The sequence below is a fragment of the Culex quinquefasciatus genome, chromosome 2 (assembly GCF_015732765.1).
Source record: "Culex quinquefasciatus strain JHB chromosome 2, VPISU_Cqui_1.0_pri_paternal, whole genome shotgun sequence".
Classification (NCBI taxonomy): domain Eukaryota; kingdom Metazoa; phylum Arthropoda; class Insecta; order Diptera; family Culicidae; genus Culex; species Culex quinquefasciatus.
Window position 1 is genome coordinate 224,265,689 of NC_051862.1, and position 124,502 is coordinate 224,390,190.

Consider the following 124,502-nt stretch of genomic DNA (forward strand, 5'->3'; position numbering starts at 1 on the left):
CCCCAAGGCCTGCATAATTAAATATTTCGGATTCTATAATAATACAAATGTTTGTTTCTTCTTTTTTTGAAATAGTAAATTATTTACAAATATCACTTTTCATTACAACTACTATAAAACTGACGTTCTTAGTTTCAATTGTTGATAAATGTCCTTTTTTGCTCTCTACCCTTCTTCGCAGTGTTCTTAAAGTATGGAAACCACCCACTGGATAACGGGTAATCGAGACCAAGGTTTATAACCCAATGGCAGATACTCATCAGGTCGTCATCCAAACCGAACAGAGAAATTGGACGTTCACAATAGGATCCGGAAAAATAAATCGATAAATTCCATAATAACGATTATGGATACGGACAGAAGTTGGCCGATTTCGTTTCATTTTAATGATTTATTTGTCTTTTAGATCGATCCAACAATGCCGTTCTCTTTTCAAGACACAAGGTCCAACTTGACTTCATCATAGTTAAACAATATATCAGCAGATTTTAAGCATATTTTTATTCATTTTGTTTAGGTCAAATAAAGAATGTTATCAACGAAAAACAATATTTTTTAGGAAAGAAAAGAAATCACTTCATTTTTTTATTGTGGAAATTTTGTCATACATTTTTAAAATAGTCAACAATTGATTCAAATTTAGTTGTAAACACGACGCAGCAACGTAAAGTACGAATACGAGGCATTGATCAACTTTTGAAACATTTCCAAGGTCATCGGATAAACATTGCCAACTTTTATCTGTAAAATTGATAAACAAAAGTCAAAGAAATCATTAAATTAGTTTAACTTACCACCAAAGGTCTTTGAGCACGAGCAATCATCAAAATCATCAACTTTTTGACTGGTGTAGAAAATTTCAACCAGTTGCCGTTGTAGTACAGTGAGTCAGCGATTTTAAGACTCTAATTTCAAAGGAGAAATATTAGCTTAGGTAAAATAAACAGGTGGCAATACTAACCTGCTCGAGCACCTCATTTGAGTGCCAGTACAGGGCGTACATCTGGGACAGAATCATAAAGATGTACGATCCGATCATCACCATCTGGGCCAGTTGATTGCTCTAGAAGGGGTAAAGGTGTAAATTATTGGCCAATCAACTTTGTAGGTACTTACGGTGCTAAGTAGAAACAGCAAGGCGCATAGCATCATCCCAAACGATAGCAACTCCAGCAGAAAGATGAAGGTCACAAGTTCGTTGAGGTCACGGATGTATCTGGAACGGGGCCTACTGTGATTGTGCTCTGCCCAAACTTAACGCATGGCTTACTTGATGATTTCCTTGTGATACTGCAGACACTCTTTCACCTTGGCAAGCAGCGTTTTGGGCTCGGAACTAAACTGGTGAAGCCGCTCGAGGGACTCCTTAAGGGCGGCAATCCGGACCAGTCCAAACAGCGTGCAGGTGCAGTAAAAACTGGTAAACGGAATGTACATGCAGCACGCCGGAAACGTGAGGTACACTTGCAGAAAAAACACAATTTCGTACGTGGGCGAGCTTTGCATGTTGACCCCGGGGACGTACACTCCGTACGGGAGACCACTGTCCGGTGAAAAAAGCGGATACGTCACGAAGCACGCACTGATGAACGCTCCCAGCCAGAGGTTCGATTTGGACAGAATCCGGGCTCGACGGGTCAGCTGCTCCAGCAACAGACGAATGTCGTTTCGTTTTTCCAACTTTGCATACTCGGCGGCGATTCCCTCGAAGAATTGTTCAAACTTACTCCGATTCGTCAACAAAAACGTGGTTCTCAACACAAGGTTGAAGTACAGCACGGTGAAATATCCGTCGATGATGATTTTGTTCATGGTGCCACCGGAAAGGATTATGTGAAACAGGTTCATAAACTGGAACACGTTCAGCACGGTCACCGGAATGCAGCCGAGGAGGTAACTGAGCCACTTCCGCTCCCGGAGGTAGGCCCAGAACAGCCACACCCGGACGTTTACGCCGATTATGGGGCAGTCTTCGATCTGCATTGTGAGTTCGGATTGTTCTCTTGAACTGAGCAGGCCATGGGTTTTAAAGCCACCGAAACTTGAGCCGAAGCAGGCTGGGCATTATAATCAGGGTAATTGATTGGGAGGCAACCTGTAATTTTCCAGGCTACTATTTTTTTTTTTTTTTTTTAATTAAATATGTCTTTATTGAACTTTCTTATAATAATTACATTTCATTTACATTCTAAGTGGTATGGCTAAATGCTCTTCATCTTTATTGTATTTTTCGTTTTATTATTAACTGTTCACATTCATTTATTTGCTTCAAATTGTTTTACATTTTTGCATTAAATCGAATACATTTGGGTAAAAAAGAAAAAAAAAATCACTTTAACAACTAATCCTAACTTAAAACTAAAAAATGTAAATTCATTGAAATATTCAAAATCATTAGAACGAGTAAACTACGAACTGTATTTTAAGATAAATCCTCCAAGCGTTCTTACTTGTTCCGCACGAGTTTTGCAACCACGCAGTGTTGTTGTCATCTCGATGAAAATGTTCAGAAGTTCTTGTGGTGAAAACAGGTCACTACTGCCTTCATCCGTTGATGCTGGTTGGTTTTCCTCGGTTGCTGACTGAAACCAGGAGGTGTTGTATTCTCTGCAACTCTTTGCCGCTGATTCAACGGCAATGGCTGCAGATTTGGAACCACTCGAACAGATCCCGCTCCAGGTGACGCCAAAGCAGGAAAATCCACGTCCGTGAAAGTTGGTGGTGTTTTGCGACGATTTGGTTGGTGCCTCGTCGTTGCTTGCTGCCGAATTTTTACAAACTCAGCTCGTTTTGGGCAGCTTCGATTCTTGGTAGAATGGTCGCCGCCGCAATTGAAGCATTTCGCTTCGATGTTCTCGTTGATTTTTTCGCAAGCTTGAGTTTTGTGCTCACCTCCGCAGGTTGCACAACGACTCTTGATGAAACAGTTCCTTCCACCATGTCCAAACTGCAAACAGTTCGAACACTGTGTCACGTCACGGTGCATTGGACGATAACGTTCCCAAGTCACGATGATGTTGAAAATTGCCCGAACTGCTTTCAGCTCAGATGGCGATGTCGATCCTTTCTCGAGATGAACCAGGTACAGTTGATCACGATACTTGATGTCCTTGTTGTGTCTCGTCATCTTGAAGACTTCGATCACGTTCAACTTAAGAGTTTTGAGCTCTTCTTTCAGCACACTCACATCCATGTCGTACAGACCACGGAGGACCTGTTTCATGGGGCGTTTACCTGGATCGTCATGGCTGTAGTATTCAATCTTTGTGTTGTTCAGGAAATCCCGAACGTAGTTGTAATCCTTTCTGGTAGGTAGCAGAATTTTGAGTCCATCAGCACACAAGCGAATGGAAGCTCGTAAAGCACCAGATTTGATAAATCCGGTCAGCCACTTTCGCACCGAATCCGATGACGATGTTTTCACAAAAATGGGTGGCAACTTTTCCCGTCGTTCAAATTCTTCCTTCTCGCTCACGTCCACAGGAAGGGTAGCGAACTGGTTTCCAGACGAATTTTGAGCGTCCTTGCTCAAACTGCCTGGCTTTGCAGGTAGCGCTTCGGCATTCTTCAAATCTGCCGATCCTGCTGGTGAGGACCGCCTCTTTTTCTTGCCGTGAGGCATTTTTGCACTTTTTAAGCACTTTTTTGGTTTGTGAGGGACGCACGTCTGACTCGCTTCTCTGCTGATCGCAGACTACCTCCAGGCTACTGTGATGATGGTATGCGGGGCGGTTTAGAAGCAGCTGTGCTTAATCTCAGACAATTTCGAAGTAATTTTTAACAAACTTGTAACTCGTTTAGTATGATTTCAATCAGCATAAATAAAAAAATAACTTTGCTCCGTTATTTCTGAAAATTCCGAGCAACATTTTATATTGGTTCTTTTATTTATTTTTTTGTTGTTTTGCTAGGGCTGGGAGAACGAAATTCAATTTGGATAGGGTAAAGCCCAGAAAAAATATAGCCCACTGGGTGAACCGAACAAATATTGAATCAGTCGGCCAGTTATTCCACCGTTCGTCATCAAAACATGGAAATTTCTGCTCCCTCTGAATGGAAATGTAGCTTGGGGGGGTTATATTTTTGTTATGCATGCTTGATAAAGCAAATGTTTAGAGTTTCAAAACATCGGAGTCATCGATGATTTTGGAGAACGTTGCGATAAAACGCACACACACATACACCCCCAAAACAAAAGGCCAACTATCAACGAGTTGGTAGTTGTTTTTGTGACCACAAAACATGTCATAAATGTTGGATCGTCCACAACCTTCCTCCTGGTTCCTGCTCTTTCCCATATTTCAATCCGCCACATGTCGCAACTCAAAAGTTGAGCAGCAGCAAACAAAAGAACGGCTTTCAAAAGGACGAAAAAGGACGGCTTTAAATGTTGACGTGGGAGGCAACAGAGCAGTAGGCTGGGTGGCGAGTGGCACCCACTGATAGCGGTGGTGAATTATTGACTAGGCAAAGTTGGGTTTTTGGTTGCCAGGTTAAAACTTTTAAACATCTAACCGAGTGCCGAAATAAAAGAATTTTGCAATCGCAAACGTTCATTTTGTTTAATTGATATTTAAGGTAAGTTGAGTAAAATCTGCCGAAATCTGGGAAAGAGCTTGGTAAATCTTTATCCTGTCGGCGTCTAATTTTCCCGGGTAACGGAAAACATATTTTCAAAATCCTGTGGATCCGAGGATATTTTTGAAATTGTCACAAAAACCATTAAAAAAATAGATTTCTAATCTTGACATCATAGAATTAGTTGATTTCCAATAAATGCTTATTTTAGACTAAAACCAGAACATAGACAGCAGTTGTTGGAGAGCTTAAATGCATTTATAATTGGGAATTGGTATACATGCACTTTGTTGTGCTTTGGATTTTAAATCAACTACAATTATTTGTCAAATAAATTAAAAATACAATAGACGTAAAATCTTTGAAAATGCTACAAAAACCAACAAAAAAGAAAAGAGATGGAAACAAAGCTTCATTAGTTTTAAAAAATCTTGGGATTGACAAACAAATATCGCTATACAAAAAATTAGGCTTCTGATGCCATTAAAATGTTGAAGCTTATCGAAAAAAAATGGTTTCTCCCCCGGATTTCTTGACATAAACTTTGAAGAATATTTGGAAGGGCCTAAGTATTGAATTACAGACTCGATTATCCGAAGGCCTCAGTAAAATTTCACTTCGGATAATTGAATCACGATTTTTTTTTTGTTGTCTTGTTTTTGATTGTTAAGCTTGAATATGACCCCAAACATGCTCTAAAGTGATTTGGAGTTTTTAAAGCAAGGATGGCGGCCAAAATGGCGGGGTTGAAATACTGAAAAAATGTATTTGGTATGCGTAAAGGCAATCAACAACTCAAATTTTACTTAAATGGGGTCACAGAACTCTAATTTAATGTTTAAAATCAGAAAATACAAAAATACGAAAAAAAAGTTTTTTTTCTCATGATTCGATTTACCGAAATCCCATACAAAACTTCGGATAATCGAGTTTGGACTTTATTCCACTATTTGAAAATGGTTCAAACCAAATCTGTCTAGACCAAAATATGTATTTTTTTCAATTTTGGGAAGCACGGAACAAATTTTAAAAAATCCCGAGATTCGGGAATTTCTCGGTTCTGGAAAATCCCAGGAATTTTTCAGTCTATCCTGGTTAAAACATGTCAATCCTGGTTAAAACTTGAACCTAAAAAAACTAAAGTTTTTTTTTGTGATTTCCAAAAAACCGTTGTTTTGTTCGTATTGTTTTATGTTGGAAAAAAAACAATATTTTATTTCATTATTATTATTTATAAGGTCGTTGCAAATATTTTTCAATGTCTTTTTTGGGAGATTGAAAAATTTCGCCAATGCTTCGATATTTTTAAAACTAATAATTGCAAAACAACTGAGCAGATAAAAAATGCATTTAAAAAACTTTTTTCATTCAAATGTTAATACCATGGCTTATAATTTCATTAATTTAATGTCATTAATTTTTTTTTGCCCCCTGCCTGACCAAAGTCAAGGGGCCAAAACTCAAAAAAAAATTGCATTGACTTAAAGTGAATGGAAAATTATTTTTAATCTTCTTCCACAAGCTTAAACTTTTTATAGCAGCAAAAAAGTCACTTGCAGTAAAAACTACTTCAAGCTGTTGCAAATCAAAAGCAAACTAAATAGCATTGGACAAAGTCTCACCAAATGGTCACTTCAATTTCCCTCAATTGAGATGCTCAAACAGTTGTGTCACTTTGCTTTTACTAGAACTACAAAAAAAAGAACAATGCGATTTCCGCTGGTGGTGCTTCCCACAGATTTCCCAGCAAGAAACAGAGAGAAATTGACTGATTTTAACTTTGTCAAGGAATCACGTGAACTCTTCCATTAGGAACAAACAACTTGTTTCGCACAGTTCATGATTTTTTTTTTTTTCATTTCTAACAAAAACTTGGATCACAGTTGGCTTTGGAGTGGTAGGGATAGTTCAGTGAGTAGGAACAAATTCAATTTAGAAAGTTGGATTTCCAGTGGAAAATAAAATAATGAGAGGGGGAGTACTTTCACCGGAATGTGACTTTTTGTCAATGGAATCAAAGGAAATTTTGTGAAACTTTTATTATTTAATTATTGCAAGAATTCCATCTAAGAAGCTTCAATATCTCTACTGGTAAGTTGACAGCGCATGACATTCTATGATCGTTTGCAAATCATGTATTTTAATATGATTTTGATAATTTGAAAATTAGTTTTTCAAGTGAAATTTTCACTTTTCATTTCACATAAACGCGTCTCAGCAGCGTAAAATACGAGTAGGACGCATTAAGCAGCGAAGTGAACACTTCCAAAGTCATCGGATAAATGTTCCCAACGGTGACCTAAAAAAAAGGAAAATTAAAGAAAAGGAAATCTGTTTACACGGTTCAGCGATTCTTTTTTTTTCGTTTCGCAAACCTCCAGCGGACGTTGGGCTCGCAGGATAATCAGCAGCACCATTTTCTTGAGCGCCGGTTTCATCTCCAGCCAGGGGGCCGCACCGTACGCCACTTTGGCGATGGCCATGCTCTGCTCGCGCAGTTCGTTGCCGTGCCAGTAGAACGCGTAAATCTGCGAGATAATCATGAAAATGTACGCCGCCACAATCACGAACTGGGCCTGGTGTTCAATCTAGCGTTAAGAAGGGAATCGAAAATGTTTTAATTTGGAAAAAGAATGATGTTTGTTCGTTTTGTTACAATGTTCAGCAAAAACAGCAACGCACAAAGCATCATTCCGAAGGACAGAAATTCCACCAAACAGATGTAGGTCACCAGCGAGTTCAAATCGTGTACGTAGTCAATAACCCTCTGATGATCTTTAATTATTTCAATCAACTTGGAAGGTTTGAGTCCTTCAATACGCAGTTTTCTCAACTGATGTTGAATATTTTTGACTTGAACTAGCCCAAAGAGTGTACACGAAGCGAAGAAACTTGTAAACGGGATGTACATGCAACATCCGGGAAAGGTCAGAATGACTTGCAGAAAGAACAGGATCTCGTACTGAGGCGTCCCAAATAGGTTCACTCCGGGAATATACATTCCGTAAGGCAGTTCACGACCACCAGCGAATAAAGGATAAACAACGAAACACGTGCTAATGATGGCTCCTAATCCCAGATTTGCGATTGAAAGCATCCTTGCTCGCTTAGTATACCGTTGAAGTAGGCTTTTTATCTCGTGATCCTCAATTTGCTGAAGATCCTTGTAAATCCTCGCGATGTCCATCAGAAACTTTTCGTACTTGTCATGATTCACCACCAAAATCGAGCATCGAAGCTGAAAACACCAAATCAATCAAGTAATCCTTGACCCCAATTCAAAAATATCTCACCACAGCGTTAAAGTACAGCACGGCAAAGTAGGCGTTGATGATAACTTCCTCGATATTTCCCCACGCTCGGTACAGATCGGCAAACATGAGCAGCGTCATCGCGCCTACTGGGATGATGCTGATGTAGCGCATCGCGTCATGTTTGACCAGAAATGACCAAAAGTGCCACACGCGCACGTTAACCGAAATGATCGGACAGTTGAGCAGTTGCTGCTCTAGCGCGGTTTGAGGCATCTTGCTTCGAGTCTTGCGAGGGACTGAATTGAGTTATTACGGGAGTGTTGAAGGATTTCGTGGGGTGACATGCGTTTTGAATTCGTCACCTACTTGGAAAGGCGAAAATTATAGGTTGGAAGTTGTTATTATCATGAATAATGCATAGATCGTTGTATTGTAAATTGAGTGTCCAATGATATGGTTTGAAAGACTCTTTCATCGTTGTCTGGCTTAAAATTGGCTTTGAACTTGTAAGAAAACAATTTGATCAGACTAACAGTTGAGTAATTTTAATGATTACAAGAATTTTGAACATAATACCTTTTAAAATCCACCTTTTTCCATCGAGCAAAAAATTTAAACTGTTCTACAAAGAATCATAAACTTTAAGTTTCTCCTTTTCCGTAATAATTGTCAGAAATTTAATACCCCTTTGTGAGCTCCAACGACTTGGTCAGTTGTCAGTTTTTCGAAGCATTGTGCTGTTCTTGACAGACACCGCCTGCTATGATGTTTGTGCAATGCAGCTGAAAACGTGCAATCAAAGACTACGTTTGTGCCAAAATGTCTCATGTCCGGTTGGGCGAGTAGCAGCAGCAGTTGGGTCCGGTTTGCCGAAATGTCCTTTGTTCTCAATTATAAACGCGTCTCAGCAGGGTAAAGTACGAGTAGGACGCATTCAGCAGCGATTGGAACATCTCCAAAGTCATCGCGTAGACGTTGCCTACTGTGATCTGGAAATTAATGGATGGGTGGGTTTGTTAAGGTTTTATAAGCATTTTTTGGCAGTGCTGCCAACTTGCCTCCAGGGGCTGCTGGGCGCGAGCAATGACCAGCAGCAGCTTCTTTTGCATGGAATCGTCCAGTTCGACCCAGGGGGCATCGTACGCGGCTTCCGCGATCCCAATGCTTTCCTCGCGCAGCTCGTTGGCGTGCCAGTAAAATGTAAAAATCTGCGAAATTATCATAAATATGTACGCCACAACGATGATGATTTGCGCGGGGTTTTCGATCTGTAATTTGCATTGCATTATGAGTTTGACCATTATTTCGAACTCCTCCTTTCACCCTCACAATGTTCAGCAGGAAGAGAAGCGCGCACAGCATCAGTCCAAAGGACATAAACTCAATCAGACAGATGTAGGTCACCAGCGAGTCCACGTCGGAAACGTAGCGTATGATTCTCTTGTGGTCTTCGATGCATTTTTCCAATTTGGATTCGACCAGTGCCCGGTTTTCCTTAACGACTTCATCCTTGAAAGTTCGCAGTTGGCGTTGCAAAGTTCGAATTTGCACCAGCCTGAACAAAGAAGTCGTGGCGAAAAAGCTGGTGAAAGGGATGTACATACAGCAGCCGGGAAAAGTGAGCACCGCTTGGCCGATGAAGAAAATCTGGTACAGGGGCGTCTTGAAGTTGTTTACCCCGGGGATGAACATTCCGTACGGGAGGCTACGTGTGCCGGTGAACAGCGGGTAGACCACGTAACAGGTGCTGATGACTGCCCCGAGGACCAGGTTGGCCTTGGAGAGCAGTCGGGCACGTTTGGTGAATTTTCTCACCAACTTCTGCACCACGTGGTCGTCAATCATCTGTGAAAGTAGTTTGTAGTCTATGACAATTTCAAAAAATTAAACTTACAGCAATTTCCGAGTAAACATCGGCGATGCGTTGCAAGAAATCCTCGTAAGCCTGGCGATTGCACAGTATGAAAATTGTTCGGAGCTGAAACCAACCAAAATTTTAAATTCATCCAAGTAGCCTCCTCCTCAACACCAACCACCGCGTTGAAGAAAATCATCGCAAAGTAGGCGTTGATGATGACCTCGTCGATGTTGCCCCAGGCCCGGTACAAATCCGCAAACATAAACACATTCATCACGCCTACTGGGATGATGCTGACGTAACGCATCGCGTCGTGCTTAAGGACAAACGACCAAAAGTGCCACACGCGCACGTTCGCGGAAATTATCGGACAGTCCAAAATGGGTGCCGCGGCCATCCCGGAGGGTTGTTTGCTCACAAACTGTTGATTTTCTTCCGAGGAGGATCCACCATTAGCAGCGGTGAATAATGGAGCGTGGCTGGGTGGATCCGTTTTGGGTGTGAATTAGTTATAAAAAATGCCAACAGCGCGATGACACCTTTGTGAAATTAAAGTCAACAATTATGGGTGACATTGTTGCAACATTTATGTGCAAAACGATTGCATAACGTATGAAATTTAAAAATATCTTAAAATTTCTGAAGAAACTTAAACATAAAGCATTTATAATCTGGGTTTTGTATGTCTTTCGTGAAAAAAATTCAAACAGCGAAATTACGCAAAATTCAGAGCTTCCAAAACCCACCCAATTTCAGCAGAGCAGTCCAAACATAAAATTTAATTAAAACATACTCCACGATTAGAATAAACACGATTCGCAAGGATGAAATTGTGCGCACCTGCTGTTTGGCAATTTAATTACACTTCATTGCATTGCTGCTTCAATATGCATTGGAAAATTGCTCGTGTGGTTGGTTAGAGGAAATACGCCGCACCTGTTTCGAGAAAACTGTGCAGTTTGACCTATGTGTTCGTGGATGAACAACGGGGATAAATTTTTGATCCTGTGTGAAGAATTCATTTAATTTAAAGATTAAAGGATCTCGTAATTGTTTTCTCATTCATTCTCAAGAAAAATGTTAAATCAATCTTTTCAATAACTATAAAAAAATGAAATTAAGAAAGGGTTGGCTTATGACTTTTTTTAATTTTAGATTTGTTCCATATTTGTTACCCAAAGGAGTTGAATTATGGGTTATCGAATTGAATAAATTCTTATTTCTATTTTAAATTGTTTACGGCGAACAAAAAAAAGTATGGACAAAAAACCAATTACAACCAAAAATGTTTATTTTGGTGGAGACGAACGGTAGCTGAAAGACTCAAATACAATGCATCCAAGCAGCCTACTGCAACTGACGCGCACAAGCTTGCGCATGAACTGTTTGCGGCATAAATTTCAACATTTCATCACTTCCGTTGCATGATATGTGAGCTCAATTTCCTAGGAACAACATCCGAGCCTCACGTTTTCACCACAAAACGGAGGGTAAATTTTGGGTCAGCAAACATCAGCAACGCCGCGCTGCCTTTGATGGCGGAACTGTTCCTTGCTCAATTCACAGGATACTAGATCAAAATTTTATGCAAAGCAATGGGACGTGTGCGGTGAAGCCCTGTTGTAAGTTGAACGTCAACTCTCATTCAGTGCAAATTACAGAATGAGCATGATCTCATTCACTAAACATTGTATGTTTTTGAAAAGATTTTGATGAAATCATTTATATAAAGTTTAACTATTTTTGCAAGATTTTAGTATCTAGTAATTTTTTTAACCATCTTATTTTTTTATACAGCCAATGTAACCATCCAACTATCATCAGTCAAATGGCTCATTTTCCAAATAAATTTCTCAGGGTGAGGTGAAGTGTCGATGGCCGAGGGTGAAAACGGGATAAAACTTTTCCGGAATATCTGATCTGATCCGAAAGTTTTCCCTTGAACTGAGATGTTTTGTGCTGTTGGATTCTGACAAAAACAAGAAGCAACTTTTATTCATTTTCCGGATGAAAAGACTCATTCGAGGAATGTTCCTCTTTTGAAAGTTGGCGTTGCAATAGTTGCAAATTCTTCATTGTTAGTTCGAGTTCAATTAATTCAATGATATTTTTTTCAAATATAAATTATCTCAAAGCAGTAGCAAGCTAAAATATTAAAAAATAAATCAAAAAAACAAGATTATAATTTTAAAAAATGTAAACTTGACACTTCTGAAACTGATCTAATCAGATTCTGTTCAAAATGGTAAATCCAACTCCAAGATTCGTGAGCTCCAAGTTTCACTGATGTCAGATAAATCAGAGTACGCTCTGTTTGTAGCAAATTGTTGCACGAATTTGAACTCGATTCGATTCGGAATCCAACACTGCTTGCAGCAACTAATACAACAACATATAGAGCTGAATTTAGGTTTGAACCAACCGGATGTGCTTTGCCTTGCTTTGACCTGAAAAGTGTGTACCAGCATTCATTTGGGACTCATAAATAACAAATCTCACCCACGAGGTCGGCTGGCAATCGGTTTGGAATAATTAAAATTTAGTTTATGATATTTATAATTTGCATACTTTGGAATATGCAAATTCGAGCTTTTACATTGGAAGAGAGGTGTTGTGAATTCTGGTTTAAATTTTTTTGGAAAGTAGATAAACCTCCCCTTAACAATTTGTATGCATTGATTTATCCTAGAAACAAATTTAAACAATTTTGGTTGGTTAACTTTAAATATATTTGTATCAAAAGCTTTCTCACAGAGAGAATGCAAAAGTCAAGTCGATTGCCATTCTGCAGCATAAACGTAGCCACACTTACCACTTAAAACGTATGTTCAGATTCTGAGCAAAATCCCATGCATGAAGCTCAACCCGTTCATCAGAGATGATTATCGTAGACCAATGGCACTAGAAAATCAGTAAAACGTACCTCTTGTACCGATTTACGACTTAATCAAGTTGGCGTTGCTTCCTCTAGACAACAAGTGGAAAGAGGGTTTTCATGGCTTGGGTTGTGGGTTGTGAATATTCCAGAGAATTGCTTATTCAATTAATCACGTATGGATTGTCATGGTATGTTTGAGCTAGAATAAACCTGAGATATTAAACTAAAATTTTATGATGTATCGTATTACGGACTTAAATTTGATGACGAAAATCATGTTAGAACAGACTAAATTTTCCCCACTCTTGTTAGCTGTCATCATCGTTGTTTTCCTGCAAACCACTCTAAACATTGCTCGTTCACCACCATCAGTGAATTTCACACACGTTATGCTCATGTTGGCATCGATGATGTTGTTGTTTTAGCAAAACAAAAAATATTATAACCCTCCGAACGTTTGATATTCGGATCCACCACCAACAAAGGATGGTCCAATAGGTCGGAAATTTCCCAATTTATCACTGGCCAGCAGGCCATGACATTCCAAACTCTAAATTATTTGACGCCAATGCCTACTGTGGGTGATTCGCTTCATAGGTCCTGGCCTACTGCTGATATTCGTCCGCGGGTTCAAACTAAGGTAAACTTGCCCCAACGTCGATAATGGCAAATTATGAGTTTGAATGAGGGAACGGTGTCAGCAGAGGCCGATGGGAAGATGTTGGGATGTCAATGATACTCAGAAACCATTTCAATTATTGAAATAAGGATTTCTAAAGTCGATAAATCTTGAATATTCCTATTATTGCAGACTAGACTGTCAACCTTAACCTACTTCTGAAATGTAAAGCAAACATGGCCTACTACAATCAGTCTCATGAAGTGCACTGTTTACAGCAGCTTTCCCGAAGGACATGTGATGCTGCATCAACCTCCCTTTTCAGGTTGATGATAAGTGATTTTTTTTATTTTTGATAAGTGGGTTACTGAAACTTAAGCATAGAAAATGATTTTTTTCAAGCTTTTTTCTCACAGCGACTGAAAATCGTTTTGTGAGTTGGGAAATTCCGCGTTCACTCTCGCTCTCGGCAAACAAAGTTGGACAGTTATTACTCGACGTTGATTTACTGCTGCAATGTGAACTCGTGTTTTTGTTGTCCAGAGAGTGAGCTTTAAAATCAAGTCACGTTCCGGACTTTCAAGTGAAGCCTTGGCAGTTGGGACATTTATTGCGTTCATTCTCATTTTCCAAACTCCATTTTTTTCCATTTTTTCAATTGGGCAGTTTTTTTTGGTGACAACCAATTTTGGTTGATTTTTTGTGGAAAATTTATACACAATTTATATTTTTAATCAAAGGTAACATGATAAATTTCGATGTGCTTTCGATGATGAAAAACATATCTACTAGGGTGGGTACGTTTTTCAAAAAGTTCTCGGATCAAGTTTTAGTATGGTTCCCCTTGTAGGGCATGCCCATAGGGACTTTCATGCCAAATATCAGCTCATTTGGTTGTAAACTGGCTGCGCGCATCAGGGTTAAAGTTTACATGGGAATTACTATGGGAAATTGGAACTTTTGTTCAAACGCTCCTACAGGTCTGGGAAAATCGCGCGCCAACTTCTGGTATGGTCAGGCTTATGGGAATGGTCTGGAGAACACTTTTCCCGAAGAGATATGGATTCGTTGTCCCTAGACCTGGCGCATCGGCAAACAATCCGATGTCTCCGGAATCAACGGTTTTCCCTCAAAAAGCATAAAATTTTCCTTAGCATGCTATGAAAGCTTGATGCACATCGCGACGCCATACGTCAGGCAGCTACCACGTGGGTGAGAAACGGCTGGAATATTCAATAGCAAACCTTCTTTTAACTAGAAAATGATCATTTCGAGCGATCCTGATATTATTTAGTCGAATTCAGAATCTTTGCATAGCAAATTTGTATTTTTTGCAAATATTTCAACCACGTGGTAGCTGCCTGATGTATGGCGTCGCGGTGTTCATCAAGCTTTCATAGCATGCTAAGGAAAATTTGATGCTTTTTGAGGAAAAACCGTTGATTCCGGAGACATCGGATTGTTTGCCGATGCGCCAGGTCTAGGGACAACGAATCCATATGCTCTCTTCGGGAAAAGTGTTCTCCAGACCATTCCCCATAAGCCTGACCATACCAGAAGTTGGCGCGCGATTTTCCCAGACCTGTAGGAGCGTTTGAACAAAAAGTTCCAATTTCCCATAGTAATTCCCATGTAAACTTTAACCCTGATGCGCGCAGCCAGTTTACAACCAAATGAGCTGATATTTGGCATGAAAGTCCCTATGGGCATGCCCTACAAGGGGAATCATACTAAAACTTGATCCGAGAACTTTTTGAAAAACGTACCCACCCTAATATCTACAGTTTTTTTAATTGGTCCTATAAACATATAAAAGACAATAGTTTATAGGACCCTTTAAAAAAAACTCTAGAGTATTCAAATTAAATCACAATTTTGAACAACCATACGTCTCCACCCCATGCCATTTGAATGCATTTCAGCCAGCCAACTTGCGTCCAAGCTTGCACACAACTTTTGTAACATTTCAGGCTGGAAATATTTCACAGCAGTCGTCGTTCAAGCCTACGTCGAGTACCATGCGTCTCCATAAAATAGGGTCGTTTTGATTATTATGTACAACGGTAAAAACACGCTTGAAAATCATAATATGATATTATTTGATCACTATTTCCTATTTTAACGCAAAAACACATCAGGACAACATTTTACCGTGGTTCAACTATGACCACCTTGCAACGAACTTTCAAGACTTACTTAGTAAGGTACTTTCTGTCAAGAAGGCCGAAAAGTGAATTTGCTCAAGTCTTTCTAGTCAAAGAGCTCTTTTTCGACATCAATGTTAAGCATAATTTGTCGCTCAAGTTAGCATCAGGGTAGCATCAAAGAAAAGGGAGCGATGTGATGTACCTGTAAGTTTCTCAATTTTCTACTGATTAAACAAGCAGTTTTTTCGCAAAAATTACACTTTATTTGTACCATTTGTACAGGAAAAAAAAACGTTCAGGAGACATTTCAAATTGGATGCCAAATTTCCATATTTTCTACAAAGAAAATTTGCATTGATTTTGATTGGGGGCTGTGATGTAACGGTACTGTTTGATTATTTTATTCAGTATATTTTCATTAAAAATGCTACCTTTACTTTAATGGGTTGTATTTGTTTGTTTATTTTACACAAAAAAATAGCTCAACTAAAAATTAGAAAAGGTACACATGTTTTGAACGTAATTTATTTATTTGTTCTTCATTTAAGTAATCCATATTTTATAGCACACGTGACGCGAGTGATTATTGCAGCACCTGAACTTAACAAAAACAAAACAAAAAGGTGAAAATAAAGTTTGGCACAATGGAAATCTGGGACTGATAAAAAGTTCAACTTTTTCAATTGGCACACGCGTTCCTCCACCGGTTGAGTATTTTTGTTGGGTGGATGTTCTAACATCTATCGGGAAATCTTAAACACGGTGAGACAGATATTTCTAACCCCTTAAACCTACGTGAAATTGCATTTATGCTTTACAGCAGTGTGTGGCTCTCTCTCTTTATCACTTGCTTAGTGGTGACGAATGACAAAACTTGTACACTTTTCTTTGTTTTATTACATGTATTTTTGAATAGATTTTTGCTAGGGTGTGGAACGGAACCGATTTGCCTTGTCTAAAGAGCTTTGAGATATTTATTTTTGCTTTTGCTGGTGGTGAAAATGGTTAAACTTAGTTAGACGACACTGTAGAATTTTGCTGGTTGAACTGTTGTTTTGTTGCTGGAATGTCTAAGACAAATCGATTCGTTTCTGCTCAGACGCTTAAGTAACTATTTACAGTGGGTGCTTAGAACGAATCTGTACAAGATGATTGTTTTTAAAGTTACACCAAATCACAACTATTCTCTTATGGCTTAAGTGGGAGGGGGGCTTTCTTAAGTACTAGCATTATTTATGGTATCATCTATGATGACGTCGTTTTTCTTACAAATTTAAAATAAAAAGGGAAGTTAAAAAAAAAAACAAACAATGTGGCGCTAAAACATCTTTTTCTTACAAATATGGCACATTAAAATTGTGTGTACTTTTTATCAATAATAATAAATAGTAATATGGTTGGGGACGGGGATGGGAACAAAACATTTTAATAAATAGTGCTAATTAACATTTGCTGTTTCCGTTTAGACAACCGAGGATGAATTCAAGGTTGCCCAAACGAACACAGCAACAGAGAGCAAAACAATTTTCTAACCAGACACACACGTACCGCCTACTCTTCCGCCACGCGTGCCTCCAGAAAGCTAAAGATCTCCTTGTACTCGCGCACGCGGGCAATCATCAACGGGGTCAGCTTCTTGTTGTTGACCGGATTGGTCTTGGCGCCGTACTTTTCCACCAGCAGCTTCACGATGTTGATGTGGTTGTGCTGGGTGGCGACGTACAGCAGCGAGTTGCCGTACGCGTCCTGCTCGTTCGGGTTGAACCGGTAGTGCTGGAGCAGGTAGTCGAGGATTTCCTCCGAGTTTTCCTGGACCAGGTAGAGCAGCACCGGGGGTTCGCTGTTCCGGAGCCGTTCCACGCTGGCCCCGTTGTTGAGCAACATTTTCACTATATCTAGGTTATTGCACACGACCGACTTGATGAGAGCCGTCTCGCCGTGGTAGTTCAGCTCGTCTACCGAGCACTTGCTGTCCAGCAGGAGCTGCACGAACCGGATGTTACCAAGCGTAACGGATAGATGCAGTGGGGTCGTTCCGGAGCGGTTCTTTGCGTTAACATCGGCGCCACAGCGGATCAACTCGCGGGCAATGTCGAGTTCGTTTCGTTCGACGCAGAGATGAAGCGCCGTCTGGCAGAACTCGTCCTTGTAGTTGACGTGACGTGCCCCGGCAGCCGCCAAAATCCGGACAATCTCCCGACAGCGCGAGTAGACCGCGTTGATGAAGCACAGCGGGGCCGAGTTGGGGTCGACTTCACTGCGTCGGAGTAGATACTTTAGCATCGGGATGTTTCGGTTCAAGATGGCCATGTTCAGCGGTTGAAAGTCCGAACTCAAGGGCAGGCTGATCTTGGCATCGTGCTTGAACAGCAACTTCATCAGCTTGAAGCTGTTCGTGTACATGGCAAAGGCCAACGCGTTCAGTCCGTACTCTCCGCAGGTGTCCGTGCAGACTCCGTGCTTCAGCAGCATCTTTGCGATCGTGAGGAAGCCCTCCTTACAGGCAATGTTCAGCGGGGTGTTCTTCACCAGATTCGTGTTGTTGACCAGCTTGCGAACGCCCGGAAGCGTCAGCAGGTACCGCAAGATCTGACTTCGATTGTAACACGCTGCCGCGTGGATCACATTGTTACAGTTGGAATAGATTCGGGTTGGGTCGACCTTCTGGTCTTCTATCAGGTACCGCACCACGTCCAGATTGTCAAACTCGATCGCTTTGTGAAGCAGGCACAGTTCGCTGGAGAACGCCGTCAACTCGGTGCTCGAGTCAATCGCTAAGCTTGCAATCTCCTCCGAGTTCTGATACTGGATCATCCAAAATACTGGCAACTTTTCGTCCTCACTCATCACGTTGATGTCGGCTTCAGCTTTGACGAGCACCCTCGCGATATCTACCAAGTTCAGTCTGCAGGCCAGGTTCAACGCCGAGTACTTCAAGCTACTTACAGCGTTGAGATCAACTCCCTTAATCTGACACAATGCACTGACGGCTTGCAGATTTCCAGAATTGACCACCTTGTGTAGAATTGTCAGTCCACTGGAATCGCAGCGATTGAAGTCGAACCCGTTCAGCCTCTCGATGACCGTCGTAACAAAACCATGATTCTCCGAGTTGACAAACAGGTGCAGATCGTCCCACGCGTTGTATCGCTTTAGATTCTCTAGAAACACGTCCACGTCCCCGAGAAACGTACACAAGTACAGCACCAACATCTTGCGATCCTCCGAACTCAGCTTGCAGTACTGCCCCACCAAAAAGTGCGACTTGACCGTCCTCCTCAGCAAGTACTCCAGCAGTCGCTTCCTCTCCTCACCGACCTCGTCGTAATCCCTGTTCAGCATCGCAATCATGTCGCGAAACCTCCCCGCAATGGCACAATCGATCAAACTGTAATGGCACAGCTCCTTCAGCACCAGCGGCCCGAACCGCTTCCCGCGCAGATCCGACCCGTTGCCGACGTTCTCCCGCAGCAGCCCCAAATCTCCCTTCCGCACGGACTCGTACAGAATCTCCTGCATCTCGAACCACTTCCAGCGCTCCTTAAACCGATCCTCGAAGCAGATCGTCTCCAGTGGTGCGTCCTGCACGTGAACTCCACCCCCTCCGTACAGCTTAAATCCAGCGTTTGAAAACACCAGCGCGTTCAGAAATACCGTGGCGTTCGAGTTAAACACCAACAGATCCAACACCAGCGAGTCCTCCGTCAGATAACCCCTAAGATTCCGTCCACTCAGCACCGGAGCACACCCCCGCAGTGCACCAAAGTTATTCCCAATGCCATTCACCGACACCAGAATCTCCAGCAGTTCCAGCAGACCAAATTCCAGCGCGATCTGTACAAACGCCGGCAACTCGCCCAGCGATTCCATCAGCCCGTCGACACTAGAGCACTCGAACTTTTCCAGAATCCCAATCACATCGTTCACCTTCGCGTCGAACAGCTCCTGCAGCAGTTCCTCGTCCCGTTCCCGGTAGTTTGCCAGCACCTTTGGATCCACCGGAATGCCCCGCTGCCGGAAGAACTCCTGCATAACCTTGTAGCGATTCTGCAGCAGGAAGATGTTCTCGTAGTACGTTCGCCGTAGCTTCTCGTGCAGCTGGCCAAAGTCCTCTTCGCCCAGTTGCAGGTCCATCTCTTTGAGGATCTTGCGCGTAAAGTGGTGATACTTGCCGGCTTCCGACAGTCGACTCCGACAGCGTACCGGGTTGATGCCGAACAGCCGGTCCGGATCCATCAGCTCCTGGAGCTGCTCGAGGTGCTTTACCACCATCAGGGTTTCGTCGCTCTCGCCGATGCTGCTGTACGGCCGGAGGAGTTCCTTGAGGGCTAGGGTGGAGTCCGAGATGGAGATTGACTTGGAAATGTCGTACTTTTGGTAACTCTGGTGGAGGTACGAGTGCAGCAGCTTGCGGATGCTGGTGAAGCAGGGATTGGAGCGGAGAGCGCGGTACACGATGGAGAAGTTGCTGAGCGTGACTCGGATTCTCGTTTGGTGGTACTGCATGTGGTAGAAGCGGAAGTGGATGTTTTTCTCGATGAAGGAAAGCAGCTTGAGCTCGTTGGACATGCCGGAGTACATCTTCTTCAGCTCGTGGATGATCCCGGCCGTTTCGTCTTCGTTGTAGAACACGTGCTCGAACTTGATGTGGCTGAGCGTGTGCAAGTTGTGATCGCCGATGTACTTGGCGTAGGACTTGATTTGGGACAGGTTGCGCAACCGGTAGGCCGTTCCGAGGAACGTTTTGTAAGCCTCGATCAGCTGGATGTTGATGACGTACAGGAAGAACCGGTACACCGAGCGGAGACTGTCCTGCATCAGCTTGTACTGAGCCATGTCGAGGGATTTGCTGATGAAATATTTCGCGAGGGAGTATTTTTGGGAGAAAAAGTCACGAACGTCTTTGTTCTTGTGGGTGGATTCAACGGACGAGAGTACGTGGTCGAGCACGTTTTCCAGCATTCGGACGAAAGCTTTCGGTTGCTGTTCGCTTGCTTTGATTGATTCGCCGATAAGGTGAAGAACTCGCTTGATTGACAGCACGCACAGCGTTTCATTGGCGAGGTCGTCCATATCGATGACGATCGCATTCTCGACGTAGTAGGCGATCTTTTTAACGGTGTACATTTGCTTGATCGCGTCGAAGCTCTTCCGTATCCGGCCGAAGATGGCGCGATTTCGCCGGCCTACTGTGCTGCCAAGAGACTGAAATTCGCGCGAGTTCATCTCCCGCTCCAAGAGTTTGGTTTTATTTTTACTTAGCTCTTCGGTGGTGCGCGATCGGATTTTGGCGAGCTCGTGCCGTCCCGAAACAAACTGCACCTGTCGCTTCGGGAGGCGGAGCTTCGGATGTTGCCGGTGCCAAAGAGCCGCGATTGTCCATCGTTCGCTACTCTTTAGACATTGCACAAATTCGTCCAGCGTGACAACGCCCTCTTGGAATTCTTTGCGTCGAATTTCCACCTGCAACGCCTCATGATCCGCCGCGGTCAGTTGCGTCTCGTCCAGCGTCGCAATCCACCGTAGTTTTCCGTTGAAGCGCTTTCTCCGTGCAACATATCGCAAAAGACGCTCCTCGCGGATGCACCCGATGAGATCGACAAACAGCTGCAGCGTCCATTGAAAGTGTCGCCTTCCATCATCGTCTTTGCCGTGCGTTGCCACTCGCAACTCCTCGCTCACCGCCCCCAAATATGACATAATCATATTTTTATTAATAACCAACTTGTAAATCTCAAAGCCGACGTGCTTCTCCAAGATCGCCAGAAACACTCCGATCAAGTAAGTTATCTCGGCGAGTGGGATGTGATCGTACAGCTTTCGTTCCCTTCTTCGCTCAATGTCCTCCAAGAAGTAGCAACACTCGCAAATCATTCTCAGCCTCAGTACGAACCGATCATCCAGATCGTTCAAATCGTCCTCGTCGTAGTTCTCCTTCAAATATTTGGTATAGCTCACGATCAACGCCACTCTTCGTTCAGCCTCTTGATCACCACCAGCGCCAGCACTGTCCACAGTTTTCCTCTTTGCTCCGTAACGGTAGCTGTACTCCACCAGCTGATACTCCAGAAACACCTTCATCTGCTCGCCGAACCCGACTCCCTTCACCCTCAACTCATCCACGACCCTACCGATCAGTTTCATCTTGGTGTGAATGTCGAACGCCCTCTTCTCCAAGTAGATCTTCAACAGCTCCACGCATCCTCTCCTCACGAGTCGATACACCGCTCGATCGTCCGGAACGCCTTCAAACTCCTTCCGGACCATAAATTCCGCCACGCTGCGTGATCCCGCTTCCAGCGCCAACTCGGACGCCGTCAGCCCATCCCGGTTCTTCAGATCGCAATCCGCTCCAGCACCGATCAGCAGCTCGATCAGCTTGGTCTTGTTGCGCTTGGAACCGACGGCCACGTGCAGCGCACTGTTGGCACCCTTCTCGTCCTGGTAATCGATGTCGATCCGGGCCAGCGCCGACCGCACCGCCTCGTAGTGACCATTCTGAACCGCCTTTAAAAAGTCCATCCTTTAGGCTTTTAGTCCATCACGTGTGATCTAAAACAAAGGAAACTAGTTAGATTTTATTGAAACGAGCAAACTCTGCGTCTCCACATTCAGTGCGTCCAGCCCAAAAATAACCCGTCATTTATCTTCCCCACCCTAATCCCATCGCAAAAAAGGGACCGTCGTTGTACCAGCTAAGCCACTTAGCTCCATTCATAAGTCACCGGTGCTCGCGCAAAACATGAGCATTTCATTCAACAGTACGCTTCACCCCGCGCCTTCATCAGTCTAAAATTAACGCATAAATATCTCAGCGCACACACATTTTGCGCGAAATTGCACCAAAATAAGCATTAAAAATATTTCGTAACATTACGACGACGACGACGACGACGCACATCGCAGTGTAGTCAACGACTTTTCATTCTGCCTTTCTCGCGGCAGCGGCGTGTCGTTGCACCTGTGTACGCATCATAGCAACCCGCGATTTTCCTCCCACCCCTCCCTCTCACCTTCAACCGAGATAACTGTACCGGTTGTAAGGGACGGGTTGGAAATTGCATCTTTGCCTTGCAGCGCAGCAGGCCGTCGCACTCGTCGATGAATGAAAACTGAATGAACCGCGCTCGCTCTTCTCTCGGTTTGAGCGCGCTCTCTCTCTCTCTCAGTTTATGCTGCTCTGGCTTTGGAAGGATGTTTTTTTTTCTTTTGGGTTTTTCATAAAGTGTGCGGGGATCCACCAAATAACCGTTTTTTTTTTATGCTGGTCGAGCATTGGCATTCGCCGCAAGATCTGATTCGCAAGGCTGTCTCGCACGAGGTTGGCGCGATTTTGTTGGGAATGGTCAGTATTTGTGCGGGGTATGCTGCGATGGGCGGAAAGAAGTTGGATAGAAGCATCTCAAAATGGTTGAACGAATTTTTGATGGTGCAAGTCATCCATTTTTCCAAAACAACAAAAAACATTATTATTAAATTGCATTTCATCTATAACACGGCTCAACAATTTAAAAAAATCAAGTGGAAATTTTACAGGACACGTTCATGCTCAGAATATCTCAAAAGTGGTTCAACGAATTCATAGTGATGCGAAAGAGTCTCTGAGCCACGTCTTTAGAACCACTTTGAATTATGATCTATAATCGAAATATTGGTAAAATGGTATTTTTACGAAGGTCAACTCCAAGATCTGTGTCCCAAAACAATTTTGTTTCAGAATATAAAAAAAAATATATATTTTTAAAATTTCTCTGCTAATTTTAACCACTTATAATTGAAAATTTGTAATCTGAAGATTTACAATAATAGGTTTATTAAAAATTAATTATTTACCGAAAAGAACAGTAAAGCAGGAAACTAAATTAAAATTTGTTCAACTGATTTAACCATGCAAAAAATTTGATAAGATTGACCATGAGAAATATGATTGGGCCCTTGTTTTTACATTTCATTACCTGAATTTTCTTCAACATCATTAACAACATTCTTAAGATTCTTAACATAGTATTTGTCCCCAAATCTCATTAACATCTTTAAATTATCATGGACAAAACTTAAAACAAACGTGTGTTAACTTATTAAAGTAAGTATATTGCTAAATTAATTTTTCCATTTTCAGTCAAAATTTAACAGTTTTTGACATATTGAAAACATGAAAATATATAGCACAGGTCTGAAAAACATGTGGGAAAATAAAACTGACATAAAAAGTAAAAAAGTAAATCTTTCCCAGTTCCTGAGGGGAACACCCGTGAAGAGTATCGGGGCCGGCATTTACAAAGCGGATTCAGTGGCAGTTTTTTACTCAACTAATGTTAACATGTTTAGGTTAATGTTAACATTCCATAGGTCGCCTTCCTAAGGTGTGTGTGTGTGTGTGGTCCAATCCAATACCCGCTAACCGGTAGCGATATTATGGGAAAGTATAGTTTGTATCAGACTTTGTATATGCCGAATGCTGATACAACTTATCTCAGTCCCGGGTATTAGGTGGTGATAGCCCTCGCGCTGCTTCCAACGACCCGTTTCAGAATAGGGAGATGGCGTCGCTATTTTTAGACCACGTTTTCCACTTTTGCTCATCGAAACCGACTACTTTATCGACCTAATTTTGCTGGGCGAGATAGGACGCCGTCTATTTTTAGACGATGACTCAGCACTTTTACACTCTTGCGCTTAAAAAAACCAGGTGGCAGCACGATGTAACGCCACGTCCCTATGACAGAGCTCCTTGCGGTCCAATTCCGAGGTCGCTGGGCATTGTTCGGCCCCGCCTAAACATAGAAGGTCTATACAAGCCAGATGACACATGTCGCCATTTTGAATTTTCTTTTTGCTAAAATTTAGTGCTCATTTAGTGCTATTTAGTGCCCTATACCCCACATTTAGTGCCCTTATAGTTTCCATACAAATTGCCATACAAAATTTGAAATACAAGCCAGATGACACATGTCGCCATTTTGAATTTTCTTTGTGCTAAAATTTAGTGCTCATTTAGTGCTATTTAGTGCCCTATACCCCATATTTAGTGCCCTCATAGTTTCCATACAAATCGCCATACAAAAATTTGAAATACAAGCCAGATGACACATGTCGCCATTTTGAACTTTTTTTTTGTGCTAGAATTTAGTGCTCATTTAGTGCTATTTAGTGCCCTATACCCCACATTTAGTGCCCTTATAGTTTCCATACAAATTGCCATACAAAATTTGAAATACAAGCCAGATGACACATGTCGCCATTTTGAATTTTCTTTGTGCTAAAATTTAGTGCTCATTTAGTGCTATTTAGTGCCCTATACCCCACATTTAGTGCCCTTATAGTTTCCATACAAATCGCCATACAAAAATTTGAAATACAAGCCAGATGACACATGTCGCCATTTTGAATGTTTTTCAGTGCTAAAATTTAGTGCTCATTTAGTGCTATTTAGTGCCCTATTCCCCACATTTAGTGCCCTCATAGTTTCCATACAAATCGCCATACAAAGTTCAAAAGTAAGGTTTCAGATGTCGCCATTTTGAATGTTTTTCAGTGCTAAAATTTAGTGCTCATTTAGTGCTATTTAGTGCCCTATACCCCACATTTGTCGGGTCCGGTGGTTTAGTGGTTAGCGTGGTAGCCTCTGAATCCCAGTATGGCCTGGGTTCAATCCCAGTCGGACCCGGTGGCATTTTTCGAGACGAGATTTGCCTGACCACGCCTTCTATCGGATGGGGAAGTAAAACGTCGGTCCATTTGCGTAAAAGAGGTTTTGAGTGACTCACCACACATAACCTTCGGACGCCTAGAAATGAGCAGAAACTTGCAACAGAGACCACAAAAGACCCGGGGGTCGTTAAAGTGGATTACTTTGCTTTTTTTTTACCCCACATTTAGTGCCCTCATATTTTCCATACAAATCGCCATACAAAGTTCAAAAGTCATACTTCAGATGTCGCCATTTTGAATGTTTTTCAGTGCTAAAATTTAGTGCTCATTTAGTACTATTTAGTGCCCTATACCCCACATTTAGTGCCCTCATATTTTCCATACAAATCGCCATACAAAGTTCAAAAGTCAAATTTCAGATGTCGCCATTTTGAATGTTTTTCCGTGCTAATATTTAGTGCTCATTTAGTGCTATTTAGTGCCCTATTCCCCATATTTAGTGCTTTCATAGTTTCCATACAAATCGCCATACAAAGTTCAAAAGTAAGATTTCAGATGTCGCCATTTTGAATTTTTTTCAGTGCTAAAATTTAGTGCTCATTTAGTGCTATTTAGTGCCCTATTCCCCACATTTGGTGCCCTCATAGTTTCCATACAAATCGCCATACAAAGTTCAAAAGTAAGATTTCAGATGTCGCAATTTTGAATGTTTTGCAGTGCTAAAATTTAGTGCTCATTTAGTGCTATTTAGTGCCCTATACCCCACATTTAGTGCCCTCATAGTTTCCATACAAATCGCCATACAAAGTTCAAAAGTCAAATTTCAGATGTCGCCATTTAGAATGTTTTTCAGTGGTAAAATTTAGTGCTCATTTAGTGCTATTTAGTGCCCTATTCCCCACATTTAGTGCCCTCATAGTTTCCATACAAATCGCCATACAAAGTTAAAAAGTCAAATTTCAGATGTCGCCATTTTGAATGTTTTTCCGTGCTAAAATTTAGTGCTCATTTAGTGCTATTTAGTGCCCTATTCCCCACATTTAGTACCCTCATAGTTTCCATACAAATCGCCATACAAAGTTCAAAAGTCAAATTTCAGATGTCGCCATTTTGAATGTTTTTCAGTATTCGCCATACAAAGTTCAAAAGTCAATTTTCAGATGTCGCCATTTTGAATGTTTTTCAGTGCTAAAATTTAGTGCTCATTTAGTGCTATTTAGTGCCCTATTCCCCACATTTAGTGCCCTCATAGTTTCCATACAAATCGCCATACAAAGTTCAAAAGTCAGATTTCAGATGTCGCCATTTTGAATGTTTTTCAGTGCTAAAATTTAGTGCTCATTTAGTGCTATTTAGTGCCCTATACCCCACATTTAGTGCCCTCATAGTTTCCGTACAAATCGCCATACAAAGTTCAAAAGTCAGATTTCAGATGTCGCCATTTTGAATGTTTTTCCGTGCTAAAATTTAGTGCTCATTTAGTGCTATTTAGTGCCCTATTCCCCACACTTAGCGCCCTCATAGTTTCCATACAAATCGCCATACAAAGTTCAAAAGTAAGATTTCTGATGTCGCCACTTTGAATGATTTTCTATGCTAAAATTTAGTGCTCATTTAGTGCTATTTAGTGCCCTATACCCCACATTTAGTGCCCTCATAGTTTCCGTACAAATCGCCATACAAAGTTCAAAAGTCAGATTTCAGATGTCGCCATTTTGATTGTTTTTCCGTGCTAAAATTTAGTGCTCATTTAGTGCTATTTAGTGCCCTATTTCCCACATTTAGTGCCCTCATAGTTTCCATACAAATTGCCATACAAAGCTCTAAAGTCAAATTTCAGATGTCGTAATTTAAACAAATTTGATCGTTGACGCCAAGAGAAAACTCAACTCTCACTAAATACGCCCTCATAAAAATATTAAAAAAAAACTTCGATCGTTGACGCCTAGAGAAAAATTAAACTCTTACTGAATACGCCCTCATACTATTTTTTGCAAAAAAAAACTGAATGTTGACGCCCAACCCAACTTTCAATAAATACGCCCTCAAGAAAATATTTAAAAAAAACTTTGATCGCTGACGCCTCGAAAAAACTACACATTCACTAAATACGACCTCAAGAAAATATTTAAAAAAAAAACTTTGATCGTTGACGCCTTGAAAATAACTCAACTTGCACTAAATATGCCTTCATAAAATAATTTAAAAAACACTTTGATCGTTGACGCCTTGATAAAACCAAACTTTCACTAAATACTCCCTCAAGAAAATATTAAAAAAAAAACTTTGATCGTTGACGCCTTGAAAAAAACTAAACTCTCGCTTAATACAAAAAAAAAATAATTTCAAAAAAAACTTTGATCGCTGACGCCTTGAAAAAATTCCACATTTATTAAATACGCCCCCAAGAAAATATAATAAAAAAAAAACTTTGATCGTTGACGCATTGAAAAAACCAAACTTTCACTAAAACCGCCTTCAAGAAAATGTTTTAAAAAAGCTTTGATCATTGACGCCTTGAAACAAAACTAAACTCTTGCTTCATAAAAATAATTTTATAAAACTTTGATCGTTGACGCCTTGACTAAAACTTAATTCCCACTAGATACGCCTTAATAAAAAAAAAAAAAAAAAAAAAAAAACACTTTCATTGTTAACGCCAAGAGAAAAACTTAACATTTACTAAATACTTTGGTCATTGACACCAAGAGAATAACTTTACTTTCACTAAATGCGCCTCATAAAAATATTAAAAAAAGATCATTGATGGCCACCGAAAAACTCAACTCTCACTAAATACGCCCTCAAGAAAATATTTAAAAAAAACTTTAATCGTTGACGCCTTCAAAAAAACTAAAGTTTAGCTAAACCAAAATCTTAACCCTCTAACGCCCATGGTTACTCCAGAGCACCACTAATTTTTGTCTTCAAAACTAAATTTCTCTGCAACCATGCATGTTTTCAACCTGATTCAACTTGCGTTAGTTTATATAGATTGTTAGGTTATAACCATTAGGAGTTATGGTGAAAAACGTAAAAATCTCGATTTTACTCTGGGAAGGAAGGGGTTAATACGCCCTCATAAAAATATTTCAAAAAATACTTTGATCGTTGTCGTCAAAACAAAAACTCAACTTTTACCAGATACGCCATAAGAAAAATATTTTGAAAAAATTAAAAAGACACTTTGATAGTAAACACACGGAGAAAAATCGAAATCTCACTAAAAACGGCCAGCTATTATTATTATAAAGCCTTCGACTAACTGGATAGGCAGTTCTGGATTTTAAGTAAAATAGTTACTTAGATCGTTATCGGATCCAAATCCAAATTTGACTATGTACCGCCAAAGTGATTTTTTGAAAATAGGGTCTACTTTTTCTGATTCTGTTGAAATTTGGCGACTGTATATCATTATACTGCCCCAAAGTTTTACGATTTTCGCCAATTTAAAAAAAACTTTGTCAAATATTTTGGAAACAAAAAATGAGCAATATTCGACTGCTATTTTAAAAGAAATTTGACGCTGATTCAATTCATCGTCATCATTTTGATTAAAATCAAACATGGCAGCATTTTTAACAATTAAAAAAATTTTGCATGGATCGATGTAGGTAAATTCTGCTACTGCAAGCTTATACATTTGAAATTGACAAGAGAACTTGGCCTAACAAGTAAAGTTTGATTCGAATCCAAAATTTGATGACGCAATATAATTCAGCGTTTCTTTAAAAAGCAGTCGAGTTTTGCTCTATTATTTTTTTGTATCCAAGATATAACCATTTGAAAACTAAATAAAAAAATAGGTGAAAATCGTAAAACTATGGGGCGGTGCCAAAAAAAGAAGGGATTTTTGCATGTTTCGATAGGATAAACAGCTCCGCTAAATTTTAAGCATGTTTAGAAAAAGTCGATTTCGAGTGGTGTTCCGCTTCGTGAAATGGACTCGTAAGCAATTATATGGGCAGCTGTCAAAGTTCTATAGAAAGTTGTACGGACAAATCAATGATTTTTTTTATTTATAAAGCTTTCACAACTAGGAATATTGTTTGCTTATGTGTTGGGCAACAAAAATTATTTTTGTCTAATAAATTTAAATATTAGGCCATATAACCATATAACTAAAATCATACCATAAATGGAACCATTAAAAATCATTAAAAATACAACTTTGTATCATATGAAATTCACCCAAAGTATGCAACCATTTTTTTCAAAAACTCACTTCAAATATTGTAAAACTTGTTGTTGTGATTTCATGAAATAGTGTTTCAAGTTAAATAACGTTAGAAATTAGATTTTTGACGCAAATTCAATGATTATTTATTTATTCACTAGTTGAAAATACTAAATTGCCATGAAAAACATTATTTCTACTTGATATATTTTTTTCATTTCATTTTGATGGCCACTGAGACAAATTTAAAAGCAATTTTATTGTTGTGGAGCATAGATTTTCACTGTCCAAACACTATGATTATTAAAATACTTCTCAACAAAAATTCCTAATATTTTTTTTTATTTGGTACGAACAAATCTCGCTGATGTCTTCGGCAAACTTGTTCCTTAAAACACGAACTATAAGCTCATGATATTTAAGAAAAATAAAAAAACGGCGAAAATCAAAACGCATAGATCTTACGAGTTGATTTCCATTTTAAATTCATTTGGCTTGGGATGGCTCAAGTTGTGTACAGGTAAAAAAGGCTCTCCTTTAAAATTTTCCCGAAAAACCTGGGGGCAAAAAAAAATACTAATGCTAAAAAAATAGTTGGAAAAAAAATCTAAACTATTAAGGATGCAATAACGTTATTTCAATATTTTCAATCACATGTATCACATCAATAATATATGCATGAATAAAAATATTTTCATGAACTTATTGATGTTTAGATAATTTTTTAGCATTACCCATAACGCCTTATGGGAGGAAACACCCCCCATTGAAGAATCCTGGATACGGGCCTGCGTGGTAGAGGGGGTGGTTGTCCGCGCTTGATACAATTTTTTTTTCTTGTATGGATAGTTGTCCACGAAGGGGGTGGGGGGAGGGGGGGGCTTGGTTATGTTTTCAAAACAGTTTCCACGTGGTTTATAGATGGCCCCTTCCCCAAAATACCGTGAGCAAATTGGGAATTTTGACCCCCCTCCTCCCCCCCATCGTAACAAATCATAACAGATGAGCGATCCCCCCTACCCCCATGTAATGCGTAACACAAGGTCATTTTGCAAATTTTTATGAATGCCTATATGAAAATTTTGCTTTACGTTACATAATTTTTCATCCCACCCCCTCCCCCAATTGTTGTAACATTTCGTAACAGAAGCCGACACCCCTGCGTTACGTCATAAAATTACGGCCCCATAGAACAACATGTTTGACAATGTTGGTTAAGGGTGCACAGTAACCGAAGAAGTTGTTGTCTTCTTATTCCAAATTTGTCAAACTTACGGACCCAATCCTGAAAGAATCTGATTGTCAAAATGGTCAAACTTTATTGTAAATAACTTTGAAGACTGTAATTTAGGGGATGAATAAAAAATCATATCGATAGTTCCCGTATTTTTGAAGATACTAAAATAACTGTAACAGAAATCTGGGTGCAAAAGCGATGGTTGATGTGTACCGTTAAGTTCCTCTGCCATCGTACACATGCGCTGCAATTTTAAAATGTTGGTGTCGTGCAACAAATTGTATGAAACTCATTCTAGAACACACACACTTACTATTGCAATGCAAGTGTGCATGCATCAACCACTTCATAGGACTGATTCAGCTTGTGAGGTGTTGTTGTCTCTTTCTAAGCTATGGTATAACATAAAAACATTCAAAATGGCGACATCTGAAATCTTACTTTTGAACTTTGTATGGCGATTTGTATGGAAACTATGAGGGCACTAAATGTGGGGAATAGGGCACTAAATAGCACTAAATGAGCACTAAATTTTAGCACTGAAAAACATTCAAAATGGCGACATCTGAAATCTTACTTTTGAACTTTGTATGGCGATTTGTATGGAAAATATGAGGGCACTAAATATGGGGTATAGGGCACTAAATAGCGCTAAATGAGCACTAAATTTTAGCACTGAAAAACATTCAAAATGGCGACATCTGAAATTTGACTTTTGAACTTTGTATGGCGATTTGTATGGAAAATATGAGGGCACTAAATGTGGGGTATAGGGCACTAAATAGTACTAAATGAGCACTAAATTTTAGCACTGAAAAACATTCAAAATGGCGACATCTGAAGTATGACTTTTGAACTTTGTATGGCGATTTGTATGGAAACTATGAGGGCACTAAATGTGGGGAATAGGGCACTAAATAGCACTAAATTTTAGCACTGAAAAACATTCAAAATGGCGACATCTGAAATCTGACTTTTGAACTTTGTATGGCGATTTGTATGGAAACTATGAGGGCACTAAATGTGGAGTATAGGGCACTAAATAGCACTAAATGAGCACTAAATTTTAGCACTGAAAAACATTCAAAATGGCGACATCTGAAATTTGACTTTTGAACTTTGTATGGCGATTTGTATGGAAAATATGAGGAAACTAAATGTGGGGAATAGGGCACTAAATAGCACTAAATGAGCACTAAATTTTAGCACTGAAAAACATTCAAAATGGCGACATCTGAAATCTCACTTTTGAACTTTGTATGGCGATTTGTATGGAAAATATGAGGGCACTAAATGTGGGGTATAGGGCACTAAATAGCACTAAATGAGCACTAAATTTTAGCACTGAAAAACATTCAAAATGGTGACATCTGAAATTTGACTTTTGAACTTTGTATGGCGATTTGTATGGAAACTATGAGGGCACTAAATGTGGAGTATAGGGCACTAAATAGCACTAAATGAGCACTAAATTTTAGCACTGAAAAACATTCAAAATGGCGACATCTGAAATTTGACTTTTGAACTTTGTATGGCGATTTGTATGGAAAATATGAGGGCACTAAATGTGGGGTATAGGGCACTAAATAGTACTAAATGAGCACTAAATTTTAGCACTGAAAAACATTCAAAATGGCGACATCTGAAATTTGACTTTTGAACTTTGTATGGCGATTTGTATGGAAACTATGAGGGCACTAAATGTGGGGAATAGGGCACTAAATAGCACTAAATGAGCACTAAATTTTAGCACTGAAAAACATTCAAAATGGTGACATCTGAAATTTGACTTTTGAACTTTGTATGGCGATTTGTATGGAAACTATGAGGGCACTAAATGTGGGGAATAGGGCACTAAATAGCACTAAATGAGCACTAAATTTTAGCACTGAAAAACATTCAAAATGGCGACATCTGAAATTTGACTTTTGAACTTTGTATGGCGATTTGTATGGAAACTATGAGGGCACTAAATGTGGGGAATAGGGCACTAAATAGCACTAAATGAGCACTAAATTTTAGCACTGAAAAACATTCAAAATGGCGACATCTGAAATCTGACTTTTGAACTTTGTATGGCGATTTGTATGGAAACTATGAGGGCACTAAATATGGGGTATAGGGCACTAAATAGCACTAAATGAGCACTAAATTTTAGCTCAAAGAAAATTCAAAATGGCGACATGTGTCATCTGGCTTGTATTTCAAATTTTGTATGGCAATTTGTATGGAAACTATAAGGGCACTAAATGTGGGGTATAGGGCACTAAATAGCACTAAATGAGCACTAAATTCTAGCACAAAAAAAAGTTCAAAATGGCGACATGTGTCATCTGGCTTGTATTTCAAATTTTTGTATGGTGATTTGTATGGAAACTATGAGGGCACTAAATATGGGGTATAGGGCACTAAATAGCACTAAATGAGCACTAAATTTTAGCACAAAGAAAATTCAAAATGGCAACATGTGTCATCTGGCTTGTTTTTCGAATTTTGTATGGCAATTTGTATGGAAACTATAAGGGCACTAAATGTGGGGTATAGGGCACTAAATAGCACTAAATGAGCACTAAATTTTAGCACAAAGAAAATTCAAAATGGCGACATGTGTCATCTGGCTTGTATAGACCAACATAGAAGCAAGCATCTGAAGGAAACTCGATCTATATTTAGACTTCCAATCCCCTCAGGCAAATCAGGGATCAGCGCGTATTTAATAATATGAGAAGAAGAGATAACATGTTTCAACACTACGGATCAATCCACTGCTAGAGTGTAAACCTTCTGATGGCCGACTGCTTAGCGTCCCAGACCACCAATCCAAAGGCGTGAGTTCGAATCCCACCTGATTCATTTTCGTTTTTGTTCATATTCAAAGTTCAAATTCCTGATTCTAAATTTCAAAGGTACCGACCGGGATTTGATCCCTGAACCTTCTGCTTGTGAGGCAGAAGCCGTAACCATTAAGCCACGGAGCCGGTTCCATAGGTCGCCTTCCTAAGGTGTCGTGATAAGGTCCAGTTTGTGACGATACACTACTTTCCCTTTACTAATAAGCAATCGAATCCAGAAGGGAAAAGATCACCAGTTGTGTTGGTCCGAGCCGGGATTTGAACCCCGATCTACTGCTTACGAGGCGGAAGCGTTACCACTAGGCTACGTGGCTCGAACTGACATAAATCGAGCAAATAGTACAGTCCAGACTCGATTATCCGGAGCCTCGATTATCCGAAGTTCGATTAATTTGGTTTCTTGCTTTTAACATTAAATTTGGATTCTTTGACCCCATTTTAGTCAAATTTGAATAGTTGATCGCTTATAAAATTACAAAATACATTATTTCAATAATTCATTACCACCATTCAAACCGCCATCTTGGATTTTAAAATTCTAAATTATTTTGAGTAGTTTATGGGCCATACTAAAGCTCAACAATCAAAAATGAGAAAACGAAAAAAAATCGTAATTCGACTATCCGAAGTTTTTATTACCCGAAGTGAAATTTACCCAAATTTCACGGAATTCTCGCTTTCCGCGAAATCATAAAAATTCACCAACCCTGGTCAATAGCTGGGTGCTGAATAGTCGTTCGCAAAGCGGCCTCAATTTAGAACTGTAAAAGCGGAACCAATTTACTGTTCGCAAAATGCTCCCAAGAAATAGCAAGTATTGTAATGGGACCATCCATAAACCATGTGGACACTTCAGGGGAGGGGGGGGGGTGGGTTGGTATGACGATTGTTCACGATCCATACAAAAACAAATAAAGTGTCCACGTGGTTTATGGATGGTCCCAATCGATCAATAATATATTTTGTCAGAAATAAAAAAAAGTTGATGGCGTCGAACTTTTGAAACATTCAAAAGTGCCATTTGGATACTCTTACGATTCACTGAATTCCACCCACATCTGACGCAATTTTTCGTCATGTGGAAAACAAGAAAGCCTCTTTTGGCCGCCCATCGTTTAGTCTATGAACAAAACACGAGCGAAGTACTTAATTTTGTCAGCGAAAAGTCTAACATCAAAATATCCAAAATGTTTCAAAACAAGTCACTTCAGCAGTAACAAAAATGTCACGCTTGAGCTTGAACATAGCCTTCTACTTTGTTTATGTTTACAGCTGTAGTGCAGTTGTATTAGTGAGGAGAAGTGGGGAGCATTCGAAAATCACGTTACGCATTCTGTCTTTTCAGCACCCAGGTCAATAGCGTAATCCGTTTTGTAAAAATTCGTCGTTTGGATCTGAACATTCAGTGGTCGATACTATATGCAAAAATAGGCCGATTGCCAAAATTAGTAGTCTTTTTTAGGTCTTAATGTAGTCCTTGTAAAATTTTGAAAAAATCACTTTTTCACTGATTTTAGGTTTTAATCCTTAGAAAATGCTCAGAAACTAGAGCGGCCGTGGCTGACTGGTTACGGTGTTCGCTTTGTAAGCGAATGGTTCTGGGTTCGATGCCCATCTGCTCCCAACGAGAAAGTTAAGAACACATAAAAATTTGAAATGATGAATATGAACGAAAAATCAAAGTCGCTCGAGGCGAGGTTCGATCCTCCGTCCTTTGGATTGGTAAGCAAAAATGCTAACCACTAGGCCATGACGCCTTGGTGAGCGTGGACTGGAATTAGGAATACTGTTACAGAGAGCGAGTTGTGGCGCTATAACCACGGCAAATAGTGTCCAGGGCATTCGTGGAAATACAATGTCCCATCCCAGAGGGTCCCGGAGCACCAAACCTTCTTAGCATGGTGCTCCCAACGAATACAACCAAAATCTCGGAGCGTATGGTGGTGTGTCCCCACGCTTCTTCCTCCCCTTTCGATTCAGAATTGTGTTGTTGTTCGAACACTCAGTGCTCAAACTCAACCCAATTACGAGTCATCTCTGCGATACGGCTTTACGCAGTAGGCCTGGCCGCTTTAACGCTTGTGATGTTTCAATGCATTCTAATGCAATGGCGCACTGCAAATGTTAATAAATGACAAGAAGAGTGCTAGGCGTCATCTAACCTAAGGCACTCTCCAGGATCCCTTCGAAAGATTGGCTGCGCTAGGGTCTGATTAGATTAGATTACACAGAAAAAAATTGTGTAAATTTGGAAGCTTTAATTTTGGAAGGTTGAATATTACCTCTTTTATGTTATAATTTTACCTCAATTTAGACTGAAAAAGTGACATTACACCAGAAAAGTGGTAAAATTAAGCATTTCCAGAGGTAAAATTACACCTTTTTTCTGACATAAAAGATGTACCCCTTCCCAGATGTAATATTACCATGATTTTTTTTCTGTGTAGATTAGATTAGAAAATGCTCAGAAGCTATGCGCCTCCATGCTTTCATACTAAGAAAATAAAATGTAATGGAGGCGTTTGGTTTATTAGGATGATTTCATCGCATTTCACACAAATAAAAATCACTAAAATTCAATTTTGTCGAACAAAATAAAAAAATATAAATATTGAAATAACAAGCCATAGTTTCCACATTTGCGTGGAACAAGTGTTTAAAAATGCATTTTGCTCTAGTTCAGTTGTTTTGCAATAATAAGTTTTCAAAAATTTTAAAATTTGACGAAAACAAAAATTTTAGCGAAAAAAAACTTTTTGCGATAATAAACATCGAAAATTAAAAAAAAAAATCTAAAGATTTTTAAATCAACCCAAACATGCTAAAAATTAATCTAAACGCAGGAAATGCACTTTAAATTGATTTCAACTGATTGTACTTAAATTTGCATTGAAATATTGAAGTTTTTTTATACCATTTTTTTGCCCCCTGATTTTTCAGCCCATCTTGGAAGGGGGGAGGAAGACAAAAACCTTAAATAAATTTTGTACCAGCCTAATTCCAAATAATACAGTATATACAGCAATTCCCCACGAAAACAGCATGATTCGATAAAAAAAAGTTGCGTATTTCAATAACGAAAATTTTGGTACCCTAACATGTATAGGTCATCGCTGAAATTTTCATGTTATCGCAGTTTTAGTGAAAACAGTCGTTTTTTTCCCGTTTTCGTCATTTTCCCATTTTTGTGCGTGGCACGTCGAAAAACCCAGTTTTTATTTTCAAAAAATCGTATCTCATAGTATTGAAAACATAACTTCACCATTTTTTGATATGTTATGTAAAATTTTCCGAGCAATCAGGTAAAAATATTTTCAGACATAGGCTCTTTGGTCCCGAGACCTTCAAAACAGCATTTTAAGTTTTCATACGACCTTTTCAGATGTTAAGCTGGATTTTCGAAACTTCTTACTATTTTTCCCAAATATCCAAACTAATCACCTTTCTTTTGCGCCTAAGACATCTAAAATCGGATGTGATATGATTTTTTGAAAAAAGTGGTTTTTGCGAAAATCGACGAAAATTGCCATTTTTTGGACCACCCTAACACGGCGTAGGTCACCCTAATGTCCAGAAAAATTTTGAGCCCGATCTGAGAACTTTTTTTTCGAATCATGCTGTTTTCGTGGGGAATTGCTGTATATATAAAACCGATTCCGGAAAATCTGCAGATTGTATGGGAAAAGTTACGTAAAATCAAATTTTGATCTCAGGAGGCTGAATCTGCAAACAAGCTAAAAACGTCAAGAACGAAAAAAGAAAAGACAAGTTTGTCGACTTTAACTTGTTAGAAATAAAAGTTGATGTGAAAATTCATCAAATAACACAGCTTTGACAGTAATTATGCAAAATAATATCCAAATTATTGAAAACCAAAATGAGGTGTCCGGGTTTCGAAGCGTCCGATAATTTGAAGCATGACGATATTTTACTGTTTTTTTTTCACGCTTCAAAATCATCACTATTCCTCGTTCCCATAGTTTTTTTGTTGTGTTTTAAAATGAAAGATGCACCTTTAAACAAAAGATAAATCATCTTCATTCAGACAGGTTTAATTCCCGTTCGGTCTCCATCCGGTATGACGCGTTTTGTCGTCGGTCGCCAGATCAAAGTACGCGCATACAGCAAGAGTGCAAATCCAAGCAACCGGCTTCCCATCAAACGGCCATATATTACTCCACCCGCGCTCATGGCCTACTACTGACTGCGACTGCGACCCCGGTACTCCTTCTGCGTGGCGCGGAATTTCAGTTAAAAAGCGCGCTACTCTCAAACAATGTACCGATTATTATTGTTTTATTTCTCGATTCGTCTTTGTGCCGCCACACTTGCTTCCCATTCAGTTGAACGAGGAGTGACAGCGTTTTCTTTGTTGGTCTTTTCTGGAGTCACTTCCGGTTCAAAAGAGTGAATTTGATTTGCTACAAACATATTAATTTAAATGTAAATACAAAATGCACTTAAGTAAGGTAACAATCGCATTTTTATTGTAAAGAAAAGCATCAAATAAGCCGAATATCGCTGCCCACACCGTACTCCCCAAATCCCACTACATTACTCAAGAAAGAGGTCCATTCTTTCACGCTTGTTATATTACTCATTGTGTTTCTTCTTGTTTGGCTTAGCACTATTTAAACTCTCGCTCCCCCACACCCAAAATGTGTGGTGGAGACCAGGGGGACTAAAGAAACATATTTTAAATGTCAAACAAACACTTTGAAAGAGCAAGCCAACAACAACATCTACAAAGTTGGGAGCACTCGCGAATTCGCTGCCGTCGGCGAATCCCCTTAATAATCCGGATGCTGCTGCCGCGGAGCGGAGCGGAGAAGAAAGGGAGAATCCACCGAGAGATGACAGCACACAAAATAAGACAAAAGAATGCAATGACTGCCAGCAGAAGTCGGTGCGCTGTGTGTGATGAAAGCAGTAGAGAAAAGGGGGAGCAAAAGTGGGGGTTAAAGAGAGGGGTTTTTTGGGAAAAGAGGGGCAAAAAGACGCCAAATATAAATAAAACAGATGTTTGTTATTTGAAACTTGGGTGGATGTTTAGCATCTTTGCAGTTTTGCGAGATGTTGCCCCTCTTGTTTTGTAGATGTTTTGTTTTTTTTTTTTTTTGTTGCTCGTTTTTTGTAGTTGGTGCCAAGCTAAGCTGGAAAGAGTAGAAGTAGCTGCTGTCAAGACCGGAATGTGAACAATATATCTCATTAGAGCCGGTGCCAGTGATGTATGAACTGGTAGAACTAGCAGTTAGAAGTTGTTATTTTTAGGTTAGTGAAAGTAAGAGTGCTTATTTTTGTTATTTCCATCTTATGAAAACTAATCTGAATTTAAAACATTTTAGCCATTACTAAAAACCAACATATAGATTAAAATTGAAATATATTTGTGATACAGTCCAGACATAAAAATCGAGTTCAGCGGCCCCATTTAAATCAAATTTGAATTGTTAATGGCATATTACATAACTAAATGCATTTTTTATATTTCATCTCCGCCATTTTGGCCGCCATCTCGGATTTAAAATTTTTAAATCACTTTAGCGTGGGTCATACCTAAGCTCGACACTCAATAATTAGACAAGACAAAAAAAATCTTTGTTGATTATCCGAAGTGTTTTTTGTTGAGTCTGGACTGCACAAAAAAAAACAAAAAAAAAAAACATTCTATTCAAACGCTTTTGGGTTTTTATTTCCATTGAATTCTGTCAAAATTTAAAATAAACCTTGCCAAACATGCTTTAATCAGTTCACAATCAGTTGGTTAAGATATACAAAATACAAAATTAAGTAAGATTCAGGAATTAAAATTGGCTGGTACAATTTTTATTTCATTTGGGCAAAGTAAAGGGCAAAAAAAAACAAAATTGCAAATTTCAAGCACATTTTTTAAAACTTTAAAGCAATATGTATCACAAAAAACGCTTATTAAATAACTACAGTTGTGCTACTACAAAAAAATTGCAAAATCTCAATGAAATTATGAAATAATTTTTTTACGAAAGTTATATGCATTTTTCCAATTGGTGGCCCCAAAATCAAAATTGGCAAAAAGTTTAAAACTACACCATTTGATTAATTACTGTTTACAATCTATAGTACAATTTCTTTCAATGAAAATTTAAATTTTCGGCGGTAATTTGTTTTGCCCTCTGATTTTTTGGAAACAAATTGAAAGCGAAAGAAGGCAAAAGCTTTAAAAAATAGCAATGGCCTTTCACTTGAAGAAAGAAGAATTAATTTCAAAATTGTTAAAATTTTACATTTCGATAAACAAAGTTTGGAAACGGTTGAATATTTTTAAGATTTTGCATAATGCTAGTGGGGGAAAGAGAGGGTACAAATTTTATTAGCAGTTTTTATCACTCACCCCGTTTTGAATTTTATATACATATTACATACCATAAAATTTCCAATAATTTATTACAATCCAGACTCGGTAAAAATTCACCTGATAGACTACGCCAAAATGATTTAGAACTTTAAAATCCAAGATGGCGGCCAAAATGGCGATGATGCAATATTGAAAAATGCATTTTATTTTTTAATAGGCAATCAACAACTCAAATTTGACTAAAATGGGGTCGTAGAACTCAATTTTAATGTTGAAAACTGGAAAATGAAAAAAAATATGATTTTTTTTGTTCGTGATTCGATTGTCCCAAGTCCCATACAAACCTTCGGATAATCGAAACTTCGGATAATAGAGTCTGGACTGTATTGAAATGTTGAAATTCTGGCTTTTTATTTCAATTATTATATTTTTTGCCTCTCTCAGCCAGAGTTGAGGGAAATAAGTGTAAGGAAAAGGAAAGAATGGAAGCCAACGAGAATTAAAAATAAATAAATAAATAATGTGGAAATCAATAATGTAACAGTGATTTTGAAAATTGTAACTATTTTGATCAAATTGAGACTCAGATAAGCATTCGATGGGATAAATGTTACTAAGTGCAAATACATTGACAACACCTTGAGGGACCTTCTGTGGTCATGAATGATTGAACATTTAAAAAAAAGCCCAATATTTGTTCATTTCAAGTACTATAAAAAGAAATCTGGCGTTTTTTTTTAAATCTTATAAACTATTGTGTTTCAGTTTCAGTTTCAGTTCCTGTAAACAACCTTTTCAACAAAAAAAAGCTCTAGAAATAAGTTACAGTTTTATATCATTTCTAAAAAAAAATGGATTGTAGGGGAAATATACCCATTTTAATCAGTCTAAGCCGTTCGACCAATTCTCGTCACTTTTGCCGTTTTGCGCTATTACATCACACACTTAGATTTTTATGCCGAACTTCGGCAAAATTCAGCCGAAATCAGAACAACTTATCGCTCGGCAGAAATATATGCCGAATCTCGGCAAAATGGGAGTCATTCCACCGAATTCTCGGCGAAAAATGACACTTAATATGCCGAAGTTCGGCATTTTTCTGCAGAAAAAATCAGTTGTTCTGTTTTCGGCAGAATTCTGCCGAGCTCGAAAATCAAAAATGACTGTGCAACATTTTTAGATGTATCAACAATGGAGAGTTGCTTGCTCACTTTTGTTTGAGCTATTTATTACTTTGGAACAGTCAAAAAAACTGTAATCAAGCTGTAATTTATGATCAAAGTGCTGATAGGCCGATAATAGAAATAGGCTGAGAAATGGTATTTGAAAAGTAGGGGAAATATACCCATTTTAATCACCCTGAGCCGTTCGACCAATTATCATCACTTTTGCCGTTTTCCGCTATAAAATCAACATTTTGAAATGTATCAACAATGGAGAGATGTTTGCTCACTTTTATTTGAGCTATTTATTACTTTGGAACAGTCAAAAACACTTTATGGAAGCTGTAATTCATGTTCAAAGTGATGATAGGCCGATAATAGAAATAGGCTGAAAAAGGGTATAGTTCCCTATCTACTCTAAAGACAGTCAATATTTTAATGTTTGTAACTAAATATTTCAAATGCAAAAAAAATTTCATCAATTATGATGAAAATTTATTTTGGGGTTGAAAAAAAAAGCTGGGTATCTTATGATCAACAAAATATTATATTTGAGATTAAAAACGATTCCTGCAAAATGTTCCAAAATCAGAGCAATATTCGTGGCAGGTTCATGCTCGAAAAATATCAAAACATAATACACATACTTGCTTTAAAAATTAGAAATATGTGCTTCGAACATCGAGATTTTTTCTACAATCTTTTTTAATTATTCAAAAAAGTTTTATTGAAAAAATATATATTGCAGTTTTGTAAACTGTACACCAATAAAAATGAAATATTTTTTTCCGAATTCAAATAATGCTCTAAGTTTATAAGAGTTCAACGAAAACGCCCCACTTTAACCTCTCATTAGTCCCAACCGTAACGTGTCCAAAATTGCACCCATTATCACCTCCCGAATCGAACCCTTCAATTAGCCAAACATCCCGCGCAAATCGTCCTCCAGCAAGAAAACTTTCTGCACCATCATCATCGTCGTCGTCGTTTAATCCAACAAGATTGGCGCAAAATTACCGTCGGCAAAAATCAATTTCCTCTCCGGATGCACCGAACCAGTTCAGCATCATCATCATCACCATATCACCACGATCATCTTCTTGTTCTTCTCCCACTTGTTTTGCTTCTCCAAAAACAGCATCATTTCGTCGTTCGTTCTGACCCCCTCCACCAAAAAAAAACCAAAAACTCGAAAAACTTTTACTTTTCCCCAACTTTTTTGACTCACTCTAATCGCATCACTTTTCCACACCACTTTGCACCACTCGGCTGGAATAAATCAGCAGCATCCTGACGGTGACGACGTCGTCAGGTGCGCTCCGGTCACGGAGATGGATTATCACTCAATCACGACCCACTCGTCTGCCCTCCTGGGCGAGCGATGATTGATGGTGATGCACTTTTGAATTAATCCAAAATTGAGAGCACACCCGGAAGCGACTTGGTCCACAAGTTGTCATCGAGGCGAAACGGACACTGATTTGATCATTTCTTGATACTCGATTTTCGGGAAAGATGTAATTTCCGTTCCAAATTGCACTCTTTGAAAATTATCGCGAAACCGAACTCAAGCTCTCGACAGAGAGCACACACGAATTGTCTATCTTTTCGCGAACGCTTCCACGGGACGAATGAACGCAGCATCACAATGCGAGCGCCACCGAACGCGAACGGTCGCTTCTCTCTTAACCCCTTCTCCAAACAGCATCCCAGCATCTGAGATGCTCAAGACGCAGAGAGATGGAGAGGAGAGAGCACACACGCGATCCAATGCACCTTTCTTGGCGAAACAATGTCTTGCATTGTGCATCTCTCCGATTCTCCCATTTTCATCTCGCGCATCATCGTGAGACAATTCGCGAGTTTGCTCCCTCTCCTATATCCCGCGAGATGAAACACTCTCTAGCGCGCGATCGCGAGCACCACACACTCATTTGAATATTCTTCTAAGCATCAAAGCAAAGAAGAAAAACAGGCAAATAATCAAATCACACATTCTTAGGCACCAAGCAGGCCATGAGCGTTGGAAAGCGAGATGGCATGAGCGGCTCCTTCTAGTAACTAGTGGTGGTGGTGGTGATGGTAGTAGTAGGCCATGGCGATGTCGTTGTCGCTTCCGAAACGGGGAGGGACTGATTTTTCTTTGCGAAGACAAATGGAGACGCCTTGTTCTCCCAGAGTGCGTTGCGCATGGTTTGTTGAGTAGTTTCCCATTTTTTTAAATTTTTATGCATTTCCGTGTAACTTTCTCAATTTTCTGGCTTCTTCGATGGAATGCCACACATATTTTGACAGTTTCAAAATTTATAAAATTTGATAATATGAAAGGCATTCTTTGTGTTATATTGCACAAGAAAAACTTCATTTAATAATATAATATATTTAAAAAATTGCAATATCGTGACCCGAGTAGAAAAGCGTTTGGAAATATTTTCTTTTCTCTCATGTTTTTTGTTATTTAATATTTTGTTTTGCTTTTTTTTTTTTTTTTATTTGGCTTACACTTTCTTGGGACCCATACAAAATATGATTAGGGTGGTACAAATTTTACTAGAAGTTTTTAACTTCCCCTCCCACCCCTTTTTTCGAAACAGATCAAATTTTTAATGGAATTTTTAGTAAAATCAACTGAAATCAATTTAATGTGCATTCTCCGGCATTTCTAATAGTTATTAGCATGTTTGAGTTAATTCAAAAATATGTTGAATTTAATTGAATTTTCGATGCAAAAAGTTTATTCGCAAACAAAATTGTTTTCGTCTAATCTTTCATATTTGAAAACTAATGATTGCATATCTCGAGAATTTTTTAGGAAAAGGACCGATAAACATATGAAAGACAATAGCTTATAAGTCCTTTTCAAAATAAAAACTGTAGATGTCAACTGTACGGGTGTATAATGCATTTTCCAATAGTTTTTTGTTTGAACTGATGACATTCTGACTTGTAATCTCAATTATTAATTTTTTTATTTTATGCCTCTATTATGAAACATTTCACTGAAACTTTATACAGGCTTCATAAACATCTGTGATTATCAAAAAAGCAAAGCAATCCACTTTAACGACCCCCGGGTCTTTTATGGGCTCTGTTGCAAGTTTCTACTCATTTCTAGGCGTCTAGGCGAAAGTTATGTGTGGTGAGTCACCCAAAACCTCTTTGACGCAAATGGACCGACGTTTTACTTCCCCATCCGATAGAAGGCGTGATCGGGCAAATCTCGTCTCGAAAAATGACACCGGGTCCGTCTGGGATTGAACCCAGGCCTTACTGGGGTGAGAAGCTACCACGCTAACCACTAAACCACCGGACCCGGACCCTGTGAATATCAGAGTTTATAAATTTAGTGTTACTAACTTAAAATAAATGACCATAAGTAAACATATCAATAATGCAAACCAATTGCAAACAATAATGATGGAATAAGTTTTTGTTGAAAAATAATTCAATTAAATTTGTGTTTTTATTAGAATTTAGCAGTTCTGTTCCAGGATGTTACATTTTCAATTCAGAGATTTGGAGAACTTTTCAACTGAGATCAATTCATAAGCCTTTGCAGGGAGGGTACATGTTTCTAAGTTTAGATTTTGCTAGCTGAGTGCTCTTTTAAGGGAAAATAAATTTTGAGAAAAAACCCTAGATCTATGTTTGGCTTAAAGAAATTAAAAGCAAAAATCCTGTATGCTTCGAATTGCTGGACAACCTGCTTTTTTAACAACTTAAAAGCAAAAAATATTTATAAATAGTGACTACAAAGTTACAACGAGGCCTCCAAAGCAGATTAAGCAGAAAAATAAGTGTAGTCTTAAAGTATACCTAATGTCATAATTTAATTCTTACTTATGGATGTGTGTTAAGAAGCAAATAAGATGCGTACCAAAATTATTGTTTTATCAAAAACTGCCATAAAATGAGTACTGAGTCCAAAATTAATTACTTAAATATGGTGTCCAAATTTCAAATCAAAAATCAAAGCAAAACAAATCATGTTTTTTTCTATTGGGTACATTATACCAAAATTGACATCCTAGAGCACATCTGAGAAATATTACCACTTGTTTTATTCATTGCTAGTTTTTTGGTCAGCTCAAACAAAAAAAATACGCAACTAAGTGTCCGGATCTCGAGTCATGACATTAGTTGCTGAGCTAAGTATTGGAAAGTTCTTCAACCTGCCAAAATTCAACCTTTTTTTCTGCGTAGTTTTTTGATTTCCATTTAAATTTAGAAATCTTACGGAAAATGATTTTGCATAAACTTTGAAAATGTTTGCAACGGACTAACGTATCGAAAAAAATGGTATCAACAAGTGTAAATGTTGGCTTTATTTCAAACTATGGCAATTCAATTATTATTCAACACTTTTCTTGAATCTGTTAATCTAAGCTGGTGCAGTAATTTCAGCTCAAGCCAATCAAAATTGAATTAAAATTCAACCTGCAATTTAACCTCTCAGATCGGTAGCAGAAAGACTTTCATCAGTCACCTCGAGGTCCTTACCAGGTGAGTTCGCTTGCTACCAGGTAATTTTTCCATCTCCTTCCAATCACCGCACTACGATGGTGCCGCTACCTTAAGAGAAGCTTCTCCACCGTCCAAACTTTGCCCCACGGGGGCATCTTCAGCCTCAGCACCGTACGGTAGTGCAAATAAAGTCTACAATAATACGCCTCATTTCACTCTGTTAAGTGCATTTCTGAAGCTTTTAATAATTTTTCCCTCCTTGCGAGCCACAACCTGCTCTTCGGTGGGCTTTCGAGGTCCAAGTTGGCCGCGCGCACTAGAGCCTTGTGGCCACTTTCCTTCCCCTTCCCCCCTTCCTTATTGGCTTGTGATAGTGGTAATTTTTATTAGCGCGGGCACCAGAAAGCAACTGCATATTAAAATCAGCCCGCGTGAAGGCGCGGGGCTAACATTTGAAAAGGGATTAAAAGAGCCGTACCCGCAAGCAGATAACTGAAATTAGCTGGAAAGTCTCTTTCGAAAACATTCCACCTTCCTAGCAGATGAATAGCCCAAGTCAGTTGCGTTTGCTGTTCGCATCGCTTTTAATTTTTGCTTTATTTTATTTGTCGTGTAGAAGCGCGCCCGTTCAAGCCTCTTGTGAAACTACTGCCAAGGCAACGAACCAGCCAGAGGATTGCGAGATGATGCTGATGATGATGATGGTCAGGTTTCTTGACCGCTCCACCGACCAGACCCCGAAGAGGGGGTGGCAAAGTGAGCCACATTACAAGTTGATTTTGAACTGCACGCACTTCTCTGCCTTTGCTGCTGCTGCGATTGCATCGCCTCCTTGGATGGTGCGCGGTTGATATTCGACAAGTTGCTGCCCAGCACGACCAGCCAGCCAGGTCCGACGATCGAAGCATGCTGCCATGTCTCTTTCCTTTGGGGGGGTTTGCGTTTGCGTTTATCCACTGACAGGGACTTAAATTTATGTAAGCAGAACTTGTTTCTATTCACCTAATTCATCTGTCCGAGAAGGGAGAAGATAGTTGCGAGTTGCATTTCTGCGTTATCATGCCACTGTGGCAGTTTAAGAGTTTAATAGAAATACAAACTATCAGTTTGTATCGAACTGGAAGAGTTGATGAACTGAGTGAAATTCTTAACTTAATATTGATGGGATAAACTTGTCTCTAACATTAAAATAATTATGATTGTATGTGGTTGATTCTCTACCAACTCACACTAAATCGGAAAAAGTTGCCCGACCCCTCTTCGATTTGCGTTAAACTTTGTTCTAAGGGGTAATTTTTGTTCCTGGTCACGAATCCATGGTCCGTATTACGAAAAAAGAGGTGTTTTTCAAATGCAGCCTGAAACGGTGATGAGATAGACATTTGGTGTCAAAGGGACTTTTATGCAAAATTAGAATCCCGATTTGATGGCGTACTCAAAATTCCGAAAACACGTATTTTTCATTGGAAAAAAAGCACAAAAAAAGTTTTAAAACCTCTGCCATTTTCCGTTACTCAACTGTAAAACAAATTTGGAACACGTCTTTTTAAGGGAAATTTAATGAACTTTTCGAATCTAAATTTACCCAGAAGGGTCATTTTTCCATTCAGAACAAAATTATTCTTTTTAAAATTTCGTGTTTTTTTTCTAACTTTGCAGGGTTATTTTGTAGAGTGTAACAATGTTCTACAAATTTGTAAAGCAGACAATTACAAAAATATATATTAGGCCGTCCCAACAAAATGAAAACTTGTGAAATCTTTGGTGCTCACCCTTAGAATGATAGATTAGGATGTCAGGAACAATATTTTCAAACAGCAAAAAAATCTCAAAAATGGTTTACAACTCGCGCGGAGCTAGAATGACAAAAGTGCATTTTTCGAGTATTTTTCAGAAATGCGCGCAACAATCATACAAAAGTTATTCAAATTTGGTCGCCTTGGGTTTAAGTTATAGTATAATGTCTCCTTAACAAATTCCTGTATAGACATGGTCCATAAAAGCTTGGGTTTGGGCATGGCAGGGCGTTTTAGGGACAAAAAATTGTATTTTTAAGCTGAAAAATTTCAAAAATCGCTCCTCAAAACACACATTTTGCAGCCAAAACTAATGCATTCAGCTTATAGGAAATTTTGCAAAGATCTTTTTGTATTTTTTTTAACATTTAATTTATGTCCACGCAAAGGCGAGATATTTGCATTTTAGTGAACAAAAAGTTACGAATTTTCAAAATTCTTAGTATATAAGCGTTTTTAGCATAAAACATTGGCTGCTATGATTACAAACGGGATTGCATATATTTAGGATATTTTATTTTGCTCGCTCAACGATATTTGTTAATAACATTTCATAAAAAAAACATGAGATTTTCTCACAAAAATCATTAATCAAAATAAATCCAAATTAATTTTATTAAAGTTTATATCTCCAAGCTGTGCACGTGATTTTTTTTGCATGTACATTCGAAAAAAACTTATTCATTTATAAAAAAATAAAAATAGTTACCCATTAGAGCTTTATTTGATCATATCGAGATGATCACAGAGCAGTACTTATAAATATGTCGTTTACGTCACATTGTGAGAAAATCTTATTTTTTCATGAAATGTTATCAACAAATATCGTTTTTTAGCAAGCAAAATAAAAATATCCAAAATATATGCGTTTTCGTTTGTAATCATAGTAGCCAATGGTTTTTGTTAAAAACGCTTATATGCCAAGAATTTTGAAAATTCGTCACGTTTTGTTCACTAAAATGCAAATATCTCGGCTTTGCGTGGACATAAATTGAATATTAAAAAAAAAACAAAATGATCTCCGTAAAATTCCTTTAAAATCCTATAAGCTGAATGCATTAGTTTTGGCTGCAAAATTTTTTGGTTCATTTTGGGGAGTGATTTTTAAAATTTTTTAGCTAAAAAATACAAAGGAGAATGGGCAAATTTGTATGGTAGCTGGTCCAAGGATGTACACGAACGGGAACAACTTTTTTCGAAAGATCTCGCCGAGACATGAAAAAAAGTCTTCCAGACCAACTCTCTAAACCCCGGGGTTCAAAAGTTACATGTTGTTGAAGTTTGAGCATTTTGGGTAAAAATGTACAAAAAATCGTATTTTTGCTAATTCTAAAATCATTTATAAAATCTCCATTTTATTATGGACTTTGCTCATCTTGACTTCATTCGACGCGTATCAGCAAAAACTATGAGTTCTAATATGTCTTAGCATGATTGAAACATGATTTCTCTTGTTCTTATACGTTTGAACCGTTTGTACAAGAGGCATCCCATAGAAAAAAGTCGAAACTTCAAGGTATTGAAACCGGATTCGACCCAGACTGCTTCAGTGAGTATGGAAGGCTTCAGTGCAATGTTGTAACAACTTATTGGGATGGTCTGAGTCATCCGAGAACTCCTTGGAGTTAAGACCGGCGAGTCTACCGCCGTAACAAGCAAGATGTCGGCGGTTTTTGACCACTGATCATACCCGCATGGCTTCAGTGAGTATGGTACTATGCTGATGTGTTGGAGTGTCCTGGGTTCTCCTAGGACTCCCTGGAGTTAATATTTGTGGGTCTACTACCGTAACAAGCAAAATGTCGACCGGTTTTGACAACAGAACATACCCGCATAGCTTCAGTGAGTGTGGTAGACTACTTTGCTAATATGTTAGGATGTCCTGGGTCATCCAAGGACTTCCTGGAGTTATGATCTGTGGAGCTACAGCCGTAACAAGCAAGAGGTCGACGGTTTTTGACCCCGGAACATACCCGCATAGCTTCTGTCAGTATGGTAGACTGCTTTCTTAATGTGTTAAGATGTCTTTGGTCATCCTAGGACTCCCTGGAGTTAAGATATGTGGGTCACTATAACAAGAAAAAGGATCATACCCCATGCGGGTATGATCAGTGGTCAAAAACCGCCGACATCTTGCTTGTTACGGCGGTAGACTCACCGGTCTTAACTCCAAGGAGTTCTCGGATGACTCAGACCATCCCAATAAGTTGTTACAACATTGCACTGAAGCCTTTCATACTCACTGAAGCAGTTTGGGTCGGATCCATTTTCAAAACCTTGAAGTTTCGACTTGTTTCTACACCCAAAGGAAAAATATATCTCAAAATCTGCAACAGTGGATTTGCTGCAGAAAATGTTATATTTTATTACATTTTTTGCAGCAAGCCCATAGATCATTTTTGCCCGCGTGTAAAACGTCAGCGATCTGCAGTTCTCACCAACACATATAACGCTGGTGCGTCTCCGAGCAACACTCCAGAGAGAACATTATGTTCGCGCTCTGTCCCTCACTATTCATCAAGCGTCCATGGCGCGGTGGTAGCGTGTCGGATCAGCAACCTAGAAGTTGATGGTGCAATCCTCGTTCTGTTAAGATTTTTTTTCTGCAATACAATCAATCTGCCGTCGATAATGTCGATAATTGTCGGTAACAGGCAAAAATGTCATACCCCTACATCGCAAAAAATGCATGAGGACAGATTTCATGCAGATTTTGATATACTTTCATGCCGCCATGTATCACAATCATGCGACCGCCGGTTGGGTGTATGGGATGCCTCTTGCACAAACGGTTCAAACGGATAAAAACAAGAGAAATCATGTTTCAATCATGCTAAGATATATCAGAATTCATAGTTTTTGCTGATACGCGTCGAATGAAGTCAAGAAAATCGAAATCCATAATGAAACAGAGATTTTATAAATGATTTTAGAAATAGCAAAAATCCGATTTTTTGTATATTTTTACTCAAAATGCTCAAACTTCAACAGCATGTAACTTTTGAACCCCGGGGTTTAGAGAGTTGGTCCAGAAGACTTTTTTTCATGTCTCGGCGAGATCTTTCGAAAAAAGTTGTTCCCGTTCGTGTACATCCTTGGACCAAATTCGCCCATTCTCCTTTGTATCCCTAAAACGTCCTGCCATGCCCAAACACAAGCTTTTATGCACCATGTCTGTAAAGGAATTTGTTCAGGGGATATTAAGCTATAACTTGAAGCCCAAGGCGACCAAATTTGAATGACTTTTGTATAATTGTTGCGCGATATTCTGAAAAATACACTTTTTTCATTCAAGCTCCGCGCGCGGGTTGTAAACCATTTTTGGGATTTTTTTGTTGTAAGAAAACATTGTTCCTGACATTCTAATCTATCATTCTAGGGGTGAGCACCAAAGATTTGATAACCTTTCATTTTTTTTAGGACGCCCTAATACAAACATAAGGGGTTTGCTTGTAACCATCGCGAGTTATCGCGAGCTTACGAAAAAAAAGTTTTATAGTTCAAGAGAAGACTTTTTTCACCAACTTTAACGACTACAGCGACCCTTAAACCTCAAATTTTGCTCAAAATTGGCACAGATGCTTAATTTTGCCTAAGGAATCGAACCTAGTGGTTATGCATCCCATCAAAGAAACATTGTAGAGTAGAGTTGTTCAAATTAACTTTTCATCTTTGGGATTGTATAAAGGACATAGGTGTACAGAGTCTAAACCACGAATCTGTAACGGCTGTTTCTTCCATAATACCACATTCGCAAGGACGAGTTATAGCCGGTTATAACCGTTTTTATAACCGCAACTGTCAAAGTTATATGAGTCAAAACCTTGTTTTTTTTTTTAAGCCGGCTATACGTAGCCCGTGCGAATGGGGTATAAGATTTTGTGTGGAAGGAGTCACTTTTTCTGTTTTTTTTTTCAGTTTCTGTGATTCATTTTAACTTCAGGAAACAAACTTCTTCGAGGTCATAATTGGGATTTCGGCTCAATGTACGCAATTAAATTTGGACTTGGACTGGAAGGCAATAAATCATTACATCTTATTACAAATACCTTCCCAAATGATTAAAACTCCGAAGCTTGAGAGATACAGTATGTAAAAAAAGTATTTACACCCCTTGGGCACTATGCACATTTTGTGATGAAACATGTAAACAATTTAATGTTGACATAAACCTAGTACTACGTTTTGTTCAGAAACTCATGCCGAACATTTTGCTGCAAAAAGCTCATGAAAAGATGTTTTCTATAAAAAGTTATATAACAAATACTATTACAAAAATAAAAAAGGTGCAAAAAAAGTTTGTACACTTTCGAAAAATTAACATAAATAAAGTTATTTGTTGACAAATCACCATAAATCCAGTCTCCCAACTCCAAATAGCCATCCTTGACTGATTAAAAAAATAATTTGGATTGAATATAAAGTTTACTAATTACTTAGTATAAAAGTTTATATAACTCTGGAAATTCTATATAAAACTTATCTAAACTTAATTTTGCAAACTTTCAATTTAACTAAATGTCAATATATTACCATAGAATTGCTAAATAAACATTTTGGAGTGAGTATAACACCGTTTTGGGGTCTTTGTATCGCTAGAATAGATTTTCGTTGGAATTTCGTACCAACCCGGAATTACGTCGTCGAAAAATCCGCCGGCATCGAACCGGTCCACAATTCACAAGTTAACCTATGTGGCATCGGAAAGGGCATAAAATTTCCGATCTTTTGATACCCATACATCTAGGTTTTCTATAAAACCCACGTTTTTAAATACCTGGGCAAAAAGTAAGTTTGATCCACGAGAACAAAAATTACGAAATTCCATACATTTTTGGCAGATTGCTCAAACGAAACCATAACAACGTTTTTGCCTAGGTATTTAAAAACGTGGGTTTTATAGAAAACCTAGATGTATGGGTATCAAAAGATCGGAAATTTTATGCCCTTTCCGATGCCACATAGGTTAACTTGTGAATTGTGGACCGGTTCGGATGCCGGCGGATTTTTCGACGACGTAATTCCGGGTTGGTACGAAATTCCAACGAAAAATCTATTCTAGCGATACAAAGACCCCCAAAACGGTGTTATACTCACTCCAAAATGTTTATTTAGCAATTCTATGGTAATATATTGACATTTAGTTAAATTGAAAGTTTGCAAAATTAAGTTTAGATAAGTTTTATATAGAATTTCCAGAGTTATATAAACTTTTATACTAAGTAATTAGTAAACTTTATATTCAATCCAAATTATTTTTTTAATCAGTCAAGGATGGCTATTTGGAGTTGGGAGACTGGATTTATGGTGATTTGTCAACAAATAACTTTATTTATGTTAATTTTTCGAAAGGTGTACAAACTTTTTTTGCACCTTTTTTATTTTTGTAATAGTATTTGTTATATAACTTTTTATAGAAAACATCTTTTCATGAGCTTTTTGCAGCAAAATGTTCGGCATGAGTTTCTGAACAAAACGTAGTACTAGGTTTATGTCAACATTAAATTGTTTACATGTTTCATCACAAAATGTGCATAGTGCCCAAGGGGTGTAAATACTTTTTTTACATACTGTATATTTTTAATAATGACCTGCGATAAAATTAATAACCACATCTAATGTTACAATCCGTAACGTTGCGGTTAGGTATTCTGCTAAAGATGTACAAAGAAACGGTGATAACATCCTTCCGCTAGTTGATTGCTTGTTAATTTTAATCTACATTTCTCTGCCCCGGTCCAGACCCGGCCCTGCACTCTTACACCTTGCCATTTGGTTTGGTTAGTTGATAAAGTTACCATTATTACCAATGGTCCTCTCCCTGTGTACGGCCAACATACGAACATAAAATGCACCCTTCTTTTTCGCGTGATTAGCTTCGCCACTGCACCCATTGCCTATAGTTGGTTGGTTGGTTGGGCTGGTTGAGGAAAAGCAGGAACTGAGTCCACTTTGCGCGCAAAACAAGCAGCCTTAGCTGAGGGTAATGATTTTTCCATAATTTTTCATATTATTATTACCATTTCATACTGTTGCTGATGCTGCTGCTGCATCTCGCGCATTGCAATCACTCTCCAACAAGACACACTCTGCGAGAGGGGGCCGAAATGGTTGTCGTTATGATGATTGTTGCTGCTGTTGTTGTTGTTGATGTTGCTGATGTCGTTGTTGGCCATCAACATCTGAGCGCAGAAAACGACATCAACGCGGCTTATCTGGCCGTGGTCCAGCAGACGGACTGCCGTTACAGCATCCCACCATCACCATCGCGCTTCATCTGCGGTTGGTTCGCAATAACACGCATTTCAAACAACCTCAATCCCGGGGGAGGTGAATAGGGACGCGGGCGAGGGAGAAATATTATTACAAACGCACATTTTCTTCGCGAGTGCTTCGAAACAGCGCGCATGGTGAACGGGAACATAATACAAATCTAGATCTTATCGCATGCTGGGAGCACAGGCCTGTCTCCTGCCTCGGCGACCCCTTCTGGTTTTTGAGGGGACCAAGACCAAGATCAAGCAGCAGTGACCACCGTGGACAAGTGCACGGAACGACACGGTGGGAAAGTGGCTTGCTCCAAATAATGCATGCGAAATTAAAATAATGTCCAGTGGTGGTGACTTTCCCCTACGATTTGTATTGTTTGAACAAATAGCTCGCAGATTCGATTGTTTGAACATGTTCGATCTGGCCAGGGGAAAACAAAACATTTTTGGTTGTATTTGCATTCATTGAAATACGTAGAACATGTTTTTTATACCCTTAGATTTGCATATTAGTTTTCATTATATTGTAAACAGAAATATTTTGTTTTGTTGCAAACAATGATGCACAAATTTCGTACTTCCTCAAGTCATAATTCGTCTTATAGTATTTTTTCCGATTTTGTAGCACTCTTCAGCGTGTGGGTAAAAAGTATGCTATGTTACAAAAAGTTGTGGGAAATTGACCCAAACTAAATGTAGAAAACATTGAAAAAATTATATAAAAAAGTTAAGATTGAGATACACACTTTTTTCTTACACAGGGGATCTTTCTTCTTTGTTTCTATATATTAATAATATTCGTAATTTTTTTTGTTGTGAATAAGTTGATTTACAAACTTATTAACTTCAAAACCCTTACGCACGTGATGTTGAATTATTCTTCTTACTCCTATTATACTACCCCTGATCGCATAAATGTCTCATATGCATTTTCATCACTTTTGAGTTATTGATGCAGTTTGGTTCAAAATCGTGTGCTCTTTCAGAAGAGCCTAAAACATTCAGTACTTTGTTCTATAAATCAGGGGGAAATTCAGTTTTTCCTTGAAAACTTAACTTAACTTCTTTCGCGTTTTTCTGAGCTTGCTCTTTTTGCATAACATGGGCAGTATAATCATTTGTATAAAATATTGCTTTTAGTGAGAATGATGACAGATTTTGTGTCAAAAACTGTGTTATTTTACATCAGGAACTGGCTAAATCAGGTGTTTCTGCTCTTATTGTTTAACATTGGACTGTTGGACACATGAAAATGCGTCGCAAATCCAGAAACTCTTCTTTTATTTCTGTTGAAAGTTGAAGACATATACATTAAAAACAAGTTGTATTTTTGAAGGTTGAAAATCTGGGGTTGAATTCTAACACTTTTTTGAGAGTAATTTTACCTAATATAATGTGTAAAAATGTGAAATTCGACAGATACTGATAAAGCAATTACCTATTTCCTGAGGTCAAATTATAAATTTTTAGACAAAAAAACTAATAATTCCTTAATGTAATATTAACATTAGTTTTTATTGTGTACGAAAATTAATAAAGGATTCCTCGCTTTTTCCGAAAACGCTTTTTTTAAATCTTGCACAATGGAGCTATAAATTTGACATTTTCATTGAAACAATTGTTTCTTGATTAATTTTTTTTTTTAATAAAGTTTTATGGTATTTATTTCTACACAAATCCCACAAATTTAAAAACTCTGCTAAAACTAAATTTAAAAATTTCTAGCGATATGTAACTTTCTATAAAGTAGCTTATTTTTTTTAATTTTACACAATTTGAGTAGTAATTTAATTTTTATGCAAGATATAAAAACATATTCAGCATAAATATACTGAATTTCATTTTCTCCAGCAAAAATAAATACCCATGCATTTAAAAATTATAACGATTCGTTATCTGCGAAATTATTCATCAGATGAAAATCGCCTCGTTCATTAACATCATCCCTCCAGGTCGCAGCTTGCCATGAGAGAACGCTGGCGCGCAAAGATCGGTTCAAAATTGCACATGAAATACGTCCCAGCGAATGCATCCAGAGATTAAGCTCTCGCCTCGGCTATCCTTCTCGATTTTTGCATATAAACTCTTTGCCACTCACACGGAAAACAAAACCAGATTATTTCTTTGTTGTTGTCAAAGTGGAGCCAGTGGTCCCTTACGGACGGCCACGGAGACCTTCGCCCGAGATATTGTCTTACACCAGCGGTTGAGGGCAGATGATGATAATAATAATAAAAGAGAAAGAATGGCGAATAATAAAAATAAAGACAGCTAATGAAAAAAGACCTCGCGACGAATCGGATGGATCTGGAGAGCGGAGCAGAAAAAAAAACAATAAAAAAAGAGCACACACAATCTTCACGTGTGAGTGTGTTTGCTGAGATGCTTCTTTCCGCATATCTTTTCTCGTCCTCTCCAAAGGTAACAAACATACAACATATCAGAGGGGGAGAGACAACAAAATATAAACGCAGCAACCCGATAAATCGATGCCATAAAAAATCAGCAAAACGAAGCTCGAAGAATGGGAATCGACACCACAAGCGATGGTCAGCACAATCCAAGTAGGCTCCCACAATAACTGCAAACTGCGACGGCGGAGGAGAGAAACAAAGCAAGCTTTAATTAAAAATCATTTATACCGTCCGGTGGCGCGAGTTCGAGTTGCTACTTTGTATGGACCCTAGGAAGATAAGCCTACTGCGTTCGTCGCGTTTCGCAACTGCGTGCCAAGGCAAATGGCCATTTCTAATGGCTCTTTCGCGGAGCGAGGGGAAAAACACCGTAATGAGGGACAACTTTTCTACCGCTGTCAGCAATTTGCTCCCAGAGAGTGTTGGCCGAACCTCGTCCTGAAGCCGAACCATTATTCGACGAGGCTGGTCGCTTTGCGCGCGCCGATACAGAGACCATAATCAGAGGAGTCTTTTCTCTTATTTTGTTACGATGACGACGACGACGCGGTCGTGCCTAAATAGATAGTTGTTGTTGCGGCAATATCGTTGCAGAAGGCCTTGCGTTTGTGCATTGCGTTGCGTTGCGGTGACGATCGGTAGTCTCCTTAAGATACGCGCTCAATTAAACCTATAATTACGTATGAATAGCAAAGATCTAAACAACGAAAATTATTGCGTGAAGGAGAAAGTTGGCTTCATTTTGTTTTTTTTTAATATATAATTGCAACATAGGGGGATTGATCAATTGTGATGTCTTAAAAAATTTAAACGACAGTAAGTTTACCACAAAATGAAAAACATTGTTTAAAGGAGTTCAATTTGCGATGCCTTTCGTTGGGTCGCAAAAATTTTCGCGTCCGTTGTCGGTGTGCAACAACAACAAAACCCTATCATACCATTTCAGCTCGATAAACATTGTAACTCGTCGTTCGCAACGTTAACCAGTACCTCACTAAACATCAATCATTTAAAATTCGTAAAATCATCTCAAGTTAAAAATTGCACTGTTCAATAAAAATGATTTTGGTTCTATCTTTCTCCAGCCGGCTGTCTAAGACTAAACCATTTCATTTAAAATTTAACAACAGATAAACGGGAAATGTCTCATCCGATTGCTTGCCTTGAGAATAATACATAATATCGTTCAACAAACACTATGATTTTGGGTCGTATCATCATCTTCTATGATGAATCCTGACCAAACACCCTATCCTACTAACAAGTTTTCAGGTTCCTGGCGCTCGTGGGGTGTAAGCACAGAGTAAATCAGCTGCCCTAGTAGCAACCTGCGCTAACTAACATTCCCGTCCCTTAAAATCGAGGTCTACAAACTGACATGGCGGGCGCCGTTGGTGGCCAATGACTGTTACCTATTCGCAACTGATCTAGCTTTAGCAATCATGGTGTTTTATCTTTTCAGCGCATTCATACATGCTGTTGATAAGGGAAACACCACTAGATCGTCGAAGCCTATAATCAGTAGTGCTGAAAGGATATTACGGTTCTGTTCAGCAATGGAGGGGCAACCATGGGTGATCTCTCATGCTCATGCTCACAAAATGAAAAACATTGTTTAAAGGTCTTGATTTTTTTACCTTTTTGCCTATGGAATAGCACTAAAATCACTCGAAAAATAAAATTATTAAAAAGACCTCCCACATCAACCTTTATTTATACATATTGGATATTGTTTCTTTTGCGTGGTGGTGCCAAATCTGGTTCCAGAGACATGATTTTTTTGAAAAAAAATGTGATCTGTGAAAAATATCGAAAATGTGTCCAAAAAATTATTCAAAAATTAGGTAGGTAAATCATTTTGCGATTGAAAAGAATAATACCGAATTTTTGCTTAAGTGGTCCATTTTGGAGTTTGTTTCTTTTAAGCAATAATTTTTTTTTGAAAAAAAGCAATAATTTCCGAACAGTTTAACATAAGTCGTTTTTTAATAGAGCTACACCGACAAGTTTTTTTTCTCCAAAAAGCTGGGAATTTTTCAGTTAATTTTTGTAATTCAGCCTCGCAAAGAATTCAAATCGATGAAAATGAGTTTTTTTTTAAGTGTCACCGGATCAGCCTGACGATATCTTGGAAATTATTGGTTTTATTTTCAATGTCATTTTTTTTCTTTTTTTTTGCGAAATTCTGATCTTTTCATTAAAATCATTCAACAATCAAGCATAACTTTTGAAATGGTTTGCAAACAGATAACTTTCCTCACTACACTAAATTTTTAAAATAATTATTTTTATTGAAGAGATCAAGAAATTTCACAAAACATTGAAAATTTCCAACATTGAAAAACCGAAATTTTCAACTTGAAATTATGTGATATTTAGAAAAACATTTTTTCTTTTTTTTAAATTTTGTAGCTGGAGCTCAAACGCAAATTAGCCAAACTAGGGGAAATATACCCATTTTAATCACTCTAAGCCGTTCGACCACTTCTCATCACTTTTGCCGTTTTCCGCTATTAAATCAACATTTTCAGATGTATCAACAATGAAGAGTTGCTTGCTTACTTTTATTTGAGCTATTTATTACTTTGGAACAGTCAAAAACACTTTATAAAAGCTGTAATTAATGATCAAAGTGCTGATAGGCCGATAATAGAAATAGGCTGAGAAAGGGCATAGTTACCCTATAATCAATTAATATTTCAAATTTTATGGATATTCTTCAAAGTTTCACTGCTTAAAAAACTATTTAAGAACTAGTTTGGTTTTTTAATAAAGATTTGAAATATAACAGCAACCATTACGATTAAAAAAATGGTAAATTAGGTTAGAATACAAACCAATCCCGTATATTTCAAAACTTTTTGCTAATTTCAAGAGAATTCAACATCAAACATTATAATGCTGCGAAAAATATTTAATCTTGGTTTGACAATCCATAATGATTAATATAATTAATTTATATTTGTTTGATTTACTCCAAAATCTGTTTTTTAAGTGGAAAAGTTTAACATGCATTTTTTTTTTCAAAGGTTCATTGATAATTTGTAGCATAAGGCAAATACTTTTCAAAGTTTATGCCCCCCTTTACTCCTTTGTCGGAAAAATTAAAAGGATTTTTCGAAAAAAACTTCAAAAATATAAGTCTTACCTGAATCTAATCTAATCTAATCAGACCCTAGCGCAGCCAATCTTTCGAAGGGATCCTGGAGAGTGCCTTAGGGTAGATGACGCCTAGCACTCTTCTTGTCATTTATTAACATTTGTAGTGCGCCATTGCATTAGAATGCATTGAAACTGCGTAAAGCCGTATCGCAGCGATCAGGCCTGCAAAATGTTTCCAACCCAGCGTACACATGAAGCAAACCAAAATGTCAGTTCACTGCTAGCATCTGACTGTAAGCCTACTTTGTCCGTTCAACCACTGCCGCCTGACTCGTGCCGGTCGGCTGCTGGAGAATGAGAGACGTGAAAAAATGAGCTACACTCACTCAATTCGTCTCGTAAAATCCTCTCTAAACACTATTTTGACTATTTTCAAACAATTAAATGGTTCTAGACTGTGCAAAACACTTAAAACAACCATAACTTATATTCAAAATTACATTTCCACGCATAAATACCAACTTTTTGTGTAAAACTTGTTTCTTTATGTGTGTGCGTGCAACGTCGAATGAGCGTTGGTCGACTACTGCCTCGCATTGCAGCTGCTCAGTGAGCTAGGGCACTCACGACTGAGTCGGGTTTGTTTATGTCACGGTTTTGCGGTTCTGTGAATGGATCTGAAAAAAATCGTGTATGCGTCGCCGATTTTCGCGTCAGGACCCCTGACATTTTCAGCTCTGGCAGCGATGACTCGTAATTGGGTTGAGTTTGAGCACTAAGTGTTCGAACAACAACACAACTCTGAATCGACAGGGGAGGAAGAAGCGTGGGGACACACCACCATACGCTCCGAGATTTTGGTTGTATTTGTTGGGAGCACCATGCTAAGAATGTTTGGTACTCCGGGACCCTCTGGGATGGGACATTGTGTTTCCACGAATGCCCTGGACACTATTTGCCGTGGTTATAGCGCCACAACTCGCTCTCTGTAACAGTATTCCTAATTCCAGTCCACGCTCACCAAGTTCGTCATGGCCTAGTGGTTAGCATTTTTGCTTACCAATCCAAAGGACGGAGGATCGAACCCCGCCTCGAGCGACTTTGATTTTTCGTTTATATTCATCATTTCAAATTTATGTGTTCTTAACTTTCTCGTTGGGAGCAGATGGGAATATAACCCAGAACCATTCGCTTACAAAGCGAACACCGTAACCAGTCAGCCACGGCCGCTCCTTCTTTATTAAAGATAATTTTTTTCGTTTATGTTTTAAAACTGTAGATTTACTAATCTTTGATAAAATTTTAAATCGATTTTCTCAATTTACTAAATTCATGAAAACCTGGGCTCACAATTGTCCACATTCCCCTAGAGGGCCCTCTTATAAAACAACCAACTTGCAAACAAACAGCAGTGGACAACCGCTATTATCTCAATAGCAGCGGAAAACAACCTTCAGGGAAGCCTCCTGTGCTTTCGTCGTCTTGGCCGGACCCGTGTTGTGGTCACGTCACACACAATTGCATTCGCCAAACCAAACGCGCAATTGCACACCGAACCAAAATGAATAGGTTTTCTATTTTTTTCCCGCCCCACTCCCCTCGGCCAAGCTGAGCAGGCCATGTTTCTATTATTTTTATGTAGAGCCCCTGCGGCAATCATCGAAGAAAGCCTTGCTCAAATAAGGCTCTCGAGTTTGTTCCGGAGGAGGACGGATGGGGACACACACTTGTCGCAGTAGGCTCTGTGTTAGGTGCGTGTGTTGTTTTTTTGTTTTGTACCGCAGCGTTGCAAGACAGGGCCTGCTTGGATTGGACAATGCGTTGCAGCAGCAGCAAAGGAGGGCACAGATTTCCGGCTTTCGCGCATGGTTCAGCGAAATTAAGCCTCTTGGGAGATTGGGTCGGTTTTAATTTGAGCATTTCCCCAGATTGGATTGCTTTGGAAAATGCCTCAGTTTGAAAGTTTTGCTCGGTATGTTGTAATTACCAGAGTTCACACAATCATCCAATCTAACAAATTCTCATATCTTCCAACTACATCGATCGACCAAAACAACACAGTCTTGCCCAAGTTGGTGGACCCGTCTGCCCAAGTCGGCTGCAAATAAGTAGTTTGAACAAAGTTGGTTGGCCTCCTTTTGGCCTCCTCTCTGTGCACACCGTCACCACAATTGCACAATTCTATTCATAAAAGCCATTCTCCACCTGGTCCCGCAGGCCCATTATTTGCCGAGCTTGGACCTCAAAGTGTTGAACCGCGCCACCGCCGTCGTCATCGTCGTCGCATCGGTCGCAAGATCGGTTTAGCAAATTTGAAAACTTGCTACCGCCGCACACAATATCGTACTCTCACAGGTGTGTATGATGCAATTGTTTCCAAAGCAGTGGCTAGCGGGGTGCTAGTTTAAGCCATATAAACACAATATTCTTTCTTTTGCGCAGCTTGCAGGCAGAGTTGCCTTCTTTTTGTACGAGAGCTGAGCTGGTTTCGATTGAGCCAACCGCTCGATTCTTGTCTTTTGGTCGCAGCAGGCTCATTTGCGCAGTAGGCCCAGGCCGGTTTATGGCGGTCGTAGTTGGCTCCGTGCGATGATTGCAGATTTTAATAGCTTTATCTTCACCTCATTCAGTGCGTGTTTGGTGAATGGTATTTGATAGGGAGGGGGGTTGGTTTTGAAAAGATTACTTAATTTCTTGCTGCATTACTAAAATGTTGCAGAAAAAAACAAGTATTTTTTTTTTGTTTCAAAGAAACTCCCTTGCTACTCTTAGGGTCATATTGAGAATTGGATTGAAAATTTGCCCACCAAAAAAATTAAGCATTTTACTGCAAACTTATTACACAATGCACAGTAAAAAAAATAAAATTAACTAAACCTACTTACAGCCTTAAGGTCTCAAAAAACAATCTGCACATTTCTAGAGTTTTTTTAATAACCCACACGGAAAAAAATCAATTCTCGTAATCGTGAATTAAGTTCACGAATGCGAGAACCACGAAGGAATATATGCACGTTTATAGTGCAAATGCACCATACTCATGAATAAATTCCTTCGTGGTTCTCACATTCGTGAACTTAATTCACGATTACGAGAATTGATTTTTTTCTGTGCAATAGAGCAAATTTTTATTGATTGCTTATTAAGGTGTTTTTGGATACCCTTTTCTAAGGGTGGATAAAAAAACCAAAAAAGAAAAACATGAAAATCTGGATCATTGGACCTTCTGAAAAAAATCAAATTTATGCATTATGCATATTTCCCATTTAAAGCGTTCTTGACGAAAAGATATAAATATATCAGACAAATATATTTGAACTTTTTAAAATGTTCGTCTTGATTCCAAAATTTTCAAAAGAATCAGAAATTTTCACAAATGATTCTTTTGCAACACTGAAAACAGGATATATTGGTACTAGTAAATAAAAGGCTTTTTTTTAATTTCTTGTTTCTTTTATTCGCTGCATTTCAGCAACAATTGGTCTGATAACTGATAAATGTTTAATAATTAAAATCATAAAAATATATTTGGCCTTTTTTAAAATGTCAGAATTGATTCAAAAAATTTCATTTTTTCTTTTCGAAAGGATTAGAAATTTTCAAAAAAGATCTATTTGTAACACTGAAAACAGGAAATGTTGGTACTAGTAAATAAAAATCTGTTTTGATAAGACTTATGAAACTTATTTTTTCCTATTTCTTTTTTCTTTTATTCGCTGTATTTCAGCAACAAGAGTCATGGACACTATTTTACAAAATCGAAAAAAACGAGAATTCTTCAGTTAAAATTAACCTGTAAGTTGCTTTATTTTGATAACAAGGTACTTTATCAAACAATCTGTAAAGTAATTTTCTATTGCAAATTGAAAAAAAAACATGATAAAAAAATCCAATTAAAATTTATATAGGTTATAATTTTTTTTTTTTTCAAAAAATGATAAATTGGCGGCAACATTTTTATCCATACATTTCTAAGGCTCAAAAGTTGTGGTATTTTGTCATATAAAATAAATTCAAATAATACAAAAATTTAACAATCTATGATTTGAACAAAAACAGCAATAATTTTTCATATCAATTTTCCCTGAATATTCCTTATCAATACCTACAACTCTACCGAAGACACCAAAACGATCAGAAAATTCGGTCAAAAGTTACAGATTTCCTAATGTTTGGGTATTTTTTTTGTATGGACAGTAGGGTGCCCAGAAAAAATGACCCCCTGCTTCACAAGCGGAAAACTGTTTTTTTTGGGTTATTTTAAGCATCTGTGTAAATTTTGGGTGAAATTGGTTAAGATTAACCCATTGATACTCGAGGCTAAAGTTGGTGAAAAAAAAGTTTTTGATACAAAAATGACATTTTTAAATCGCTAATAACTTTTCAGGATTAAGTTTTACAGCTTTGGTATGTTCTACAAAATTGTATAACATTTAATTTTCAATAGGAATCTCACTTTTGAGAATGTTTTGATAGAAGTAGCACGCCCTGCAGACTTACCCGTAAGAAAATGGGATTTTTCATACATTTTTTCGATTTTTCCCATACAAACTTCACGCTTGAGTATCAATGGGTAAATGTTGACCGATTTTGCTCATATTTGGCTCAGAGTTCAAAAATAACTCAAGGAACAATAATCAGCTTGTGTTTTGATAAAAAATCCAATATTCTGGGCACCCTAATGGACAGCTGCAAAAATTGTATGGAGCCTAATGTGGGTAAACCAATGACACAAAAAAAGCATTTTGATCATAGGCCCCCAGAGTTAATTAGAGAGTTAGAGTCAAATAAAAAAAATCCATTTCCAGTTTTGGTAGAGAATTGCTCAACTGTCAAAAATCAAGAGACATGTAATTTCATGGTAAATGGTATGTTCTTTTTGAATCTGCAATTACTTAGTAAGGTTTTTTTTCAATCAGAGCAATTTTTATTTTCATTTAAAGATAACGATTAAGATATGTTTTTGTAACGTTTTTTTTTAACTATGCAGGATTACTTTTAAGAGTGTGCCAATATTCTACAAAGTTGTAGAGCAGAAAAAACCAAAAAAAATGATTAAACAAAATTGCGACATGTATTTTTTAAGAGGTGTCAGAACTTTTTGAAAAAGTTTTTTTTAGAAAAAGTGATTTCAGAAAATTTTGCCTTAGAATGACCTTTTGGACGATTGTTGTGACGAGATATCGAAAAATATACCTCAGATTCATGAAATCTCAAAGGGTTCGGGGCAACTTTTTTTATATAGAAGGATGGATCAATTTTTGCGTAGAACGGCAGTATAGTTATTCAAAAAGTTTTATTTTATGTTATATTATTTTTTAAGCAAATGAAAACTAATGGAAAACTTTTTCCATTGAAATGTTTGAACCATGGCTTTAAATTACAATTTTTTATTCGAGAGTCGACGAGGAACATAAACCTTAGAAAAATATTGCGTCGACCCAATAAAAAAATGAATTGGTGATAAACATCTTTGAAAATAATCAAAACTTTATTCAATTCAACTCTCTTCCAATCCCACGAGCATCCAGCACCATCTGAATAAGTGCAGATTAGTTCTGCCAAAGCCTCCACATTCCCCGGTTCGCAAATGCCATTGTGCCGATGTCCAACATTCTTCTCCCATTTCACTCCAGTTGCATCGCCAATGAACGAATCTAGCCTAGCAGAAGGTACCTTGCCAGAAACCGTTGCAAAACGCCTCCCTTCCTCCCAGCCTTCCCCAGGTCTCCTTGGATGCTGCAGTTTGCTCCACGCACGCAATGAACCGGAATTGAGCGCGCGCGCACTTCTTTCTTTCTTCTGGCTTTTTTTCACATGGCCCCTTCCAGGCTAGAAATAATAACCCTTTGGGGGATTCTTCCCGGCCGCGGGAAACATTGCCAGGGTTGAAGCTGCTTCCTACACCCAAACGAGTTCAACCCTGCCACTCGCGCCTCGCAAAGACAAAGAGACTAATTCCACATGGCCTCCTTAGATTACGGCCGGTGACCACGAAGAGGAGAGCCTGCTATCATTTATTTTTGTTTTATAGCCTGCTATCTTTTTTAACGCACTCTCGTGAGGCTCGCTCGGCTGCTCGGACTGCTGTGATGGAAGAATTTATCTCCAGGATGAAGAAAAAATTACGTATAAAATTCTTTTGTTGTTTTTGATGTAGCAAGTTGCTTCGCTGGACCAGTTTTTGCTGTTGTTGTTGCTGCTGTTGATGCACTGGACATCTTCCATGGTTGTTGCTCGGCCGAGGATCGCGGTTGTGCGTTTTGCATAGAGTGAGAGAGTGCCCTCTTCTTCGCGAGAGCCGTCGTTTTATACCGCTAATGTCCTAAGCAACTCTCGTGGCCCACAACCAGCAGGAATTAAGCTCTCATATCGTGTTGCAAACGCCGTCCTCGGTCGTCTCCGCATTCCTCTTTTGTTGTTTATTTTTATGTTTTTATTTTTTATGGCTCCATCTCTTCTTTCACGGCGGCAGCGGCGAGCGTTTTGTCCGCCCCTTGAGCCAAGTGCGCGCGCGCGCGTTCAAATCTCTTCGCGTTTTTATTATTTTTACGCGCACCAGTTTGATTCTGCTTGATGAGTGTGTGTGGGGGGGGGGAGGTTGAGGGAAAGAGAGCGAGATGGATGAAGCAAAAAAACAGGAATCCTAATTAGAAGGAGACACTTGGGAAGCTTTGCGCAAACAGTAGGCGTTGAGATTGTCTTGAGAAGATCTCGATCTGAGGCACCCTGAGCATTAAATGAGAGATTTTTTTACGCAAATTGTTTTAAAACGCCAACTTTTTAGAGGGATAGCTCTACGAGTAATTTTACGAGCCTTTTCAGCGAAAAATGTGTTGTTCAAGCGTTAGCACCTTTAGCCAAAGGTACACCCAAACGAAAAATATATCTCAAAATCTGCAACAGTGAATTTGCTGCAGAAAATGTTATATTTTATTACATTTTTTGCAGCAAGCCCATAGATCATTTTTGCCCGCGTGTAAACACGTCAGCGATCTGCAGTTCTCACCAACACATAGAATGCTGGCGCGTCCCCGAGCAACAATCTAGAGAGAACATTATGTTCGCACTCTGTCCCTCACCATTCATCAAGCGTCCATGGCGCGGTGGTAGCGTGTCGGATCAGCAACCTAGAAGTTGATGGTTCAATCCTCGTTCTGTTAAGGTTTTTTTTTCTGCAATACAATCAATCTGCCGTCGGTAATGTCGATAATTGTCGGTAACGGACAAAAATGTCATACCCCTATATCGCAAAAAATGCATGAGGACAGATTTCATGCAGATTCTGATATACTTTCATGCTGCCATGCATCAAAATCATGCGACCGCCGGTTGGGTGTATGAATGATTTTAACTTCCAAATGAACAAAATTGTTTGATTTTGCCTTCTGTCCAAAATTTTGTAAGTGTTCATTTATGAATCCAACTCAACCGTTGCAAATATTTTTTTTAAAGTTTATGTCCCACGACTCTGACCAAAGAGGGGGGGGGGGGCAAAATTAAAAAAAAAGTAAAATTCAAGACATTTTTAAACGTGCCCAAACATGCTAAATATTTTTATATAGTTTATTTTAAAAATATTGAATCAACAAGTCTGTAGTTTTTTTTTTGAAAAGTTCCAATTAACCAAATTATCAGTTTATTTTATTTTTGGGTGTTTTTTAATACCCTGACACAAGGCTGTTTCAAAAACACCCAAAAAGCAAAAACCGAAAATTTGGTTTATTGGACCTTAAAAAAAACTCCAGAAGTAGACACATTACGTCCAAATTACGCAAAATATGTAAGAATTCATGAAAATGTTTGTTTGGTGTTGTTTTTTTAGCAAATTTTGCGTCATTAGTTAGTCACTAGTTTCAATTTAAGAAAATGAAACCTTTATGAAATTTTCTGCTCTTCAAAAACATTAATTTCAAATTTCCTGAACAAATCACATAATCGAAAAAAAATACTTTCCAAATTTCTGAAGTACCAAATCAAAAAGCGGTCATAGACAAAGTTGTTGGAAATTTGACAGGTTCTCTGATACATTGAAAGAAAGAAAACACACTACTTTTATGAGATTTTCTGATTTTCTGATATTTTAAAATCAAGAATAAATGTAAGTCCAATATTTTTTCCTGTGAAAAAAACGTTAGGATATTTAAAAAAGCCTCACAAAAAATGCAGAATGGAGCAACTCTCCTTGATAAACCAAAGATCATTTATTAAAACTGCTTTTTAAAGTTGTCTAAAAGTCTGAATTTTCAAAAACTAATCAAAATATAAAAATCGGTGCTCCAGACTATTTTATACAAAAATCTTCAAATTGACCAATATCCTTTGCTCTATACTTGTCCAGATACAGCGTGGACATGATTTTTCATTCTCGAAAAAATGTTTAATGGAAAATTCGTCCAATTTTCCATAAGTTTGGCTTACGATATCACGACTGAAAAATGAAGCCATTTAAAGTTAAACTGAGGAAAAATCTTTTTACACAAAATTAAAACAGCAATCTAAACAACATAGTAAAACAATCTAAAAATAATTTTCGAAATTTTTGTTCACAAAATTCCAGATTTTTCACAAAAGTCTTGTTTCATTTTCAAAAACATAAATCAACTCTAGCAAAAAAAAATGTTTTTTTAAGTCCCCTGAAACACACAAAATTTGAAAATTTAATATACGTATTTTGGGAATTCAACTTTTAGCGATAGAAAGTCGCAAAAAATCGCGATTTTTTTCCTTATTGAATTTTTTTGCTTAACGGTGCACATCAACCAGAGCTTTTGCACCCAGATTTTTGTTACAGACATTTTAGTATCTTCAAAACTACGGGTACTATCAACATATTTGTTTATTCATCCCCTGAAGTACTGTCTACAAAGTAATTTAGAACAAAGTTTGATTAATTTTACAATTCCGTTTTTGCAGGATTGGGTCCGTAAGTTTGACAATTTTGGTATAAGAAGACAACAACTTCCTTAGTTGCTGTGCACCCTTAAAAATCTTTTATTATAATGTTTTAAAATTATGCCGCCGCAGTTATTTCTCTAAGTGTATTCTCAAATCACTCTGGAGCATTTTTTTGAAAAAATTTGAGCTCAACAACCTAAAATAAGACGGATTCCATTATCCGAAGTGAGATTTTCGCATGGAGTTAGATAATCTATTCTGAACTGCAATGGAATATTATAATTCAAACTATCAAATCTAACATCTTGTTTTTCGACGACACTCCCAATTCAAACCGCATCCAAGGCCTACTTCTCCGATTTCCTCGTGCATGTTTGCAAAATTAAGTGCGAACGATAAAAGATGTTCCACAAAGCCTACTGCGACGAGCCCACTTCCTCCTGTAGCTGTTGTTCAGCAGGTTGATCCCGGTTGGACTCCCTCTGTCCAGTGGTCCCCCCGAGGGCAGATTGTCCGCGAGGGACGCAGCAGAAGAAAAAAAAAACGACAACAAAACAGAAAAATGCATTTTTCTCTCCAGAGTTCCAGCCGTTCAGTCGTCGTCGTCGTCTTATAAATAGATAATCATTTCTGTTCTGTTCGCGAACGGGATTATTTCTTCATGACAAGACGATGGATTAGATCCTGGCCTCGGATAAACGGGCCCTGTTGTTGGGGCAGGTTCTGCAACCCCGGCCAGCGCATGCAGATTTCGTTGAACTCATTTCAGCGGAGCCTGGGAGTGAGTATGCAAAGGGTATACGGAAAGGGTGGAATTGTTGTAGTACTTGTTGTGCTGTTGTGGTCAGGGCGAGCAAGGAAGATGAGTCTCTCGGAAGAGGGCTAATGAGAACTTGTTTATTGCTAGAGCCTTTCCAGAGCTCGTTAAGCGATGAGCCACTTTGCGCCACTTGTGGCTCTTGTGGACGTGGTTAAGTCGGGAAGAATGGGCTTAGGAAAGAATCATTTGAATGTTATAATGGGCTTGGAATGCAAAGTTGATTGTGTTGGAGACCTTCATTTTTTTCCACAATGGAAATGGCTTATTTAACGTAATAAACTTACCAAAGAAACATTGACGAACCGTTGAAAATCTGCAAAAGAAAAAAATATTATTAAGTAAAAATCTCACTAAATAGGCCAACTATTTCCAGCAATTCCCACTGCTTAAGTCAATCAAATCCCAAAGCGCCGTGATCATCTAGTTTCTCTCAAGTCCCTTCCATCAAACCATCATTCAGCTGTCACGCCACTGTCACATTGAGCTTAGTTAATTTATTTTAGAAAATAGCACTGACAATGGCAGTCCAGTCCAGATTCCTTCCCATATTACTTACCAAAGATAACACACAGTAGGCCGGCGATACCTTCTCCCAAAAGAGGCAAGCGTAAAGGCAAATGCCGCCACGGCCAACTGCGACGAAGAGCAATTCACTCATCGAGTTAATAAAATTGAGCCCCCCTCATTTCTCTCCTCTCCAATCCTCAAAAAACGAAAAGAGGGATGAAAGGAAACACTTTGTTTTCTCAAGTGGGAGTACCAGTTGAAGACCCAAGTGAAAAGTGATGGAGAAGCACCGTTTTGAGCGATTATCCACATTTGCGCGCAATGGTGTACTTTTATACGGATACACTTGCGGCTAAATGGTGCTTATCCTGTGATTTTCAATGGGGTCGGCGTTACTTAAGAGGAGAGGGTGGTTTCGAGATCATTTGGAATGTAACGATATGTCTGTGTATAATACCACTACTTTAGAAAAACGAAATTGTAAAACGTACACATACTTGATTTCTTACAATAACAACACTGTACAACATATTTTTGCACTTTGAAAGAGTCATGTGAAAGCAAAAGAGCCAAGGTCCCCTGAAGCTCCTGAAGCGCGAACTTTATTTGAACTGTATTTGAAAATAAACTTTTAACAATATTCAAATATATTGCAGTTCAATATGTTGAAAGTCAATGTCTACAAATTAAGATTTTTCCTCAGGCTCTGGAAAAATTGTGCTTCCCAAAGCGTTTTAGAAATTTAATAAAATTCCAAAAATGCATTTGCATTAAACTTTGTCGTGAGCTTCCCAATAAACAGAAACTAATTTTTAGCATCGTTGATTAATCGATACAAAAAAAAAACAATTAACATTTTTCTTTTCAACAGAAGATGTCTTGGCAACTTTCGGTCCAATTTTAAAAAATAAAAAGGGATATGCGTAATTTTTAGAATATTCGCTTACAAATATTGAGCAATTCCAGCTCAAATCCGGAATTTTTCTGGAACTTTTGTACCCGACCCTCTCTGATTTCAATGAAACTTTTCAGACATGTTATCCTAGGCCGATCCTAAGTGATTTTTTGTGTATATGGAGCCATTTTTACTCGGTTAAAACATTTGAGAAGGGCGTAAGGGTTTTGAAATATTTTTGTATTTTGTAATTTAAATTTTGCTGTATCTCTAAGCCGTTACATCGTATCAAAAAGTGGTCAAAGACAAACTTGTAGGAAATTGGACAAACTTTTTGAAAAAAATACACTGAAATAAAAATACACGCCAATTCTATCAGATTTCTCAATTTTTAAGTTTTAAGGTGATGTCAAGATTTTTTTTTCGCTCAAAATTTTTGTAAAAACAGCCTAAAATGTGACAAAAATACTCACGAAAAATGCAGGATGGTAGGTCTCTCCCAAAAAAATACAAAAATCATTCACTAAAACTTTTTTTTAAGTGGTCTAAACGTCAAAATTTTCAAAAACCGATGGCGGGAATCGATTTCTCAGACAATTTTACATAAAAGTCTCCATATTGACCATTGTCCTATGTCCAATCCTTGTGAAGATACAGCGGTTTAAAAATAAAAATGAAAAAAAAATGTTTTTTTTCAGCTTTTCAAATTTTTTTTTTCAAAGGTAGACAAACATGTGTACTAATTTCAAAAATGAAATACTACGACTATTTTTAAAAAAGTTACCTTAAAATGGCCTTAACTTGAAAACGGTGCACTTTATCAAAATTTCACTAAAGTACTTTTTGATTGCAAATTTGATTTTACATCGAAAAATGAAGTTGAAAAATTTTTGCGACCAATATTTCGATTTTTCGAAAAAATCAGTATTGATTAAAAAAATCATAACTCGGTCAAAGATTTTTTGCACAACCTGGAAATTTCTGAAAAGTTGGCATTTGATGACCTATAAAACATATCAAAAAATAAAAGAAAAATAAAATAGTGTTTTTTTTTTTGCAAATCAAGTTTTAGTGACAAAAAGTTAAATAAAAATCACCAAAAATTTTTTCACCGCGTATAATTTTTTTCAATGTAGTCCATATCCATACCTACAACTATGCTGAAGACACCAAATCGATCAAAAAATTCCTTCAAAATCAGATTTTTGAATTTTCATACATCATTTTTGTATGGACAGCTGCCAAATTTGTATGGAAAATTATATGGACAAACTAATGATGCAAAATGGCTTCTTTGGGCATACCGAAGGCACCAAAAAAGTTTCAGTCGGATTAAAAAATTCAAAACAAAATAATCTAATGACCGAAATCTGAGAGAACTGCTCTATCAACCAATGCATAAAGACATTTTGTATGGAATTTTCGCAAACTTCAATACTTTACTATTTTTTTTTAACTTAAGTGTTGCAGTGTTGCAAAGTATTCTTTAGAAAAAAAATATTTTATATTAATTTTGTGATAACCATCCAAAAACAAAGTAAACCATCCAGGGTTAAGGGACCGTCCATAAATGGTTAAACAAAACATTGGAAAGTACTTTATAAACATATTTTCTATACTTTTGCATAAAATATCATCTTTTGACAGAATATTTTATTCATTAATTCGCATTTTATAGAGAAAAAAAGTGATGTGGAGAGTTATAAAGGTAAAATAACCCATTTTTTTGCTTTCCGAGTGTTTTGAATATCTCTAACTTAAAGCGGTTTGAAAAACATAAAAGGGTAATTCTCTACCAACTCACACGAAATCGGGAAAAGTTGCCCCGACCCCTCTTCGATTTGCGTGAAACTTTGTCCTAAGGGGTAACTTTTGTCCCTGATCACGAATCCGAGGTCCGTTTTTTGATATCTCGTGACGGAGGGGCAGTACGACCCCTTCCATTTTTGAACATGCGAAAAAAGAGGTGTTTTTCAATAATTTGCAGCCTGAAACGGTGATGAGATAGAAATTTGGTGTAAAGGGACTTTTATGTAAAATTAGACGCCCGATTTGATGGCGTACTCAGAATTCCGAAAAAACGTATTTTTCATCGAAAAAAACACTATAAAAGTTTTAAAAATCCTCCCATTTTCCGTTACTCGACTGTAAAAAATTTTGGAACATGTCATTTTATGGGAAATTTAATGTACTTTTCGAATCTACATTGTCCCAGAAGGGTCATTTTTTCATTTAGAACAAAATTTTCATTTTAAAATTTCGTGTTTTTGTAACTTTGCAGGGTTATTTTTTAGAGTGTAACAATGTTCTACAAAGTTGTAGAGCAGACAATTACAAAAAAAATGATATATAGACATAAGGGGTTTGCTTATAAACATCACGAGTTATCGCGATTTTACGAAAAAAAGTTTTGAAAAAGTTGGTCGTCATCGATCATGGCCGTTCATGGTCACCCGCGACAGCCACGGACGACGAAACAAAGAGAAACGCAAAAAGTAACTTTTTCAAAACTTTTTTTCGTAAAATCGCGATAACTTGTGATGTTTATAAGCAAACCCCTTATGTCTATATATCATTTTTTTGTAATTGTCTGCTCTACAACTTTGTAGAACATTGTTACACTCTAAAAAATAACCCTGCAAAGTTAGAAAAAACACGAAATTTTAAAATGAAAAATTTTGTTCTAAATGAAAAATGACCCTTCTGGGACAATGTAGATTCGAAAAGTACATTAAATTTCCCATAAAATGACATGTTCCAAAATTTTTACAGTCGAGTAACGGAAAATGGGAGGATTTTAAAACTTTTATAGTGTTTTTTCGATGAAAATACGTTTTTCGAATTCTGAGTACGCCATCAAATCGGGCGTCTAATTTTACATAAAAGTCCCTTTGACACCAAATTTCTATCTCATCACCGTTTCAGGCTGCAAATTATTGAAAAACACCTCTTTTTTCGCATGTTCAAAAATGGAAGGGGTCGTACCGCCCCTCCGTCACGAGATATCAAAAAACGGACCTCGGATTCGTGATCAGGGACAAAAGTTACCCCTTAGGACAAAGTTTCACGCAAATCGAAGAGGGGTCGGGGCAACTGCTGTGTGAGTTGGCGGAGAATTACCCAAAACAAAAAAAATGAGTTTTTTTTTAAACACTCCAGATTCAAAGTTTATTCTAACTCCACTACGTAGTTCCTGACCGCTCCTTTCCATTTTCCAAACCCGGTGACGACGACGACGTGGCAGAAGAATCAAGTAAGGATATCAATTCACCCATCACCCAGCAGCCAGCAGCCTCTCCACAACTCTCACACTTGGGTCAAACGCGCTTTGCATACCGGAATCCATAATCCAGAGAGTTGGAGAGAGGACAATCGAGGCGGTGGCGGCGGCTTTATTTGGGCGGCTTCTGGGCGCAGATTCCTTTGAAGTCTTCTTCCTGTTGAAGCCTCTTAGTAGGCCGGCGGTGGAGGTTGGAAGAATCGTTTGATTCGTTTTTTTTCCGTCTCTTTTCCGCGCGGGAGATCTTTTGTTTGGCCAAAGCCCACTTGGATGCGGGGGTGGTGAGAGGGTGGCCGCAGATTTTTATTTACTTCAATTAAATTCAATTCAATTATTGAATGATGAATGCATTGTATTGTGTGTTTTTATTATAATTTACCATTTTGTGTATAATTGGAAACATGATGTATCAATGTTTTATGGCTATACACATGTCCATTAGGCGGCTGCAGCTATTATTACACGCGGGTCGGGTCCGTTTGTCTGTGTGAGCACATGTTTGGGGAGTTGTTTTTCCCACTCCCGCGCATTTGCGAATCCATGCAGGCCGTGTCGGCGGCACTTGTTTTAAGCCACCCTCCAAGGAAGGTGCCATGACAGCGGCGGCAAATCTGCGCTTGTGTAAAAAAGAGCGTGACTTTGTTTTTATGCTTTTTTTTGCTGAAATTGCATGACAAAGGCTTGAATTATTGTTATCATTTGTTTTCCACGTGACGTCACACGTTGCCGCGCGGCGATTTGAGCGATTTAAGGGACAACTGCGGCGATGGCCGCCGCTCATTGTCCATTGTCCGCGTGGTTCCGCGTGGTCATCTATGGGCGATGAGGATTTTCCTTGAAGCCACAAGAATCGATCCGAGTTGACAATCACCTCTCTCGGTGGAAACGTCACATGGTCGGCGGCTTCCTTTGTAAATTCTCCCCGCGTGCTGCCGTCACCACCACCGCCATCTTGGATCTCGTGGGACTCCCCAGCGAAGGTGGAACGAATTGATTGCAGTACCGGTGGTGCTGCGGACTCGGCTACTTGGATCGGGAATCGGAAAAATCGTCGTCGTCGAGCAGAAGAATGGAATTGATAGGATTAATTTTTAAACACTTATAATTGCCTATGGGAGCGGGCGGTCCTTTTTATGTTTGCCGCGAGCCCCCGGGTGAAGGATGGTTCTTTTGGGCCGGGATGGCAGATTCTCGTCCGGAGGCCTTTGATTGCACATCGGAGGGACAACAATCAGCAGCAACGTGGGCTAGGATAGGCTGGGCCGGTAGCAGCATTTGAATGTGACAGAACGGTGATTTGAGTGATGCACAAAGGAGGCTGTGCGTTATTTTAAGGCAACTTTGTATGGGGATTTAATTTCTTAAAGTAATTGCCTACAGGCCTATATCAAAACATTTAAAACATAAAATTCGATACACAGGCTAGAAATCAAATCACGCCATCCTACCCTTAAACAATTTCTAATCCTTTTGAATATTAATTTTGAAGATCAAGCTTGAAATTTAGTTTTATTTTTATGTCTTATCAGTATTAAACAATTAACTTCAAAACTGGCATCGTTTCCACTCAATAGCGCCACTTAACTTTACATATTCAGCAATTCCCAACGGAAACATCATAATAAAAAAAAGTTGTCCGATCGGCCCAAAAGTGACCAAAATAATAACACCCATATTTTTTTATTTGGCCATTTGGGTGACCTACGTCGTGATAGGGTGTTCCGAAAAATAATCATTTTCGCAGATATTCGCAAAAACCACAGTTAAAAAAATCATAACGCGCCATTTCAACCAATTTTAGCATTTCAGACGCAAATGAAAGGAAATTGATTGGACTTTTAAACAAAAAATGATTGGAGTTTAAAAAATGTACCCTAATATTTGAAAAGGTCGTATAAAAACTTTAAATGCGGTTTTGGAGGCCTCAGGACCAAAGAGCCTAGTTAAAATTTTTATATCGGATTCCTGGGACAATGTTACAAAAGATATGTAAAAATGATAAAATTTCATCAACAGGATTCCGATGGTTTTCGACGCGCCGCGCGCAAAAACGAGAAAATGACGAAAAGGGGGAAAAATCAACTGCAACAATCTTATGGGGAATTTTTTCAACTTTTTATTTTTAAAACCGCTGTAACTTTACAAGAATTGCACTTAAGACAGTGGTCAATATGGAGACTTTTATGTAAAATTGTCTGGAAAATCGATTCCCGTATTCGGTTTTTGAAAAATTTTACGTTTAGAGCACCTTTAAAAAAACGTTTTCAGTAAATGATTTAAAAAAAATTATCCATTCTGCATTTTTTGTGAGTCTTTTTTTAGCTATTTTCACAAAAAATTAAACAAAAAAAAATCTTGGGCTCACCTTCAAATTTGACTTTTAAACTTAAAAATCAAAAAATCTCATAAAAGTTGCTTGTTTTTTTTTCTCTCATTGTATTTTTAGAAAGCCCGTCAAATTTCCTACAGGTTTGCCTCTGACCACTTTTTGATACGATGCACAACGGCTTCGAGTTACAGCAATATTTATATTACGAAATGCAAAAATATTTAAAACACTCACACTCTTCTCACATGTCATTATCGAGTGAAACTGGCTCCATATACAAAAAATGGCTTTCCTAAGCGTAGGAAAACATGTTTACAAAGTTTCATTGAAATCGGTGAGGGTCCGGTACAACTGATTCCCTATTTTACATGGAATTGCTCATATAGCACCTCGAAGGTTAGTTTAACTGAAAAATTCCAGCTTTTCGATTTTGTTAAATAACAGGGATAACAGAGATTTTGTTAAATAAAAGGATTTTATTTTCCATATTTTTAATTTTGGATTAAAGACAAAAAAACAAATATTCAATATTACGCCCATTTGAAATGTTAGAGTTGATTCCAAAATTTCAATATTTTTTTTTATCAAAAGATCAGCAAATTTCATAATTTAATTTTGACTAGATTATTCCAGTTTTTCGATTTTTTATAATAATAGAGATATATTTGTCTATTTCTCAAATTTTGGGATTTATCACTAACATTTACAAAAGAATAAATATTTAATATTACGCCCCTTTGAAGTGTTAGAGATATTTCCACAATTTCAAACATATTTTTTAAGATCAGCAAATTTTACAATTGTTTTTTTACATTGTTACATTCACACCATTAGTTTCTGAGATTTTAGATAATAAAAAGCTGCATGTATAAAACTTTAAAAACTTCTTCTTTGTTTTTTTAATCGCTGTATTTAAGCAACCAGAGGCCAATCTGCAATGTCTCTAAGGTAATTTTATTGGAAATTGTTTCAACTCTTTGAAAAAAAATATGAACACTATCATGGCAATCACAAACAAAACACTATTTTTTAAATCGAAAATTATAACTCGGTGGCAATGGGTTTGTCCCTTTTTTTTCTATGGCTCAAATGTTTCGTTTTTTGTCTCCTAAAACATATACAATATTTAAAAAATAATTAAAAAGATATAAATAATTATATAGACATGGAAATATCATTTTGGTAAAGAAAAGTGGCAAAAAATACTAGTGCCATTTTTTTACTGAAAAGTTCTCATTAATACCTAAAACATTTCCGAAGAAAACAAAACATCAATCAAACATCAATAGTTTCTTCGAATCATTCAGATTTTAGAAGATATACGTACCATTTTTGTATGGAGCCTTGTATGGGTGAACCAATCGCACAAAAGGGCTTCTTTGATCATAGGGAGGGCTCTCAATAAATTTGGTCCAAAAAAAAAATACAAACACAAAAATGCATGAAATCGGCCGATTTCGTAGAGAATTGCTCATTTGGAAATTTAATACGCAATCAAAAATTGAATTTTACTTAAATGGGGATTTTTAGAGGTTAATTAATATTTGTTCTGTTTGATCCCAGACTGTGACATATATAACTTCATAAATTTTGTATTTTATAATTCAATTTAGTTCTCTTATTAGGTTTATGTAAATTCTATGAAAAATAATTAGATAACTCTAATTTAATATGTACAACTATGTTGTCCGAGCCTAGTATAAGTGATCAGCACAATCCGGTTCGTTGCTCTAAATCAACCGAAGCCCAAGTCCCCGCATAAACGGTAATAACGAGTCGATTTTATCTTTTCTCATATTAAACCAACCACCAGATCAAATCGCATCCAACAAAAATCAGTATCTAGTTTCGGATCACCCATGAAACGAATTTCGCCACATTGCCGCCGTTTCGCCTCCACCAGAATAGTCATTAAAATGGTCAGGTGAATTACAAACTCACCTAATCGGAAAGCATTAAAATAAAACTTTACCCCAATCTCCCCCCTTTCCACCCCCTCAAAAGCAGTCTTGAACAAAAATAATGTCACGAACCTCGGCCTGCTGGGATCTCCGTACTCGATCGACGACGACGACGACCGGTCAAAGCCATGCAAAATAACCGACGGATTGCTGCGATTGCTGCTGCCGGTGGGACTTGTTTGTCTCAAAGTCCGTCCCGTCGTCGTCGTCGACATCTCTCGCAAGAGGACAAAACTGATAATTTTGAAATAACCACTCAACTCCTCGCATTAATTAGCAGCAATAACAATTTCAACTGTATTTGTGAGTGTGTGTGTGTGTGTGTTTGCGTGTGTACGGAGAAAAAGAAAAATGTTAGGCTTCATTCGTTTTAATTTATATTTTTTAACGACATCGGCGACTGCTGGGAAAATCCAGGGGCGGGGAGTGTGACAAAGAGAGGGAGGGGTTGAGGGGGGGCACGAAAGAAGAAAACTAGTTTTTCATTAACCATCGTGGGGCTCTTTCTGCAATGAAGGTGGAAATTACCGAGGCCATTTAAATACGCATTATATATCTCTTTTATTTTCTCCCTGTAGTGAGTGCAACGCTTCGTAACAAGAAGCAAATAAAAATAGGAAAAATGAGCTCACTGGAAGCATATCTTTAAGTTTTTTTAGTATGCTTCGCATTAATTTTCTTGTATGCCATTATTTTCAACTAACGTTGAAGTGTTCAAAGTTTTTCCTGATATTTGAAATATTTGATTTTTGTTATTAAAAGTAGTTTGACTAAAAATCATGTAATATTTATTGAAACATTTTTTTTTTTAATATTCGTAAATCGAACTCTTTTGAAATAAAGGAAGGATTGGCAACTCTAACTAGCTGTACTTTGGCACAGCCTGCTCGGATTACAAAGCCCTTTGAACGACACACAAAGGTATGCAAAAATCGAACCGCGAGATAAAACCAATTTGCGTTTCGTCCCATTCTTCGCTGCGGACCCGTTTTTCCGGACTCAGAATAAAGAAAACTGAAATAATTAAAATATTTTTCTAAGCATTTCTGTCGATAATGCAAACGCGATGGCGCGAACGGAGGTGTTTGTGGGGGAGGGGGAGGCAAGGTGAGGCCACAAAACCGGACCTTCCTTTCGAACTTGTTGCATACGTACTTTTACAATTATAAATGATCGCAGCACTAAAACATGTCGTTTCCCTCCTCTCCTCCTTTTCTTAAAGCTCGCCAAGAAGAGGGCATCTTCTCACACGTATGTGAACCTCGGCAAAGCCGCATCTCTCCAGCTAATTTCCAAGGAACGAGCAGAGCAAAAGTAAAGCGAAAAATAGAAATCAGGAAGAGATTGATGCTGGTGTGGAAAAGTGGTGCTGCTCCCTTCCAGACTCCAACGAAGTTCAGCTCGTCGGACATTGTTATAACAAATGATGAAGAAACAATAAATTTAACTCTACAGCGAGCAAAGGAGAGCGAGCAATAGAAAGAGCCGGGGCGAGCGGAAAAACAACTTTCCCGGCCGACCCTCGCAACTCACCCCACTCGGCAGAGTGTAGTGTTACCCTTATATTGGGTCTTAGCAGGCCGGCCGCGCGTCGAAGCTGTCAGGTTATTGTACAAGTTTGCATGCTACGGGCTAAGCCGGCTCTTTCTCTCTAGCTCGCCTAGTTCATGCGCAAGGCGGAATAATAATAGCGGTTATAATGAATAGGATATGAAGACGCATCGCGCAGTAGGCGGTGAGATGGGAAAATGCCACGGGGAGGACACTTGGTGGAAGCTCCTTTGCTTTAGCGTGTTATCAGTTGCGTATAGAGGGGGAGCTTGCGGTTGTGTTCGTGGTAGACCCAGTTGGTTACTTTTAAAGTACTTGAAACACCTTGAAAAACAAGAAACTTTATGCCATTAGAGCGTTTCCTGATACCTTCTCAAAAACTGTCCAACTCTAAGTGAAACTTACTTGGGGATACCGTGGAGATTTTTCCTTATCCCCTCAAAAAAGTGTAGCATCAACACTTCCTGTCTTCCCAATCCCTTTCCTTGTGCTGGTGCTCGGTGGAGATGAGAGCGGCCGGCAATATAAGGCTGTCACTACTAGGTAGTGCGTCCATCCCGGGAATTCCCGGGACAAAAGTCCCGGGATTTTTCAAAAATCCGGGAATTCCCGAATCCCAGGATTTTATATAATTTGTCCCGGGAATTCCCGAAATTAAAAAAAAAAAACAAATTTTGGTCTGGAAATTCAGATTTTATTGTTGGGAGTAGATGACAAGTTGAATGCATAGTAATCGATAAGATATTTAAAGCATTTAATTTTTTTTTAGATATCAGCATTAAATTGGCTTTTCAGGGAAAATTGTTAAAATTTTAGTTTCGCTAAATTCCTAGCGCTTTAAATATTTTAAATTAGTTATAGATTTTTAAAAGACCGGAAATTATATTTATGAATATTTATGATTTTAAATTGAAACAAATATCATATAAAATTATTTTTCTTAATTTTCCGGAATCTGGGCCAAATCAGGACAAATGTAAGCCAATTTTTCTGCAAAATGTTTTGAATGACTTCGGTTAAAACAGGAACAGAACAAAACAATTAGTTCACCGATTTCCAAATATTCTTATTCCTATTCCTAGTTGGCGGTAGTAACTTATAGATAATTTGTAATCAATGTTTTATATAAAACATTCAATTCAAAAAGTATCTACAATTTTATATTGACTTGTATCATTTTATTTGTTGTCGCTTTTTGCTTTTAAGGCCGTTGCAAATATTTTTTTAAGTTTATATCCCTCGACTCTGACCAACGTCGAGGGGGGGGGGGCAAAAAAATAAAAAAGTCTAAAAATTTAAAAAAACGAGCCATGGTTTCAACATTTTAATGAAAAACGTGTTTAAAAATGCATTATACACCTGTCCAGTTGTTTTGCAATCATAAGTTTCCAAAATATCTAAGTATTGACGAAAATTTTATGTTTTGCGAATAAAATTTTTGCGGTGCTGTACATAGCAATTTCATAAACATTCAAAACATTTAAAAAAAGCCCAAACATGCTAAATATGATTATCATTGCACAATAATGCATTTTAGATTGTTTTCAGTTGATTAGACTTCTATTTTCATGGAAATTTTGAAGTTTTTTGGAAAAATATTTTTTTGCCCCCTGATTTTTCAGACCAATTTTGAAGAGGGGGGGGACATAAACTTTGAAAAATATTTGCAACGGCCTAAGTCATTTTCAAAGAAATTTTTCAAGTTTTTCTAGTCATGTCATTTAAAAAAAAACATAAAAAAAATATTATTATAAAAGACTTATGTATATTTAATTTGAATCACTTTGGATAAAAAATGTAGTTCATTTAAAATCCAAAGCACAACAAAGAGTAACAAAAATCAATTTCGAATTTCTTTTAAGGGCTTACATACATGTAAATCGGCAAAAATGTCAGAGGCTGGTATGAGCACAAATTTAAACTATTTTTTTATCTGTTTTCAGTGTATTGAAATATACATTTTCATCTGTTAACAAAATAAATTTGAGGACATTTGGTTGCATCGTTGCTGAGATATAGCTGTTTGAAGTTAGCAGTTTAAAAAAACGGGTGCCACGATATCTCAACACTGCTTTGATCAAATTGGCTCAACATTTTGGTGAAGACTCATTAAACCTGTCCTGTGTGCATGACAAAGACCGATTTTCAAAAACTTAACTTAAAAAAAAGATAAAAATATTTTTATGTTTTTCATATTAAAAAATCGATAGTTTTTGATTTTTCTATTTTTAAAAAAAGGAAAATTTCTTGGGAGTCTTCACCACAAATTTCAGCCAATTTGGTCTATCTCATATCGAGATATCGTGGCACCCGTAAATCAACTCGGGGTTTAGAGAAAAACGTTCACAAAGTTTGACAGTTCGCTTTGCGCATGGCAAAATTGTGAACTTCAATCATCTCTTACTCAGTTTAGTCACGAAATATCTTCATGAAACTTTCAGGAGTGATTGCAAATTATCTTTTTGGTGAATTTAGTGAATTTTCTGTGATATGAAATTTTGTGATTTTGTACATGTATGTAACCACTTAAGCTATTAAATAAATATGGTGTGTAATTTTGATTTTAATTTCTATGATTTAAAGCTTGAAAAACATAACAAATATAATAACAACATCGATTTTATGACTGTTTCAAAAATTTCCCGGGATTCCGGGAATTCCCCAAAAATATTTTTCCCGTTTCCCGGGAAATTCAAAACCCGGGAAAATTGGACGCCCTACTACTAGGGTGTCCAGAAAAAAATACCCTGTGCGCAACAAGCGAAAAATTGATGCTGATGCCAACACTAAAGTTATTTTCTTAATGAAAATCAACTAATCAAAAAGATCGAAAAATTTAACAATTTGTTGCAATTTTGGTGATGTAGAGAAAAACTCACTTTTCTTTCTTTCTTTCTTTCTTTCTTTTCAGAGGCTGTATCTCAGAAACCGTTTGTCTAATCTGTGATGTTTTTGAAGCAAGTTCATAGGAAATTTTCTGATCCTTTAGGAAAAAAATTGCAGAGTTGGATAAAAAAAACAGGGAAAAAACGTCACGTTTTTACCCAAAAAAAGATGGTGTTTAACTTTTTGATTGTATATTTAATTTTTCATCTAAAAATATTGTGTAAAAAAACTCAAAAAATGCTTGTGCTATTAATCTGGGTCAGGACCGTGCACGAATTTTAAAAAAATACTGAAGCGTTTTTCCAAAAGCTAACCTTAAACCTTTCTTTTGTAAGAAAGGCAAAAAGTCAACCGTCATGTCCACTACGGAATCTATCTTCAAGAAGGGTTCAACCGGCACATGCTGATCAACTTTGGTGCAGATATTTGCTTAATTGATTAATAAATTGCTTGAAAATAATGCCAAATTGACGAATTCACCTTAAGCTTTTTTAGAACTCACAGATCTGTGCATTCATCAGCACTTTATGTCTTAATTTGGCTTAGAATTCCACTGTCAAATCTAAAAACTATGTTCTGTCGTACCCACGCCGCCCTGGCAGGTATCATGTTCCAACGGAACCCAAACAACCTGTTTTCTTACCCCACAGCTCAACACCTAAAATCTCAGGGAATACCTTGCACCACCGATTTCCTCGCCAGCTTTGCGGTAGTTTCGCGAACCAACAACAGCCACAAACCAGACAAATACCTGAGGGTTCTCTTTCCGACAGTGAACCCATCGCGTTGCACTTTGCTTGCAAAAAAAGCAGGCCATGAAGAAGAAAAAACGGGGCAAAACAGCGCCACTATCATCTGCAAACGGACAACGGACGGACGGACGAACAAAACAGAACCCAGCAGAACAACAGAACAGAAACGTACTCTTATCGGGCACACTCTGAGGGAGGAAGGTGTACCTGTGGAATGTTAGACCCCTCCCCTCCCCCTTCTTCCGAACGCCACTGGCAACCCCTCGAACGAGAAAAGATAAAGCGAGCTGCTCACGAGGCGCAAGAAGAGCACCACAGATCGAGCATTACATAAATAATGTAAACATACACATTAATCAATTAAAAACCGAAGCAAATGCGGCCTGGAATATCGTGCCAGTCCACGAGCAGGCTCGAACACACAAGGACAGCCATCCAAGCAGGCCATTCGAGCGAGAGAAATAAATTATTTCCTTTTCAAAACAGGCGAAAATTAAAAGCGCTGAGTTGGAATGAGCTTTCCTCACTCTGCTCAGCCCTCCACCCCTCACCACTCAAAGTGAGTGAGTGAGTGAGGGCCAGGTGAAGAGTTCGCGTGGAGGTTTGCAAATGATATCGACTTGCGATATTCTTCTTGTTGTTGATATTTTCTGCATTTATTTTTGCACACGCTCATCCCAAGTTGCCGAGTACTTTGTCTTGTGTCCGTTTGTCTCTGGTTTGCTGCGAGATGCAAATCATGGCGTTGCCGTGGAAACCGCTGCTCGTTGGGTCCTTTGTGACTATGCGGGACTACTAGATTCATTTAGTGACGTTTTGAAGTGAACAATTTTTAAGCTTTAAGTTATTAAACAATTCAATGTTTCAATCCGTGAATATTTGATTTATCCAACAAAAGACAATGGACATTAATGAATTGTCGTTAGATCAAATGAAAGCTTCTTCTTAATCATTTTTAAATTTATGATTTTTGTGCCTTAATACTATAGAAAAAAAAATGCAAGATAAGCACCTTAAACTGATGACCACATGTCAGCTTGAATCTCAAAGGAATCTGCAACAAATCAAAAAAGACACGAAATTAATCACCATTAGCAACAAAGTAAGTGCAACAATTGTGAAAAAGTAACACATTAAGCGCGCCAACCAGAAAGTCGCTGATCGTAAGCCGGTAGGATTAAGCAACCCATCCATTAATCAAAAGTCTTCCTCGCAGTTCTTTAAAACACTGCTTAGAGAAACGTGCCAGTGTTCGCAGCAGAGAAGATAAAACTGTTGTGCTGAACTGGAAGGAAACCTGCACCGCTCGAAAATTACAATGCAATTGACCGCTGCTCGGCACAAAGATAAACCACTTCCAGGCGGGGAAAGAAAACAGCTTACTTTACATGCAATCGACAATACACGGACGGCCGGACCTTTCCCTAACAGTACCCAGGCACCACTTTACTTTTATCTATGCGTGTCTCCAATTTCTCAAATGCGGTTGGCACCATAATCGTCTCACGCCGGGTTGCCAGCGGTTACTCGATGGGGCAACTTGAGGCAAAATGGAATCTCTGGGTGTAATTTTGTACTATTGTGTTCAGCATTTTAACATAAATTACCTAATTAACATTTGAAGTGGTCCATTTTACCCTACCTTCTTCCCACCAAAGGAAATGCCGTTTCCCTTTGCTCACGCACAATCACGCCACGACCACAAACATGACCAGTTTGGAAAAAAGGCAAGAGTGTGCAGTAGCAGCAGCAGCACCACATCCGCAAAAAGAAATTGCCAAGTTTTTAATAATAATAATTATAGCCCACATTGTTACCATTAACAACGCGTTCACACTAGGGTGTCCAGGAAATGTTAGGAACTATGATATTTTTTTGAATTTTGATCAAAGTAGACGTCTTTGAATTTGAATAAAAGTGTTGCTGAAAGTAACTGCAATACTTTGTTCTGTACTAGGTTTTGCACATAAAATGAACTTGTGAATTGATTATTCACCATATTGAATTTTCAGTTTTTTTCAAAGTTAATTTTTCAGTTTAAAGTTTTGTTAAAAAAACAGTTTCTGTTCAGTATATCTGCTATTAGCAAAATTTCTTGAAATGCCAAAATGGTTTATCCAATTCTAAGTTAACTTATAATATTTTCCCGTGTTGTCAGTCGAATTCCCCAGTTTTTCCCGGTTTCTCGGTGGAATAAATTTCCCGATTTTTTTCTGGTTTTGACCGAGGTAGCAGCCTTGAAATTGTTTTTTTTTTATGTAAAACATAGTTATTTAGGCCGATGCAAATATTTTTCAACGTTTTTGTCCCTTGGCTCAGGCCGGGGTCGAGGGGGAGGGGTGGTTGCAAAAAGAAATATAAATATTGAAATAACAAGCCATAGTTTCAGCATTTGCATGGAAAAAGTGTTTTAAAATGCATTTTATACTAGTTTAGTTGTTTTGCAATCATTAATTTTCAAAAATTGGAAGAATTGACGAAAACAAAAAATTTAGCAAAAAAACTTAAACATCGAAAATTTTTATTAACTCCAAAGATTTTTAAATCAACCCAAACATGCTAAAAATGATTCTGAACGCAGGGTAATGCATTTGAAATTGATTTCAGCTGATTGTGTGTGTGTGTGTGTGTGTGTGTGTGTGCAACCAACCAAACGGGACCACGCGGTCACTTCTTACAAATTGAGTTGTTTCCATGTATTTTTAGATCTACATTCTATACATGCAAATAACTCGCATAGGCATTTGGAAGGTGTTAGCTCTGCCGAGCTTCGGTGACCCATTTCTACGCTGGCTAGCCGAGCGCGAGGTACTTCAGCTTTATCGACAAGCCCCGCCCTGAAGAACGTTTGCACCAATCGGGTTCAAACGTTATTTAGAACTTCCGAACCCTTGTCAAATGGACAAGGACCCAGCGCGTATATAGTTGGTAGCAACAGTATTCCTAATTCCATTCATAGCTCACCAAGCCGTGATGGCCTAGTGGTTAGCATTTTTGCTTACCAATCCAAAGGACGGGGGATCGAACCCCGACTCGAGCGAGTTTGATTTTTCGTTCATGTTCAGAGTTTCAAGATTTATAATTCCTTTACTTTCTCGTTGGGAGCAGATGGGAATCGAACCCAGGACCATTCGCTTACAAAGCGAACACCGTGACCAGTCAGCCACGGCCGCTCCTGACTTTGAAATTGATTTCAGCTGATTGCTCTTAAATTTCCATTTTGAAGTTTTTTGAAAAAAAAATTTTTGCCCCCCGATTTTTCACTAGAGTACTTTTTGATTGCAAATTCAATTTTACATCAAAAAATGAAGTTGAAAAATTTTTGCAACCAATATTTCGAATTTAAAAAAAAATCAGTATAGATTCAAAAAATCATAACTTGGTCAAAGAAATTTCTGTAAAGTTGGCGTTTGATGTCCCCTAAAGCATATCAAAAAATAAAAAAAAATAAAAATAGTGTTTTTTTGCAAATCATGTTTTAGTGACATAAAGTGAAATTAAAAATCTTCATTTTTTTTACCTTTTATCATTTTTTTTTCAGTGTAGCCCTTATCCATCCCTACAACTTTGCCGAAGACACCAAATCGATCAAAAAATTCCTTCAAAAGCTACAGTTTTTTGAATTTTCATATATCATTTTTGTATAGACAGCTGCCAAATTTGAATGGAAAATTATATGGACAAACTAATGATGCAAAATGGCTACTTTGGGCATACCGAAGGCATCACAAAAGTTTCAGCTGGATTAAAAAATACAAAAAAAAATCGAATGACCGAAATCTGAGAGAACTGCTCAAATGTTATGTTTTTTCACAATCGATTACAAACTATTTGAGACAACAGATCTGAAAAAGACATTAATTTCAAGCATTTTTAGCAAGAACTTCTCTGATATTTTACAAATCTTTGAGAGTAACGAGCTGGTTTAATGAATAAAGTAGGGCGTCCAATTTTCCCAGGTTTAGAATTTCTCTAGAAACGGAAAAATATTTTTTGAATCCCTAGAATAAGCTGAATTATGTTAATTGGTGATAATCTACACAAGGACAGCAGTTTTTAAAAAGCTTAAAATATATTTAAAATAGTTTTTTTGTTCTATGTTGCACTTTGTATTTTGAATGAATCACAATTTTTAATCCAATGTGATTTATATCAAATTAAATTCTTATTAATATTTTTCTTTTTTGTTAACTGCGTTGAAAAAACTGGAATTAGAATTTCATGAAATAAAAAACGAATTCCATGTTTTATATCAAACATATTTTTCAAATTCTCTTTCTTTTTCTCTTTTTATAATCACTAACGGCAAACGAGGAAAATGGGGACTATTGTATAAATACATAAGAGAGATTTTAGAGCAATACATTTTGAAATCGGTGAACTAATTGTTTTGTTCTGTTCCTGTTTGAAATTAAATCAATAAAAAAAATCAAATTATCATGCAAAAAATGGCATAAACATCTGCCTTAGTTCTTTTTTTTTGTCCTGATTTGCCCCAGATGACGGTGTTTGATGAATAATAAATTAATATAAGTCTAAAAACATAAATTTCCGGAATGATATATGCCGAACACAAATGGGTAATTCTCCGCCAACTCACACAGCAGTAGCCCCGACCCCTCTTCGATTTGCGTGAAACTTTGTCCTAAGGGGTAACTTTTGTCCCTGATCACGAATCCGAGGTCCGTTTTTAGATATCTCGTGACGGAGGGGCGGTACGACCCCTTCCATTTTTGAACATGCGAAAAAAGAGGTGTTTTTCAATAATTTGCAGCCTGAAACGGTGATGAGATAGAAATTTGGTGTCAAAGAGACTTTTATGTAAAATTAGACGCCCGATTTGATGGCGTACTCAGAATTCCAAAAAAAACGTATTTTTCATCGAAAAAAACACTAAAAAAGTTTTAAAAATTCTCCAATTTTCCGTTACTTGACTGTAAAAAAATTTGGAACATGTCATTTTATGGGAAATTTAATGTACTTTTCGAATCTACATTAACCCGGAAGGGTCATTTTTTCATTTAGAACAAAATTTTTTATTTTAAAATTTCGTGTTTTTTTCTAACTTTGCAGGGTAATTTTTTAGAGTGTAACAATGTTCTACAAAGTTGTAGAGCAGACAATTACAAAAAAAAATTAAATATATATAGATAAGGGGTTTGCTCATAAACATCACGAGTTATCGCGATTTTACGAAAAAAAGTTTTGAAAAAGTTGGTCGTCATCGACCATGGCCGTTCATGGTCACCCGCGACAGACACGGACGACAAAACAAAGAGAAACGCAAAAAGTAACTTTTTCAAAACTTTTTTTCGTTAAATCGCGATAACTCGTGATGTTTATAAGCAAACCCCTTATGTCTATATATCAAAATTTTTGTAAGTATCTGCTCTACAACTTTGTAGAACATTGTTACACTCTAAAAAATAACCCTGCAAAGTTAGAAAAAACACGAAATTTTAAAATGAAAAATTTTGTTCTAAATGAAAAAATGACCCTTCTGGGTCAATGTAGATTCGAAAAGTACATTAAATTTCCCATAAAATGACATGTTCCAAAAAAATTTACAGTCGAGTAACGGAAAATGGGAGAATTTTCAAAACTTTTTTAGTGTTTTTTTCGATGAAAAATACGTTTTTTCGGAATTTTGAGTACGCCATCAAATCGGGCGTCTAATTTTACACAAAAGTCCCTTTGACACCAAATTTCTATCTCATCACAGTTTCAGGCTGCAAATTATTGAAAAACACCTCTTTTTTCGCATGTTCAAAAATGGAAGGGGTCGTACCGCCCCTCCGTCACGAGATATCAAAAAACGGACCTCGGATTCGTGATCAGGGACAAAAGTTACCCCTTAGGACAAAGTTTCACGCAAATCGAAGAGGGGTCGGGGCAACTTTTCCCGATTTCGTGTGAGTTGGTAGAGAATTACCCAAATTTAAATGTCTTTAAAATTTTATCGATTACTAAATATTCAACTGTCCATCTATTTCCACAACCAAATCTGAATTTCCAGACCAAAATTTATTTATTCAATTTCGGGAATTCCAGGGACACAATATAAAAAAAAATCCCGAGATTCGGTAATTCCCGGTTTGGAAAAATCCAGGGAATTCCCGGAATGGACGCACCAGAATCAAGCATTAAATGAAATTTGCTGTTACAAAGTTTTGAATATTAAAGCATATACAGAGCCATATCGTTTTTGGCAACACGACTTTGCGACACATTTCCTCTTGACAGAAATGTCTTCACACAATAACGAACAGTTCTACGTTTTTTTTTTAATAAGCTATTGTTTTTTTTATATTATTGAAAAAAAAATAGATTTATCACACTGCAAATTAAAACAATAATGGAAATCAAATTGAATTATAAATCAATTTAACTACACCCAGTGCCCATGATTCCTTGACCTCCCATCTAAGACGGCCTTGCCAAGGCAGAACGCAGTTATGTGCCCACATTATTCCAGCCAACATTAGCGCCCTCGCCTCCAGAAATCGCAATCACCGCGAGATCTTGCAGCAAGCCATGCTCCAGCATCCACCCGCCAACTACGACTCCAAAATGCATGCATCGCACCCTCTCTCCTCTCGTTTCATTTTTCTCTTTGTGTCTCCCCTTCGCACGTGCACCTGTTTTCAGCTGCTTCCTCCCCCCTTCAACTTTCCTTTCTCCTCGCCTTATTTTAAGTGCCATGCCACAAGTGTGTGCCTTTGCACTGCTCCCATTCCTTCGCCCTTAACGATCTCCTCTTTCCAGAGTTCAGCATCCGCGGCCTGCCGAGCAGAGCATCTTTTCCTTCTTGTGTTTGGTATGCATCTCGCGTGCACCAACACATTCTCAGCATTGTGCATTATATGGTAATACTCCTTTTCCGTTGTGTCTGTTACTTGGGCGAGAGTCTTGTTGTCTGTGCGCCGCCGACTAGATTTTCCCTCTCTCGGCGCGAGAGTGTCGTCCACCTGTTTTCTTTTTGCTTCCCCCCAAACTCTCACACTTCAATGAGGTGAATAATCTTGTTTGAAGCTGAGCGCAAACGAAGCAAGCCGTGCAATTTTCCTTCGCTCCCGCGCGCGCTCTCTGTTTATGTTTTATGCTCAGAGAGGAAAATTTCACCTCTCACGATCACACACTCTCGCACTCCCCAACCGACTTTTCTTTTAGCCGAAGAAAGAGAGCAAGGTGGGGTGGGGGGGGGAGCCCATAATAGCTCCCATTGTAAACAACACAAAAAAGGGGGTGCAAGCGAGACAACACGATTCTCGCCCCGGTGGGGAACTGAAGGAGCTCGCCAAACAATATTTTCCATTCTCCGAGCGCGCAGGGGAAAATTCGCTCGCTCGCTCGCTGGAGGGGAAAATCTCGCAGCAACCCGTGAAATCGGCTCGCTTTGTTTACATAGCCAATTGTGTGCGGAAGCGGTTGTTCACGGCAACCAGCCGACGAGGAAGAGGGACGGAAAATGACAACGAGATTTTCCATTTTTCGCACAAACACAATCGCAGCAGGCGCTTTGTGTGATTGTGATGGTTAGCTGGTGGGGAGTTTGGGAGGGGGGGATTTGGGGTGAGACCATCCCCCCCTAGCCAAGGGGGTGGCAAACCCCATTCTTTGCTGCACACGAACTCACTCCCGCTTTGTCTGGGTGTTTTTGTGTTTTCTTTTTTGTTTGTTTCATCCCAGAAGGTACATAGAGAGTGGGATGCTGTTTTATTTTCCAACGTGTACTTGGGTGGAAATGCATGGTGAGGAAAAATCGATGCTTTTCAGGGTGTTTTTTTGTTTGTTTTGTGAGAGGATTTTTTCGATGTTACACGAATTTGTTGCATTCATGGGATTGTGTGCATTGGATGGGTGAAGAAAATGTAAATAATTTTGTTCTGGACTTTTCGATTTAATGAATGGTTTTTTTTTGCTTGTGAATTTTTGATAGTAAAGCAAACCAATTTAACTCAAAATCACACTTTCAAAAGCTAGGTAGGCCGTTGCAAATATTTTTTGAAGTTTATGTCCCTCGACTCTGATCGGAGGCGAGGGGGGCAAAAAAAATATAAAAATTGAAATAACAAGACATGGTCTCAACATTTCAATGAAAAAAGTGTTTTAAAGTGTATTTTACATCTGCCCAGTTGTTTTGCAATCATTTGTTTTCAAAATATACAAGCATTGAAGAGATTTTATTTTTTGCGAAAAAAACTTTTTGCGGTACTGTACATTGAAATTCCACAAAAATTGAAAATATTTTTGATCGATCCCAGACATGCTACATATGATTTTGCGTTTAAACGCAGGAAATTGCATTTCTAATTATTTTCGGTTGGTTAGACTTCTGTTTCCTTTCAAATTTTAATGTTTTTTGAAAAAATATTTAATATACTAAATATAATATTTAATATACTTTATACATAAACTTAAAAAAATTGCAACGGCCTTAACTATAATTATAAAAACATAGAAATGGGAGTGTTTAAATTCAATTAAAATGATTTCAAATTAGAAAAAGGACTGCATTATCGGATTCTTTAGACAATCTAACACCAAAATTAGTTTCTTGGTATCAAGTTTTATGTGCTATAGAAACAGAATTCGGAAATATCTATATATGTACAGTTTTTTTTAAAGTAAATTTGTAGTAATGCTACAACAGTTATGAATCATGCAACAAACATTAAAATTTAAAAAAAACAATTTCTAATTAATTTTAATCAAGCTTAAAACTTGTTATTTACTGACATAAAATTTATAAAATTGTATGAAGAGTTAAGAAACTTAGTTAAAGAAACAGATAATTGTAATTTTTTCAACACTTTTGCCATTCAAACATTTAAAAAAAAAATTTCCTTACTATCCATTTGTAAACTACCAGAAGTTTAGTGTATTATTTTTTATTTGCAATTCCGACGCAAAAGCCTACTTTTCTGTACGAAAAATAACAAAATCGAATAGAAACACTTTTCAAAAAAAAACAACTCATTAAACCTCGTTGGATTAATGTATGACTCGTGCTGAAAACATCTTCTTTTTGCAACTTGTTGCATAAACTACTATAAGACTACTCAGAAAAAAATGTTACGATCTTTTTTTCAAATATTTCAAAAAGTTTTGCAGCCGTAGAAAAGTACGAAAAATTTGCACCGCTTTTTTTCTTAAACGAATTGTTGAAAAAATGATTATTATGGAAATAAATAAAATCTCATTCAATATTAAATGATTGAAAATGCAAATGCATTGGAAATTTATAGATCGTATTCTCCTAGTCAAAATATTTGTAAATTTTCTTATCTTTTCGATTTTTTTTTTCAAAAATAGTAAGGCACTGTTTGAACCAAAACTTTAAAACCGCGTAGATGTTTTCAATTGCAATAGATTGGTTTTAATTTAATTTTATAATTTAATCAAATGTGATATGTTGACCTATATTTTTAGAGAGTTTTTTTTTTCAGAAAAATAACAATTTTCATAAAAAAAATCTAACCACAAATCTAACTTTTTTGCCTTCTTTTTGGCTTATTTAAAAGATGCATTTTTTGACTTCTATATTTCGAAAATTAAAAAAATGCTAATGTTTCAATTCAAAATAGTTTGAACTAATTAGACAAAACAAATAGATACAGTTTGAATTATTAAATTATTTGAAGATTTACGAATGTATCAAATGATATAATCATCTACACAAAATAAAATCAAACAATACTAAAATCAATATTTGAAAAATAAAAGTATATTAAATTATTAGAAAAACTGGCAGGGCCGACATAAATAGTAGTTTATGCAACAAGTTGCATAAAAATGATTTTTTCAGCACGAGTCGTACATTTATCCAACGAGGTTCACCGAGTTGGATAAATACGACGAGTGCTGAAAAAATCAAGTTTTGCAACGAGTTCCATACAACATTTTTTGCAATTCCGAAAAACACCCATTGAGCGAAATTTTATGTAAAATTTTCATGTATTTTGTCAATAAATCGCTTAAATCAAAAAAATGTTGAAAAGTGTTACTTTTCGAAACAAGTGCTGAAAAGTTCAACTTTTCAGCACCCATTTCAGTGCTGAAAAGTAGAACTTTTCAGCATTTATTTTGAAAAGTGTTGCTATTCGATTCAGTTATTTTTGGTATAGAAAAGTAGGCTATTTCGTCGTTCAAGAATGACAGGAAAAGTAAGTAGTTTCACGACGGAATTGCAAAAAAAAATTTAAGGCCATCAAAATTCCCTGACCCAGCTTAAAATTATCTGACTTTCCATGATGTTTTCAGGTAAAATTTAATGTTCCCCTGATTTTTCCAGAAATCAACATTATGAAAATGTTTGGTAGAAGAATAAACATGTGCATAAACAACAGATTTTTCAATCGAATGTGGAACTTATTTTGAATGAGTGAGCCAAGTTGTAAGATCACTTCTAAACCTTATTTTTCAAAACGATTTCAAAAAGGCGTATTAAAACAAGTATTTTGCGTGTGACCTGCAATGCTGAGAACTATCAATAAAAGTAATAAATTAAAGGAAGCAAGATATTCAAGATGACGGCCAATATGGCGGCAAAACGGAATATTCCAAATATTCCAATAATTCATGGAGATTGATCCCTAGAAACGACAAAAGTAAACCGATTTCATCCAATATGGACGTTGGCGAATATTTCTTAGATTTAAAACAATTTGTAAAAACATTGAAACTAACAAATTTTGATTGGGACGTATTATGACGTAGGTAGAATATTATTTAATTTTAAAACAACATGTAAAACATCAATTTTGACAAATTTGATCTGTTTAAGGTATCAAAGTAACCGTGGAGCCGCATGATACCACATTTCTCGTTCCAGCGCCTACTAAGACGTCCATTAGATCTCCTAACTGACCACAATTTAGCTTAAAAAGTGGCCCCACTTCTATTACAACATCACGTTACCACCTCGCGCGTCCCAGATCCTTCGCTCTCTGTGTCGTTTTGTTGCAAAATGCCTTCATTTTTATTGCTTCACCAGCCGGCCAGAGAAGAGGACAGACTCGCGAGCTACCCCTCTAAGTAAGAGATGGATGTCGCAATTTACCTGGCTCATATTAAACGCATAGTTAATGTGATAGCTCATTACCTCAGAACAGGTCCCTTAACTTGGGGCTGGTTAATGCGTTTTTTTGCTCTGTCTGTGTCTTTTTACTCAATGTCTGAAAACCACATCCACAGTTGGAGCAAATCTATTTGGTTTGTGGCCAGTTGCTCTGCTTTTGCTTTGGTTATCATTTGTGTTGTGTTTTTAGCTTCAGACTGGACTAATCCCATAAAAATAGACAGTAAAAAGTGTTTATAAGTGCCCCTCGTTTTCTGCTAGATAAACTTTGGGTCGTTTGCCAACAGGTGAAAAACAGGTGTAGATGACCTGCTTGTTTTCTTCAAATTGTACTGTTGGAATCATGGCCTACTACGACATTGAGATTGAAAAACAAAAAAACACACAATTCTAAAGGGGTTGCACTTGCTTTAAAAACTTCAACCCAAAAAAAATTAGTCAAAAAAAACATTTCCGACAACAACATCAATAAAAGACAAATAGAGGAAGTTTGGCACGTGCACGCTCGCCGGAAAAGCGGAAAACTGCGGCTTGTTTCTTTCGAAGAGGCTATTAATGCTTTCTCTCCCCCTCAACCTCACCTCAAAAGTCCGTCCATCACTCAAAACACCGTACTCCTCGCACAGTGTGATGTTGTTTAAAATTCCCCGCGTCTCATCTTCTTTCAATAAGTTCTTTTGCCGGAGGTTTTTCTTTTCGCTGCGCGGACGTTCCCAAAGGGAAATCCGACCCCTCCTAACGATATGATTCGAAGATTTCTAATTTATGAGTTTTCCCCCCGCCCAGCCTCCTGCGCGATTGTTCTCTCTCAATGTGGGACACCGTCGTAGTAGGCGACGGGGAGAGGAAACCGCGCGGGAAGGTAGTACAATATTTTCCACTTTTAATTGCCTGTTACATCATATTTTTATACACGGTACGGTATTTCTTATTTTTTTTCTTGATTTTTCTCCGATTTTCCTGACTCTTGATTCGAGACGTTGCGTAAACATTGGAAGTCTTCCAGCGCGAGAAAGAAATCTTCCGACGATACAACTTTTTGAGCGAACGGTTATGGTTGATGTTGTTTTTGTTGTTACTAATATCGACAAGAACATTTTATGGCAAGTGAAAATTGATTGTTTGGAAATGTGAACCACTCTACTCTTTTTTTCTTCGTTTGGGTTCATCGCATTTTGAAGCGATCAGTTGAGTGGTTCTATTTTTTTCAGAAGTGTGTTTGGTGGCAGAGCAAATCATCAAGAACAGGGAGAAAATGATCTAGTTTTCACTGGATTGGTGGTGATGGGATGAAAGGGGGAAATGTTGCGTTTTTTCATGAAAAGTGCGTGTTGTGAAATCGACACGTAGTAGGCGCTGGTTTTCCGGTGCCGGTTGACGAGATCGACGTTGAAGGATGATTGAAGAGATCAATGCTTACTTTGTTAGAGACTTTTGTTGTCAACATTCGAATTTAAGTTTTTTACCATATCCTTTTAAACAATTAAATAATCAGAATAATCAGAAATTACAGAAGAATAAAATATTATTTTAAAAAAAACTGAAAAAAAATCAATGTAACTTTTAAACCAACAATGTACTGCAGCTCCAATGAGTTTGCAATCAGCAGTTTAAAATCGCATGACGATTCTCCGCGCAACAATTTGCATTCGTTATTCTTCATTTGACCGGCACAAAATCCACTTTGCACGATCCATCCGGATCGGATTCATTTCATTCTCATGCCCTGCTTTGCGTCGTGCACCTTACCCCCTCCAAATGAGATATCCTCTCTCTGCTGCTCTGACAGAAAACAATATAAAACATTTAATAGCACTTTCCAGATCTCCCCTCACTCTTGCTTGCCATCAGCAATTTATTATGAACTTGTTTTAATCTGTTCGCATTTTTTTATGTTCTGGATCTTTTGTTCTCACCCGTCGAACCCCTTCCAGCAGCTCTGCCGAACCACCCACAATTTGCTCTCGAAAGCTCGCTTTGCATAACACTAAGGTGGGGGCATGTATTTTGGTCTTGAATAACATTTCATCATACCAACTTAAAATATCCTCAACTTGGATGATACCACCCTAACAAAACATACAAAAAAAGTCGAAACAAAAAGCATCCCAAATGACGACGACATTAAAAAAAGAAAGATAACAGAGTATAGCAAAAGGCATACACACAGAAGTCCACATTCTGTGCTGAGCTCACTCTCGAGATGATTATGATGATGACGATGCTGGAAAAAAAGAAGATCATTTCTTGCTGTGAGGAGGCGCGAACACAAAAAAAGAAACCCCGACCGAATGTCAACATAATTAAATTCTTTGTTTTAAACCGCAGCCATTCAAACCCCGTTCTCATACGACTGACGATGAGGTTGAGTACGTACAAACGCAAACGAGAAATCTTGACCGGAGAGCAAACAACGGCAGCACAAAAATGAGTGTTATGACGAGAAGGTTTGAAAATTGAACATTGTTGAATTAGATGATAAAAAATGTTAAGCTTATTTTATATACAAAATTTTATACATTTCCAAAATTATAATATTTTATTAAAACTTTTAGAATTCAACAACATTGAATAATTCGCCCATTTTGGTCAGATTTTGACCAGAGTCGAGGGACATAAACTTCCTCAGTGAAATTTTTCAATATTTCAGTAATAAAATACTTTTGCAAATCTCTTTTAAGACTACTTACATTTCATGTCATTCTCGAATGACGAATGGCCTATTTTACATCGCCAAAAATTATAGTACTGAAAAAAAATCAGAATCCACTACAGTTCTGAAAAATTAAACTATTCAACTATTATATTTTTCGATAGCGCGTTTGAGTTTAACACTTAATTAGAGTACAAAAAAAAACATTCAAGCGGAAAAAGGAACTTTTCACAGAAATAAACAAATTCACAGGGTGTTTGCAGAATTGCAAAACAAAAATGTGTTCAACTCGTTCCAAAACTATTTTTATCAGCACTTGTCGTATTTATCCAACTTGGTAGAATCTTTTTGGAACAATGTACGACTCGTGTTGAAAAACTTCTATTTCCAACTTGTTGCATGAACTCCTATATCAATATTTTAAAATTTAGCTGAATATTTGGAAAGGTCCAAAAATTCATATATAGGGACTTTTCAAGTTGGATTTTACAATTTTGAAAATATTTTTTAGATATTAGCGAAAAATTTCTACAAGTTTTTTTTAAAATGAAAATTTGACGAAAGATCGCCTTTCAAAATTCACAAAAAAATATGACATAAAAAATTGAAAAATGTTCAACAATTGTTAACTGTTTCGAATATTTTTTTGCGTTTTTTAATTAGATCGGTCGTATATAGACTGATTTGGAATTGTTCGGACCACAATTCGGTAAAAAAAAACAAAAATATTTATTTTTGTTTTTTTTTCAGAAAATCATAAATCGGCATCAATTTAGCGGGTTTTTGTTACATGCAGAGCGTCCAATTTCCCGGGGTGTCAAATTTCCCGGGAAACGGGAAATTTTCAACAAGTTTCCCGGGAATTCCCGGAAAATTTATTTCTCTGATTAGTATTTTGCTACAAAATTGAATAGAATAGCAACCATTTAGGTCAACAAGCGTGAGGATCAATTAATGCCTTGACTGCCTGTATAAAAACACCATTTTCTCATAAGCTGTATATCAAATCGTGCAAAATATCAATAAAAAATCATTAGTATTTATTGCTAAGAAATATTACTTTTCCAATCAAAGTGTTTGATCAATAAGTTAAATGAATCCATGCTCAAAAACCATTAAATTGCTTTTAAATGTGTCCTAATAAACAGTTTAAGAGAATATTGAAAATATATTAATACAATATTGACACGTGATGTATAAAAGAAAAAAAACCATGCAGAAAATATGTAACTCTTGGCAATTTTTTTCCAGAGCAAATCTTACTGGATTGAGCTTATAAATAAAAATATAAAGTGGAATTTACCTTGAAAATCTGCTTTTCACTTGAAATACCGTGAAATCACAACTCGAAGTTTTCAAATATTTAAAGCGAACTTTTGAAATATGTTTGCCAGTAGTTTATTTTCATTACATAATATCGTAATTATTGTTGCCCAACAAATAAACGAGATCTATTCCCAGTCGTGAATGCTTCAGAAATTAATATTATCAGAAATAAACCTTGACATGACATTTTCAAACGAACTGGTATGTTCAATAAGATCAATAAATTGAGTTGGAAAAAAAGTAGCTGTTTCATTATTTTTTTTTGTGGTTAATTTAAAAAAAATCCAAAAAGTTAAGGAAATGTGCTGTTTGAATTTCGAGAATTCCCGGGAAATTTAGAAATTTCCCGGGAAACAAGAAATTTTTTTTCCGGGAAATCCCGGGAATTTCCCGGATTTTTTTTCCCGGGACGGTAAATTGGACGCTCTAGTTACATGAAAACATACGGAAAATTATTTTAAAAAAATACATTTTGAATACATTGTGATGCTGTATCTTAAAAACTAATTGCCCGATTGTCAAAGACCCAAAGACAAAACTGAAGGAGATTTGCTTCGCTTTGTAGGGGTGTTTTTCTTACAAGAAAGAATTTTAAAAATGCAAAAAAAAACGAAAAGAAATCGAAAATGTACACCTAAAAGTAGCTATAACTTGAAAAAGACTAAGATTGTCCCCTAAAACATGAAAAATTGAAAATTTTTAAATGCTTATTTTGGGAATTTTACTTTTGGTGGTAAAAAGTTAAATTTAAAAAAATCGTATTTATTTCTAGTCTACCAATTTTTTCCGAAAATTCTTTATCATAACCCTATAATTTTGCCGAAGACACCAAATCGATCAGAAAATCTCTTTTCAAAATACAGAATTTCTTCTTTTGCCATAGGAAATGCGTGGACAATGTTTCATCCGACTCAACAAATAAAAAAAAACGTGAAATCGTGTCGAACTAATAAATTAATAAATTGATAAATTGATAAATTGATAAATTGATAAATTGATAAATTGATAAATTGATAAATTGATAAATTGATAAATTGATAAATTGATAAATTGATAAATTGATAAATTGATAAATTGATAAATTGATAAATTGATAAATTGATAAATTGATAAATTGATAAATTGATAAATTGATAAATTGATAAATTGATAAATTGATAAATTGATAAATTGATAAATTGATAAATTGATAAATTGATAAATTGATAAATTGATAAATTGATAAATTGATAAATTGATAAATTGATAAATTGATAAATTGATAAATTGATAAATTGATAAATTGATAAATTGATAAATTGATAAATTGATAAATTGATAAATTGATAAATTGATAAATTGATAAATTGATAAATTGATAAATTGATAAATTGATAAATTGATAAATTGATAAATTGATAAATTGATAAATTGATAAATTGATAAATTGAACCCACTTGAATTCGATTTCAATTCATACTCTCGACAATTTCAATACCTTTTCTTCGAAAACCAACCACCTGTGGGTCTTCCAGCGAATCGAGCCTCGCCAGTCATTAAACGTGATAAGTTGCAAATTAATCTAAGCTCATTTGCCTATAAAGCCAGACACAAGTGTCCATCGACCGCGTCTTCCTTTGGCACTTGGCTCATTTGTTTCTCTTCCAGAGTACATTAAAATACCCCTGCCTGACAACTCCTTTCCGCCGGGACCAGGGGGCGTGCGAACCAGTTGACAAACGAACAAAAATGCGAATAATTGCTCTCGCAGCGATCTGAGTCATCTCCGGACGACTCCTCCAAAGTCCAAACGGTCTTATCTGCGTACGTGCCCTTCCACCGGTCACCATCGTCATCTCGGGTGGACCATAAAAATGAGCAAATGATTTGCCTCTCTCTCCGGCGTTTGTTGGCCACTCCGATCGTTTCGGAGTTGTTTTCCAATGAAGATGGGGATACAAAAGACAACAAAACCAACGAGAGAGGGAAGAGGAGAAAAAAAGAAGAGCTCCATCAAGACCGAGGTTTTAAAACGTATTATGATAATAAAACAAATGAAACAAAAACGAAGCTCGGCTAAAATGAAGCTACATTAAAAATGTAAAAAAAAAACAGAGTGTTTCTGTCAGTATAAGAAATCAACGGACAATGGTCTTTAAACTCTGTATCTCTCTTTCTCTCTCACTCCTCTCGGGAAAGGGTGAAGGGCCATCGCTCGGCAATAAAATTCCAGAAAAGAAGGCAAATTTCAGATTCATCAATTGTTTTTATATGCCCGTTCCAAGACTTTTATCGCACGCACCACGATCGGCATTTAATCGCATCTTGTCACGTTTACGATTCATCAAAATATTACAAGTGGCTGGATTTGGCGCGAAACGCGAAACTCAATCAAAGTGTGCGACGACGAAGTCGTCGGCGACGGTGATAAAACGGATTTACCTTGCTGACGTCGTCGTCATCGCAGTAACCCTGTTTTTAAAGCCCCTGTTAATGCTCTCCGGACCACAAAACTGCTAAAGACACCTTTTTATGCTGCAAATATTGTCCAGGCGAAAGCACTGTCAACTTTTAATTACCTCCACGAATTAAAAAACAAAAAAAACTTACAGTCTGTATCATTTTCCCCGCAAACGCGCAACAATAAACCGAACTTTGTACGGCATTGAAGCGATAATTAAAACGAGCCCTGCGACGACAACGAGGGGTCCAAAAACGGCCCGCAACAAAACATTTTACGATTATCATGCGGCAAGGGAAGAGAGGTCGAACATCCCCTTAACCCTCCCGCTTTAGTTTCACCAGTGATGAGATCGAATGCAAAGTGTTTCTGGAGACACCGTTTTTGCTTGCTCTCCGTGGTGACCGTCTAGGGTCGAATACTGGAATATATAATTATTTGATTGAAAATTATTGAAAATTATTGAAAATTATTGAAAATTATTGAAAATTATTGAAAATTATTGAAAATTATTGAAAATTATTGAAAATTATTGAAAATTATTGAAAATTATTGAAAATTATTGAAAATTATTGAAAATTATTGAAAATTATTGAAAATTATAAAAAAAATATTGAAAATTATTGAAAATTATTAAAAATTATTGAAAATTATTGAAAATTATTGAAAATTATTGAAAATTATTGAAAATTATTTTAACTAAAAATTATTTAATTTTTTAAATTATTGTATTTTAATAATTTTTTACCATTGAATATTTTTAAGTTATAAAATATTATTTCAAAATGATTATTTTAAAGGAAATATGAAAACATTTTTAAATCTTTGTGATTATTCAATCTATTAAATTTAATTGAAAAATATTTAAAATTCTAGCAAATGTAATAAAAAATAAAAAATGAAGACATTTTTTTTAATTTGCTTCACTTTACTTGGAGACGATGATTGAGTTGATAATTCTACTTGAACCAGATTCTCACCATCATGAAAGCCATTCATTGCCAGCCGCTTTCATTTCCATCGCGCACTAGGGACAAAGAAAGGGATTTTGAGGATGGGAAATGTTGATGTCAACTTTTTTTAAGGGATATGGGAAAATCTCTACGAGATCCCCAAATAAGTTTGAAATTAATTCTTTTTTTTAACAAAGTTAATTTTTTAAGAGTTAACTTTAACTAACTGACAAATTAACTGCATAAGATTGTACAAATTTCGTAATAGATTGAACATCATTAATTTAACTAACATTCCCACATTCACTCCACCACGGTAATCTCCACAGTCCGACCCGGCGCAAAAATTCGCTCCAAAAATTCAGCGCTCGCAGACTCAGGCGCCGCCGCCACCTTCAGCCCGAAAATGGTGACATTTTACGATTCGGTAATTTATGTAAATTTGCATACAACGGTGCTCGCGACCCTGCTCTCCACGTTAACGGCTAAACTCGCATCGCACTAAAAGCCCCGGCTGCACTCCTAAATGCTTTTTAATGAGGGTTAAAGGGCTACGATTAAGAATTTTTGCGCGTCCAACTTCTTTGAGCTCGATGGCGGTAAAAGGGAGGGGGGAACCTATTTTTTTTTTGTATTATGCCAGAATAAAATGGGTAATTTTGGAATTTGTGATTTTTAATTCATAAATTCTAAAACTCTTCAACTCTAACCTTAATGTCCTGAGGAAAAAGTAATTCAATCAACAAACAACTCCCACCTTAACTCCTTTCATCCGTATTACTCCCTTTCTGTGGATCCTTCCATTTTTTCACCCAGCTGAGCCAGTCGACCACTTTTAAAAATTGATGAGGGTAAATAATAGCCATCCAAGTTGGCCGGTTGCCGGTCCCAACCGTCAAAATGGTCCAGCCACCAACCCAGCCTCCTTTGATGATGCCTTCTCTGCAGAGTGGGCGCCGCCGGCCGCACACACAAAAAAGGATACTCACAACATAATGAAAATCGATAAAGTTGGCCGTGGAAAAACCGCCCACCCCCCGTCGCAAGGCTGCGAGCCAAAACAACCAAACAACAACAAAGTGAGTGAAAAAAAAGGTAACTGCGATCCTCGACGTTTTGACGTTAGGGGCTGGGTGGGGCAAAAAGGGACCCTCTCGGAAAAAAATGAAAATTGGATGAAGGAGAGTGCCACCGAGCCGTGGTGGAGTGCCGCAGCCAGGAGATAATCGTAAATTATTAGGGTAAATGGAAATGGATTACGAAATATGTTGAAGAGGGAAAAGGGGTGGGGTGAGTGTTGTTTTGTGCGTGTATTTGTGCGGCAATTCGCGGCGACAGACAGATGAGAAGGACTGACAGAACAACAAAATAACATCTTTTTGCGCCAGTTACAAAAACTGTCCCCTGATCAGGACTCTTGACAAACATTTGAATGTGACTTATAAACGCTTTTTAAAATTTCCAAGAAATTAAATTTTATTATATAGCTAATAAATGCTACAAATGTAAACAGTTTTCGAGCTATATTAAAAAGTTGAAGAAGATTTTTTGTCAACTTCTCCTGGAGAATAACACAACTGGAAAATAATTGCCTTTTAAAAAAAATCCTTCAAACACATATCGACGTCGTCGTGCTATCATGTCGCACCCGCCATTTTGACGTTCCGAGAAAAACGCGTTTTAATGTTTGACCTTGAATAAACAAAAACGAAAGCACGCAATGTAAACAATGACAAACACGTTTTGTTTGGCTGACCATTCTGTACATTGTCCCGAAGTTTGGTTGAAGTTGGTTGCCGGAGTCCCGAGTTATAATTCAAAATGTTTACGTTAGTCTAACTTGTACGTGCGTCAAACGCATTCTGACCTGAAATCCCTTTGCCCTTTGTCGCACTTACATCAATTTTCAGGGAGTGACAAGATAGCACGACAGGATTGAAACTTCTTTTATATGAAGAGTGACAAACATTTTCGGAGCTTTTTTGGTTTTCATTCATTATCTCAGGATTGAAATCGAATTTTGGGGATCTGTGAAGGTCAAAAGGTGAGGCAATGTGAGCTGCACAAAATGGCGTTCTTAACTCAATTTGGCCCAAAATGCACGTACGACAAGTTAGCACGACGGCGACGATATGCGAACGTCACCCACATGAAAAATGAAACAGAGTTTGCTCGCATTCGTGTGCGTGTGTGCACACTTTTTTTTTATTTCCTGAGGACAACATTTTTATGATGTATTGGGAGCAGATGGAAATATGAATGATTGACTGGCGAGCGAGCCGAACCAGCTCGCACAACACGATAAGAATCGACCAACAACCCATGAGAGGAAGAGAGGGAAAAGCGAAATGGGAAATGAGCGGGACAGGATCTTAATTAACAATTTAAATGGCATTTAGCGACTTTGTAGGACGGATGTAGTTAGATGGGGTGGGGAGTGGGGGCAAAATTTGGACAACATCAGTTTGGATGAAATAAAAAACGCATGGGCACCTGTCGCCCAGTTGACCCTTCGGTTCATTTATCTCGCGATTGGACACGGTTCCATGTTGTTTATTTAGCTTAGTTTTGACGTCATTTGAGGCGGAGTTTTATCTGTGTCACGATGAATAAGCTACGCGAAAATGAAATTTGTTCGACGGTGGAAGCGTTTAATTAACGAATGATATTTTTTCTAAATTTTGATTTTATACCACAATTTCAATGCTGGAAGTTGCAATTTTTAGCGCTAATTATTAATATTCGAAATTTGTATTTGTAATTTAAAATAAGAAGCAGTTTTAGCTGCTCAATACATATTTTTTCCTAGCTTTTAATCGAATCATTTAGGAAAGCGTAAAATAATTTAGGTATTTGTTTCAATCAAAAGTCAGAAAAGCTTTGTTAATATCCGTACACATTTCTGACAACTCAAAATTCAAATTTTGTCAAAAACCGGATGCCAGGATATCTAATTACTAAATTGGTTAAATCGGCTCATATCTGAGGTGAAGACTCATTAAGTGTATCTCTTGTGCAATGGAAAACCCGTTTTCAAAAAGGTGATTTCATGGAAAGTGTCTGGAATCGCTTAGAGCAGGGGTGACTAAAGTATGGACCGCGGGCAATTTTTTTGTGGCCCGCGGACTCTTTTTGAATGATCATGTTAAATGACCCTGTGATCCATCTGTAAAGTGATTTTGTTATTCTTAAAAAATAAGGTAAAGTTTATGTTTTTTAGTTTAGTGAAAATAATTTGTTGAAAATCTATCTTATTGAATCATTTTCACAAGCTTGAAAATGATTGGAAATATTAAATTTTGTGAAAGCATTTTTAAATGGGTTGTAAAATTTCCAAATAAGACTAAAGTAAAGCACTGCAAAAATATATGTATTCCATATTGATTCAAAAGTCATAGCGCACAAATTTATTTAAGCGGACCAAAATTTATAGATTTTTTTCGATTGGATGAATAATTGTTCAAAAATCCTATTGCAATGATTTATCAAATAGTTGCACTTAATTTTAAAAAATAATTGAAGGCATTTTTAAAAGTAAGTGTCACCTTTAGTGCGTCCATCCCGGGAAATCCCGGGACAAAAATCCCGGGATTTTTACAAAACCGGGAATTCCCGAATCCCGGGAATTTTCATAAATTGTCCCGGGAATTCCCGAAATTGAAAAAAAAAACAATTTTGGTCTGGAAATTCAGATTTGGTTTCAGAAATTGATGAACAGTTGAATCGATACGAATCGATACGAATTTTAAAGTACTTAAATTTGTATTCGGCATATATCAGCTTGAATTTGGCTTATTAGGGAAAATTGTTTAAATTTTAGTTCACAGAGCCGTAAAATGCCTGGTGCTTCAAATATTTTCTATTAAATTTTATGTTTTTTTAATAGACTGGGTATTATGTTTTTATTTAGGATTTGAAATTTGAAAAAAAATAATATTCATTTATTTCTCATCAAACACTGGAATCTAGGGCAAATTACGACAAATATAACGAATTAAGACAGCTATTTATGTCAATTTTTTGCATCGTGTATTGAAGAACTTCGGTTAAAACAGGAACAGAACAAAACAATTAGTACACGGATTTACAAACTTATTGCTTTGAATTCTCCTGTACCTTTTCAGCCTGTAGTCCTGATTTTACCCCAGTTGGAGGTAGTAACTTAAAGATAATTAGTAAAATACAAGCCTTGCCCGACAAACTTCGTTCTGCCTTTTTTCGTTTGTTGACGTTTTTAAATTTTTTGCTTATTCAGCCTCCTGTGATCAAAATTTGATTTTACGTAACTTTCTCCATACAATTTGCCGATGCTCCAGAATCGGTTCCAGAGTGGCCAAAGTGTCAATTAGTTAGCGTATAAACCTTCCTTGGGCTTATACGAACCCAACGCAACAAAGAGCACCTTTATCCAACGCTCCGTATTGAACTGATTCGCGTTCGAACAAAACCGTCGAAATTTTTTATAAATATAGATGTTTTATATAAAATAACACATAAAAAACATAAAACATATGATATACAAAAGCAAGTAGGACCTTTTTTTACAAAAAAAAAACTCTGGTTTTGTTGTCTCCTCTCGATTTTAAAATTTTTTTCCAGCTTTTATAGTTACGGCATATAAAAAATATATTAAAGAAATATATTTATGAAACACTTATTTAATTTGAATCACATTGAAATTTATATTTGTAGTTTTTTTTTTAATCCAAAGCACAACAAAGAAAAAAAAAACGTTTTTAATTACTCTTAAGACCGGTACAATTTTTTTTTTAAGGTTGACCCGAAAAATCTGGGGGCAAAAAATATTTATCAAAAAATTTCAGAATTTCTATGGAATTTTATTTAATTTCGATTTAAAAAGCATTTCCCTGCGTTTTAAATCGTTTTTAGCATGTTTGGATTGATTCTAAAATCTTTGGATTTTTGATGATAAGTACAGCAAAGATTTTTTTGCATTTTTTTGTTTTCGTCAAATCTTAATATTTTGAAAACTAATGATTGCAAAACAAGTGACCTAGTGTAAAATGCATTTTAAATCACGTTTTGCATTCAAATGTTAGGACAATGGCTTGTTATTGAAATTTTTATATTTTTTTTTTATTTTTTTGCGCACTCCTCGACCCTGGCCAGAGCCGAGGGACAAAAACTTTGAAAAATATTTGCATCGGCCTAAGTTATTTAAAAACTGTCGTCCTTGTTTAGATTGAAGTGTAGATTGTCAACAATTTTATTATTGAGCTAATTCTATGATTTCAAGCTTGAAAACATATCAAATATTATGAAAACATAGATTTTATGACTGCTTCATAAATTTCCCGGGATCCCGGGAATTCCCGGGATTTCAAAAATATTTTTCCCGTTTCCCGGGAAATTCAAAACCCGGGAAAATTGGACGCCCTAGTCACCTTTTTTTAAATTAAAAAATTCGACTGCGAGTAATCTTTTTCATTTTCAGTATATTTGTGAAATAACGATTGTCTTCAGCCACAAATTGCCCAAAACACTTCTCGACCTTGATCAGACCATGGTATCTAAATTCTTACAAATATATTGCATAACCTCTTTTCAATATTTGTTGAGGCATGAAATTGCTATACATAGCTTACAAAAAATATTGTTTTGCACATGTTTAGATTTTGTTTATTTTAATAAATTTGAACCAATTGATTGGAAGCTTTTTGAAACAAAAGCAGTGGAAAATAGAATTTTTGGTTTCTAATATTTAAATGACGAAAATTATATCTGCACTTTGAAAAAAATCATTTATTTTTTTCAAATAAACAATTTTACACATTAAGCTAATGTGATCTTATTTGGCCCGCCATTCAAAAACTTTGGGCACCCCTGGCTTACGTGGACAGTTTCGCTAGATTCAGCCAATGTTTTAAGCAGGATCGTAAAAATTAGCAGAGCTGAAAGCTAACACAAAAGAAATCATCATTATTTCCAAAAACTTGTTGAAATCCGTAAATTTATTAACTCTGAAATGATTATGACAACAGTAATTTCTGCAGCTACCACTTACGGCAGAATTTTTGCCAAAACAACAGAAAATTACGCTAAAACAGCTAAATCTTTCGATTGATTTATGATGTCAGATATTTGTGGCAGTAAGGCCGTTGAAAATTTGTAAAGGTACTTGTACTCATGAGCACTGTTTAAATTGAATTTTTATAAGTTCAAATCAAACTATATGTGGCTATATCTCGAAAACGCCGCACTTAATCAAGAATACTGTAATAGTAGTTTATGCAACAAGTTGCAAAAAGAGGATTTTTTCAGCACGAGTCGTACATTTATCCAACGAGGTTCACCGAGTTGGATAAATACGACGAGTGCTGAAAAAATCAAGTTTTGCAACGAGTTCCATACAACATTTTTTGCAATTCCGAAAAACACCCATTGAGTGAAATTTTAAGTCAAATTGTCATGTATTTGTCAATAAATCGTTTAAATCAAAACAATGTTGAAAAGTGTTACTTTTCGAAACAAGTGCTGAAAAGTTCAACTTTTCAGCACCCATTTTAGTGCTGAAAAGTAGAACTTTTCAGCATTTATTTTGAAAAGTGTTGCTATTCGATTCTGTTATTTTTGGTACAGAAAAGTAGGCTATTTCGTCGTTCAAGAATGACAGGAAAAGTAAGTAGTTTCACGACGGAATTGCAAAAAGATCTTTTTGATTGCAAATTTGAATTTTCATGAAATTTTCATGGACAGCTGCCAAAATTATATGGAGCCTTATATGGGTAAACCATAGGGAAGGCCCTCATAAAGCTTTAGCAATCAAAATCCACTTTTTCGAGTACCTTTTTAACAGTCTGGACAATTCCAATAAGATTGTAACAGAAAAATCAAGCATCGAGCTTAAAATATGTATCATGACAGGTTTTCTTACAAAAACCAATCTTTTTACAATCTTCCGGACTCAAGCCGAAATCATTTCTTGTAGCATAATTTTTGTAGTACTTGACTAAGCTTTTAAGTTTTACATAGGGACTAATGGGACCAAGACGGATCGAATGAGCGCCGAGGTAATCGACTACGTATATGTACGTAATATTTACATCCCTTCAAACACACGCATAGACATTTGTTCAGAATTTTATTCTGAGTCGATATGTATAGAAAAGTGGATCAGTTCCTTGGCATTTTTTTTATTTTCCAACAATTTATTTTGGAAGCTTTAAAAAATACTTAGATAAGTTTTAAGTGAGCTTTTGAAAAAAAAATAACTGTTTCTACTGAATTTTAAATAAGTGCCAAAAAGAATGATACATTTTTAAAACCATTTTAATCATTGCTCCAAACGTTTCATCATTCGAACGTTTCTACAGCCAAGTTGCACAATCCATCCCAGTCAGATTAATCTTGTTCAAATCCAAAACAAAGTAGCAAACATTCGAAAAAACACAATGTCAAACTGCAAACCAGCCCAGTGGTGGTGGTGCCGCCGCCGCCCCAACCTTCAAATCCCATTCAAATCGTTATCAGCTCAGAATGTTTGAAACAATATAATTCCAGCCCAGCCCAGCCAGATTGACTGCTGCATTCTATTCTGCTCTGATTAGGCGAAGGTAGGAACATGTGAGAGTAGCTAACCTCACCGAAGGTCAGTCAAACATTGTTGTTTCTTGATTTCGCTTTGACTAAATCTCATCAATGTTTGGCTTTGTTTATCCATCATTAGAATTGCGCCATTAAGGCATGTTTTACGCCTCGTTTCGGCATGTTTACCAGTGATTTATGTCACTCAAACAAACCGCGCCAAGATCCCACTTAAATCAACCTAGCGATGAGATGAAGAGACAATAAAAATGATGCTAAATAAAAAAGAGAATGCCGCACCCACCACTTGTTGTTGTTGTTGCGTTGTCTGCCGCACTCCACGGCCTACCGCGATCCAGCTCCCGGTAGCAAGCTCTGTTTTTCGTCGTTTTTCACGTGCTTCACCGCGCCGCAACCGACCTCCGTCGTCGTCGTCGTCGTCGCCTACTGCTTCTGGGGTTCTGTTTCCTCTCTGAACACTGAACTAACGCTGCTTGCTGCTTCAGAACCAATTATCATAACAATTCATTTTCTTCTTCCTTACCGAACTCACCGCCAAACCACACCGAGCAGCAACAACAAAAAGAAACTCCCACACAGGCAGGCGGAAAACCGCAGCCAGACACCTTTTGATCTCTTAATCTAAAACGCTGCCTTCGGGGCGGCTCGTTTGTGTCTTCCTCAATCACGGAAAATGCTCCCGGGTTTTTCTTTTTTTTTCACTTTGATGAAAATTTATTTATACACCGAACCTGGCTTTTGTTTTCCCACTCGGAAGAGTACACGCTCTCAAGTCGATGAAAAACACATGTATCGGTCACTTTTAATATTTTTTTATTATTTTTAGTTGTATTGTAGTTATTCTTTTCAATAGAAAATACACTCAGAAATCAATTTTCTTCTGCGAGGAAAAACAACACAATAATACATCTATTGCACTTTTGCACACACTGCTGCGCTGCCGAATCCAAAACGGCAACTAACACGGTCGTGCTGGAAGCATCACCCACAGCATCGTCTGTCCGGTTATCTGTTTCCGACGTGTGTCGTCGTCGTCCCACTCCTCGCACTGTCCGCACTGGTCGACCGCTCTCGTCGATATAAGCAGCAGCAGCAACAGCATCCACAAAAACGACGACCACGAAAGAATGGAAAACCCGTCGCGAAAATCTCACCTGCCGCGAGAGAGCGCGCAGTTCTCTCCCGAGAGAGAGCAGTCACAATGGTCCTCATTGATAGTACAGCAGGAAACAATCGCGCGTAGCATGCCATGCCGCTTTTCTCTCTCGAAAATTTGTGAGAGAGAGAGAGCGCGCGTCGCAGCAACAGCCGCGATTTTCCCACGAAAATCACACACACGAACACAAACAATGCTCGCCTACTACGGTGGAGACAGAGTGTGTGAGCGAGAGAGAGCGCGCCTCGTGGATTTGTTTGTTCGAGCGTGACAACCGTATGTGTGCGCTGGCTGGGGAGCTTGTTTGGGGAGCTCCTCGGCGATCAACGCATACTATGATGCTGCTTTTTGTTGGCTGTGACAGTCGGGGCAAATGAAACACCGTTTTTTCAAAATTACTCGACGTTTCGACTCTCTGGTTTGAGTCTTCTTCAGGAGGATTTCGTGTCAGACAGTGTCACTGTCACGCTTATCTTGTGCACTTTGTGATGGTATGGGGAGCTATCGGAATCAGCGCAACGCGAATGAGGATGTGAGGATCTTTGCTTGTGATGCTTTGGTTTTGGAGGCAAGATTTTTTAACAATTTTCTTACACAATAATTAGGCCAATACAAACATTATTTCTGTGGACATTTTTCTTTTTTTTGATGAAACTTTATCCATGCATTCCCTATGAAAATAAACGCCATTTGCATCATGAGTAGAGTGTCCAATTTCCCAGGGTTACTAATTTCCCGGGAAACGGGAAATTTTCAGCCAATTTCCCGGGAAATCCCGGGAATTCCCGGAAAATTTTAAATTTATTGAAAATTGTTATGATCTTGGTTTTAATTAATATTATGCAACAAAATTGTATAGGACATCAACATTAATGGTTTAAATAAGAGTGAAGATCAATTACCAGCTTGACTGCATGTAAAAAATCATTCGACTACAAAAAAATGTATTTTTGGTATTTTTTTATGAGAAATATTTTTTATCAAAACTGTGAGTAAAATTAATCCATAATCCACAATCATAACATGCAGAAATTATGTTTTTTTATGACAAATACTGGTTTCAGCTCTTGAACAAATGGTAAAGCTTTTTAGTGTTGGTTTTACTCCAAACAACCCAATGTTTTCAAATATTTGAAGCGAGCTTTGAATATATTTTTTGCATTTTTTGAGAACAAACAATAGGAAGTAATTTTTCAATGATTTTTTTATATTATTATGCAACATGATTTAAATTATACGATAAATTAACATCATTCCATAAAAAGTCTTCTATTTTTTCACATTTAACCCTCTAACACCTGTAGTTGCACCAGTGCTCCATAATTCTTTTACTTGAAATTGTAATTTCTTTAGTACTAGGTATTCAACCAATTGAATTTATTCTTTTTGCACAAATTCGATTTTCATCACATTTGATCATGGTAAACAAAAACGTAAAAAAATCTCAATTTTAATTTGGAGGTAAGGAGTTAACATTGTTTTGATGAAATAACATCAATCTGTTAAAAGCTTACCTAATTGTAATAATTTAATACTCATTAAGCAAGATCTATTCCCAGTTGCGTCAAAAATTAATATTATCAGAAATAATTCTGATATCATAATTTCTGATAATCTGATTAATTATGGGTAATTCTCCGCCAAATCACACAGCAGTTGCCCCGACCCCTCTTCGATTTGCGTGAAACTTTGTCCTAAGGGGTAGCTTTTGTCCCTGATCACGAATCCGAGGTCCGTTTTTTTTGATTTCTCGTGACGGAGGGGTGGTACGACCTCTTCCATTTTTGAACATGCGAAAAAAAGAGGTGTTTTTCAATAATTTGCAGCCTGAAACGATGATGAAATAGAAATTTGGTATCAAAGGGACTTTTATGTAAAATTAGATTTGATGGCGTACTCAGAATTCCGAAAAAACTTATTTTTCATCGAAAAATACACTAAAAAAGTTTTAAAAATTCTCCCATTTTCCGTTACTCAACTGTAAAAATTTTGGAACATGTCATTTTATGGGAAATTTAATGTACTTTTCGAAACTACATTGACCCAGAAGGGTCATTTTTTCATTTATAACAAAATTTTTCATTTTAAAACTTCGTGTTTTTTCTATTTTTGCAGGGTTATTTTTTAGAGTGTAACAATGTTCTACAAAGTTGTAGAGCAGACAATTACAAAAAAAAATGATATACAGACATAAGGGGTTTGCTTATAAACATCACGAGTTATCGCGATTTTACGAAAAAAAGTTTTGAAAAAGTTGGTCGTCATCGATCATGGCCGTTCATGGTCACCCGCGACAGACACGGACGACGAAACAAAGAGAAACGCAAAAAGTAACTTTTTCAAAACTCTTTTTCGTAAAATCGCGATAACTCATGATGTTTATAAGCAAACCCCTTATGTCTATACATCAAAATTTTTTGTAATTGTCTGTTCTACAACTTTGTAGAACATTTTTACACTCTAAAAAATAACCCTGCAAAAATAGAATAAACACGAAATTTTAAAATGAAAAATTTTGTTATAAATGAAAAAATGACCCTTCTGGGTCAATGTAGATTCGAAAAGTACATTAAATTTCCCATAAAATGACATGTTCCAAAAAAAAATACAGTCGAGTAACGGAAAATGGGAGAATTTTCAAAACTTTTTTAGTGTATTTTTCGATGAAAAATACGTTTTTTCGGAATTCTGAGTACGCCATCAAATCGGGCGTCTAATTTTACATAAAAGTCCCTTTGACACCAAATTTCTATCTCATCACCGTTTCAGGCTGCAAATTATTGAAAAACACCTCTTTTTTCGCATGTTCAAAAATAGAAGGGGTCGTACCGCCCCTCCGTCACGAGATATCAAAAAACGGACCTCGGATTCGTGATCAGGGACAAAAGTTACCCCTAAGAACAAAGTTTCACGCAAATCGAAGAGGGGTCGGGGCATCTTTTCCCGATTTCGTGTGAGTTGGTAGAGAATTACCCTTATATATAAACCGAATAATACATTTAATTGAGCAAAATCATGTTGAGTTTGTTCATTTATTATTTTTCAGAGCATTTTCAAAAAATAGTTCCAAAAATTTTAGCTAATTGTATACTTCCGCTTGAATTTCGGGAATTCCCGGGAAATTTACAAATTTCCCGGGAAACGGGAAATTTTTGTTTCGGGAAATTCCGGGAATTCCCGGGAATTTTTTTCCCTGGACGGGAAATTGGACGCTCATGAGTTTTTCCCAGAGCCCCGGTTCAAAACGCCAATCAAGAACAAAACTGCGAATCGAAGATAAGCGGTGAAGATTTTAAATTTTGACAGTCTGGAACTGATGAATTACCCGCGGAACTACCCCATTTTCGGTTTTCCGAACGGATAAATTGAGGCAAAATGATTGGATGCACAATTTTGCTTAGCTTAGACGGTAGAAGCGAAAATAATATAAAAAATCTATTCCAAAAATCTAAATCTAAATTTAATCTGCCCTCAGAATTGAGCCAAAGGGTAGAAAAATGGATTTTTGGTCATATCGATTTGTTGACAATTTGGATCAATTTTGAGGGCAGATTCAGATTCAGCGGGCAAAATTACATGGAAAAATATATATTTGGACATATTTGGTCCCATATGGTTTTTCCTTGAGAATTAGACTTTTTCAGATGAAGATATCTCGAGTTAATAGAAAAATACCCCTGAGATTTTTTCAGCGTTTGTAGTGCAGGATCTCCTCTTTCAAATGCAACCTGGCCCTTAAAATTTGGCTTGCGCCTTTTCGAGATATATATGGTTTAAAATTTGCATCTTTTTTACCTTAAAATGGCTGTAACTTTTGACCCTTAAGTCCAAATGTTCGTTTTTTAGAGCTAAGAATATCACTTTTCTCTAAAACTTAACCCTCAATTGCCACGTTCAAAAAACTGATTTTTGAAGGTTTGCTCAGATGCTTTCTATAAATTTGGTCGTAGAAGGCGTAGATTGCGAGATAAAATGTTGGTGTCTTCGACAAAGATGCTTCTAGAAGTTGAAAAAATCCCAAAAATATTCCTGAAAAGTTAGATTTCCAAAATAACCCTAATTGTAAACCAACCTAATTTTCAACCAACAACTCTTCTGCAAACACCAAAACTCCAAAACATCATCATTTTTCGGAAAATCCATTTCCACTAAATTTTGCGATCTGGACCACTGTGCATTGTTGATCGATCTGCTGGATTCTGTGATACAGCCTCTTAATGTTTAAGTTTTGTGTGAAATGTGGTTTTCTCAGTGTAATTTGCCGGAATATCGCAAGTTAAAAAATGAAACTATTGTAAAATTGTCTGCTCTGTAAAAAATTGCAAAAGAAAAACTGAAGTTTCATTCAAATTTAAAAAATACAAAGAAAAGTCGATTTGTCGAATTAGGTATACCTATGTATCTATCATTTTTGTACTTGTACTTACACAGAAAAAAAAGTTGAGTTTTGGAATGTTGAAAATTTGGTAGGTTGAATATTTACTCTATTTTTGAGTAATATTACATAAAAAATGTGTAAAAATGTGAACCTGATGAATATTCATCAAAAACTGATGAAAATTCATCATTTTCTGGGGTAAAATTAATCATTTTTTTTTGCCGCAAAATCTGTCACCATTTCCTGATGAATATGACCATCATTTCTTTTCTATTTACGTGTTCAGTAACTAGAGCAAGTTGATCCAATAAATTAAACTGGTTTCAAATTAACGTAATTCATGAAATTCAAATCTTTTACATCGAATCATCTTTGCGGTTAGGCCTGGCCAAAAAAAAGGATGCTGGGAGGTACGACTTAACCTTCTGTCTCCATCATGTTGTGATAAGATTACATAAAACGGACCTCGGATTCGTGATCAGGGACAAAAGTTACCCCTAAGAACAAAGTTTCACGCAAATCGAAGAGGGGTCGGGGCATCTTTTCCCGATTTCGTGTGAGTTGGTAGAGAATTACCCTTATATATAAACCGAATAATACATTTAATTGAGCAAAATCATGTTGAGTTTGTTCATTTATTATTTTTTCAGAGCATTTTCAAAAAATAGTTCCAAAAATTTTAGCAAATTGTATACTTCCGCTTGAATTTCGGGAATTCCCGGGAAATTTACAAATTTCCCGGGAAACGGGAAATTTTTGTTTCGGGAAATTCCGGGAGTTCCCGGGAATTTTTTTCCCTGGACGGGAAATTGGACGCTCATGAGTTTTTCCCAGAGCCCCGGTTCAAAACGGACAATTTTCTTATCTCTAATGATAAATTATAATTGCTTGATGAATTTGTGCTATCAAATGTTGCAATCTTATATCCTCTAATGCCATTTGATTTAAAACAACACATCGCTGCCAGCGTTTACTCTCCAAATTATATTTGCACAAATCTTCCCTCGATTTATAATCTATAATTATACGCACGGGAGTATTCTCTCTTCTTGTCAGAAGTTTATTTATACAATAATTACACTTCACTTCTCCAAATATAAAGACAGCGGCACAACGAGACCGAGACCGACTCTCGCCATCCGGGAGATTTTCGCCAGGAACCGTTCCGGTATACCAGGTTAGGAAACTTTCTCCGCCACAATCCCTGCCAGAGCAGCGTATTTCTTGAAAAAGCAAAGAATCATCAAAGAATTGTCCCCCTTTCCCACTTTTCACTTGCCCTCAGGGTGGTGGAGGGGGGAGGGGTGCGGGAACCAAAATCTGCTTCATTCCCGCGCAGAGCAAACACATTTCCTCGAGCAGCACATCCAGAATCAACAGAATCGCAGCAGTCTTTGGCTCTCGTCAGATATTTAACGACTTTATGCTTGCCTTGGTATGCTGCGATGATGACGACGATGAGTAGGCTCTGACTCGGTGAGTGTGCTGATGGTTGGTATTTACATGCGATTTTTTTTTTGATTCACTTTCCACTCTCGTGATGATGAATGGATTCGCAGCTTCCTCTTCGCTCCGGGATTCACCTGTTAAAACACTAATTCTTCCGCGTGTGCGTGCGATGCTGGCTGGTTTGGCGGGATTCCGCGCGTGAAACGACGAATTGCGATGCGCTCCGGGTGCGCGATTGGTGGTGGTGACGATGACGAACTGAATCGTTTCCGGTTTGTTGTGACATTTCCGAGTGGTTTGCGGTGCATGGGACTTGAATGCATTTGGAACTTTGCGCTAAATTAGATTTATTCAGATTTACAAGATTATGCACAGTATATTAAAAAAAATCACCGAAATATTTATTATTTCGTTGATCAAAATGATCAAAATGATCAAAATGATCAAAATGATCAAAATGATCAAAATGATCAAAATGATCAAAATGATAAAAATGATCAAAATGATCAAAATGATCAAATTGATCAAAATGATCAAAATGATCAAAATGATAAAAATGATCAAAATGATCAAAATGATCAAAATGATCAAAATGATCAAAATGATCAAAATGATCAAAATGATCAAAATGATCAAAATGATCAAAATGATCAAAATGATCAAAATGATCAAAATGATCAAAATGATCAAAATGATCAAAATGATCAAAATGATCAAAATGATCAAAATGATCAAAATGATCAAAATGATCAAAATTATCAAAATTATCAAAATTATCAAAATGATCAAAATGATCAAAATGATCAAAATGACTAATTTATTTTGGTAGTTTTGGTTATTATGGTTGGCTATTTTGGTTATTATGGTTTGCTATTTTGGTAATTTTGGTTATTTTGGTAATTATGGTAATTTTGGTAATTATGGTAATTTTGGTAATTTTGGTAATTTTAGTAATTTTGGTAATTTTGGTAATTTTAGTAATTTGGGTAATTTTGGTAATTTTGGTAATTTTGGTAATTTTGGTAATTTTGGTAATTTTGGTAATTTTGGTAATTTTGGTAATTTTGGTAATTTTGGTAATTTTGGTAATTTTGGTAATTTTGGTAATTTTGGTAATTTTGGTAATTTTGGTAAGGGACCATTCATAAACCACGTGGACACTTTTTTGGGAGTCTCGAACCCCCCCCCCCCCCTTCGTGGACAATTGTCCATACAAATAAAATCTATTTTGTATGGAGCGTGGACAATCGCCATACCCCCCTCCCCCCCCTAAAGTGTCCACGTGGTTTATGGATGGTCCCTAATTTTGGTAATTTTGGTAATTTTGGTAATTTTGGTAATTTTGGTAATTTTGGTAATTTTGGTAATTTTGGTAATTTTGGTAATTTTGGTAATTTTGGTAATTTTGGTAATTTTGGTAATTTTGGTAATTTTGGTAATTTTGGTAATTTTGGTAATTTTGGTAATTTTGGTAATTTTGGTAATTTTGGTAATGTTGGTAATTTTGGTAATTTTGATATTTTTGGTAATTTTGGTAATTTTGGTAATTTTGGTAATTTTGGTAATTTTGGTAATTTTTTTTTTGATATTTTTGGTAATTTTGGTAATTTTGGTAATTTTGGTAATTTTGGTAATTTTGGTAATTTTGGTAATTTTGGTAATTTTGGTAATTTTGGTAATTTTGGTAATTTTGGTAATTTTCTAAATTAAAATTTCGTCTCCATGCCGTAAGTACAAACAACACACCAAACCAAGCCTACTCCGGTGGAATCGCTGGCGGCGGTTGGACTCGTAATCCAAAGGTCGTCAGTTCAAACACTGGGGTGGAAGGTTTCTTGGAGTAGAAAGAGATTTGGGTGCTCTCTTGATTTTTTTGGTAATTTTGGTAATTTTGGTTATCAGTCAAATTTTTGGATTCAGGCAAAATTACATGGAAAAAAATATAGTTGATAATTTTTCAAAATCTGTTAGGGACTTTTTCATTGAAAATTTTGGATTTTCAATGAAGATTTCTCGAATTTCGAGATATTTGAGTTTCAAAATTACACCTTTTCTTCCATAAAAGTTCTAGTTGATGCTGAAAGCTATATCAATTGCCTTCAAAATGTATTACCAGACTTTAAAAAAATGTATGTGCTTATAGATGCAGTCCAGGCTCGAATAACCGAAAGCCTTGGAAAAAATTACTTCTGATAATCGAATCACGATAAAAAATGTTTGTTTTCAAGAGCTCTTAGAGTGATAGTATAAACTATTGAAGCAAACATTTTTTTTTTAATTGAGTAAAATTTGAGAAAATCAATTATATTATGAATTCATCAACCAAGCAGAAATGGGCCATGATGCAATTTCCTCACGTAATAAATCAAATTGCACACGAAACAATTCACCAAAGACGACAAACCACTCGCCGAACCTGCTGCACCGACTAAGAATAACCTCCTGTCACGGGAAAGCGCAAGAAAAATCACATCCCTTCCTGCTGCTGCTGGCTGATGACGAAACAGTGACTAATGTCACTTCACCTGTCGCATTTTCCGCAACGGACGGAGAAAATTCGCTTTGCGCGCAACTGACTTTCCCCTCGACCAAGCTGGGCCGTGTACAATATATTTATTGTGTCATCTACCGGAAACAATCACTTACACGTTTTAATATATTTTGACAAGTGGAATAATTTGCGTGCGCTCCCTTCTCTGTCTGTCTCTAGATGCACTCTTTTCTATCTCACTTGATGCACACTTGCAGGTTGAAAGCGTTTTGCAAATGGATAGATAGCGTTGAGAGTGAGTGAGAGGGCAAATTTATTCTAGATTTTATTTATAGATTTAATATTTCATATTCTGCACACTAAACTAAGCGACAGCGACGAACTGCAAAGCGCACGACAACTGCTGCCGACTGTCGTTGTGGCCGCCATAGAATCGCAGTACTCATTTTTGCGGGTAATTTTCTAGAACAACGCGCGGCGCGGCGACGTCGTCGCTCCAAAAATCACAGCAGGCGGCTCGCGGAATTATCGGGAATTGGGTTTGGGGTACCGGAAAGAAGCGCGTCGTCGTCGTCCCAGCAATCCATGCCGGCACAGAGCACATAACCGACACTGTCACCCCAAACCCCAAGCCTACTGTGACAGTTGGGCTGCTGGGAGAGGTTGAAGAAGTGGGGAGGGGTTCGCTCAGCTAGAAGTAATTATCTTAATGAATCGAGAATGAAAAGGCAAAGGTTAGATTTCCTTGTAATGCTGATTGGAAATGAAGAAAGCGACGAAGATGACGACGACGACGACGACGACGGGACTTGTTTGTCCCCCTTCGGCGTGGCAATGAAGAGGAAAACTCACTTGCTTTGAATAACGCAAAATCCTTTTTAGTTTATTAATCCCATACACACGGAGCGCGCACAGAATCCGAGGGGAAAGATAAACATTTGTGTACATACATACAAACATATTCACACGTATACACACATTCTTGAAAGACGCATTGCGAAATGAAAATCGAGCGACTAAACACAAATACATCGCAAAACAAATAAAAATCGTTGATAAATTATTCATCCGTAGAAATTTCTTTTGCTCGGCACGCTGCCTTCCGAGAATCTTGCCTCGACGTCCCCCATCCTAGCAAGCCTGTGTCTGCTTTTGTACACGGTGGCTGCCACCCACTTTTCCAAGGCCTCCTACCAACCAACCCACCCACCTTGTCTCTTTTATTGAATCATTTTTTGTTCTCATTATTATCCCTCCATCGCATCGCATAAACACATGCACACAGAATGTCACTCGCGCACACAAACGCAGCAGTCGTCCTCGCCGTCATCGCAGTGATCATTGGAAAAGTCGTCTGATGGCGAGGCCTCCTTTCGACAACATCATCTTCCTGTGAGGTACCGTCAGGTGGCGTTACTTTGCATTTTTCCCACATGAAAGAATGTTTGTTCCGCTGAATGAGAAAGCTTTTCCTCGTGCTTTGTGAGGGTTGTTGGTTGAGGATGGGGGTGTGTAGGAAGGAAAACAGCTACCCACTTGCTGCTATTGCTTCTCGAACACAGCGAGAGAGTGTACATAAGCGAGAAGATTTTCTCTGGAAGATACGGTTTGAATAAGAGAGTTCTGAGAAGTTGGAGACAGAGACAGGAAAGGTGGAACTGGTTGGTTGGTTATTATGTAAACTCGAACAGAGTGTGTCCCTGCCGTGATGTGTTTGGAGATTTTAGGAACATTTAACAAAAATTTCTAAAAATGTTTTTTTTTTGTTCAATCATTTATAAGGTGATAAAATACTCATTTCAATGAAAATAAATAAGTGAAATCCGGTGCTGAGGAGTCGGAGTCGAAGTCCAAGTTGCAGTTATAATACCTTTGGAGGCTGGAGTCAGAGTTGAAATCGAATTATTCAAGGTGATGGTTTGGAAATTTGGTGTCAAAGGGTTTGTTTTGTAAATTTGGACGCCCGATTTGATGGTGTACTCAAAATTCCGAAAAAAAATGTATTTTTCATAGAAAAAAAACACTAAAAAAGACAACTCTGCCATTTTCCGTTACTAAACTGTAAAACAAATTGGAACATGTCATTTGAAGGGAAATTTAATGTACTTTTCGAATTCACATTAACCCAGAAGGGTAATTTTTTCATTTCGAACTAAATTTTTCATTTTAAAATGTCGTGATTTTTCTAACTTTGCAGGGTTTTTTAGAGTGAAACAATGTTCTACAAAGTTGCAGAGCAGATCCCGGATAAAAAAATACCATTTGAATACCATATTGGATCATACAATGACACTTTGAGAAATGGTAACTATTTGTGAAATCGTTTTTTCAATTTCCCAAAATTAAAATTTAACTATATTAAACTATTTGTGAACTGTTTGATTTAAGGTTACTTTTTGCCAAATAGTACTTAAACCATTTATTTACCATACAACAAACAGTTTTTTGACGGAAATAGTACTGAGTTTTTTAAGGTTACCATTGCTAACCACCCTTATGCCAGATGGTTAAACCATTTGTGAGATAGTAAAAATTCATGCCAAGCATATAAATACCATTTTTAAAATAGTAGTCAAACATTTTTGGAAATGGTAGTAACAATATAGTTTAAAGTTCAATTACCATATGAAAAAAAGTTTTTATATGGTACTTTTTTATGCGGGATACATTTTGATATCTAAATATAAAGGTATGCTTGTAACCATCACGAGTTATCGCGATTTTACGAAAAAAAAATTGGATTTGCAAATATCCCGGGAATTTGTCCTGGGAATTCCCGGGATGGACGCATGAATAATAAGGCTTATACAGATTTTTATTTTAAGATTTTGTACCTCGGCTCTGGTTGAGAAGAAGCGAGGGAGGAGGAGGAAAATCTGCCCCTCGCATAAATGTCCCATATGCATTTTCATCGTTTTTGAGTTATTGAAACAGTTTGGTTCAAAATCGTGAGCTCTTTCAGAAAAGCCTATAACATCCAGTACTTTGTTGTAGAAATCATGAGGAAATCCAGTTTTTTCGCGAAAACACGTAGTCTTATGTGTGGGACAAACTTCAAATTCGTTTTTCTCAGCATTCTGTTTTTGCATATGGGACATTTATGCGAACATGAGCAGAAATAGTCTTTTTATTTCTAACCCAATATTTAACATTGTCAAGCAGCAAGTAACAAAAAATACTTAAATGCTTGCTTTATTTTTGCAAAACTTTAATTAGTATATAAAAATATTTGAAGTGTTGTCCCGAGCAGACGGAAATAACTTTGGAATAACTTTTTTTGATTTTTTTGAAAATACTGGGCCAATAACATTTTATGTTATTTATAACATGATTTGTTATTCGTCGCTATGATTTTTTTGTTATTGGATTGTTATTGTAATAACGGACTAATAACATTTTTAGTTATTCTTCGAAGAAATCTTTGTTATTATTTTTTGTTATTTTAACAACTAATTCGATCATCCCAATAACAGTTGGAGGTGTTCTTCCATAACAATAAATATTATTCAAAAATTGTTTTGGCTATCAACCAATATCAGACCAATAACAAATTTTGTTATGATACCATAAACTGTTATTAAACCCTTATGCAAAAATGGATTTTTCAAGAAGTTTCCATAACACTTTCTGTTATTTCAACAGTATTTGTTATTGAAACGGAATGAATTTTGTTATTACCGTCTGTTCGGGGTGTCTTTTTCAAAACTTTCAAAGTGCATTTAAAGGCCAAATTTGCTGAAAAATATATAGATTAACGTATTTTAAAAAGGTATTCTCAATAGTTTACAGTCGATTTCACAAGTTTCTAAATTATAAAATGATTTTTGGGGAAAATATTGAAGGGGGCGGGAAAACTTGAAAATAAAATTTGCATAGGTCTGAATCAAACCGTTCTGGGTCTTGTGAGTGAAACATCAATCAATATAAATTTGTATACTTTGTTTCAACGTTTATACTTAAAAAAAAACAATATTAGCTACAATCAATTTTAATCCGTAGCTCGAAGAATAAATAATTTTACTTTACACAAAGAGAATGTATTCTTAATAATTGATGTTTTTTTTCCAGAAAATGCCTTTTTATAATTCTAAAAATTTCTCATGAAGTAAGTCAAATCACCAACCTCGGTATGTTTGATCGATTTGATTTGATGATCTATCATTGCTAAAAATAATAAATTACCAATAGTTGTGATTTCTTTTTTTCCTGAATGCCAACTTTGCATACAGGAAAAAAACGGTGTGAGTAAATTTTCTACACGGAGAAAAAAGAGTTCCCAAAATCGCGAACAAGCGTTCATGCAAATGGGAACCACGAACAAAGTGTTCAAATTTCATGGTACGTTTTTCAAAATCGTACCATGGGATTTGAACACTTTGTTCGAGGTTCCCATTTTCATGAACGCTTGTTCACGATTTTGGGAACTCTTTTTTCTCCGTGTGTAAATGAAAAAACTCAATGATCAGATATTAATAGTATTCTTAACCACACAAATTTTTGTAATAGTTCTCAACAAATTATATGAGATTTCCAAAAAAGTGTCCTCGTGGTTTACGGATAGCCCCTATAAATTGACATTGATTTTGTTTTGTGAAAATTGTTACTTTATGAAACACCTCAACAAGCCAAATTGTTAAATCCCTTACACTTTCATTCATCGAATAAAGACATCTCCGTGCACAGTCATGGCATGCTACGCCGCGATGCACATTCCCGGTCCCTCCCTGCAAGCACATCAAAACAAAACGTCATTTTAAAATGTTTAACCAACGCACGCACAGTCACTGCGCTGCACACTCACACACGCACATAAAGCCATTCATTTCCATGTCATTTCGCGGCTCTAATTATGTTATAAGTCGACAAAATTTCCAGCCCATCGCCCGCCACGACTTTCACGACTTCATATCCCAATATAAGGTGGGCGTACCTTTTTTCCACAGCCACCGTCTCCATTTCAACGTGCTAACCCTTTTTTCTTTTTTTTTTTTTTTTTGCTTCCAACTCCAACTAAATGACTCCCACCTGCTCGTGCCACCCGCCGCAGCGTTCAATCATCGGTATTATAAACAGCATTTATGAGTGCGCGTTTCAGAGAGACGACCCCCACATCCCTTACCCCCTTCCAAAAAGAAAAAAAAACGAAAAGAGACGACAACCCGAACATGTGGCGAGTGCCAAAGGCCAGCGCAGCTGACAACATTATGTTGAATCGTCGAGCATCGCAGTAGGCCAAAAATGAAACACGAGCTCGCACCGCGATGGCATTGTTCCGTGTTATTTTCCTTGTAATTCCGTGCGAGTTGTCTCATAAACACAACACCGCCATTCACCGGGCATAAATCAAAAAAGTGTTTTTCTTTTTCTCTCTCTCCCTAGTTTTGAGGGTACCTTTTTTTTAAGTTCTATAATTTCACACTCCTTTCGGCGGCAGTGGCTTCCGCTTAGTATCGATGGGAGCATGTTTTCCATAAATTTTCGTGTTTGTTTAGCTTCCCCCCTCATTTTTTTTTGGAGTGGTGGAAGCACTCCAGTTACAGAAGACATCAGGCGGTGATTCAGTTGTAATATTTTAAATCCTAAATTTTGAAATTTTATTAATATCAAATTGTTTGGAAATGGACGTAATGAAATGTGCTGTTTGGAGGAGCTGAAAAATGAGCAAGCCATGAGTTTGCTTAAGCAGATCTCAAAAAACGACACCTACATTAATAAGGCAGCAGATTTTATAGCCTGCTCCGATCGTTAGAAAAGGGGTGAAAACGAGTCCCATCCGAGAAACATAATAATATTGGATAAATTTCGAATGGACAGATTAATTTTTATAGTTGACTTACTTTATTACGCATTTCAAAGTTCGCCACGACAAAACTGAAACAGTGAAAAGTCGAACCAAGTGTGCGGCAATAAAAAAAAAGAGAAAGAATATACATTTTCCAAATTTCACACGCGGCGTGCTTCTCACACGCGGCCGCGCTAGTTGTCATAAAAATATTAAGAATGAAAGAGTTGCTGCCAAAAGTGGTCTCGAACCATCAACCCATTACTCATCGCCTGCTGCCATCACCACCCACCATGCGATGGTGCTTTTCCGGTGGGGGGAGGAGGAGGGTTGGGCGTGGTGGGAGGATCACTTTTTGACCGCGGAGTTCTTTTTTTCTCCTTCGTTCTTTCACCCAGCCTACTCTGGTGGGAAGGAGGAGGCCACCACGATCGTGTGGTGGGTGAAATAAAATAGCGACAACAGCCAATGAACGTCAGGAAGACATTTTTGTTCTTTTATTGGGTGGAACGGGGTGGTCAGCTAGCAGGGTGAAAGGGTTTTGATGATTATTTTG

At 37.3% G+C, this 124,502-nt stretch overlaps 4 protein-coding genes and 1 long non-coding RNA gene across 9 annotated transcripts in view; 1 reads left to right on the forward strand and 4 right to left on the reverse strand.

Moving 5' to 3' along the window:
- LOC119767982 overlaps positions 1–546 on the forward strand; it is a 5,961-nt gene extending 5,415 nt beyond the window's left edge. The window contains exon 2 of the long non-coding RNA XR_005277831.1: positions 182–546. This is a non-coding gene — a long non-coding RNA (uncharacterized LOC119767982). The remainder of the gene's footprint in view (positions 1–181) is intronic.
- Positions 547–574: 28 nt separating this feature from the next.
- On the reverse strand, positions 575–2,096 carry LOC6047490 (odorant receptor Or2). The gene is made up of 5 exons (XM_001864509.2): positions 1,271–2,096; positions 1,117–1,216; positions 962–1,063; positions 795–905; positions 575–741 (listed from the first exon to the last, which is right to left on the reverse strand). The coding sequence occupies exons 1-5, from the start codon at positions 1,981–1,983 to the stop codon at positions 640–642; spliced, it is 1,128 nt and encodes a 375-aa protein (XP_001864544.2). The 5' UTR covers positions 1,984–2,096; the 3' UTR covers positions 575–639.
- A 4,506-nt stretch (positions 2,097–6,602) lies between these two features.
- On the reverse strand, positions 6,603–8,254 carry LOC6047489 (odorant receptor Or2). Its single transcript, XM_001864508.2, has 4 exons — positions 7,872–8,254; positions 7,235–7,816; positions 6,954–7,166; positions 6,603–6,877 (listed from the first exon to the last, which is right to left on the reverse strand). The coding sequence occupies exons 1-4, from the start codon at positions 8,103–8,105 to the stop codon at positions 6,773–6,775; spliced, it is 1,134 nt and encodes a 377-aa protein (XP_001864543.2). The 5' UTR covers positions 8,106–8,254; the 3' UTR covers positions 6,603–6,772.
- A 170-nt stretch (positions 8,255–8,424) lies between these two features.
- LOC6047488 (odorant receptor Or2) lies at positions 8,425–10,111 on the reverse strand. Of its 3 annotated transcripts, XR_005277849.1 has the most exons (6): positions 9,866–10,111; positions 9,727–9,810; positions 9,162–9,677; positions 8,891–9,100; positions 8,517–8,821; positions 8,437–8,454 (listed from the first exon to the last, which is right to left on the reverse strand). XR_005277849.1 is itself a non-coding variant. In XM_038258264.1 (5 exons), the coding sequence occupies exons 1-5, from the start codon at positions 10,085–10,087 to the stop codon at positions 8,720–8,722; spliced, it is 1,110 nt and encodes a 369-aa protein (XP_038114192.1). In that variant the 5' UTR covers positions 10,088–10,111; the 3' UTR covers positions 8,425–8,719. The 3 variants fall into 3 exon arrangements, 2 of the variants coding, with proteins under 2 accessions (XP_038114192.1, XP_038114191.1); XM_038258264.1 differs by having other exon boundaries at positions 8,425–8,821; positions 9,162–9,653; XM_038258263.1 differs by having other exon boundaries at positions 8,425–8,821.
- Positions 10,112–15,574: 5,463 nt separating this feature from the next.
- On the reverse strand, positions 15,575–109,779 carry LOC6047484. 3 transcript variants are annotated; one of them, XM_038252657.1, is made up of 4 exons: positions 108,974–109,779; positions 83,685–83,726; positions 68,796–68,824; positions 15,575–21,886 (listed from the first exon to the last, which is right to left on the reverse strand). In XM_038252657.1, exon 4 carries the CDS (start codon positions 21,854–21,856, stop codon positions 16,886–16,888), a length of 4,971 nt encoding a protein of 1,656 aa, XP_038108585.1. In that variant the 5' UTR covers positions 21,857–21,886; positions 68,796–68,824; positions 83,685–83,726; positions 108,974–109,779; the 3' UTR covers positions 15,575–16,885. The 3 variants fall into 3 exon arrangements, with proteins under 3 accessions (XP_038108585.1, XP_038108586.1, XP_038108587.1); XM_038252658.1 differs by lacking the exons at positions 68,796–68,824; positions 83,685–83,726; positions 108,974–109,779 and adding an exon at positions 41,977–42,386; XM_038252659.1 differs by lacking the exons at positions 68,796–68,824; positions 83,685–83,726; positions 108,974–109,779 and adding an exon at positions 41,766–41,948.
- Positions 109,780–124,502: the final 14,723 nt, after the last annotated feature.

Excerpts from the sequence above, each read along its gene's own strand:
- LOC6047490 (XM_001864509.2), bottom strand. The coding sequence starts at position 1,983 with ATGCAGATCGAAGACTGCCCCATAATCGGCGTAAACGTCCGGGTGTGG. Across the intron at positions 1,217-1,270 it reads TATCACAAGGAAATCATCAA|ATACATCCGTGACCTCAACG; the intron begins GTAAGCCATGCG and ends GCCCCGTTCCAG. Across the intron at positions 1,064-1,116 it reads TGCTGTTTCTACTTAGCACC|AGCAATCAACTGGCCCAGAT; the intron begins GTAAGTACCTAC and ends TACCCCTTCTAG.
- LOC6047489 (XM_001864508.2), bottom strand. The coding sequence starts at position 8,105 with ATGCCTCAAACCGCGCTAGAGCAGCAACTGCTCAACTGTCCGATCATT. Across the intron at positions 7,817-7,871 it reads TGCTGTACTTTAACGCTGTG|CTTCGATGCTCGATTTTGGT; the intron begins GTGAGATATTTT and ends TGGTGTTTTCAG. Across the intron at positions 7,167-7,234 it reads TGCTGTTTTTGCTGAACATT|ATTGAACACCAGGCCCAGTT; the intron begins GTAACAAAACGA and ends TCTTAACGCTAG.
- LOC6047488 (XM_038258263.1), bottom strand. The coding sequence starts at position 10,087 with ATGGCCGCGGCACCCATTTTGGACTGTCCGATAATTTCCGCGAACGTG. Across the intron at positions 9,678-9,726 it reads ATGTTTACTCGGAAATTGCT|ATGATTGACGACCACGTGGT; the intron begins GTAAGTTTAATT and ends CTACTTTCACAG. Across the intron at positions 8,822-8,890 it reads GCGCCCAGCAGCCCCTGGAG|ATCACAGTAGGCAACGTCTA; the intron begins GCAAGTTGGCAG and ends ATTAATTTCCAG.
- LOC6047484 (XM_038252657.1), bottom strand. The coding sequence starts at position 21,856 with ATGGACTTTTTAAAGGCGGTTCAGAATGGTCACTACGAGGCGGTGCGG.